At 48.7% G+C, this 142879-nt stretch overlaps 2 protein-coding genes and 1 long non-coding RNA gene across 16 annotated transcripts; 1 reads left to right on the top strand and 2 right to left on the bottom strand.

The window, feature by feature from the left end:
• Positions 1-32956: 32956 nt before the first annotated feature.
• LOC113937002 lies at positions 32957-61798 on the bottom strand. 3 transcript variants are annotated; one of them, XR_003524447.2, is made up of 3 exons: positions 57523-61798; positions 33717-33873; positions 32957-33371 (listed from the first exon to the last, which is right to left on the bottom strand). It is a non-coding gene; the product is annotated as an uncharacterized LOC113937002 (long non-coding RNA). The 3 variants fall into 3 exon arrangements; XR_003524448.1 differs by lacking the exon at positions 57523-61798 and adding an exon at positions 43347-43396; XR_003524446.1 differs by lacking the exon at positions 57523-61798 and adding an exon at positions 36815-36905.
• On the top strand, positions 57043-75612 carry PDIA6 (protein disulfide isomerase family A member 6). The gene is made up of 13 exons (XM_027620612.1): positions 57043-57175; positions 62779-62920; positions 65785-65842; positions 66287-66413; positions 67954-68060; positions 69415-69545; positions 69952-70066; positions 70588-70728; positions 71602-71686; positions 71823-71895; positions 72883-73041; positions 74453-74549; positions 75146-75612. The coding sequence occupies exons 1-13, from the start codon at positions 57157-57159 to the stop codon at positions 75212-75214; spliced, it is 1323 nt and encodes a 440-aa protein (XP_027476413.1). The 5' UTR covers positions 57043-57156; the 3' UTR covers positions 75215-75612.
• Positions 75613-75769: 157 nt separating this feature from the next.
• On the bottom strand, positions 75770-128632 carry ATP6V1C2 (ATPase H+ transporting V1 subunit C2). 12 transcript variants are annotated; one of them, XM_027620613.1, is made up of 15 exons: positions 128526-128632; positions 127177-127331; positions 124759-124826; positions 101671-101756; positions 100749-100778; positions 94735-94829; positions 90165-90256; positions 87500-87598; positions 86845-86913; positions 84811-84903; positions 84605-84698; positions 82121-82258; positions 81106-81203; positions 76636-76768; positions 75770-76342 (listed from the first exon to the last, which is right to left on the bottom strand). In XM_027620613.1, the coding sequence occupies exons 2-15, from the start codon at positions 127303-127305 to the stop codon at positions 76253-76255; spliced, it is 1314 nt and encodes a 437-aa protein (XP_027476414.1). In that variant the 5' UTR covers positions 127306-127331; positions 128526-128632; the 3' UTR covers positions 75770-76252. The 12 variants fall into 12 exon arrangements, 11 of the variants coding, with proteins under 11 accessions (XP_027476414.1, XP_027476417.1, XP_027476418.1 ...); XM_027620616.1 differs by having other exon boundaries at positions 82199-82258; XM_027620617.1 differs by lacking the exon at positions 128526-128632 and adding an exon at positions 124916-124970 and having other exon boundaries at positions 127177-127305.
• Positions 128633-142879: the final 14247 nt, after the last annotated feature.

The raw sequence follows: 142879 nt of genomic DNA, 5'->3' as shown, positions 1-142879 counted from the left end.
ATAAACACCACCTGCCTCTTCATTTTCTAAGACGGCTGTTTAATCCCTCCAAGTTGGAAGGAAATGTTCTTCCTAGACACTGAGCACTTCTTGAGGAATGGTTCTTGCATGGGAGTGGAATCCCCCTCCTGCCCTAGCCCCCGGCTTTGGCAGGTGTTAATTATACACTTGATCAGAGAGAAACATCTGCATGCTTCAGCATGGAGGGAAGCAGCAATTTGCAGCTCAGCAGGCAGTGGATGGGAAATTGCTGGAGTCGTGCTGGCCATGTGGGAACCATCACTGAGGTTCCCCATCTCTGTGGCTCCCCACCCTCAGCAAACGGACAGGCTCCCCTTGTGTCTCTGGAGCACATAGGGGTACAGAAGGCAGCCTACAGGGGGAAGCCCCCGGAATCCCTAGCGTTCCTCCTCCTCATATGCGATTTTTTGTTCTCTTTCCACCAAAAGAGTCAGGTCTATGGAATTGTTACACTGCACAATCCTGGATTGGCCAACCCGGAAGTCTTTTCATAGGTTTGTGGCATTCTCATTTGGTGGCAGTACTAGCCCTGACTTGATGTGCACTCTATCCCTCCCACTTGATGAGCGTAATGCTTAGATTTTGCCACAGAAATATTAATGTGTTTGAAAAAAGATCTCATTCCAAAATACATCCAACCCTGAGGAATTATCAACTTGTATTCAGGCGATATTTGAGACCTGCCTGACTCTGTCTACCCAGATTCAAGTGAACACTTACCAGACAGACAAGAGCACAACCTGAGAGTTTTCCTGATGTCCCTACACGTTGGCCATTTCTATCCACGTGTTGTTCCCTGAGGGTCAGGACAAGGTGGGCACAACAGGCCCCACCTCTCCCTTGTTGTGCCCACTTCCCCATCGGGGACTCAGTTTCCCCGTCAATTAAGTGAGGGCCTCCACTTCCCAACAGCTAGTCCTTGAGTGTTCTTGGGCTCTGAAACACCAACTGTGAATCCCTGTGTCATAGACTGAGTACACGTGTGCCCTCAAAATTTATGTTGATGCCTTAGCCTCCCCTGCCTGTATTTGGAGATGGGGCCTCAAGGAAGTAATTCAGGTTAAATGGGGTCTTAAGAGTGATCAATAGGATTGGTATTGTAAGAAGAGACACCAGAGAACACCCTTTCTGTCTCCATGTGAGCACGCTTCACGAAGGCGGCCGTCTATGAGCCAGGAAGAGGGTTCTCAGAGAGACAAAACCAGCAGCACGTTGATCTTGGATATCCAGCTTCCAGAACTGTGAGAACTCAATTTCTGCTGTCTAAGCTCCCCAGGATTTTGTTATGGCAGCCCAAGCAGACTAAGGCCAAGGATGGTTGCTCTAGATTCACAGATGAGAAGAGTAAGTTCAGAAAGGGGACATCGAGTCTTAAAGGTTGAGTGAGAAATTTGTGAGCAGCGGGGGCAAAGGGAACACTCTTCGGCTAGAAGCCCAGGGGCAAGGAGGTATAGAGAGGCTGGCATGTTGGGAGCACGAGGCAGTGCCCAGGGGACAGGACTCGGGGCGCCATCCTAAGGCAACCATATGCTTTGAAAAAAATTGGGGCATATGGTCTGGCATGAATCTATAAATGAGCCTCGGTCTGGGAAATCCAAGTTAGGAGGTGCAGCCTGCAGGCCAGGAGGCGGTGGCACAGTGCAAAAGCCTCAGTCCTGAGGATGTCCGTGGGCTCTACCTGGTCAGCAGTACCTGAGGTTCTTTTCACCTGAACACAGTGTTATGAAGACAACCAAAGGGGGGAGGGGGGCCGGGTGGCTCAGTCGGGCGCTGGTTGAACATCCGACTCTTGATTTCGGCTCAGGTCATGATCTCACCAGGGAGTCTTCTTGAGATTCTCTTTCTCTCTCTCTCTCTCCCTCTAAAATAACTAAATTAAAAAAAAAAAAAAGAAGAAGACAACCAAAGGAATAGGGATAGTTGGGGAACACTGAACCCACAGCACAGAATGAGCAGAGCATACTGAGTCTTCAATGCAGGACCCCAAGGAGGGATCCCCTATTTACAGCTACTCTCTCTGCTGGTGACTGGGTATGCCATGTCTTTTTCCTCTTCCTTGCTACTGTTTTCCACATTAACCACAAATCTACTTCTTAATCTCAGGAAGATCCACAAGGAACATCTCAGGGCCCTAAGCTGAAATATGCTATGAAAGAGTTCTCAGTATCTTCCTCTGGACCTATTTTCCATTTGTTGATTTTCTTGTTCCCCATGGCCCTGTCTTTTTCTGCCCTTGAATAAATGTCTGCAAGGAACCGCCCCCCCACCCCACCCCCGCCCCATACAAATGGGCATCTCTATTCTCTGGGCAGCCACCGTGAGAATCTTGATTGGGGGTTTAGAAGAAAAATGACATCTGGGCTGATTCTCCAAAAGTTCCCCCATTACAAGAAGTCCCTTAAATGAGAATTGTTGACTTTTTCCATTACCAACCACCCCCACCACCCCCCAGGCAGCTCGGCCTTAAAACCACCTGCTGACTGCCTCGCTGGGGTTGGTTCCTTAACTGTTCTGTCCTGGGGAACACCGTGCATGTGCATACATGCATGCATGCACACGCGCACATTTGCACACATACCCTAAAACTGCAGATATTCATCGGACACTGTGTGCAAGGCAGTGGGGGCCTGATAAGAGACAATACTTGCCCTCTAGGCAAGTATTGTCTCAACTCCTCAAGCCAAGCCAAGACAGTCCTCTTGGAAAGGGAGTGTGTAAATATGTGAAAAACGAATTTGCAAAGCAAGAGTTAAATAACACCAGCCCCCATGGAAGAGATAATCCCTCAGACAGATAGCTTAATCTTTAATGAAGCTATCACCCCACTAGCCCATTGGGCCCCACAACAGCTCCAAGAAACGCTCAAGGCTAAAAAGGCAAAGGCAACAGAGCAGTGAAGAAGGACGAGGGGTTAAACCAGGGGGTTCTGAGTGGTGAGAAGGCTGATTGGCCTCTGAAAGCTATCAGCAGGCCCAAATGTTTCATTCGTAGCCTTGGCAGCCGTCTGTACCAAATAAACAGCTCAACAAATAGACCTTGATTTTGAAGGTTTTTAAATGGGAGCGGTGTTGATTTACCCAGCGTCTGACTTGTGCAAAAATCAGCCATTTGAGCTCTAGAGCACTCTGTTCCCCATCTCCTGGGGTACATGGGCTTCTTAAAGGAACTAGCCAAGCACCCAGATCTCTTTAAGCAGGACGAGGCTAAGAAGTGAGCTTCTCTGACTCAGCCGTGCCGGTCCCTGAAGGGGTTTCCGGACAATCCAAAGACAGTGGGTGCTGAGCCCTTTCTGACGCCAGCAGGCACAAGAAAGCCAGTGGGGGTCAGACCCCGGCAAGAGCGGACTCAGGGCCTGGGAAGCTGTGGGGCAGGACAGCTTCTGCTCCGGGAGTCTTCCACTGAAAGAGTCCTGGATCCATGAAAGCCAGTGCTCCACCCCACCGCCACGCCATTTTCTTTCTTCCTCTTACCGTTGGCACATCAAAAGGGGAGAAGATTGAGCACTTAGATCTGTGGTCCAGCCTGTGGCAGTGGGGGCTCTTGGGGGGTAAAGGCTGCTAGCAGGACTCTCATAGGGAGGATAGCGATGTATCATATCGATGTGTATATTGATATTGATCCAGCCACCATCCATCCACAATGGCTCCACTGAACGTTTCCGAGCACCCCCACCATTCTCCTCGCCCTGTGCTAGGTGCTGTTGAGAAGGTGTAAATGAATCTGATGAGATGCCTGCCATCCAGGACCTCACACAAACACCCATAAGGACATGACTTACGTAACCCCCACAGTCTGCTTAAAACTGTGGTTGGGCCACTGGCTCCAAAGCACTGTGAAGTCGGACAGACCCAGGTTCAAAGCCCAGCTCTGCCACTCACCAGCTTTGTCTTTGTAAGCCTCAGATTTCTCACCAGCAAACTTCCACGTCAAGTATCTGAAACTGGAAATGATCATGTGTGTGAAATCGCTGAGCACACAGTAGCTCCTCGATAAACGCTCATTCTCATTCTCCTTCCCGTTAGATGATGACTATGAGCCTAATACAGGTCTACAGGATGGAAAGTGGAGACAGGGATATAACAAATCCTGACAGGATCAGGAAGGACCTCTTATGCCTTCCCTGAGAATTTCATTTTTCTGCCCAAAACACTCCGCTTCCCTGCAGTGTCTTAGCCACGTATCCCCAGACGCACAGCGGGCGTCAAAAAGGGTTTCATTAATGTTCTTTTGGTATTTCCCAAGCCAGTAGCAGCGTCTGCAACTTCTGGTGGCTCTATGGTTCTGTTCCTTTCTCAGCAATCTCCATGCATTTTTTAGGGTATGTGCACACCTACTCTGAAGATCCAGCCACAGAGAAGGAAATGAGCTTCTATCATGTAGACAATCCAAGGAAGGTAGTGCTCTTTTATTAGTTTCCTCAAGGCCTGGTGCTCATGGTCACCGGCAGTATCCACTTTAATCCTCTTAACAATGCTGGAAGAGGTGATGCTGTGGTTGAATGTTTTCGTCCCACCAACCCCCACCTCCGATTGATACGTTGAAGTTCTAACTTCCAGTGTTAGAAAGTAATTAAGGTTAAATAAGTTCATAAAGGTGGGGTCCTGATCTGATAGAATTAGTGTTCTTATAAGACGAGACACCAAAAGAGCTTGCTCTCTCCGCCCCTCAACCCCCCTACCCCCATGAGGACACAGCAAGGAGGTGGCAGCCTGCAAGCCAGGGAGAGTGTGCTCAGCAGAAACCAACTCCGCGGCACCTTGATCTTGGACTTGCAGTCTCCGCAACTGTGAGAAAACTAATTCTGTTGTTCAAGCCCTCTCAGTCTATAGTATTTTGTTAGGGCAACCCAAGCAGACTAAGACAGAAAATAATTATTCTAGTTTTACACGTAATAAAAACAAGTGCAGAAGGTGACATAACCTGCCCGAGACCACCCAGTCGCTACGTGGTAAAGCCAGGACTCAGGCCTGGGTGTGCTAGACCTCCCCAGGCCGGTGCTCCTTGTACATTTTCACAGCTGCCCCTTTTGATGGCCACAGACTGTGTGCAAATGTGGTTGGAATCCTGAGGATCTGATGTGTGGGGCAAATATTATCCAACAAGATCCCGAGAGCCCTAAGTCCATGGGATGTGCTATGGATCCAACTGCATCCCCCAAAGAAGGTATGTTGCCTACCAACACCTTGATCTGCTCGCCAGTCTTTTCTGTTGATGACAGTGGGGGAAAATTCAACTTTAACTTCACTTGATCACTTCTGATTTTACACTTTGATTCTTCTGGATATTTAGTCAAATTCAGATTCTTCCCTTTCCCCTTCCCCTCTGTAGGAGGACATCTGTGTGTGAGGGCAGCTCAAGTCACATCTGGTGCCCAGCAAGAAGAAGGTGGACACCTGTTCTCAGGCATCATGACCTGGGACCCATGGGCTCCTCCTGCAGTCAGGCCACACACCACACAGCCTCCACATCACTGCCCACCCCCAGGCCTTCTCTGGTCTATGACCCTCACATCAGGTCTGAAAGAACTCAGTGATGCCCCCCAAGCGATGCTGAAGTCCATGCAAACTTGTGGCAAAAGACCTGAACAGACACTTCACCAAAGAAGATACACAGATGGCAAATAAACATAAGATTCTCAGCATCTTGTGTCATTAAAGAATTCTAAACTAAAACCACAATGAGATACCACTACACCAATTAGAACGGCCAAAACCCAAAACACCAGCAACATCAAATGCTGGTAAGGATGCGGAGAAACAGGAATTGGTATTCATTGTGGCTGGGAATGCAAAATGACACAGTCACCTTGGAAGACAGTTTGGTAGTACAAATTAAACATATTCTTACCCTACGGTCCAGCAATTGTGCTCCTTGGTATTTACCCAAAGGAGTTGAAAACACATGTCCACATAAAACCTGCATGTGGATATTTATAGCATCTTTACTCATAATTGCCAAAAGTTGAAAGCAACCAAGATGTCCTTAAGTAGAGGAGTGGATAAATAGACTGTGGTTCATCCAGACAATGGAATATTATTCAGCATTAAAAAGAAATGAGTTATCAAGCCATGAAAAGACATAGAGGGACCTTAAATATATATTGCCAAGCAAAAGAAGTCCATCTGAGAGGCTACACACTGTATCCTCCCAGCTGTATGCCATTCTGGAAAAGGCAAACAACGGAGACACTGAAAAGAGCAGTGGTTGCCAGGGGTGAGGCAGGAGAGATGAACTGGCAGAAAAAAGAGGATTTTTTAGGATGAAAATACTCTATATGATATAATGAGGGATATATGCCACTATACATTTGTCCAAACTCATAGGATGTACAACACCAAGAGGAAATCCTAATATAAACTATGAAACTTTAGGTAATTACAATATGTCAAGGTAGGTTCTTTCTTGGTGAAAAAAAAAAGAACCTATCCTGGTGAGCGGTGTTGATAATGGGGGAGGCTGAACAGACGTGGGGACAGAAAGCATAAGGGAAATCTCCGTAACTTCTCTTCAATTTAGTTGTAAACCTGAAACTGCTCTTTAAAAAAAGTCTTAATGAGCTCCCCTCTACATGTTAGGTTGGGATGCTGCTCGATTCATGAATCACTTTATACAGCCAATTAGGGGACCTTCTAAAACCATTAAAATAAAAAATAAATTAAAAATTTAAAAAGTTTTTTTTAAAGTTCGTGAAAATAAATAAATAAATCAGCAAACTAGGAATTGAAGAGATGTCTCAACCTGATAAAGGCATCTATGAAAAGTCTATAGTTAACATCTTACTTAATGGTGAAAGATGGATCGCATTCTCCCAAGGACTTAGAACAAGGTGAGGATGTTCACTGCTACTAATCACATTCAAGAAGACCAAGCCAATGCAATGAGGAGGAAAAATGAAGAAGAGGAGAAGGAGAAAAAAGACATACACATTGGAAAGAAAGTAAATTGCCTTTATTTAGAGATGATAAGATTGTCCATGTAGAAAACCACAAAGTCTACACCAAAAGCTACTAGCTTAGCAAGATCACAGGACACAAGATCAGTGTACAAAAGTCGACTATATTTTTATGGTACCAGCAATGAGCAATCAGAAATAGGAATATATAAATATTCATCTGTAATATAAATAAATATTTTTATTTAGAATAGAATCAAAATCATGAAATATTTAGTGATAAAGTTTTTAATATATGTAGTTTTCTATATGCTGAAAACCACAAAACACGAAGTGAAATCAGAACAGATCTAAATAAATGGAGAGATATGTCATGTTCATGGATCAGAAGACTCAATTTTATTAATATGTCAATACTCCTAAAATTGATCTATCTATAGATCCTAGGTGATACAAATTCAAATCCCAACAGGCTCTTTTGCAGATAGCAACCGAAAATTTGTATGAAACTGCAAAGAAAAAAAATTAAAAGGGTCTGAGAATTTTTAAAAAGAAGAACAAAGTTGGAGGAGTCACACAATTTGAATTTCAAAATTTAATATAAAGCCACAGTAATCAAGACAGTGTGGTATTGGTGAAAGAAAAGCCATATAGATCAATGGAACAGAATAGAGAATCCAGAGACAGAACTGTACGTGTATGGTCCACTGATATTTCACTGAGGTAAAAAGAACACTTGTGGAGATTCATTTTCTCAACAAGTGGTGTGAGAAAAATGGGTTATCCCTATGCAAAAAGAGAAAAAAGAAGAAAGAAAAGAATCTCAACCCCTACCTCACACCATCTACAAAAATTAACTCGAAATACATCGTAGACCTAATGTAAAACCTGGAACAGTAAAACTCTAAGAAAACGTAAAAGGAAATCCTTCTGACCTGGGAATTAGGCAAAGGTTGTTTGTGTTTTATTTCACATAAGACACAAAAAGTATTCATCTAAACAGGAAAAAAATTGAACTTCATCAAAATTTAAAACTGCTCTTTGAAAGACACTTAAGAAAATGAAAACAAAAAAATCCTAGACTGAAAAAAAATATTTTCAAAACACATACAATAAAACACAAGCCATATCCAAAATACGTCTAAAATCTCAACAAAAATTCAACAAAACAAGTCAATTTTAAAATCAGGCAAGATATTTGAACAGCCACTTCCATGAAGAAGAAATACGGATGGTAAATAAGCACATGAAAAGGTGTTCAATATCATTAGTCGTTATGGAAATACAAATTAAAACTACAATGAGATGCCACCACACACCTGCAAGAATGGCTGAAGTTAAATTTCTATATCTTGACAATATCAAGTACTCAGAAAGATGCAATCAGAACTCTCACATGCTGGTGGGTAGTCACTTTGTAAAACAGTTTGGCAAAGTCTTAAAAAGTTAAACATAACTCCCACCATACAATCCAGTTATTCCCCGTCTAGGTTATTTATCCAAAAGAAAGGAAAACTTGTCCATGGAAAGAGTTGTACATCATAATAACTCCAACTGGAAACAACCAACATCCTTCAATGGGTGAATGGATAAACAAATCGTGCTCGCATCCATACCACGGCCTCAGCAATAGAAAGGAAGGAACTCCTGACACATTCAACAACACGCATGAATCTTAAAAGCATTACGTGAAGAGACAGAAGTCAAACAGAAAGAGCTACTGTATGATTTCACGTGCATGGCTTTTAGAAAAAGGCAAAACTCTAAGGACAGAAACCCAATCTGAGGTTCCCTGGGGCTGGGGGAGGGAGGAGTGCCTGGCGTCAGAGGGGACACGGTCAACTTTGGGGATGTTGCAAACACTCTGTCCTGACTGAGATGCTATTTGCACAACTATACACATTTGGCAAATCTCACAAAACAGCACACCTCAGTTTTATGATATATCATTGACATCTCAATAAACCTGACTTAAAAGATGTCTTATTATTATTACCATATTCAGAGAATGTTTCCTATTTTTAGCAAAAGTTTGTCATTAAAAGAGAGAAAAGAAACATTTATGCTAATTTCTTCTGATTAATACATCACCAAATACGTATTTTTGTATAAAAGAGCTATAAATAAAGATATATAACGCACTCACATGGTACGTTATGTACATCGCACCCGGAAAGGAACTTTTAGAATCACTGCTTCTATAATAGTCCCTGGCACAGAGTAACGACGCAGAAGGTGATAGTAGCCACAGCCCTGATGTAAGCAGGACTGGTGTAATTGCTTCCATTTTATAAATGCAAAGATGAAGTTAGAACGCGTGCCAAAGGTCACACAGCAGATCCGTGCAAACCCTGAACTTGAATCCATGTCTTTTTTACCCCAGATAAAACTGTAAATTTTCCTTCTTCTTCTCCCCAGAGGCCACAAAGCAAAAAGCATGAGTTGGGCACCATGTACGTCATCGCAAGCCCAGTTGAGAGGAAAATCAATAGGCAGGAAGAAAACTTGTTTATAGACCCTGTGGTTTATTTTGGGTGCTTTCCACAAATGAGCTCAGTAGGTGTGAAAACACCACCCACGTCTCAGCACCCGGAGCCTGAGGCCCTGAGGCGGCAGAGCCCAGGTGTGACAGGAGCGGGGACACACCAGATTGCTGCACTTCTGTGGCCCCCTTGCTCTGATGGGTTCTGAAGTGGAGACAGATGACCTGGACCCAAGTTCCCCTGCACCCCACATTTGCTGTGGTGTCTCAGCCTCAGGCCCCAGGACGGCTTGCCCCAGAGCCCCATCCTCCCCAGGGCAGGCCGGAAAGCCTTCTGTCAGTTGACACCTGTGGTGTGGTCCTGGAAAAGCTGACTCCTGTGTCCCCATCCTGTACACCTCCCCTTCCCCCCACCCCAGGGCCTCAGGGAGGAACCCCAACCCCCTTCCAGCCCCGGGGGGGGGAGGGGCGGGGTCTCCTCTGTGGTCACCTCAGCCCTTGGCTGGCTCCTCCATCTTGTCCATCCCAGGTAGCATTTCCCACAGTGAGCCGCTCTCCCCACCAGCTCTGAGGGATCATCGGGGAGCATTTTCAAAAGAATTCTGAGGAATAAAAATAAGTTCTTAGGAAATTCTGAGCTAAACAAAGTGTCATGGGGTGAGTTGTGTCCCCCCCAAAAGATATGTGGAAGTCCTAACCCCCAGTACCTCAGAATGTGACCTTATTTGGAAACAGGCTCACTGCAGATGTAATTAGTCAAGATGAGGTCACACTGGAGTAGGCTGGGTCCTTAATCCGATATGACTGGTGTCCTTATAAGAAGAGGAGGGAGACACACAGAGGGGGAAGACGGCCATGTGATGACAGCCAGGAGGCAGAGACTGAGGGGCTGCAGCCTCAAGCCGAAGAACACCAAGGATCGCCAGCCACACCAGAAGCTGGAGAAGGCAAGGGAGGATTCTCCCCTGCGGGTGTCACGGGGAGCAAGGCCCCGCGGACACCTTCGTTCAGGACCTCCAGCTTCCAGAACTAGGGGAGAACACATTTCGGTTTTAAACCACGCGGCTTGTGGTGGTTTGTTACGGCAGCCCCTGGAAACTCATACACAAAATTTAACATATTCTTTACTTCTCAGAGATTTTAATAAGCTAACCTGCAAGAATTCCCAAGGAAGGGGGAATAAGCCCCACTTTCTCAATTTATTTTACCACAGAATGTTTTTCCTCAAAAAAAAAAAAAAAAAAAAAAATTAGTGCTCCATGAAATGGTCTTTGGGAAATGGGGATTTTCAGGACTTATCTGTGGTATCTCAGGGAGATGACAGAGAATAAGGGACCAAGCAGGGTCCACAGAGCCTGGTGCCCTTCCAGGGAAGGTGCGCCCTCTCACAGGCCCGCCACCAGGTCCCACAGAGAACCCTGTTCCTCTTCAGTTTCAGAACAAATGCATGAATGAGGCCCCATGATTGGCAGTGATGTCAACTGACAGATGGCTGACCCTCCACCTTCAGGGGTTCACTGTCAAAGGGAGGCCCCACAGGCCATTTGCTTGCCTCTCTCACATCTCCCACTGCTGCTTCACCCCACGCACACCCAGGGCTTTAGTTACCCCAGATTAAAATATCCATGTTCTCTCCCCCCTGGGCCTTTGCTCTTGCTATCTAGAATGATTCCCACACCCACCCTGTGTCCCCTTAGTGGATTACCACTCATTCTTTAATGTCTCTCCACCAGCATCTTATGGATGGCCCGATTACAGACCTTGTGCCTGGTCTCGAGCCAGGGTGCCCTGGCGGCAGTGGGACCCAGTTGGAGAAATGGGCCTCCGCGTCCTCACGCCCGGCTCAGTCTGACCTCCAGCAACTTTCTTTGTCTCTTCAAATTTGTTTTCTCACCCATAAACAATACTTATTTGCAACAGTTTCAGGAAAATAAAGTAATGTATAAAAGGTGCCAGACATCTAATAGATATAAATATAATAGTGTTGTTAGGACTATTTTTATTATGGGATTTTTTTTTCTTTTTTTAGGGCCTGTCGTGCCAGCTGGACTGTGAGCCCCTTTTGGTGGGGGGCAGCAGGTGTCCTTCCTCTCCAAGCCCCAGCCCCCCTCCCCCACCCAGTGATTTCTGAAGCCAGCGTTTGCAAGCGCAATCAGGGAGCGACCCGCTAGGGCTCAGCAGGCTGCAGGGGGTGCTGTCAGCTCTTCTTCCTGGTCTCCCACCTTCCCGCACGACTTGGGTGCACCTGCCGCATTAGGGCCCTGACGCTGCTCCGGCTCTGCCCCTTCCCCGCCCCCACAAGCAAGCCTCACAGCCGAGAAGCACAGGCGATTGTGAGCATGCCCACGGCTCCCCCGGGACTCCACTGACCATCCGTGCCCACCTGGGCACCCTTTCAGAGCAGGCAGCTCTTCCCACCTCCGAAAGTCCTTGTCATTTCCAGAAGCAAGCTGAAGCGACTGCAGCAGAGCTCACCGGAAGGAAGTGCCTGGGGAGCAGGTGGGCCGAGAAGCCACACTAAGCAGCTCCAAGGTGTCTGGTCTGGGGGTGGCAGGGAGGGGTTCCCCCTCTGTGGGCATGTTGTGACCCTTTCCATTTTCTGGGTTTACTCATGCTGGATGTCCCGATAAACTGATAAAAGCCATATGCAAAAACATGCACTCATCAAACAAATGTCAACCACCTTCTATTTACCAAGCTCTGTGGAAAGAACGGGGACAAAATAAAAATTAAAACTTCCCACACTTAATTAGTTAAGGGGCACCTGGGTGGTTCAGTCAGTTAAGCATCAGCCTCTTGATCTCAGCTCAGGTCTTGATCTCAGGGTGGTGAGTTCGAGCCCCACACTGGGCTCCACCCTGGCCATGGAGCCTACTTTAAAAAAAAGAAATATATTACTTAAGGTACACGCTGAGTGTCTAGAACAAAGATTCCCCAAATACAATGGCCCAAACCATAAAGGAGTTTATTTTTCTCTTTTGCAACAGCCCAGAGGAAAATTCTACTCCACAAGGTCATTCAGGGAACCAGGTTCTTTTTCTTTTTTTTCCTCCTGTGGCATAACTTGTATATAATACATCTCAGAAATATTCAGAGTAGCTCAGTTACTTTTTATATATGTACACATCTGTGAAACTACCACCCGGATCAAGGTACAGAACATTCCTAGCACTCAAGGCCCTCCTGTCTTATTGCTTTGTCCTACCCTAAGGTGTTATCTTTGTGCCATAGTCTAAATTCACTCATATTGTCACCCTCACATTCCAGCCCACAGGAAAAGGGGATGGGGCGGGGGAGGGGGGCAGGCACACAATTTCCTAATTTAAAAAAAATGTGATCTAGAAATGCACACATCACTTCTGTCCACACTTCATTGGCTAACTCTTAGTCATATGGTCATAGGGGCTGCAAGAGTAGCTGGGAAAAATTCTTTCCCCGGCAGCCACATCTGCCAAAACACTGATGCAGTTCTATTACCAAGAGGAAGAAGGGGAGCATGGATCCCAGGATGTCACATAGGCAGGATGAATAGCCAGACAGCCCTGGCCCACTGGAGCCTGTTTACTGAGGGGACTCATGGAGTGGCAGCAGGGGACATCAGAATCTGAGAGAGGGACAGACTCTGCCCTTGGGCTGTGAGGCTTTTTAGTTGCATGATTAGTGGTGTACAGGCTTCTCCCCTAACCTGATAAAAGGCTAGGATCCAACATCTGTATGGCATGGTGGGATTCTGGCTCCAACTCAGACCTACCATCTCAGCATCCACGGCTTGGAGAGCACCTCCTATGTGTGCCGTTATCAAGCGCTGGAGTTGAAGTCCTCTCATTACCAGTTCAGGCCACCTCAGGAATCTTCTAGAACTGATTGCTTCAAGCTCTTGGGTTTACCTTGTCTCCACGGAGACAAGTGACAAGAGACCAACTCATAGGGAACTGGCCCTGGACAAATTCATCCTTACTTGTAAAGGGCACAGTCAGAAGTGAGGGTCACAATAGGCTCACACTCCACAGTGACATCCAAGTGCTAAAGCAAATTCAGTGTGCTCCAAGCTCTAATCGAAGTCCAGGAGGAGTGCTCTATGTGGAAGGCTCCGGGTACGCAGAGAAAGCACTTTCACTGAGTCATCAGGAAAGAAGGAGCCTTCGGCTCAGGTCATGATCCCAGGGTCCTGGGATCGAGCCCCGCATCGGGCTCCCTGCTCCGCGGGAAGCCTGCTTTTCCCTCTCCCACCCCCCCTGCTGGTGCTCCCTCTCTCGCTGTGTCTCTCTCTGTCAAATAAATAAAATCTTCAAAAAAAAAAAAAAAAAGAGTGATATCTTCCATAAATGCTGTCTCCCGTATACTTGGTTTTAAAATTAAAAGGAATTCGAAATTATAAGCAAAATGGATAGCATATGTCTGCTATAAAATCTTGAAAAGCCTTAGCAATCTACGTTAGATTGGGCGTAGCAGTAAATGACATAAATCTACACAGAATCCGGCGTAGAACCGGATTACAGATAATTAGCTACCTAACCACACCCTCTGTGAGCTCACATATATATCCCTTAGGGTTTAGGTTAATCTGCTATGTCAGAGGCCCCCAAACACAGGGACTTAAAATAGGAATGTATTTGTCTTTCACATAACAGTCTGACTGTGGGCAATGGGCCAAGGCTGACAGGTGTCTCTGCTCGGTGAGGTCATTTAGGGATCCAAGTTTCTTCTGTCCTCGCTTTGCCAATCCTATGCTGTCATGGCTGTCCACACGGTAGACACTGGCTCTAGGGCCACCTCCACATCCCTGCTCCAGGAAAGACAGAGAGTCAGCAAAGACGCAGCTGAGGTACTTTGACACATAATTTGGAAATGGTGTATACCACTTGCTCCAACCCTCTTGGCCAAACTTGATCATACGGGCACAGTTAGCTGGAAGGGAGACCATGAAATGTGGTCTGTGGTGGCTGATTATGTGCTTGGCTAAAATTCAGAGGCCCCTGTTGCCAAAAGGAAGAAGGGCAGTTAGCAATCTTGCCCTAAACATCTAAACACAGGTCTTCCCATAGATAAACCAACTGAATGTCAAAAATAAATAAATAAAAATAAGGAGCTCACCAGTTCCAAGGCTTTATATTTCTTTTTTTTTTTTTTAAGATTTTATTTATTTATTTGACAGAGAGCGAGCATAGGCGGGGGAGCGGCAGAGGGAGCGGGAGAAGCAGGCTCCCGGCTGAGCCAGGAGGCAGACGTGGGACTCGATCCCAGCACCCTGGGATCATGAGCTGAGCCAAAGGCAGACGCTTAACTGACTGAGCCACCCAGGTGCCCCATTTATATTTATTTTAAAGACAAAATCTCTTTGTTGCTGACTGCCAATTATTGGTAAAAAAGAGTCATAGACCAATTCAGGAAGGCCTTCAATAAATTCTCCAGGCAACAGGTTATCAGATGTCTACTCCACGAAACCCCCCACCAAGATGAAGATCTACTAAAGCAGGTAGTCAAGGTGACAAACCTCTGCCCCCGTTCTAACTGCTGCCAAATCTGGGTGAGCTCTAAACCCAATCGGGCTGCCTCACGCCACCTAACCCAGCCCACGAGTTTTGCAGACTGTGCAGCCCTGCACACCTGACCCTGCACACGGGCAGGAGTCTGCCCACGTCCCCAACAAGTCCCCGGCACAGCTGGGACCGCAAGAGCCCCAGCCCTTGGCCCCAGCTATCATTTCACAGGCACACTGTCAACAGCCCCGGCACCTCCATTCCCCAGAATCTGTTTGTTATAAACGAAATTCTCTTCTCTACTGTGAGCAGAACCAGGAGTTTAAGGAGCGGCTCTGTGACTCATGGACACTCGGAGGGGCTGCCCAGAGGACACCAAAACAGGAGATGACCGAGAGGGAGTGCATAGCTGCAGGCTGAGCTGGCATTTGATGAGGTGCCAGGGACTTAGGGCAGGAATTCCGGTGCTCTCCCACCCGGAGCACCTCTCCCGGAGCAGATGAGCCGTGGGGCCCGAGGGTGGCCCCTCCCGAAGACGTCTGCTGGGCAGTAGCAGGATGCCAGAGGCCCTGTCGGGTGGGCATGGACCCAAAACCGCAGACGGGAGCCTTCGTAATCTGGTTCATGTTGGCCTTCTCCCCAGAGACTCTAAGTTCCCTAAGAGCAGGGACCGTGCCCATCTTTCCCAGGGCTGTGTCCCTAGTGCCTGGCACATAGTAAGTGCTCAGGGACTCTTCGTTGGCTGGAATCCTCCCACCTCAGGCCTCACCTGGAGCCACAGTGCAAGAAGGCTTAGTATCTGCCACCTGCCAAGAACTGAATCAGGTCTTTCCCCATATGGGATCCCGGTTCATTTGAAGAACCTTGAGGGTTAGGTATTATCATCCTCACTAGGAGCAAACAGAGCCCCTCCTTGTCACTCTGCTCTAGTCCCAAGATGACACACTTCCAAAATGGAGGAGCAGAAGCAGCCCCTAAAGATAGCTCTAACTCTTCCTCATTTAAAGCGCAAGACCCCGAGGGCCGGCGTCTCATGACAGGGCCGAAAAGGAAGGCCCTGACCATCCCAGCTGGGGTTCCCGGTGCTTCCTGACACAGAGCCTGGGGGCTGGGACCCCCTCGTCCCACCTTATGGAAGCAGAAGTAGGCTGGGAGGGCTGAATACTTGCCCAAGTCCCGCAGCTACATGGGGCAGGGCAGGATTTGAACCCAGGTCAGCCTGACTGCTACACCCCAGCAACTTCTGTCCACTCCACACTTGAGCTTTGCTGGGGACCCACATGTGTCCCCCAAAATTCACATGTCACAGCCCTCCCTGCACATGACGGTATTGGGATTGGGGCCTCCGAGGAGGTGATTAAGGTGAATGAGGTCATGAGGGTGGCACCCTGACATGATGGCACCGGCTCCCTCATAGGAAGAGAGGGAGAGGCCAGGCTGGGTGAGAACACAGCACGGAGGTGGCCGGCCATCCGAAAGCCAGGCGCCCGCACCAAAACCCGGCCACGGTGGCTCCTGAGCTCACACTTCCATCTGGGAGAAAGTTCATCTCAGTTGCTTAGGCCACTCTGTCTATGTCTATGGTATTTTGTTACGGCCACCCGAGCAGACTAAAATAAGATTTTTCAGACGCCAAATAGTTCTTAAGGACCCCTTTCCCCATTGTTCCGTATCTTAGGGGGAAAATTGGTTTCGTTTCACCCTGGGGCCATCAGAGAGTTTGTAGAGGAACTGAGAATTGCCTGAGGGCAGGGCCTGCTGGCTTCATTTCCTCATAAAGACGTCTTGGTCAACAAAGACTCCCCCAGGAGCTTCCCGAATCCCCTAAAGCAATTCTTCCCAGCTGGAAGGTCCCATCTTATAAATGCCTGGCTCTTCTCACCCACCGGGAGGGGGCAACTGCCCCTTCTCCCTAGAGGGCATCTGTTCTGCCAGGAATCCCTCATATCCACATCCACACTATGGGATCTGAGCCAGAACACTGAGGAAGGAGTGGCCACCGCCCCAATTTCCTGAGGAGGAGACTGGGGTTCGGGGGGGGGGGGCCCTGACTTGCTGATGACAGCGGTCCTTGAACTCCATCCCCGGTCTTCCAACACGAAACCCGTGGTCCCCACGTCAACGCCACAGCCACCCTTTGCTAAATGTTCTCATTTGAGTACAAGGCAGAGAAGTACATTTGAATAAATTTTGTTAAGTGAATCAATTTATGGGCAAACAATTAAATGCAAGCTGACAACTAAATAATTAGAGCTCTTTGAATACCTTGCCAGCCAGAGAGAAATAACACAAAACTAAGGAAGGGGGGCAGAGGAGGGGTGGAAGAGGAGGGAAAGGGAAGAGAAGTGCATTTTCCCTCTCTCTTGTTGACCTAGGCTCCTACAGACCACCACCCAAGTCTGTGGGTCTAGCTGCCACTGATGGAGGCCATGGGCCAGGCACAGGTAGGGGCCGAGTCTCAGGGGCGGCTCGTGGAAGCCCCCTGGAGGGCACCTGCACTTTGTCTCATCTCCACAAAGTTGTGCCCAGCAAAGCAGCCCCTGGGAGTGGAAGGCATGGTTATGTCAGGCTCTGTCACCCTAAACAGGGGACATGATTTCCGGGTCCTCCAATGCTCTGATCACACCCTTCTTGGGACATGCCAGGTTTGCTGGTAAACAAGTTGGAGCATTTTCAGGATGCTTCATCACTTACAAAGTGCTTCCCCGATGCTCATCTCATTTATGCCTTACAATACCCTTGAGAGGTAGGTATTATAACCAGCTCCATTTTACAGAAGAGGAAAATAAGCTTCAGAGAGGCTAATTAACTTGCCCAAGGTCAAGTAACCAGTAACAGACCAAGCCATGCTTTGAACTCAGATCTTCCTGGATCCATATCCAGTGCTCTTTACACCTTTCAAACTGCCTCCCCGTGCCACAGCTGACACCCCATTTATACACACATATGTCTAACTTGGCAGAGTACATACAAATTTGGAGCTGGGCACAAATTTGCCCGCATTCTGAGAGTGTGAGCTAAGTGTGCCCTTTGAAGGAAACTATTTGCACCTGTTTCTGAGAGGGATCTGAAACCAGGGAAGTGATGTCTGGGAATGAGCCCTATCAATCACTGAGCTCCACAAATGTGGGTCGACGCTAAGGTCAAGGTCGCTTGCTGTGTCCCCAGCAGGAAATAGGACAGGGAGCCCAAGTTCATACTGCACGAGTTCCTCGGGCTCTATCTGGACTGTGTGGCTGAGACTCCACCATCCAGGCCCTGCCACATCCTCACCATATCCAAAAGCCTCCACCTCTCCATCAACAAAAATATAACTTAAAATATGTCTGATGATTCACAGCAAAGAAGAATGGTGTCCCAGCATCTTAGCAGGTATGGGTTCTGCCAGGGCAAATCCCGATGGCTTTCAACAGCATCACACACTTCTTCAAAAGTGAAAAGTGATTCCAGCCTTCTCAATAGATGTTAAGCCAGAAATGGAGTTTCAGATCTACGTTTTGAAGTGCTTCGTAAAGCATTTCACTGGAAATAGAAATGCTTTTGCTTTTTACCAAAACTCACGAAATAGCTTGTTTCTGAGCTCTCTGAGTGATCCTATTTTTTTTCACGGATGTGGTACAAAGGGGGTAATATGTGAGATTTATATGTAATTCTCTTACAAATGTTTTCCCCCCAATATCTAATTATTCCATTCAAATCCAAGTACATTGTCTTCTAAATGTCTAGGTGGTTTAATAATAGAATTGCTTCATTAACTCTGATACATGCTTGGGAATCAAGCAAAAAAAATTAAAGGAGAGCTAGAAAAACAAGCAACTACAGATATGTGCATTCCTGAGTTCTAAACACTCGTGCTGTCTAATGCCCGCTCCTCCCAAGCCACCCACCACCCCCTTCCTTACAGAGATGCAGCCTTCCTGTCACCCTTATCTCCTGCTTTCTTCCTACTGTGAAGGAAAGGGCCACCACCCTCCTGAATAATGAAGGACCGGAGCCAGGGAGACCTTCCTCCTCCTGCCCCCAACATCCTGTTTGCAACCATGACCTGCTCAGATTCCTGCACAGGTGCATCACGCATAGAGTACCCAAGAACTGCAGAGACCCAAGGGTGGTGGGTCCCCCTCTGTTTGCATTGAGAAAACAGGAATCCAAAGAGGAGGCATGACTTGACCAAGGTGACATCAACCAAGAGGCCAAACCAGGTCTAGGATCCATGTTTTCTAGCTCGGTGCCCACACCCCTTCCTCCCCCAGGCCACGGATGGGTCCTCCCTTTCCTCCAGGTGGCACCTGCTTGACTCCCTGGGAGCTGTCCCAGGGATGACCACTGCCTCCTCCCTGCCTCCCTCAACACCCCCCCATCCTACCACAGTCTCCACAGTAACATCTCTCTCCCAACTCCACCCCTCAGTGTCTTCCAAACAAGGTCCGGAAGCTTCCGCCTGGCATTGGAGGACATACTCACTCTACCCTTCCCACTACTTCCGACAAAAACCCCGCCAGCCCATCTGCTCTCTACCTCTGCCAGTCTCATTCCCTTCCAACTCAAACCGCCCACCAGCATCTCCCCACCCTCCGTGCGCTGTGGGAGTACAGTGCCAGGGCCCCTCTCTCAGCACCCATGGCCTTGAGCTACCTGGCAGAGCTCCGTGGGATGTACTCCCTCCGTGGGCCTGGGCACTCTGGGGATGGGGGGTGGGGAGGTGGGGAGCCATATATTAACTATTTTGGTGCAACTTTCCTTTTGGCCCCAATGCTTAGCACACACCAGACACTGAACAACCAGGTTCTCCATAAAGGTAGAATGGGTGAATGAAGTGACAGTCCTTTTTAAGAATGATCATTCTCTGCATATTAACTAAACTTCCTCCCAATTGTCACAGTGATCATTGTCTAGACTGTGAGGGATTTTCAATGGAAAGAGTTTCCAAAATAAACCTACCTCCTAAAATGTTGAGTAAGGACAATACTTGTACATTAACTGTAAGTAGCCAAGGACCTTCTGCAGAGTCACCAAGGAGTCCCCCACAAATGGAGGTATGGATACCTCCCTACCAGGGATCACTGAGTCAAGAGAACCAGCCCTACTCTCGGTGACATTCCCCCCCCCCCCCCCAGCTTCTACCAGGTAAAGACTGGACTGGCGTGCGGGCGGTTATGGGACAAATGCCCAGCACCGGGGAGCTCACAGCCCACTACAACTGAGAGCTGCCTCAGGGCGGAAAGCCACACGTGCAGTCCAAGGGGAGCCAGCAAGACGTGACGAGATGGAGGGAGCCTGGCTTTGAGGAAGAGGTGGCCTCTCTGAGGTGGCCCCAAGGGCTTTCTAGCCTCCCACTTGGCCATCATCGGCAATGTCCTCCCTAGCTGCCACAAATAGGCTCTTTCACATGCAAAGGGCCTCCAGTCCTAGAGGAGGGGCACTTCCTCCTGGGAATTTTTTTTCTTTGAGAGAAATAGCTTTCCCAGAATTACTTCCCAGGCTAGATGCACCCCACCTCCATTGGCCAAGACTGGGCCACATTTCACACTTAAATAATCACAGCAAGGGGAATAGAATTATCATCACAATGAATCAACCTTCACTCCCTAGAGCAAGGGAGCCCCAGGACGTAGAGCCCCTCACACGGGAGCAAAATTGGGGTTTTGTTGACAAGGAAGAAAATGGGGGACAGTGGCAGTATCGATACTAAGGCAGAACCCCAGCCTGACGTACTCAACCTTCCGAGTGGACTGTTGGTCCAACACATCCTCTCCTGCGGTGTAACCAAATATCAGCCATGAGAGGCAACGTCAATGGCCTCAGAAAATCTGGATTTTCCATTCAGTTCTGATACTTGTGAGTCATCTGAGCCTGTTTTCTCATCTGAAAACTGGGGATTATAATCCTCCACTCAGCCACGGTAAAGATCAGATCAGGAACAGCTGTGTACGCTCCATGTAACCTTATCTATATAACCTCACTCCGTGCAAAGGGGCCGCCTTGTCGTCTCAGAACCGTGCAAAACATGACTGGGATACAGGATGCAGTTCGCTGGCTGGCACCAATGGAGGCTATTTTGGGAGGAGTGGTTACTAAGAAACACGAGGCTCTGGTAACCTTGACAACCATAGGTAAGAGAACGATGGTGCATGGACTTTCTGTACTCCATTCCTATCTCCTCCCCACGAAGCTTGTATCTAGTGATTTATTTGTCAGAAGAGCGTCCTCCCAGGGCTGGGCAGAACCTGGTGCTGGTCTGCCCAAACTACTCCTAGACAAAATGGTCCAGACAGGCTCTTGAAGGATACAGATGACTCCCTCCTTCTGAGGTCACCATGGAAGGAGCAGGGTTCCCTCCTGGGAGCCCACTTTCTGCCTCCGTCTTTTTCGTGGTCCCTAGCAGCATCCCATCCTCACTCCGGCCGGCCAGAGTCCACAAGACACTGTGTGCAGGAGTCAGAGTTGTATATAGTACACCTGGTTAGCGATCACAAGCACGCAGAGCAGGTCTCAGGCGCAAGCAAGGCTCCCAAGGAGAAGGAACAATCATGCTCCCTGGAAACCCAAAGGGTTTGAACCAGGGTTTCTATTGGGTAGATGCAGAAGCTATTGGTAGATATAAATAGGTATAGAAGGATCTTTATAACCAGTGTGTAGGGTGCAAAGACCACCACTACCGCAGGTGCCCATATACCCACAACCCAGGTGAAGACCAGAGCATGGCGGCATCTTCATAGCCCAGTGCACCCTTCCCCACCCTCTCCCCACCACACCCCGGTACCGCTATCACGAATTGTGTGTCTATGTTTCCTTGCCGTGCTTCATAGTCTTACAATGTTTGCATCCCTGAAAAGGTATTAAGTTTTGTGTATTTTTGAACTTCACATAAATGAAATGATACAGACTCATTCTTCTACTCCTTTTCTTTTTCCTTTTTGCTCCACCATATATATATTCCTGATGCTCTTCCTTCTCAGTGAACATGTTGTAGCATTTGTTTGCATTGCTGTATAGCATTCCATTGTATAAACACACCAAAACCTTATTCATCCCTTCTCCCGCCAATGAACACTTTGGTTGTTTCTAGTTTGATGCCAGCAGGAACAGCAGAGCTCTGAGCATCCTTGGTAAGATTTTCACTAGAACAGACTCCTAGGAGTGCAGTGCTGCTGGGTCCCCGGGCACAGGTGCCCTCAGCTTTGCCAGGTAATGCCAAATATTTTTTCAAGTACTCGTGCCTATTTACATCCCCACCAGCAGTGAACAGATTCATGGATTCTCTTCATATCTCATTAGTGAACAAGAATTTTTAATTCTAATATTATCAAATTTCTCCATCTTTACGTTTACGACCTGTAGTCCTTCGTATCTTGTCCAAGAACTTCTTCCTTAACTTCAGGTCCTAAAGATAAATACAATATTATCTTCTTAAAGTTTTATAACTTTGGCTTTTATAACCAGGTCTTTAAACTGCCTGGGATTGATCTTCGTAAATGGCATGAGGAAGGATCCTATGTAGTTTTTTTTTTTCTATGTGGTTATGTTTATCTAAGCAATATTAATGATAAGTACGTTTCCCCCACTAGCCTATACTGCTTTATTTTGTCACAAATCAAGTTTCTATATATGCCTGCTCTATTTCTGTCATTTTATTCCATTGGTTTATTTTTACGTCCCTGCCCCAGGGCCACAAAATCACCGTAACTTTTCACTAAGTACCATTATCTTTCAGGGCTAGTCCCCACCTTGTTCTTCTGGAGTATTTTAATTATACTTGGCAAATTGCTCTTCTCTCTACATTTTTGGGATCAATTTGTCAAATTCCACATACAAAAATGTTGGTGCTTAGAGTCACATAGAATTGAATGTCTGTGTTGGTTTAGAAAGAATTAATACCTATATGATTTTGGAAATTTTGTGTCCATGAACCTGACATATTTTGCCATTTATTTTTTAATGCTAAATGCTAAAAATTGTATCATTTTCTCAAACCTGGTATTACATACTTTTAAATTTATTTCTATGCATTTAATTTTATTGATGATATTATAAGGGTTGTTTATAATACTATTTTTAATCAGCTGTCTGAATACTAAAGTGCATTTGACTTTGTCCAGCCTTTCCTCTACCGACTACATCTCTGGATAACCCATGAGTTGATAAGGACATGATCATTTTTGCACCAATAGTCTAGTTTAAATGAAGGAATTGTAGAATTAGACTCACCATTGCACAATGCCTGATGGATTCATGGTTATCGTCAATGATCGTTAATACTTGCTGACATTCCCAAGAGATAAAGAACCAATTATTTCATTGCTCTTGATTAAAGAGCACACAGAATACCCTATGAAGCAGCCTCACCTGAAAAAACTCAATCTAAAACTGATCAAGATTTTAGATTGAATTAGTAATTTACAAGAAGAACAGGGAATAGAAGGACATGTTAAATGACACCTTGGACGCACAATGGGCAAAATCCACAACAAACAACCCAATTTCTTCAACAAATAAACTGCAAGGGAAAATAAAAATTTAAAAAGCATGGAGAGGAATCTATAGATTACAAGAGACAAAGAGACACGCCAACGAACCAGTGTATGATTCAAACAAACTGTATCTATGAGAATTGGAGAAATTTGAAGTCTGACTGCATATTAAGGATTCATAATATCTGTTTTTAGGTGTGAGAGTGGTATTATGATTCTGTTTTTAGAATGTCTCTATCTTTTTTTCTTTATTGGACAGAGAGAGAGAGAGAGAGAGAGAGAGTAAAAGCAGGGGGGAGTGGGAGAGGGAGAAGCAGGAATGTCTCTATCTTTTAAAGATACATCCTGAAATACTTACAGGTAAAATTGTGTAATGTCTGGAATATGCTTAAAAAATAATCCAGGATAGAGGAGTGGGTGGGAGTGGATGAAACAGGAGTGCCCGTGAGCTGATAAATCATTTAAGCTGCTGATATGCACCTGGGCCTTTATTAGGCTATATCTCCACATCCATACATCTTAGAAATTTCCCACAGTATAAAGCCTTTTTTTTTTAAAAGACTAAAAGGAAAGGCTGTCATTCACTCATTAGATGTGATGTTCTATATATTGATATACATACTATCAAGGCTTAAAATGTTTCAAGTTTTCTTTATCCAAACTGAATTTTTTAATCTATTTTCCCTATCAATTAGTGAGAAAAGTATATTTAAATCTCCCAATTTGATGGGATTTGTCAATTTCCTCTTATAGTTCTTTTCTTAAACCAACTTTTGCTTTATGTATTTCAAGGCTGTATTACTAGGTAAATGCAAGTTTAGAATTATATCTTTCTGATAAATTGAGTCTTTTTATTATTAAGCAGACCTACTTTTTTTAAAAGATATTATTTATTTGAGAGGGAGAGACAGCATGAGAAGAGGCAGGGAGGGGGGTGAGCAGAGGGAGAGGGAAAAGCCAGATTCCTCGCTCAGCAGGGAGCCCCACAAAGGGCTCCATAACAGGACCCTGAGATCATGACCTGAGCCAAAGTCAGATGCTTAACTGACTGAGCTACCCAGGTGCCGCGTGTTTATAGCTACATCTACTTTTGATTAGTATTTGCCTCATACTTTTTCTATACTTTTACTTCTAACAATTCTGTATGCTTATGGTTTGTATGTTTTGTTTGATATTTGTGTTTACTTTTTATTACAGAATCCACACGTGCACAAGAGTAGATGGAATAGTATAATACATCTCATATACTCATTTTCCAGTCCCAGCAATGATCAATGTCCAAACTCGGGCTGCCCACACTGCCATCCATTTATCTACCCCTAAACAATCATCTACCTATTTTGAAGCAAATGCCACCCTTATGTTTTAGATGTATCTTATAAATAGCGGAAAGCTGTCTTTGTTTTTCTGTCCATTCTAAATTTTATCTTTTAAATGGAATGTTAATCTATTTACATGTATTGTGATCACTGATATATTTGGATTTCTTTCTTTACCATATTTTGTCATACCATATCTTTAGCATATTTGCTTTTTTATGCAAATTTTATTTTCCTTCTTCCTTGCTTTCATTTGTTTAATCTCACAAATTAGCAACTGTTATTATTCTTGTTGATGTTTCAGCATAATCAAAGGTTATTAGATTTATCTGTATGTTTCCCAGCTTCATTACCCTTCCACTAGGTGGTCCTTCTGTCTCTAGAACTTCCTTCAGTGAGGTTGTATTTGGGATAAACTCTGTTGTTTGTCTTAACATATCTTTATGTTACCCTTATTCTTGTAAAACAATTTTTTCTGCATGTAAAACTCTAGACTGTCAGTTATATTTTCCAGTACACTGAATGCACACTACCTTCTGACCTCCATTGTTGTTATAAAGAAGTTTGCTATATTGCCTTTTTACAAATAGTGCTGAAAGCAAATCATGAAACCCCCTACACCTCCCAAAATTGAGGTCAAAGCAAAGGTTTTGGAGGTCAAATAGGCAGTACAGAAAAGGTGTCCACAGCCACAAACAAAGAGGAAGAAAGAGGCAGAGAACTTGTCTCATGTCACCCACGTTCCACATTCCCACAGCCCAAGACACTGCAACTCTGAAAGCAACCCAAGTATCCTTAGAGGAATGCACCCAAGTCATCAACTTGACCCCTGTGCCACCGTCACATTTCCCCTGACCACATTGTCAGCCATGAAGAGGAAGAAGAGCAGTGCACTGACGTTCAGGACAGATGTCAAGGCCAACAAACAGAAGATCAAATTAGCTATGAAGAAGCTCTTCAATACTGCTGTGGCCAAGACCATACCCTCATGTGGCCCACTGGAGAGAAGAAGGTACTGGAACTGTTCCCGGGGCTGTAGCTCTGGGTGTGGCCAACAAGATTTGGGGATCATCTTAACAGAGCACAGTTGGTGAGTTCTAAATAAACCATCTATAAAAGGAAGGAGGAGAAAAAGAAAGAAAAGGAGAAGAAATCTCTTAGTATAAATTGTCGTTCCTTTGACAGTAATCTGACTCTTCTCTTACTACGTTGAAAGTTCCCGGCTTTGGTGTTCTGCAGATTCAAGATGATGTGATATGACCTGTCTGTACAACACCCCATGAGGCAGACAAGACAGCTACTGTTCTGCCACTTGACCGATTTGAAAGCTAAGGCTCAGAGAGGCCAAGGATTATAAGGGAGAGAAGACTAGTTCTCAGCCGTGTAGACCCAGAAGCTCCAACTTGCTGATCACCCAGCAGCTGACACCCAAGCTCTTGAGAGGCTGATTGGGAGTATGAGAAAGGATTTCAGAGCATGAATTTGCAACTCAAAATAGAATGACCACAGGGATCAGGCAGTCAAGAGCTGTGGTCACCCAATTTTTCTAATGGGCCACTCATCGATAAATATGCATCCTCAGTAAATTTTTCTTTTATAAACTTTTTTCTTTTATAAATTTTATAAGTGGTAAATATGATTAAACTACCATATTATGTGCACCATAACAAGTAAACCAAAAATAGCATGTTAGAACAAGATGAAAAATAAATATAAATGGAAGTTCTAATAATTGTCCCCACTCCTCAGTGAATCATCTTGTACACACCCACTTCGGAGGCTGTGAATTTGGCCCCCTGCAAACCTGTGTTACACTACAGGACGGCACTACACAAAAAGCCTAAGGAAAGGGGGTTGGATGGTGTGGGCAAACTCAGAGCCGAGGAAGGAGACGTAGCGGTGCTAGGGAGGTGGCAGCTTGGCCCACCGTCTCTTCCACAGGACAGGACTGTGGGGAGGAACCCCTAGACCAGAGCTCCCTTCCTCAGGCCAGGCCTGCCTCCCCGCCGCCACCTGCAGTTCTAGGCTTTTCTGCCAAGCTTCTCCTTTGGCTAGATACACATGGCTCTTCCCCACACTAACACCCAGCCTGCAGTCAGGCTGTGCCCTTCCTTCTGGGCTAAGGACACGTTCTCTCTTCTTAGGGACGTTGGCAGAAGCTGAGCTTATCCATACCCAGGTTCCACCATTTTTCATGAACAAATGCCCCTCCTTCTGTTTTGAAGGATCTGTTCATACACATTATGAGATAAACTCCATTAGGGAAGACATCCAAGTCCTCGGTGGTGTGGAGCTTGGTATAATATCCTTGACAATTTCAAAGCACACCCATTTCAATCAAGCCAACAATAATATCAAGCATCCTCCTGACAATCCTATGAGATACAAATATTTTCATTTAGGTCTGAGGAAATCAGAAACCAGGAAGGTCATGGCCTTGATCAACATCATACCTAATAAGTGACACAGCTGGGACTTGAATTTGGGTCTGTGTGGCTTCGGATCCTGAGTGTCATCTTTTTACCTGGTTGTCTTTTCCCTAGTGCCAGGGGCAACCAAGTGAAGACAGGAGCTTTAGCAGGGGTGGAGCTGCCAATGCTATTGTAGTCAATAATTATAAGCTGAAACAGCCCTGACTTCAATACCATATTTAATTTTTGTAAACACTTAACTTTTTTATTGTATATGAATAAAAAAGCCCATTACACTAACCAGATACCTAGCATTAGAAAATAAGAAATTTTTAAAACATTGAAACATCTATGGGTATATAATTATTCTCTGCCTACAGACTTTGTATTTTTAAAATAGTCACAAAAAGCAGGACTAATTAAGCTTGCATTATTACTCCATTATTAGATCACCATTGTGTTTTAACCACACGATTAACAAATTTCCCTCCTGACTGAAGCTGAAATGGCAGTCAAGATTAGTTGGATTTCAGGGTCAATCATGGGAAAATATAAAATGTAACTAGGAGTTTGGGTTAAACAAACCTAGATCCTGGCAGCAGACAGAAGCTGAAATTGGCATGCGGTCCTGGATAGTCAAAAGGTAACAATGTGAGTTCCCTTCAAGGCAATTGGAAGGAAAGTCATGTTGAGTGGCAAATTGTCATTGCCTGATGCTTCCTCCCCTAAAATCAACCCAGAGAAATTATAGAACAAGAGAAACACAGATCAGAGGAATGAACAAGTACAATGAAATGAAAAAGATCTGGAAAAACCAAAGACTGGCTTAAGCGGTGCCCAGTGTCAAAAGCTGGCTCCCAAACATGTTTCACACAACCTGCTGAGAAAACTAAGCAGAGTTTATTGCTTCCCACAGTAAAGGGGAACATCACCTCCCAGATGTTTGGCAGTGTCTCAGAGAGGAGACGCCACTGTCAACATTTACTGAGAATTGGAAGTTTGATTTAAGGAAGTCTTTCCCCCCACCCGCCCCCGAATGGGGGAAGCTTCATCAGGATTGGGTGGGGCCATGACTGGACAGTCAGGGTTGGTGGAAACAGAAAGTAAGGATTCTGAACAATGAACTCAAATCGTCTCTTGATGCTCTCCATTGAAAAGCTGATGAGTCTTTATGGACTCCAGCTGCGCTGGAGACTCCTGGAAAAATGAAGTCATGTTAATGAAGAGAGGAGAATGGCCCAGTCCTGTTAATGTAGATGGTAGGTGCGGTCCAGGCCCGAGTGGGAGTAGACTTCAGCTCTAATGGGTCAGAGTGAGACTGGCCTTGGGTGGTGGAAGACAGCAATGAGAGGGTAGGTAGGGCACTTGGAGTTCTGCTCTGGCCACCATCTTGAGCCTTAGAACAGTCACTGTCGGAGCATCAGGTTCCTGGTGTCTGCGGAACAGTCAGGGCACTGGGCACTGCATGATCCCTGCTGGGGGGAGGATTTGAGAAGAACCAGTGAGGGCAGACCACCCAACCTTCCTCATTGCCCCCAACAACTCACAGCATGGGGACCTAGCAAGTCTGGCTCTTTGCAAGATGCTGAGAGCCAGAGAAGCAGCCCTGACCAGAGTAGTTTCAGGGAGGGAGACCACAAACAGGAAGGATTCTCTGGGATCCAGGGCTCAAACACCCTGGGTTCTGTAGAGAAAGGAGTCTTCTTTTCCTTCTCCCCTCTCGGGTTCCCTGACTGGGCCTGTACGTCAGACTGACAAAAGGCAGGCTAACAAGAAGAAAAGCAACAGAAGTTTATAAGCTTGTGCATCACACATACCCAGAGATGAGTAACTCAAAGCAGGGATTAGAACTTGGGGTCTGTAGACCTAATTTCGGGGGGAAGGGACAGGGAGAAAGAAATTTCCTTTTTAGGGAAAGCACATGACTTTGGGGAAAGATAAATGGGCTCTTGGGAAAATAGATGGAGATATGACAGTTTGTGACAATGTCTATCTGAGCATGGTCTTGACTCTGAGAGTTGATTGGAAGAAATTGCTCCTAGAAGGGGATTTATGACAGCTGAGTTCTTTGTGTGGACCGCTTTTAGGCAGATCAGGGATTTCAGGAACCCGAATGCCTTCAGCTCGAAATAATTTTTATGTCAAAGTGGCAAATTTGGGGTGGCATCTCCTGATCCCTTCTGTTCCATTCCCTTCCCCCCCCCCCCCCCGTTAGACTCTGGGATTGATTCCAGCCTGACCTTTGTTTGACATCATTATGGGGTCCTGAACTCACAGGCCAAAGTAACCAGATTCCCAAGGAAGACACCTGTTCCAAAATAAAGACAGCCAAATATTATCCACTGCTTAAAGCAGAGTTATTTGGAAGAAGAGGACTAAAACTGTAAAAGAGCATAATAATCAATAAACTTAAGATAAAGAAAGAATTGGCCAAAATTGGCAAAAGTAAGAAAACATGTTTTTAAAAAGAAGAGGAAGGGCAAAGGATTTGTATAGACAGCTCTCTGAAGAAGGTGTACTAATGACCAATAGGCCCATGATGAGATGCTCAGCATCGTTAGTCATCAGAGAAATGCAAATCAAAGCCATAATGAGGCACCGCTTCACACTCATCAGGATGGCTATCAGAGGGAGGTGTGGGGGCCCAGAAAAGAGCAAGTGTGGAAAAGGATTTGGAGAAATTGGAACTCCTGTGCCTTGCTGATGGAAATGTGAAACAGTATAGCTGCTCAGCACAAGAGTATGGCGGTTCCTCAAAAAATTAATCATAGGATTACCATTTTAATCCAGCAAGTCCACTTTTGAGTACACACCCAGAAGAATGGAAAGCCAGGACCCAAACAGATACTGGGAAACCCATGTTCATAGCAGTATTATTCGTAATACCAAAAGGTGGAAGCAACCCAAGTGTCCATTGACAGATGACTGGATAAGAAAAATAGGGACTATCTCCAGACTTACAAAGGAAGGAAATTCTGGCACATGCTACAACATGGTGGCCAGAATGGGAAGGGAGATGGGGAGTTATCGTTCCAGTTTGGGATGATGAAACAGTTCTAGGGATGGATGGTGGTCATGATTGCATAATAATGTCAGTGTCCTTAAAGCCCCTGAACTGTACACTTAAAAATGGTTATAACAGGGGCGCCTGGGTGGCTCAGTCGGTTAAGCATCCGACTCTGGATTTCAGCTCAGGTCATGATCTCAGGGTCGTGAGATCAAGCCCCACGTCGAGCTCCACATTGGGTTCCACGCTCAGCACAGAATACACTTGTCTGCTTGTACTTTCCCTCTGCTCCTCCCCCTGACCTGCTCTCTCTCTCAAATACATAAAATCTTTTAAGAAATGGTTGTAAGAGCAATTTTGTTATGTATATTTATATGTATGCTATGTATATGTATAAAAATTCCTCCATCCTGGGGCACCTGGGTGGCTCAGTTGGTTAAGCAACTGCCTTCAGCTCAGGTCACGATCCTGGAGTCGTGGGATCGAGTCTCGCATCAGGCTCCCGGCTTGGTGGGGGGTCTGCTTCTCCCTCTGTCCCTCCCCCCTCTCATGCTCTCTCTCTCAAATAAATAAATAAAAATCTTTAAAAAGAAACTTCCTCCATCCTTCTATCCCCATTGAGAACAAGACCTTACTCTGCCTGTAGCCCCAGCCTCCCTAGGAAGACGCATGAGTCCCATGGAAGGTCTGCTCCAGGCCCTGGAACCATGGGGGAAGGGGCGGTTGGCGGGGAAGGGGCAGTTGGCTTGGAAGGGGCACAAGAGAACTCTGGAAAGCGATGAAATGTTAAATATCTGATTGTGGTGATGGTTACAGGAGTGTCTAAATTCTTGGAAAGGTACATTTTGGTACATTATTTGTATATAAATTATACCTCCATAAAGATATATTTTTTTACAGGGAATGGATGAAACAAACTGGCCCAGTGCTGTTAATGGTTGACATTGGTAATGAATACATGGAAATTTATTATTCTATTCCATTTACTTTCATTTGTATTTGAAAATTACCATAACAAAAAGTTTTAGAAAAATCAAAATATGCGTCATCCAACTTCCCTGACTCCACCACCCCAAAGACATGCCTCCACGGGACTAAAAAGTAAAGGCTTTGGCACTTTATTTACAAAATATGATTCATAAGCTTTAACTCGTATTATTCTCCCGAGAATCAGGGGCATCCATAAATTATCATCTCCCTCTCACGTGGGGACCCTAAGGAGCCCATGGGAAGTGACTTACTTACCAGCAGATCACACAGCTGGGGCAGCAAGGCTGGAGTCTGAGCTCGAGGTTCCTGACGGCACGCAGGTGTTTCTGCCAAAGCACCCGTGAGGTCCCAGGGCCACAGGCCCCCACCCCGTGGGACTTGTGCCTCTCACAGCTCCTTTCCAGGCTCTCCTGAAGATGTTCAAGGAGCTTCCGGCAGGGCAATTCTAACCTAGATTAGCAACTAGAGTTGGAGGTGATTGCCTGTGAGTTACCATGGTTATGTCCTACTCAGCTCCCCGTGAGCCCCAAAGAAGAAGAAGCTAATACAGTGGTAGGAAGACATCTCAGGCAGGGTCAGAAACGCTCCCTGGCTCTTTGCAGAACATGTCCATTTTCTCCAGTTTCTGAGAACAACTTTATGTAAAAATGGTTGCAAATGTGCAAAAGGAACACCATTTCCTGACTTCCTAAACCACAAGCCACGTGTGTGGAGGTGTCGCTGTTTAAGGAAGAAAACCAACAGCATGCTGGCCCTCCCTGGCCCCCACCTCATACAGTAGCTGTGAGGACTGAATGAGCCAACTCTTGTAATGTGCTTAAAACCATAGCTGGCTCACGGTGAACCTCCAGTATTTTAATTAATATTACTATTCCAAATATCTTCATGGAACCTATTAAAAGTGTTTAAATTTCTTGTTTAAAATAGAACTTACTAGCAGCTCTCTTATCTTGGTTCCAGAACTTACTCATCCAGAATACAGATAAGAACAATGCTAAGCAAAAGGTCGCAGAGCATCCCCGAGAGCTATCAGGAAGTCGCCATTAAATTTTGGTCTCTACATTTCCCTGGGAATGAGATCCATTGCTGTCGGCTGCATGACATGTGAGGCAAGTTAGTGCGCTCCTTGAAGCCTCAGCTGGTGCACATGAAGCGGTGAGCTGCACCCCAGCAGCACAACATTGTGTGTGATACACAGTGTGTCATGGGGTGCAAAGATGGTTGGCCCGGATCAAGGGACTGGAGCTTGCTCAGTTTGGCAGAGATGCGCACACGCTCATAGACATAGCAGCGTCTTGGGCATCAGGAGGTACCGGCCTGAGACCCAGACAGAGCCAGCCTGGTCCCCCACCCAGAGAGCAGCTCCTGGGGGCACTCCACGCCAGGGCGCCAAGACCTTCCAGCACCAATAGGAGGCGCGCTGGGTGGACCCAGGTGCCGGCCAGAGAAGGCTGTGTCATCCCTGGAGTCCCCTGGCAGGCTCTCATGCACTAGGAATGCAACAAGACCCCTCACCGTGGGGTTTACCTGGGCCCATTCACCATCTCTCCATTCTTAGGTGACTGCCTGGGACCAGCATCCAGGCTCCATCTCAGAGGGTCCATGTCAGAGTGTTCTGGCAAGCTCCCCTAACCACCAGACCTCTCAACCTTCCATATTCCTTGACGCCAGCCTACACCTCCTCCCCACGAAGAAATCTTGCTCTTTCACAGTAGCGCCTAGTGGTCCATAACGCCCAGAGCAATGGAAGAATTGGCTCCTCTTTCTTCCAGGACAGAGAGAGCTTAATCCCCTGCCTATGTTATAAAGCAGGGGATAACTACATCCCATCCTTCTAGTGCCTCAAAGAAAAGATTTTTTTTAAGTTGCATATTAAAACAGGCTGAACATTTATATTCTGCCATCATTTCAATTCATCACCTTATTTCCAAGTGCCTACCACAGGCCTGCTCCAGGCCCTCAGGCTGTAATAAGTGAGCTGTGTCTCCACCCTTTGGGTTCTGGTCAACCGGCCAGGTGCCAAGGAGTGCGCCCTCTGGTGAGGGAACGAGGGAGTGAGGGTGGCAGCAAGCTGTGCGAAAAGATGTCCCAAGCAGCAGCGGGGGGTCAGGATGCTACCATGACCTCGGGCCCTCATCTGAGTGTAGGCTTTGGGCTGGGCAGAGAGGGGACTGGAGAGAGACCAGGGTGTTCTACCAGCAAGACGGCGGAAGGGAGGACGTCAGCGTGGTGTGGAGCTAGCTTCAGGACCACTTCTGGGGAGCCCCGCTGGTGGGGCTGGGGGCTGGCCTGGAAGACCTGGAAAGAGGCAGGATGCAAGGGCTGTAGCCGTTCCTGGGAGCAGGCTTCCCAACAACTGAGGGGTCAGCCGGTGCTCTGTTGCAGCTTTGAGTTCCAACGCTGGCACCTGAGCCTGGGCCGGAGCCGGGGTGGCCTAACCAGGAGTGGGAGAAGGCAAGGCGCCCTCCCAGGCAGCCGCCTGAGCCCCACTGACCGTGGAAGAGGGGTCTGTGATTCAGGGCACAGCACGGCTGACAGAGGACTGGTTGAACCCTCCCGTCTGCGGTGGGCAGCCCGAGGGACACTCCAGGAGTCTGCAGCCTGGACCCAGTCTCCGGCGGTCTGGGTCTGACGCACACTCACCTCAGAACCGGCCTTCTCTTTCAGTCGCCCTCTCAGAGGTCCAGCCGGAGTCCCCAGCCTGCCAAGCCTGGGTAGAAATAAGATGTTTATGTGCTTGCTTGCTCGCATCTCTCCCCTGCCTCATTCCAAAAAGGATCTGAGATAACATTCCAGCATCCTAGAAAAGCGAAGAGTGGATAGATGTAAAAATCAGGACATTGGAAGACAGCTTGGCAGTTTCCTACAAACTAGACACATTCTTTTTTTTACTATTGTTATTCAATTTTAAGTAGGCTCCACGCTCAATGTGAGGCTTGAACTCACAACCCTGAGATTAAGAGTAGCACTCTCCACCACTGGAGCCAGCCCAGTGCCCCCGGGCATAGTCTTACTATGGGACCCAGTTGCGTTCTTTGGTATTTACCCAAATGAGTTGAAAACATGTCCACACAAAACCCGGCACACAGCTATTTACAGCAGCTTTATTCCTAATAGCCAAGGGTTGGAGGCAACCAAAACGTCCTCTGTCGGTAAATGAATGGACTGTGGTACATTCAGACAATGGAATATTATTCAGCACAAAAAGCAAATAAGCTATCAAGCCATTAACAGCTATGTGGGAAATTTAAATGCATATTACGAAAAGAAGCCAATCTGAACAGGCAACAGATTGCCTGATTCCCACTATGTGACATTCTGGAAAAGGCAAAACAATGGAGACAATATAAAGATCAGCGATTGCCAGGGGTTGGGGGAGGGAGGGATGAAGAGGCAGAGCACAGAGGATTTTTAGGGTAGTAAAGATTATCCTGTAGGATGCTATAATGTCAGAGACATGCTATTATACATTTGTTAAGAACCCATAGGATGTACACCACCAAGAGTTGACTGTAAACTATGGAGGTTGGATGATGATGATTATGTGTCAATGCAGGTTCTTCAAGTTTATCACATGTCCCCTCTGGTGGGGGATGTTGATAATGGGGGAGGGCGTGCATGTGTGGGTGCAGGGGGTATATGAAAAATCTCTGTATCATTTCTTCTGTATCATTCCTCTGTATCATTTCTTCAACTTTGCTGTAAGCTTAAAACTGTTGTAAAAATGAAAATCTATCTTTCTTTGAAATCAGGGCAAAGGAAAATACAGGTAAAGAAGAAAGATAATGCCTGAGGGGAAGCTAATGTGTGCATACTCAGTTGTAAAATCAGGGCAGAGATCCCTAGGAGCAAAAAACAGAGAAACCTGATCAGCTAGCACGTTGACGACACCAGGTAAAATAAACCAAGTGCTCCTATATGCATCCGCATCCATAGATCTCAAGAACATGGAAGGTTGAGCAGAAAAGCAAGTTCCAAACATTGTCAACAAACTACATGTAAAATTTCTAAACACACTCCATAATACTGCATATTGCTTATGGAAGCAGCCAATATAAATTAGGAAATCACGGCATGGATGCATCCCAAACTCGTGACAGTGGTTTCCTCCAAGGAGAGATGAAGCGGAAAGGATTCAGTTTTATCTGCCTTGTTTTATTTCAGTACAGCAAGCAAACCAAAAGGTCTGAAGTAAACATGAAAACTTGTGAATATCTGTTCATTTGGGGTGTCAGGAACATGAGAGTTATATTATCCTTTGTACCTGTCCTGTTAAGTGTGCAAAATAACAATTTCTAACTTCACAAATTACCACAATAAAAAAACATACCATATCCCAAACTGGAAAATCAAGCCGGCTGGGTCAGTTGGCTCTTCCTGGGCCAAATGTCCCCGTGGGGCACTCAGAAACAGGGACCTCCATGACCAACACGCTTCACAATCTCAACAGCAAGTTCTGTTTCTTAGGGCGCCCCTCCAGACAAACCAAAGGTATAACCATAAAAATGAAGGGACGAGTGGGAAAGACCTGAGGCTTGACCCCACCCAAGGCCATTTCATACTATTTTATGTAACACTCCAGAGAGCCAGAGGGGCAGCTGTCATCCCTCTCCCGTCTCGCAGGTGGGACAGGCTCTGCAAGAACAGGGTCTACACCACCCTAGAGCCCGCCAGCCTGCAGGGCTGGGTGGACTCCATCCCCTTGGTGCTCAGCCCACACCCAGGCTCGGAGGCTACATTCTGTGATCACGAGGGAAGAGAGGACTGAGGGTGACATTGCATCTCACCCTGCTTTGCCTGAAGGAAGACCTTGTCCCCTTCAAGTCGTTCTTGATTCCACAGCATCGCTAGGGCCGCCCTGGGCCGGGCGCAATGCCAGGAAACTACCTGTCTTGCTTCTGGGCCCCAGCAGCATATAATGTGCCAGGCTAGCCCACGCCTGCGTGTTTCACAGAGGCTGCTTCGAAGGTCAGAAACATCCTTCCACACCTTCCACTAGGCTGACTCTTTCTCACATTGACAAAACACAACTCAGGTGTCACCTCCCCCAGGAAGTCTCTGCTGATTGCCCCAATGCTGGGTTAGGTGCCCTTCTCCCTGGTTTCTTCTCTTTGGTTTGTTGCATTTCCTCCAAGGAACCTGTGTACTAAGTTATGTCCTGCACCCAACCATGGGACCTCAGAGGAAGAGACCAGATCTTACTCATCTCCTGAGCCTAGCCCACAGCAGCCCCTGGGTCCTTACCCACGGTAGGGAATTGCACAAAGACACACCTGAGACCAGCGTCTGCCTCCCAGCCCAGCTCCCCATCCATCTGTGGGGAGACAGGCATGAATAGAACAGATAGCGTACACCGGGTAAGCGAAGTGCTCTCCCTGAGACATGCCAGGTGCTGGGAGGCAGCACTCGGAGCCTTGGCGATCACATGCCCACCCACATTTTCTGTGCATCCCTCAAAGCTGCTGGAAGTGAGCTATGGGTCAAATCAGCCGCCCCCATGTGGGAGGATCCACAGGGGGAGGGAAGGAAGGCGCAGCCAGTCTTGGCCTGGGAGAGCAGACAATCCCACAGCAAATGCTGAAGTGACGTTTGATCTTAAAGGTGGCGAAGTCCAACTCACAGCTCATTTCCCCGGCTGGGACCCCACTCTTCCATTCCCCCTCAGGTTAACTCTGGATTCCGGGAGGTGACCCAGGCAAAGCACTTATCTATTAGCGGACTAAATGCCTGTCGTGGACTACCTGGAAATTCAGAGGAAAAGACGGTAGTTTTTACCAATCTCCTGAGTACCTCTGAGGAGGAAATTGGCTGACAAACCCATGCAGACATTCTAGAACGCTGTGTTCCTGTATAAATTGGTCTTGCTTTCTAGAACACTTAGCCCTGTTGAGAACACGCTGTTGCTAGGATACAACCAATGAGTACACACGCTGACTTTCTATTATCAGTTCAAAGAATCCTAGCCTCTGTTTGAAACCGGCTCCGCTAAGGGCACTCGTCATCTCCTAATTGCTCTGTCTAATGGACACTTTTGAGTCCCTGCCTTGCCAGACCTGTTGCCTCCAGATTCGGGAGCTGATCACTTGGGCCTCCAGAACACTCCTTGTGCCCCATCCCTCCATCCATGTGCCTCTCCCCACAGGCTGCCCCTTAAATACGGCTGAGCCCCTGGCTCCCCCACCAGGGCCTGCATAAGGTGAGGCAGGGAGGGACCCAGGCAGCAATAGTCAGGGAGGACTTACCTCTCAAGACCTACAAGTGCAGAGCCGGGGCCCAGAGGGAGGCCCCCCTGCAGCGCTGCATCCGGGCCCCTGGCTTGCTCTTCCTTCTGAGGCCCTCGGGCTGCCCCTCCCACCCTACTGGGGCTTCACCTAGAACTTCTCCCTGGCCTCGGGCCCATGCATCCAACTTCTGGACATTTCCACCTGGACACCCTCAGCTCCTCCGAAGCAACCTCCCTCCCCTGCATCCCCTAGTTACACAAGGTAGAGACTCAGCAGTCATCCCTGCACACATCTCTATCACCTGGTTAAGAGGACTTTACCTCTTCGTGTGTTTCTCCAAATCATCGCTTTCCGCCATCCCATGACTGCCTCACATGAGACCCTCATGTCTCTCTCCTGTGGTTGCAATAATCACCTGTTCACACTCCCTGCCTTCCATCGGACAACGCACCTCACCCAGTCACCAGGGACTCAACGCTTTCTCCCTGCAGTTCTGTCCTCGGGTATAGGAATGGGTGCCTAGAATGAACGAACTCCCCTCCTGTGAGGGACAACTTGGCGATGTCTATCAAAATTATAAATGTACATATGCCCTCGGACTCAGTAGTTCCATTGTGGGCAATTCATTCTCCGCACACATTCCTCTGTGTGAGGATATTAACGGCAGCATGTTTATAACAGCTCAAAATCAGAAACAACCTCTGTGTCCATCCATAGGCAAAGGTTGAATGTAAAATGTTCAATCCATGGAACACTTTAAAGCCAACAAAAGATGAAAGCAGCTCTGTTTGTACTAAGACAGAATGACTTCCGTGGCTTATCGATAAAAAGCCAAGGGTAGAACAGGATCGTGTGCGACCACTGTGCTAAAGGGGAGATACGTACACATCTGCTCTTATGGTCACACTCCCTCTGGAACAAAGCACGCCGAGGCCAGGGATTGCTTTTGACAAGAGGACTCAGGGACAAGGGCGAGGGAGAGACTTACTCACCACAGTGTTCTTTCTTTACCGCCTGAGTTCTTTATGTTGCGCACGTTTTACCTTTGCAAATAAAATATGCCCCAGCCGTCCTGTGCTTCGCAGCCAGCGACCTCTCCAAAGTGCAGATGTGATGGCGTCACATCCTGCTTTCAACACTTCAAGGGCTCTCCATGACAGGGTGTCTGGGACAACCGTGGTTCACACTTGTTATAGAGCAATTAACACCTGTTCATTAATTTTAAGCACCTTTCCACTCTCAAACATGTCCTGAGGTGAACGATAAATTATATCCTCACTCTATCGGCGACCCCAAAGATATAGTCCACCCTCCCTAACATGGCTCATGAGCCCTCCTCATCCAGCCTGTCTTCCTAGCCCCACCCTACCCGGCCCCTCTTTAAACTGCCCAGCTCATTAAATTCCAGAAACACTGAACTACTTATAGCTCCCCTGCACACGAACTATCGGTAGCCCCCCGGCCTTTGCTCATGCTGTACCCTCTGCTGGGAATGCCCAGCATACCCACCCAGCCCCAGGCAGAGACAGTCTCATCCATCCTTCAAGACTCAGCCATGGCTGCCCGCCCCGGGCTGCCCCCAACCCCTCCATCGCCTGGCTGCTCTGAGATGGATCCTGCACAGAGCCCAGGGCCTCAAGCGCACAATAAACCTTTTCTGTACCGTGGCCTATGCTTGAGGTCCAGAACCCGTCCTGTTTGAAGAAGAAGACAAAAGTAATGCACTAAATTCGAGCCCGGCTCCAGGGTCAGGAGCACCTGGCATAACCTCGGGAGAAGGGGTGTGCATCCAGGGCTCCCCTGAGCACCCTCTTCCTGTAAGGTAAGGGATTGGGGTCTTGAAGTTTCCTTTTGTAGTGAAACAAAAACAAAAACAAAAATGATGATTGCTCCACCACCAAATATAGAAATGTCGGGGTTGGAGAATCCGAGGACTCCCTCTTTGTCTAGGCTAACTTCTCATCCAGGCATGTCATTCCTAGATGGAAAGTTCTTTAAAGTGGCAGGTGTTTCTCTTCTAACCCTGAGCCCTGAGGGCAAGGTTAGGCCAATAGTGATAAGAGGTGCAGACTCGCCCCAGAGGGCTGCTGGTGCCCTCTGTCTCCCAGATGCTCTCCCTGGGGGTTAGTTTCTGGGGCCCATGCAACAAAGTGCCGCAAACTGAGCGGTTTAAACAACAGATTGATTATCTCACAATTCTGGAGGCTGGATGTCTGAGATGGTGGTGTCAGCAGACTTGGCTCCTTCTGAGGGTCCCTTTTCCCAAGGACACCAGTCATGTTGGATTAGGGGCCCACCTCCTCCAGTAGGACCTCATCTTCGCTAATTATATCTGCAGTAAATGACCCTATTTCCAGATAAGGTCATATTCACAGACACCTAGGGGGTAGGACTTCAGCATGTGAATCTGAGGGGAAGGCAATTCAACCCATAACACCCTGCTTGTGAGTTTCTATTCTCAACCCCAAAATGTGCAGGCCCAACCTCCGGAGGCCCCCTCTGCTATCAATGAGGGGTACCTGAAGTCAGCCTCGCCTCCCTAGGGAAGCCAGGGCCAAAGAGGGACACCCTGCTCCCCTCATGAAGGAAAGTCTCCGGATTACTTATAAGACGGGGAGCTCCTGAGTCGCCTGGTGCAGACCCACCCATTCGCTGTGGGTCAGTGTGGTCAGCAACGCGCGCCTTGGAGGCCGATGGCTCTGGTATGGCATCGGCTTCACTCCCCTGCCAGCCCTGTGACCCTGGGCGTTCCTGAACATCTCGGTCCGCTCATGTCTACAATAAAAATAACCCTGCTCGGGTCACAGACTGCAGATGAGGCTTACATGAGATAATTCAGCATGGAAGTATTGGTACTTTCTTGTTGCCCCACGCCCGCCCCAGACACTCACAAACACGACTGCACCACGCACAAAGCGTGTGACTCTTGATCCCAGCATCCAGAGTTCAAGCCCCCTGCTGGGTATAGAGATTACTTAAATAAATAAACTTTAAAAAAAAAAATAAGGAGCTCCCTCTCCAAACGCCAGATTTGTGGATGCTGCTTCTTTGATTCTGCCCTACCTCGGGGTAAACTTTAGACAAGGTAAGGTGGGAAGCCAGATTTGGTTGTTGCTGTCCCCACGGATGGCCAAACGCCCATTGTCCTTTAATGCAGAACTCTAAGAAGTTCCCTAAAATGGGAGGAGTCAGGCCCCGGGCTCAAGTGACCCATCTCCCTCCCCTGGCACCCGGGTGGGTGAATGGGATCATCTCAGGCAGGAGCAGCCTCGACGGTTTCCACGCCCCCTGCAGACATTGTTCCATGGCCCCTTTTGACAGCGGAGAGAAGGTGCACCTCTGAGGTGGAGCCCGGCCAGTACTCCGCACCAGTTTCCTCCTGGGCCCAAGAGGTCGGCTTTTCATTGACGAAAACATTTTCTTGAATGCGCAGAGATGACTTTCAATGCATTTAGGAGCCCTGTTTCCTGTGCCCCCCTCCTTCACAGCCTCCAAGGCCCCCAGTGCCACCTCCCGCGCTCCCTGCAGCGACACCTGGAGGACATTTCGGGCATTGCTAGTAGCTTCCAGCAGCTGGAAGAAGCAAGGGGCTTCTAGAAGAAGGGGGCTGAGAAAGTGTGCTGTAAGAAATACACCCAAGAATGAGGCCAGACAGTGATATGTCAGGAAAAAAAAACGGAGTCCCACCCATTCGCCGTGGGTCAGTGTGGTCAGCAACACGCGCCTTGGAGTCCGATGGCTCCGGTATGGCATCGGCTTCACTCCCCTGCCAGCCCTGTGACCCTGGGGGTTCCTGAACATCTCGGTCCGCTCATGTCTACAATAAAAATAACCCTGCTCGGGTCACAGACTGCAGATGAGGTTTACATGAGATAATTCAGCATGGAAGTATTGGTAATTTCTTGTTGCCCCACGCCCACCCCAGACACTCACAAACATGCGCTCTCAAATTAGTTCATTCAACAAACAAGTGCTGAATGTCCACTGTGTGCCAGACACAAATGTCCAAAGAGAAGGGAAGAGGCACACACATCTAGAAGGTTCCAGAATATTCCCTTTCCACTGAGTCCGTTTCTCTCCAAAACACACTGCTGTGGGCAGCAGCCGTGGCCCACATAGAAATAGAGCTTCCCTTTGATCCAGCTCAAGATCTCCACCTCTTTAATCTCTGCCCAGAAGTAAAGCCTGAATGGAGACCAAGTTGTCGCCTCCCTTTGAAATCAATGCAGCTGTCGGCACAGGAAAGATAAAAATTCATGGGGGAATTTTCTTCAGATCTGCACTTTGCTCACTGTATAAGCTGTTGGGATTTTGCAACAGTATTTAGAAAATTTGTAATGCCAGACTTACATCTTCTTCAGAAGTTTGGGGGTTGGGGAAGGGAGAAGAATTTTAGAATTCCGTTTCCTTATGACATCAACAAATGATAAGGGAAATAGAGAGAAGCAGCAGTGAGGACCAGGAAAAGGAGAGAGTCTCTATAATGAGAGTCTGCAGCCTCTAATAACAGACTCTGGCTGCCGCTCTGGGACCCCGGGTCCCCTCAAGTTGTGCTTCAAGACACTTCGTAGCTTCTAGGCCTGGGGACCTGCTCTTAACCGTCCAACCTCGACTCCCGTATCCACTCATTTCATAAATATCACTGGCGAGGCTGCTGCATGCCAGGTGCTTTGCCCGGGGTATACACGTGGGCCTGAGCCCCCAACCCTGGGGAGTCCAATGTGTCATCAGTGTGAGAACAATGTGTCCCAATTCAAGGGGCTTAAAAGGCCTGTACCAAGTATGCTGGCATTCGGGAAACTTCTGGGAAGGGGCTCAGGAATGTTCTGAGCAGACTGTTGGCCTTGTTTACCCAGCCGAAGTCAAAAGGAATGAGTCCTCTGAGGACCACTCCCCTCATCTGTGCAGTTTCTTGCTCACCTGTAGGACTGACTGAGAACCCCAGTGGAGGAGGGGGGCGGTGCTTGCAAGCTCAGAGAAATAGCAGAGAAGGAGGCCCGAGAAGCTGCCTCCAGGCCATCCTGGTTTCAGGCATTCCAGAACGGGAGACGGCGGTGGCAGCTGTGGCCAGCAGTAGACCCGAAGGAGGAGAGAGTAGATGGTAGTGGGGAGGGGACCCTGAATCTCAGGGCCTGCCCTCAGGCGGGAGTTAGTCTGGGCCAGATGGGGTCTGGAGGCCTCTTCTTCAGTGGTCTGACCACAGGGATGGGGCTGGGTGGGCTGCGGCCTCAGGTGTGATCAGAAGGCCATTTATCATACCTGAATCAGCACCTGGTGATGCATCCCACCCAGGCCATTGGAGAGGCCTGATGAGGATCTATCCCTGCCTTGTGTATATGCTGTCAGATAAAAACACAGAATCTACAGCTGGAAGTCGAGACACTATGCCAAAAGAGGCTTTCCATCGAGAAGGAGCTGGGTACCCTCTCTGCAGCATGACCATGCAGCGTATTCTTAGCAAGCTGAGTAGCTCTGCAGAGGTGGGAAAGCCCAGTCCAGGGGCCCCCACAAGCCAAGGGGGTGCCATTTACATGGACTACAAGATAAGCAGGGCCCCTGGGAGCGGGCAAAGCTGTGGGCCTGGCCAGGGGAGGGGGCTGGGGGAAGGTTAAGTGGGCAGGGGCTGAGTGGCGACAGAGCCGATCAACGGGAAGGCTGTCTGTCCAGCTGCAAGTCTAATTCTCATCATCATCATTCTGTCGCAGTAAATTCATCTATGGCTGCAAATATCAAGCATGAAACTAAACCAAGCTGACTGTAAATACAAGGAATTTCAGAAAGAAAGACATTGGTGTGAGGGATGGTTTCTACACGGACGTGAAGCATGGTGGCATTCCCTTCGCTTCCAGAAGGACCCCCGAGTTAAGGAGGGAAGGAGGACCCCACAACTCAGGGACAGCGAGAGGTTAGTGCCCCGGGAGGAAGGAGTCGCTACTGACTAGAAGAAATGGGGCCAAGAGCTCAGATCTGGGAGCAACAAGATATTTCCTGAAGAGCTGCTCCGAGTGGTTCACAACGCCCCCTCCCCAAGAAGACTACGCCAGCATACCTGCGTGCCTCTTCAACAACCAGCCAACGAAGGTAACGCTGGGTGGTGGACCTAGGTTCTAGTCTGTTCTGTGAAGGCAGACTTCCTGTGTGTCCAAGGGCACAGCCACGCCCTCTCTGGGGCCTCGTGCCTGCAGCAGGGGTGACCGACCAGAGGACCCGAAAGAGCGGTGCAGCTGAAATGTAGCCTCTGAGTTGAGGTTATAGTCCGCATATTTGGACTAATCTTGGACTAATTTCTCCCTTTAGCTGAATTTAGATATCTTTTACAAAATTTCTTTTCCTCCATGGGCTAGATTTGGGATTTTAGAGTGAGCTCACGGATACTCCGAGAAAACAATCTAGAATAATCTTCAGTCTCTTGGCATTCTGGGCCCTGTAGGAAGACGCGGATTACGACAGAACGGGGACTTAGCGCCACCTTGTGGTCCTTCTGATTACACTCTGGAGCCGTAACCAGGAGCAGGCAGGAAAGAGTAAGAGGACTTTGGCCTTGGGCCGGAACTGTGTGGCAGTCTCGCAAGTTCACCAAGTTCCACCAGCTCAAACAAAATTATCTAGGCCAAAACAAACGGAGAACTGATATACATAGAGCCCTGTGGCATTTCATTCGCTTCTTACATGTCTTCGCTGGAACATTTCTCTCGTTCATCCCTTTCTCTGGGTTCCTGCTAGAAGTTGGAGATGCAGCTGTGACCACGTCAGTGTCTTCGAGTTGCTCGTGGAGCACTGGCAGGGACAGGGACAGGCACAGACGAACCGTGCTGCACGTTGTGGTAAGAAGTCAGCGGCACAGGATGCCGCGGTCTGGAGGAGGCGGAGCCGTTCCTCGGCCTCCCTAGGGGCACGCGTGGAGACACTCTTAGAAGGGAAGATACACGGTCTTGGACGTTAGAGGGTGGATGGGATCCAGTCAAGGGCAGGATGGCGGTCGGGCATTCTAGGCAAAGACAGCCAGAGAGCAAAGTCTTCCTGCAAGACCTGAGGCAGCCCAGCGGGGATGGCGCATGCAGGGTGGGGCAGGTGGCGGGGGGAAGGCATTTGGACTTCACAATGCAGCCACCTCAGCCACTGAAGCTTGATTTGTGCCAGGGCGGGTGGCCAGAAGGCCCAGCGTCTAATTCTCAAAGGAATCCACAGTCGGACTTTCAAGGTTATCTTCAAATAAGAGTCAACATTCAAAGGACATACTGGCAGGATTAAAAAAAAAGGGGGGGAGGGGGATATTCATGAAACTACTTTGGACCTGTGTCCTATCACCAGGTGACACCATTTGGAATATACTATATTATTTTTTTTTAATTCTACCATTATCTTGGAACTAGCACAACTGGATAGCATTACATTTTTTACATTTAAAGCATTAATACTGGGCGCCTGGGTGGCTCAGTCAGTTAAATGTCTGCCTTCAGCTTAGGTCATGATTCCCGGGTTCGGGGATCGAGTCCCACATCGGGCTCCCTGCTCAGCTGGGAGTCTGCTTCTCCCTCTCCCTCTGCCCCTCCCCCTGCTTGTGTGCTCTCTCTCCATCTCAAATAAATAAATAAAATCTTTTAAAAAATAAAGCATTAATACTGTGAAAAGCAAACACATACAATGCATCATAACCTTGACATGTTGTTGGCTTTAGTATGTCAAAAAATAAACGAAGGAAGGGGCCCGGGCCTCGCTCAACCTCTGGAAAGCTCTAGAAAGTTCTGGGGATAGACGAAATGGAGGAGAACCAAAAGAAGGTGAAGCTGGAGGCTGTTGTGATAGTTGAGGCCTGAGCTGCAGAAACCCGGCTCGGTCAGGATCCGTGTGGAAAGAGAGGAGGAATATTACTGACTCTTCAAATTTGGCAGGATTTGCTGAAAAATTTGTTAATAATCCCTCATGCCTGCTAATGAGGGTAGATCCTGGTAACCACAGGATCTTTTGTTTGGAGAGCGGTAAGTCAACATCCTTGGTCTGCTGGTATTTGGCCAAATCACAGGCGGTATCAGGCATGGGAGGCCGGGCACTGAGAGCTTGCAGAAGTTCGACGGACCCAAACTGTTCAACCAGGAAGGGACAAGGGATGTGGAACGTTCCTGAGGCTGCAGGAGCCAGTGGTCCTGGGGGCCGCCAGGGACGTGTCTCCATCAGAGGGCTCTGGGTACTTGGTGGGCCCCAAGGGACCTGGGAGACAGAGCATAAGCCATGCCAAGACCATGCCAAGCCATGCCAAGTATTCGAAGATGAGCCCCGGACAAGTCATGGGAGGCAGGGCATAAAAACTGTCCATAGCCTATAGTACAGCTCCAGCCAGAGACCAGCCACCAGGGCAGATTGGGAAAGGGGAGCCCTCATCTGTGCTCAGGAAGCTCTGCTCGCCGCCAGTCTCCTGAGACTTGCTACAAGAGTAACGTCTGCGGCGCCTAGGTGACTCAGTCAGTTAAGCGGCTACCTTCAGTTCAGGTCATGATCCTAGAGTCCTGGGATCGAGTCCCGAGTTGGGCTCCTTGCTCAGCGGGGAGTCTGCTTCTCCCTCTGCCCCTCCCCCCTGCTCGTGCTCTATCTTGATATCTCGCGTGTGCGCGTGCAAAAGTAAATAAATAAAATCTTAAAAAAGAGGGAGAGAAGGGTCTAACAACGAAGACTCACGCCACATCTCATTTGAACAGTGGCCGTGAAGCCCTACAGCTCAAGGGGCAGGGCCCTGGCCTTGTAAAGCAGCTCTTTCTTTGGCGTTAGCTTTGCCTAGAAGCCTCATAAATTGTTTAGCTGGGTAAAGCCAGGCCAGAACATATAACCGAATGCCACTGGGTCAGCAGCTGAGCTGCCTGTTTGACTTGTTGGCATAGAGGGTGGAGATAGCACTGGCCTATGAAATGCCTCTTTAGGAAGCCTTCCCCAAGAAGGAACACACACCTGGTTATCTGTGTTTGCTGAACGACACTAAAAAATCCTTTATTATTGCCCTCAGCTCAGGTTTTTAAACCACAGAAATACTTATGACCCTGCAGAGGGAAAAATCGCTCACATTTTCTGGATGTTGGGTGAACATCGATTCAGATATTGCTGAATAAGGGGTGATACCCAATTGCACAGCCAGAGTGCCCCCCTCCCCGTTGGGGACCTGGCCTTCCCTGAGCCCTCTTCCTCTTCTCTCTACCCCTTCAACTTCTCAATTACATTCACTTGTCCAGCACTAATTTATTGGGGTACTTCCCTTGAAAGGGGCATTCTGTCTGGCCACAGGAGCAGTGACTATCGATTGACTAAATCTTGCCCTCTGCTTGCTTGCAGGGCAGCGGTAGAGACAGAGAACAAGCAAGAGAATTTCAACTGAGAGGGATCGGGTGGGGGTGGGGCGTAAGGCAGATTTCTGCAGGCATGAAAAGGATGAGCAGTTCTTCAACAGCACCAAAGTGAGAAAAGAGCATTCCAATCTGTGAATCAACTTCCAACTCCTTAATAAAATAAATCCGTGAAGGCGCTTTTAACACATGGCCATAAAATTCTTTGATACTCTTCTCACGGAGAGGTGGTTCTCTGTCCCCTCTCCTTGAGTATGGTTTCTATCACTGCTCAGCTAATGACAGTGTCAGTCTCTTCCTGAATTTTAGAGTGCTCACTCTTGAACCCAGCTTCCAGAGCAGAAAGGAACCGCCCCCCTCCCCCCGGCAACAAGCCCGTGTAAAGAGCCCACGGGGCAAAGTAGGTGTTTTAACCAACAACTCCAGCTGAGGTCCCAGCCAAGAGCCAGCATCAACTTCTGGACGTGAGTGAGCGAGCTTGCGGAAGCTACCCGGACTCTGGCCGGTGTCAGAAAGCCCCACGCTTGGAAATATATTCCTTTAAGAACCTTAGAAATGAATTGTAGTGAGCACTTTCAAAGGCTGCTGATAAAACTGTAAATTGACTTAGGATATCTAGGAGATAACTGGGAAATAGATATCAAGATCCCTAAAATGATCATGGGCAGGTGAATAGTTGTAATATACAGCAAATCAGTAAAACGTGATTGTAGAACTTGGGGGGTGGGTTTGTGAATGTTTACTGAAAAAATCTTTCGATATTTCTACATGTTTGACCTTCTTAATAATAACACATGGGGAGGTTGAAGGGCTTGTGAGTCACTAAGAGTGAAGCCTGAGGAAATAGTCAAGGATGCGATTTTTAAAAATTGATATTCCCTTGCACTGTTGGTGGGAATGCAAACTGGTGCAGCCACTGTGTAAACGAGTATGGAGGTTCCTCCAAAAGTTAAAAATAGAACTACCCTATGATCCAGTAATTGCACTATGAAGTTTTTACCCAAAAAATACAAAAAAGCACTAATGCAAAGGGATACATGCACCCCGATGTTGAGAGCAGCATTATCTACAATAGCTAAATTATGGACGCAACCCAAGTGTCCATGGACAGATGAATGGATAAAGAAGGTGTGAGAGGGCGCCTGGGTGGCTCGGTTGGTTGAGCGACTGGCTTCGGCTCAGGTCATGGTCCTGGAGTCCCGGGATCGGGTCCCGCGTCGGGCTCCCTGCTCAGCGGGGAGTCTGCTTCTCCCTCTGACCCTCCCCCCTCTCATGCTCTCTCTCTCTATCTCATTCTCTCTCTCAAATAAATAAAATCTAAAAAAAAAGAGAAGGTGTGAGATATATGTGTGTGTGTGTGTGTGTGTGTGTATATATACACACATATATATATGCAATGGAATATTACTCAGCCATAAAAAAAGAATGAAATCTTACCATTTGCAACAACACGAGTAGAGCTGGAGAGTATTAAGCTAAGCAAAATACGTCAATCAGAGAAAGACAAATACCGTATGATTACACTCATACGTGGGACTGAAGAACCAAAACAAACAAGCAAAGGGAAAAAAGGAAAGAAACAAGCCAAGAAACAGACTCCTCACTGCTGAGAACAAAGAGATGCTTCCCAAAGGGGAGGTGGGGGGGGTGGGGGAAAGAGGGTTGGGGATGAAGGAGGGCACTTGTTCTGATAAGCACTGGGGGATGTATGGAAGTGTTGAATCACTATATTGTACTCCTGAAACTAATATAACACTGTATGCTAACTATATCGGAATAAAAATTAAAAATAACTAAATTTTTTAATAAAATAAAATAAATTGATATTCCAGGATGTCTGCAGTGGACACCAATGGCCTCTCCTCTTTGTCTGGATGCTGTCCTCCTCTCCGTCCCGGGCGGGGGGAGGGGGCGGTGCGGTGCTGGTCTCTTTAGTCATGCTTCTGCAATGCAGCTCCATCCCAAAGGCATCGGGGATGGGACTGGGCACATAACCTATACCTATCAGGATTCTGTCCCCGGGAGGTTGGGATTTGACTTATAAATCTGAGTGTATTTTCAGCTGGCCCCTTAAACGGAAAAATGTCAAAACTTAAGAGCTAGGCTGTGTCTGTTGTAGATGGCATCGTGTCCCCCAGAAAGATGCGTTGAAGTCCTAACCCCCAACTACCTCAGAACATGAACTTATTTGGGAATAGGGTCTTTGCAGGTATAATTAGCGGAGACCAAACTGGAGTACGGTCAGCCCTTCATCCAACACAACTGGAGTCCTTCGAAGAAAAGGAGATGCACAGACTTGGGGAGAAGGCCGTGTGAGTAGAGAGGCAGACATGGGAGTGATGCACCTACGATGCAAGAGCGCCAGAAAACCACCAGAACCCGGAAGAGGCAAGGGACGGTTCCCCTGCTGGTCCCAGAGGGAGCGCCATCCTCCAGGTCCTTGATTTCAGACCTCTGGCCCCCAGGACTGTGAGACGATGCATTTCTGCCGTCTTCTGTGTGGTAGCCCTAGCGACTACGCAGTGACCATCTTCCACCAGGAGAACCGAGCAGAAGGAAGAACAAGGCAGATGCACCAAGGGATCAAGGGTTAGCCATGGCTCCCTGACTCCAGGCCATCCCTGAAGGCAGGCACATCCCCGCCCTCCGGCCAGTGAGGCAACTCCTGCCCTCACCCTACACTGCCCTACTCCTTTTAAGTCAGATGTGACTTCTAGCCAGGTACTGATACCGAGTACCACGGTCGGTGCAGCGCCACCTGTAGTAGCGAAAGTAAAAGGGAAGCCAACCAAATGGCCCGCCAAGAGGACTAGGTAAATAAGTGGTGGTACGTGCATAAGAGGGGTTAGTAAGCAGTCCATCCAAAATCACGGCACTGAAGCTTACCGACTCCTGTTATTTTATACAAGTTTCGCCTAGAACAGAGGGCCATTGCGGATTTGACCCCTGTCACCTGCAGGGGGCGCCCTCATCTCCCTGCCCTCCAGGTCCAGGGGCACTGCGTCCCTCCTCTGCGCAGCACCTCTGGCCGTCACAGCCACCTGGTTGCAAGGACGTGGGACCCCAGCCTCTCCAGGCCCTGTGTCAGGACAGCAGTCCTGCCCAGACGGCTCTTCTAAGACAGGCGGCCTTCCGCGACCCGTGTGCTCTCTGTCCCAATTTGCCTGATGCTCTCGGAGAAACAGAGGTGAGATTGGTACTCCCTGCTAAATACACCTGAGCACCGGCTGTTCTCCCGGGCTGCCCGATGCACTTGAGCTCCCCAGAGGGGCTCGCCACGTAGAACACGCTGTGCCTGTGGAAGCTCGCAGAAATGCGCCAGGTTGAAGATCACTCTCTTCTTTTTGCACTAAAATAAAACACATATTAGCAGCCTAATTATGTCAGGTACCCGCGGGCACCATCACTGACCTTGCAGGGCATTCAGCCAGCAGACAAGCAGAGAACAAAATAGTACATTATACTGATCCAGAGAACCGCCCCCCCCCCCACACACACACACCCCGGAGAGCCGGAAAGAACATCTTCTTCCTGTCTGTGATTATGCTGGTAACATTCACATGAAACAACATTTACAACTTTAACTATTTTTACATATACAATTCAGCGGCATTAAGTGCATTCACACTGTTGTGCAACCATAACCACCAGCCATGTCCAGAACTTTTTCATCTTTCCAAAGAAAAAGTCTGTCCCCATTAAACAATTCCCTATCGCTCTGTCCCCCAGCCTCCAGAAACTTCTATTCTACTTTTTTGTCTTTATGGATTGTCTACCTGGACAGGGATGGATTGCCTACCTAGATTGACTAATCTAGTTATTTCAGAGAAGTGGAAACATACAATATTTGTTCTTTTGTGTCTGATGTATTTAATACCCATAACATACTGTATATATGTTAGCATATATGCTTCCAAGAGTCATCCATATTATAGCATGTATCAGGAATTCATTCCTTTGTAAGGCTGAATAATATTCCAATGCATGGATATACCACATTTTGTTTATGCTGCAAGGAACATTGATGTATCTGTGTAAGTCCCGGCTTCCAACTTTTTTATTTTTATTTATTTATTTATTTATTTTGAGAGAGAGAGAGAGAGTGAGTGCAGGAGAGGGGCAGAGGGAGAGGGAGAGAGAGAGAGAGTCTCAAGCAGGCTCCATGCCCAGCATGGACCCTGACTCGGGGCTCGATCTCACGACTCTGAGATCATGACCTGAGCCCCAATCAAGAGTCAGACACTTCACTGACTGAGCCACCCTGGCACCCCCAGCTTTCAATTCTTTAGGGGGTATCTACTTAGGAATAGAATTGCCGGGTCGTATGGTAACTCTGTTGAACAGTCTTTGGAACTGCCTAATGCTTCCACCAACAGTGCACAAGGGTTCCAGTTTCTCCCCATCCTTGCCAACTCTGGTTATTTTCCATTTTTTAAAATTGTAGCCATCCTAATGGGTGTGCAGTGAAGAATAATTTCTGAGCTGAGTTCCTCTGGAGGAATACGTAGAAGAGTCAAGCAACAATATGGGGAGAAGGACACCCCCCAGCAGAGCCAGCAGTACCTACAATGTCAGGAAGGTGGGAGAGTTCTGGAATGCCAAGGACCGTGGAGGAGTGGGGAAGCCAGAGAGGAGGCCAAGGAACCACAGAGAACCAGACGGGGTGGGCCATGGAGGCGGTTCCCCGGGCGACCAGACTCTCCCAGAGCAGGGGGTTCCCCAGGGGGGAGGCAGGGTAGCATGGCCTGGAGGCAGACAGGCCTGGGAAGGGGATCTCTACTCCTCTTCTCGCCTGTGTGTCCTCAAGGCAAGTCACTCAACCTTCCTGATTCAGTCCCACGACTGAGAACTGGGACCCGGCTGTTGTTCATCACAGGTTTGCTACCAGCTGCACTGAAAGGGTCCATGTGAACTCTCCACACAGCATCCGACCCGGGGCGGGCGTTCCCTGGTGGTAGCCATTATTGTCAAGGGGAGCTAATGACCATCCTAATAAAATAATAACTTACACACATCTGAGGAACACGCTGAGCGCGACAAGGTGTCAGCCACCAACCAGGCAGCATGGAGGGTACAAAGAGGAAGGAGGCTAGCCTCTCTCTTCAGTGAGCGCATGATCTGTTGCAGGAGAGCCCTGAGGAAGGGCTCCTTGTTGGACTTTGGCATTGGAGAGGCTGGGTTAGAATCGGTGGTGGATTGGATATATTTTCTGCCAAATGTTCCACTCCCCACCCCCATGATGTTCTTCCACAAGAGGAAGCGACACATCGCTATTCACAACTAGTGTCCCCTTAAAAGTCACACGGTGAAGCCCTAACCTCCAGTGTGACTGAATTTGGATACAGGGCCTTTTTGGAGATAATTAAGGTTAAACAAGGTAGGTGGGGCCCTAATCCAATACAACTGGCATCCTCACAGGAGAGGGAAAGACATCAGTGATGCTCACATAGACAAAAGCCCACGTGAGGACACACGAGAAGGTGGCCTACTACAAGTCAAAGAGAGGCCTCAGGAGAAAGCAACCCTGCCGGACCCGTGATCGTGGACTTCCAGCCTTCAGAACTGGGGGGGGCAATAAGTTTCTGTGGTTTAAGTAGCCCAGTCCACGGGATTTTGTTATGACAGCCCGAGCAGGCTAAGCCAGGCCCCACTAGTGGAACTCATGTGTCCTGGTTGGTTCAATACAGGTGAGGGGAGGGGAGGTGTGCCACCTCCAAGCAGAAGACTCAAGAGCCTGTGTGTGGTTGTGCCAGGGGTCTTTTCCCCTCTGCCATGAAAACAGCCATGTTCCTATTGAGGCTGTCCCATTGCTTGGGTCCCTGAGTGATGCGCATGTGGCACCGAGCAGTAGCCAGCCCATGAGAGACAGGTAGCCTGGGAGGATGAGCCCTTCATTGTTGTGAGCCACGGAGGTGAGGCGTTCTGTGTTCCTGCGGGATAACCCTGCCCATCCTGACTACCACAGGTTCTAAGAGCCGAGGCTCTGCGAGCCTGGGTGAGTTTGTTCACCTCTCTGAGCCATGTCTTACATACAGAAAAGTCATGGTAGTACCTGTCTCGTAGGGTCCTTCATTCCTTCACTCACTCATTCACTAAGTGCCTTGGGGGTGTCACCACTGGATAATGGGCCCTGGAAGTTGTTTATGTCCCAACCCCTGGAACTGGGGAATATGCTACCTTACATATCCAAGGGGAATCCGGTTTGCAGATGGAAGGAAGGGTCGCTGATCAAGTGACCTTAAAAGAGGGAGATTATCCTGAATTATCTGGATGGGCCCTTGTAAGCACAAGGGTCCTTAAAAATGGAGGAGGGAAGCAGGAGAGAGAAAACAGAGAGATGGGACACAAAAAGGACCCAGCCAGACATAATCGGTGGCTTTGTAGATGGAGGAGGGGCCGCGAAGCAAGGAACGCAGGCAGCTCTAGGAGCTGGAAAGCCAGGGAAACAGATGCTCTCGGAGAGCCTCCAGGAAGGAGCCCAGCCCCTGCCAACCCCTGAGCGCAGCCCAGTGAGACCTGGGATGCGCTTCTAACCTACAGAGCCACGAGATAATAAATTTACATCACTGAAGCCACTAAGTTAGTGGTAACTTGTTAAAACGGCCCGGAGAAACTAACACAATTGCTGAGAAGGGGAAAAGCAAAGGGGCTGCAATAGAAATTCCTGGGGGCCAGGAGTGCAGTACCGATTTCTCCCTCCCTGACTGGTAAAATCCTCCACTGGTGTTAGGGGAGGCCAGGGTCAGGTGATAATCTAGTTCCTTCCTCAGGGCTTTCATTTCATTCACTTCTGAGCAAATATAATGACCATGACAATATCCCCCGCAACATACTCATCCTAACCCAGCCCCATCTGCCTTTGTCTCCTCTCCTTTCTGGGTGGAAGGGGTGCTTCAGGAAGTCAGGGTAAGGGACAAGGGGAGACAAGCAGCAACCGCAGTAATCCAGACGGGGGAGGGCAGAAATGATAGGGAAATAGAAGAAAAAGAAATTTCCAGTTTATTCATCAACATCTCCACTCCCCACCCTGCTTTAAAAAGTCTGGGGAAGGACAGGCAAAGTTATCATATGTTATTTATTATTATTATCATTATTAATTATATGAAATGTGGTGGAAATCTGAGCTACTAATTCTGTTCATTGCCCTAGGGGACAAAAAGTCAAGGTCCTGGATTGTCCTGTCCACCTCCTTAAATCCTCTGGTTTATTCTTTTCTGCTTGGCGATCAAGACCCTGAGGAGGAGCCTGCTGTACTTCAGAAAATATTATTGTTGCCCCTTCAGTCTTTTCCGGGAACCACGGCCCGGTGCTGGGGCTTAATTGGCTCAGCTTCCTGCCAAGGCCAATGGAACTTTCTGGAATTGTCTCAAATCTTGGTCACCCAACTCCGGAACACTCCGTTCTTATTTACCGAGCACCTAAAGAGCAATACTGAATATGCACCCAAAGTTCTAGAATTCAAGGAATCTAGTCGTGTAAAGTGTTTTAATTTTTTGTTCTTAAAACCCAATGTTGCTAAAAGAAAAGTGACCTTCTGTGTTCACTGTCTCTGTGGCTTAGTGTAGCTTTTGAGACTGGTCTCAACGGCTCTGCTACTGACGGTTGCCTGAGATTCACGGCACACCGCGTGCTTTTCTACTTCTGTGCCTTTGTTCACAAGCCCGCCCTTGCCTGGAATACCCCCTCCAGCCTCCTGCCACCCCAGGAAGCCTCTTCAACAACAGACTCCCTGAAGCAGAGCAAACTGCTTGCTTTCTACGTGAGCCCATGGAACTTCCTGTATATTCCTTCACTGTAGCTTTTTACTGACCTGCCTCCTCCGTTGGACTGTGAGCGTCTACGAGCCGGGAACATCTATTAATCATTGTAGTGACCCCGGAACCTAGCACGATGCCTGAAATAAATGGGCATTCGGTAAATACTCGTCAAGCAAATGAGTGAAGGACAGGATGAGTGAATGAGTGAACAGTGAACACATCTAAGCCTTTGCTTAAGAAGAGACAGAATATTCTAAATTATAGCAAAACATACTGATAAACCCATCTTCTGGTGGCTGAATCTGTGTTCTCTATATTCTTCTGTTCTCCCCACGGCCTCCAGGACACACAAGGCCTTCAATGTATAGCTAGCTTGTTCTCACTTTGCTCTTCAGTCACTCAAATGCAGAAGAACCAACCAAGCACTCGAAGGAGGTTCTAGAACTGTGCTGCCCAATAGAGTAGCCACTAGCTAGATATGGTTATTGACCACTTGAAATGTGGCCAGTCTATGTGCTATAAGTATAAAATGTACTCTGAGTTTCAAAGACTTGGCATGAAAAAAAAGCAAAATAGCTCATTAATCATTTTTATATGATTATATGTTGAAATGATAACATTGGGGATATTTTGGGTTGAACTCTGTTATTAAATTTAATCTTTATTTTAATTTTTAATTTTAATTCCAGTATGGTTAACAGACAGTGTTATATTAGCTTCAGATGTTCTTTTTACTTTTTTCATGTGGCTACTAGAAATTTCTTTTCAAAGGTTTTATTAATTCATCAGAGAGAGAGAGCACAAGCAGAGGGAGCAGGCAGGCAGAGTGAGAAGCAGGTTCTCCGCTGAGCAGGGAGCCCGCTCGGGACTTGATCCCAGGACTCTGGGATCATGACCTGAGCTGAAGGCAGACTCCTAACCAACTGAGCCACCCAGGCAACCTGGCTACTAGAAATTTTTTTTAATTTTATATGTGGCTGTGGCTGACATTGTATTTTCCTTGGGCAGTCCTGTTCTAGAACAGTGTACTCGGTCTTTTTTTTTTATCATCCCCCTAAGGAGACTTTTTAGACTTTTTTTTTTTTCCTAAATCCCTCTCTCCCATGAAATTTGAAAAACACAGATAGACTGTATATCTGTTTAGGTATTGTAGCCCTTGTAACATCTAAGATTTTTTTCACCAGCCTCTCCCAAGAACCAATTTTGCCCCCTTAAGGGTAATATCTCCCATGCTGAGAGCGCATGTTGTAGAAGATGGTGGCATGGTAAGATGGGAGAAGCCAGAATCCCTGAGTCACCACATGGTAAGCTGCTTTCCAGTGAGATCAAGAAACAAAGCATTATGGTATAGGCCACCCAGATTTCAGGGCCGTTTGCTTGAGAGGCCACCACTGATTACCTTGATACACCAAATCTTTGATTTTACAATGTTATCAGTAAACCCAGAGAGATCTTGGAGAATCAAAAATCAGGGATCCACACGGCCCAGGTGCACGAAGGATCTGGATATCTCAAGATGCCACACAACCTCACCTCACCCTCCCACCCTCCCCTGCACCAGCCCCATTATCTGGCGTTTGCTGCCAGCTTCCTCTGCTTGGTGCCAGTTCACCCTGCTAGGCCTTCTTCACTCCCTTTAGCTTCCTGTGCCTGGATGACTTCCTCTGTTCCCCTGGCAAATCTTTCAGACTCAGCGCTAGTGCCACTTCCTCCAGGAAGCGCTACAGGCCCTCACCACTCCTGGACACCACTAAATGCTAAATGCTTTGGCCAGAGTCCGAGCTGTCTTATGCATTAAGCACTACAGAGAAATAAACCAATACTAATACAAAACCAAAACGCTCAAGTCCACTCCAAACACAGGACGAGAAATGAGAGTGGAAGGATGCGGTATCTTAGCCTGCTACGCTTAAAATATTTTACTTTTGCAAATTTTGCAAAACACATGACCTCTGATCGCATTGCTAAGGCCCCTCGCAGGGCAAGGAAGGAAACCCCGTACTGAGGAGCTCTGAAGCTGAAGCCCGACAGGCTTCCACAGAGAACCTGATCTATCAGTGAAAAGGTTTTGTAGTCAGGTGCCCTGGACTTGGGAACTTTTAAAGTAATTCAACAAAATAAATAACGTGTTCAATTATGGCACATACAGTACGTGCTTAGCAAGCGTTTAACTGAATACTCGTCCGGTAGACGAGAAAGATTAGAAAAGAGAAATTAATATGGCATTTAATAAGGTCCTAGATGTACTGAGGGCCTAAAAAAAAGTTATCCTCCCTGGAGACAAAGAGGGTTAAGGGGTGGGGAGCGGAGGAGGCAAGGGATGAGTGAAGCCTGGAAAGGGGCTCGTTAGAGGCCAGGGAGGGAAAGAGAGAATAAAGACCCTTAAAATAAGAAGAACCGAACACCGGACTCTACGGGAGGGGAGAAGGGCTGAACGCCAAGCTCGGGGTGGGGGGGATCTGAGCGCCACGGAGAAAGGAGAGGTTGGCCCGCCCCGCCCCCAGCAAGTCCCTCCTTCCGCCGCTCGCCCCGCCCCCAATAAAAAAATCAAACCGGGAACCTCTACCCGGCCACCTTCCATTGGCTATGCGAATGAGCGAAGCCCTCCAGGACCAATGAGCCGCGGCCACGGCTTAGAGAGCGCCTTCCGGCCGGTCCCCGCCGCTCCGCCCGGCGCCTGCCTCACCGGCTGAGGGCGGGACGTGGGGCGGCGGGGGCGCGGCGCGCGGAGCTCAGGCGACGGCGGGACTACACGGTGGCCCGGGCGCTCGGCATGGCTCGCCTGGTGCTGGGTAGGCGCCGGCCTCCTCGTCTCGGGGGGCCGCCCGGGAGTTCCCGGCGGGGCGGGGCGGGCGTGCGGCCTTGGCCGGAGCTGGGGTGCGGGGTGGGGGGTGGGGGGTGGGGGGTGGCGGGCCGGGGGTGGCGGGCCCGGCCGGCCCGGGGGTGCGGGGCCCTGCCGGATTCGGGGCACGTGCGGAGGGGAGCCACGGCGGCGGGGCTCCCGCAGCCCACCCGGGGGAGCGTGGCGCGGCGGGGACGGGGAGCCTCGAGGCTGGGCCCGAACCCAGGGCGGAGGGGCGACGGCCGCGGGCCGAGCGGGGGCCAAGGCCGGGAGCTGCGAGGGAGCCGCGCGGAGTACCTTGATTCCTGGCGGAGGTTGAGGCCGCGGGCGACCTGAGAGGGTCAGGGTCAGTGCTCCCTTGTTCTGGGCCCGCTGTCCTCACGCCGGCGTGCGTGCGGCACAGCCACGAGCTCGTCACCTGTTCTATGGAATCCCCACTAATGAGAAGAACTGAAATATCAAAAACCCAGCCCTGGAATCAGACCGAAGAGTTGCCTGAGATAGGGAACGGTGCCTTCCAAAAGCGCTTTAAATGTGTTTGAACTTTCAAAAACTAAATGGAACGCAGACTTCCATGAATTACGTAAATGTCTGTTTTAGAAACTACAGTCAGTGAGGTTGAGGATGATCCCGTCTCTTTTCTGGCTCCCCTCGGTCCCACCCAGCCCGGGCGCTCTTACCGACGTTACTGGAACGCTCTGGGTCCAGACCAGAGCCCCAGCCCGCACCCGCATTTACTAGCTGTGTGAGCGGGAGCCAGTTACTTAACCACTCTGGGCTAGTACTCCCACTCTGAGTTGTTGTCAGGATGCACGAGTCCATAGAGGTCTCAGGAGGGTAAGCGAGATATAAATATTTGCTGTACGACTGCAGAGAGTGAACATAGAGGAGGGGAAAAGATTGCAGTGTCTGTTTAGTTTGCTTCGGGTGAATTCAGACTCGGCTCTGAAAGTCTGTGATTCTGTCAATTAACTCATTATTTGAATACATGTAGTCAACCATTTTTTGGGAGCCCTCTTGGTTTCTAGAGGACTGCTTTGGGATCATGTACTCTTGCTAGCAGGTGTGGGACAGAGATGTTGCTGATGTGGATTTGTAACATCCTTAACTACTCTGGAAGAATAACGGGGAGCCACAGATGGCAAAACCATCTGCTCACATAGATTCTAGACACTCGGATGTTCCAGTTTCCCATGGGTGCTCATTATCAGTGAGTGGAACTGCGATGTGAATTTCAGAAACAGGACATTATTGATGGAGATTGACCTACTTTATCATCTTAAATGGCCCCGGGGTTTTTTGTTTTCTTGAGGGTTTTCATAGGGGGTAGTTACTGGCTCCTTTCGTTTATACATCTTTTCATCTGTTTTCCTGAGTATTTAATTTCTTTCTAGCCCTACTAGGTCATACTGCCTTTTAAGGAATTTAGGTCTCAAATCTTTATTATCAAGACATTTCCATTGGAGAGCCATTTATAAGAAAGGGGAGGCTCTTGTGAGAATTAGGCAAAATTTACAGACAAATAACTCCAGCAACGTTACTAGGAAAAGAAAAAAAAGCCCAAGTCCATGTTATTCTGATGTCATGACCATCTTTGTATGGAAAGGAAGCACATTCCTGAGGTAAAAAATCATGGTCCATCCCTTGGGCGACTCCAGCCTGCTTGTAACAGCCTGCTGTCCCTGATTGACAGGAGAAGGGAAAAAAAAAACAATTCTGCCACAATCTACCTAATGACCCTCCTTGGGATTATATTAATGCAGTCTCCAGGCCTTTGGTTAAAAATTTGGATTGCATAACCATGTTCTATCTCTTTATAATGATGTGGCCTTAGGCAAGTTACCCTTTCTGTGGCTCCCATTTCCTGGTCTAAAAATGGGTATGATGATACATACCACATAGGGTTCTTAAAATGAGTTAATCTATCTTAGTTGTTTAGACAGTACCTGGTATGTAGTGTCATTTAAGCATTATTCATAGTTAATATGTCAGTTTCTGGAGAGTAGTTGGACAGATACATATATCAAAATATTAGCTATTCCCCCATCCTCCCTGTAAGATCATCTCTTAAGGAAATATTTATATTTATTTGAGGGGAAGGAAAGTATAACAATTTTTAGCATTAGTCTGTTAGTGACAGATTGGAAATAAATTCTGTCAGGGGTGGATTGGCAACATGATAATGGCTATATAGGGGGTGAGGGTGCTAAGGAATCCATAATTATATAGAAAATGTCTGTAACTCATTCTGAGGGAAAAAAGGTTACAGAAAGGAATGTATATAGTAAGATCACATGCATATAAATGTAATAAAGTTTAGACCTCTGAATTGCATAGAGATATCAGTAAGAATATTCACCAAAATATTGCCCATTCTAGTGGAACTGTTGATGGGTTTTCTTTTGCATTTTCAGAAATTCCACAGTGAGCTCAATGTATTGAACAAGTATCAATTCATGTTGATTTTATAAAAAATGATAAAATTTAGAAAGTAGAACTCCATGGAGGATTTTCCAGGACCAGTCTTAAGTTCTAAGTGTGTTCTGAATTAGGACTCTGTCTTCTTGGCTTCTTAATTTACTTTATTAAATATGTCAAACTCCACTTAACCTTCCCTGCAGCAACAAAAAGATTATTGCGCAGCACAATCCAGTAGAGATAAGAATGCAAACTTTATATCTAATCTTAAATATTCTAGTAGCCTCGTTTAAAAAGGTAAAAAGAAATAGGTGAAATTAATTTTAATATCTGTTTCCCCAGTGTATATAAAATATCATTTTAGCATGTCATCAATATCAGAAATACTAACAAGATGCTTTTCCCCCTACCAAGTCCTCGAACCTTCGTGCGCTTTTTATACTGTTAGTACGTGTTGGGGCAGCCGCATGTGGCGAGAGGCTGCCATGTCGGACAGCAGCAGTCATTGGGAGAGCCCCATTCTGGATGCCTGATCGCCACCCGCATGCACCCTTTCTCACCTCTCGGGGTGGACAAGGAGGTCATACTGTCCCCGGCTCCCCCATCACTGACTCTGGTTCCCTCCCCTAACTCCAGGCATTCTGTTTCATTATTCCTCCACTTTAGCCTCTCCTGCTCCCCGTATTTTTTCCCTTCATGCTCAGATCACTCTCATCTTTAAAAAGAAACCTTCCTTCTACCCCACATTTGCTTGCCCTCTTGTGCTCTTTATAATAAGACTTGTTTTAAAGAGTTATCCGTTGTTTTCATCAACTTGTTCCCTCTTACTCTCTCCAGTCTTTTGCAGGTTGGCTGCTGCTTATTTTCACTACTCCACCACAACCGTCCTGGGCCCCAGGGATCGCTCATTAAATCCAGCAGTTAGTTTTCGGTCTCCTATTTGATCTCCCAATGGCGTGTCTTACTGTTGCCCTTTCCATCTTTCCCTGGGTTTGGGTGACACCACTCTCCCACGCTGAGAGCCAGAAAACTCTCTAGAAAGCAAATCTGGTCATACCCCCTGCATTATAAAATTTATGTCACCCTTAGGTCCACAGTTTTATTTTCCTAAGTTCCTACAACATTAGCTGTATCTATAATTCGGATGCCATGTTTTTTTTGTTTGTTTGTTTTTTGGTCTCCGTGCCCAGTGTGGGGCTTGAACTCACATCCCTGAGGTTGAAAGTTGCATGCTTTGCTCTGCTGACTGAGCCAGCCAGGCACCCCCTCAGATGCAGTATTCTTGAACAATATAATGACATTGTTTATTCATGCCCATGACCTACTGAACCATTTTATCCTGAGCACTAAAAAGACAACAGTGGTTTAATGGGAAAAACTTGGAAATAGAAGTCAGAGACCACAGATGGGCCACTGGATGTGCCTTTGTTTTCTTATTTACAAAAGAGGGCTTATTCCTGCTCTCTGGTTAGTAATGCTGTGGAAAACCAAGTGGTCTAATGTATTTGAGAGTGATCTCAAAATTGAAAGTGCTATGTAAGTAGAAGGTGGAAGATGTAGCAACAGAACAGTTAACATTGGTGTACATGCCTTCCAGAAGAAATTTACCAGTGGGTTATTCAAAGAAGCTCCATTTGGAATCTTCCAAATTCTATCTACAAGATGGCATATGCACACACTGCCTTAGAGGACGGGTCAGTTTCGCAGTTTGTTACATCAGTAGATGAAAGAAATTATATGATCATATTCATAGATGCTAAAAAGAAAGTAACAGGAATTTCTCTAATACCATAAAGTTTTATGTTGCAACCCAAAAGCCAGCAGATGAGAAAATATTAAAGTCAAGAACAGTCCATTATTAAGTATTGTTCTGGAGGTATTAGATGCAATGTAACTGGAAAACAAAGAAGTCCTATATATATTTAAAAGGAGGAGGTGGAATTTTGATAGTACTACCAATTCAGAAAACAAAAATATTCATAAATCAGAACTTGTTTTCCTATATAATTGTTAAAAATTACATTTCAGTTCGTAGAGTAGCCAAGAAAAATGCACTTGGTCCACAGTGTGGTTAAACTGCTATTTTTTTAAAAGATTTTATTTATTTATTTATTTATTTATTTGAGAGGGAGAGAGAGAGAGAGAAACAGTATGAGAGGGGAGAGGGTCAGAGGGAGAAGCAGGCTCCCCGCTGAGCCGGGAGCCCGATGTGGGACTCGATTCCAGGACTCCGGGATCATGACCTGAGCCAAAGGCAGTCGCTTAACCAACTGAGCCACCCAGGTGCCCCTAAACTGTGCTATTAATAATACGACAAGAGGGGGGCCTGGGTGGCTCAGTCGTTAAACGTCTGCCTTTGGCTCAGGTCATGGTGCCAGGGTCCTGGGATCAAGCCCTGCATCGGGCTCACTGCTCGGCAGGAAGCCTGCTTCTGCCTCTCCCACTCCCCCTGCTTGTGTTCCTGCTCTTGCTATCTCTCTGTAAATAAATAAATAAAAATCTTTTTTAAAAAAGAAAATAATACCACAGGACTCCATCCTCGCTTTATAACATGTACATGAAAATTCTTTGTAAGCTCATCCAACAGCATTGTAAGTGCCTACTGATTGCCATGAATAGTGTTAGCAGAAATGAAAGTATTTATAAAAGCAATTATTGCCCTTGACAGAGTCCCAGTTTAGTGGAGGAAACAAGTGATTTTTTTCCTTCAAAAGAAAGTAATAAAGGTAGTGTTCTAATATTGCAACTGCATAACACAAAAAATAAATGCTGTGTAGATTGCCCAGGGTCACAGGGTAGCCTGCCAACATTTCAGTGTCCTCACCCATTAAATGGCCGTAGTAGTAGTACCTCACAAGGTGATTGTAAAGAATGAAGATGTTCATGCATAAGCACAAAGCAAGAAATCTTTTCCCAGTTGCAGCTCAAGAGGTGAGAGTGTGGCCTCTGTGTCCTTGCTGTGCCCTGCACCAGGGGGAGTGAGATTCCAGGGGCTACAAGAGCAGCATGTGGCCAGGGATTCAAAGGGCCCTGACCCGGGAGGACACTGGGCAATTGAAGAAGACTCCCGTTGCCAAGTTTGCTGCCAGAGCATGAACCCTTTTGCTCATGCTGTGCTTTGTGTCATTACTGCAGGTCTGATGAGCTGCACCTTCTTCCTGGCAGCGAATGGTCTCTATTCCTCCAGCGATGATGTGATTGAACTAACTCCATCAAATTTCAACCGAGAAGTTATTCAAAGTGCTAGCTTGTGGCTTGTAGAATTCTATGCTCCATGGTAAGTGTAAAGCCATGTTGTGGGTTATTTATGGTACTTTATAAAATTAGAGAAAATATTATATGGACGTATGATTTTATTCAGTCATCTAGTTTATCTAGTTTACTGCTTGTTTAAAAGAAGTAGAGAGGGAAGTGGGAGACTCCCCAAAGTGGTGTGAGTTAAAGGCCATGGAGATCAAGTCCACTGAAAAAGAATGGTTGGAGTAGCTGATTGCTGCAAAAAGGAAGAAAATCATTCTTAGAATTTTAAGAAGGTATATCTCAATGATGAGGTGAGTAGGATCTTGATGGAAGGGAAACTTACTTATGCTGAAAGAATATTGGGCACAGGAAAGGGAAGAACTAGTGATTGATTCCATTCTGTGTCTTGGAGAGAGTTGCTTCCAGAAGTATGTCATTAAAAACTGGTTTAATTTTAAAATTCTTCTCTTGCCTTACATGCATTGCTGGAAAAAAACAAACAAACAAAAAAACCCCAAAAACCCTTGTGGGGTAAAGATGCAATTATCATTGAAATTAATGGTGCACAATTAGAGTCAAAATACAATATTGCACTAATTGTTGATATAGTTAAGCATATAACACAAACAAAACAAAAACCCAACAAATAGAGAAGTGTAGAGACAGATGAATGGAAACTGCAAAATGTGCACAAGGCTGTTACTTCTGTAATCTAGCAGGCCAGGCCGAGGGTACCCTGAGGAGACCTGAGCCCCAGCCAGCTGTGTCCTGCAAATGACCTCAGGAAGTACTTTTAGATGTGAGCTGCACCCCCTACGCTCACGTAGGAGTAGTAAATGAAATTCTTACAGATTCTTTTACCTGAGTGGGTGCATTTTAGGATAGGCCTAATGAAAGGTTTTCCTGTATTGGTTTAATTTTTTCCTTTGCAAGACCATGAAACTGAATTTTGGAAACTCATTACCAGTCCTCATGGACTATGTCACTTAATGTTCAGTGTAGCAAATTAAGGTAAAACCCTCTACTTGTATGTTGCCACATTGTGAATACTATTCATCTGAGTGCCTTTATTATTATTTTTTTTAAAGCTTCTCTTTTTGTTAAATCCAAGTGAGCATTCTATATGGGTTAGTTCATTCGTATTAGTAAATGCACAAATAGTAATTGTACAGATTGTTCTATTGTTGAATGCCTTTGTATGCAATTTTTACAAGTTAGATTTTTTTTTTATCATTTATGGTAATTGACATTGTTTTAGGGAGCTACGATATAAAGAGAATATACCTCATTCCAAAACTAAACCGAAGAGCATCATTGAGAAGGCTGGATCCGGACCCTGTAGTTAACGGTTACTGTTCCATGGCAGTTTTGCTTCCTAATGTTCTGGAGAACAGGAGGTCTCATTAGAGCAGGTGTTTTTCCCCTTTTCTTGTGTTTGGACTTGGCAGCTTGGTGAAGGCTTTGAATTCTTTCCAGAATAAAGATTTTCCTTTTCTCTGTGTAAAATAAAGCATATAGGGTTGCAGAGGGAACCTAAAATATCGAAATAACATTGTCAAAATACTAAAATAAATCTTGATGTGGTTATCTAGTACTTGTTCACTGGGACAGTAAATACCAAGATCTAGCAGCAGCCCTAACACCTAGATGCCATAATCGTGAAGTAGTGATGAGCATAAACGAGTTTGGAAGAGAAGTGTAGGAGCTGTGGTAGTGATCTAAGAGTAGCTGTGAGTTTTTGTTTGTGACAGTTGGTGTGTTGTGAATGTTCATCATTGAAGGAAAGCCTTCGTTTCCATTGCAAGTTAGCAAAATAGAGGTGTTCCTCTCCCCCCCCCCCCCGCCATCAAAAGTTCCTGGAGCCCCTGGATTTTTATCCACCAACACCTTCAGGGTCTGTGGACCGCAGGTGAGGAACACTTGGGTTAGAGGTGTGCTATATTTAGATTTACGTGGCATTTTGATCTGTCTTTACTATGCTTCATGTAGAAATTGAAGGGAATATACACTCTGATAATTTCTGATTTGAGTCCTTTCATAGTATAAACCCAAATTAAAGAGGCACAAAGTCCTATAAAATTTTGACTCCTGGACTTCTAAGTAGGAGCGTGTGGACAGCAAAAGATACTAGATAGAAGTATGTAGAAGCAGCATTCCGGGACATTTCCCAGAAGATCCTAACTTTTAAAATATCGGATTAAGCTTAGGCCCCTGTGGAAGGTGCTAATATATAGTGATTAAAAACATGGGACCTGGAGTCACAGACCTATCCAGCAGCTCTGTCACGGACGACTGTGTGATAGTGGACAGGTTTCTTCTCCACCTCTGTCTCCTCATCCTTAAGATGAAGATAACAAGGCCTGTCTTCAGTGTTGTGCCAATGAAATGAAATCCTGTACGAAGGGCCCCTCATGGTCCTGGCACATGGCATTTGCTCATTAGGTCCTTAGAAGCCTAGTTAGGAGACTTTACTCTGTTTTTTAAAAAAAGAAAAAAACAAACAAACAAAAAAAACTAATCACCTATGGGTAAACTGGTTATGGTATCTTCATACAATGGATGTTATTCAACCATGAAAATGAACAGTATAACGTCTGCAACCTCGATAAGTGGTATAAACGTAACAGGTTTGTGTATATATAACTTTTTTTTTTTTAAAGATTTTATTTATTTGACAGAACAAGCACAAGCAGGGGGAGCAGCAGGCAGAGGGGGAGAGAGAGGAGCAGGCTCCCCCTGAGCAGGGAGCCCGATGCGGGACTCGATCCCAAGACCCTGAGATCATGACTGAGCTGAAGGCAGACGCTAAACCAACTGAGCCACCCAGGTGCCCTGGTGGAGTATTTTTGAATTGGGGATCAAAGACATTAATTGTTGCCTTGTGTTTTCATCTCCTAAAAGGTGTGGCCACTGCCAGAGGTTGACACCAGAATGGAAGAAAGTAGCAACTGCATTAAAAGTAAGTTTCTAAGATGTCCACATTCACCTGTGAATGTATAAATAAGTGTGCAACTGGGCTTAATGTAGGATAGGAAGTTGATTTGCATATTAAGCTCAGAACCCTTGGTCTGGTGCCAGAATGATGTAGGGAGCAAAGGGATAATATACATTTAATTTTTACATTGTCTATTTTTGTTAACTCAGTTTTCCGGATTAGTGACATAATTACTCTTCGTCATGGTAATTCTGGGAACTGCAGAGTTCCCTCTAAGGCTGACTTACAGTTCACCCGTCATTCCGTGTAGTAATGATTTTCTAGGCAAGAGCCTTCATTAATTCTGTTTATCAACCTAACCCTGCCCTTTATTATCTTGTCCCTGAGTCTACAAGAATCAAATGATGGGTTTTTGTGGAGTCTGCTCCAGTTGAAAGAAAAATAGATAATACTTTTATGTTTTCACAGGATGTTGTAAAAGTTGGTGCGGTTGACGCAGATAAACATCAGTCTCTAGGAGGTCAATATGGCGTTCAGGGATTTCCTACCATTAAGATTTTTGGCTCCAACAAAAACAGACCAGAAGATTATCAGGGTAAGGACTTTTCCTAACTATTCCATTCCCCTGGTTAGAATTTTAATTTGAGCAGGTAGGTAAAAATTAGGAGGAAGGGCCCGTTTGTTTTTGTAAATAAAGCTTTTCAGAACACAGTCACACCTGTTTACATATTGTCTGTAGTTGCTTTCCCACTAAAATGGCAGCATCGAGTAGCTGCAACTGATAGAAAGGCCCGCCCAGCTGAAAATAATTGCTGTTTGGCACTTCACAAAGAGTTCGCCAACTCTTGGTCTAGAGTGAGAAAACCCTCTCTTTCTTGCTAGTACATTTCTTAATCTGGTATATTTCCAGGTAGATTGGAGGAAGGGGCGCTGGTTCAGAGGGTGAAGGCATCTAGAGTTAGAGAAGGAACAGAAGGCCGTGTTATGTGCAGGGCTTCCCTTCTGTGTTAGGAAGTGTCGGCCAAGGCCACAGAACGACACAATTCAAACATATTCTGCATGTTGCTGTACTATATTTTCTTTCTAATGTCAGGTCCGAAAGGGTTCTCAGACGTTTTTCTCTCTTCCTTGACAGTTTGATAAACTATTTAAAAAAAAAAAAAAAAAATACGAAATTTTCCAAAGAGACTTTATTAGAGTTTTGCCTTTAAACTCTGAAGATAGGGGCGCCTGGGTGGCTCAGTTGGTTAAGCGACTGCCTTCGGCTCAGGTCATGATCCTGGAGTCCCGGGATCGAGTCCCGCATCGGGCTCCCTGCTCAGCGGGGAGTCTGCTTCTCCCTCTGACCCTCTTCCCTCTCGTGTTCTCTCTCTCATTCTCTCTCTCTCTCTCTCTCTCAAATAAATAAATAAGATCTTTAAAAAAAATAAATAAACTCTGAAGATAGCCTCATGGCCTGTATTATCTGCACACTTCCGAGTCAGTTAATAGCCCCCTGATTTTTTCTTGAGTATATAGTTTTTGGTTAAATTTCCAAAGGCTGTTATCATTAGTGAGTTTCATTTACAGGGTTTATTACTTCTTAGATTAGGATTAAATTCAGCTAGAGAACCTAAAAAAAGCCCAAGATAACTGTTGTTAAGCAAGGTAGAAAAAAGAGGCCTGGATTGCTTTCCAGTTACTTGGCTTCAGGCATTTCATATTCTACTTTGTCCACATTTTTTTTTCTCTCCATTATCATAGAAATAGTTCCTTCTGTTTTTCTCAATTGGTTATTTGTATTTAGAAGTGTTCTCTGCTTTCTTAACCAAATAAGTTTCTTATTTATCTGTGTACATGTTGCATGTTCGGTAAATGTTTGTGAGTTACTCTCATTTGTAGATGGTATTAATAGGTGAGCAGGAGGATATTCTTGTTCACGCTAATAACCTAAAACTCAAGAAGGGGATTTGGTCTTCCCAGTGAAAAGTCTAGTGCAAAATGCATTGTAGGGAGAACTTGGCCCTGTGTTAAATACACGTGTGTACTGTTGGGTATGTTCAGACATCCGATAAAGCTGACAGATTTAGGAAGTGTCCTTCAGGCACACAGCTCACCGCCATCCGTCCATCTGATTGTCCTTTGTATTCCTCTAGGTGGCAGAACTGGTGAAGCCATCGTAGATGCTGCCCTCAGTGCCCTGCGCCAGCTCGTCAAGGACCGCCTTGGGGGAAAGGGTGGCGGATATAGTTCTGGAAAGCAAGTAAGGCTGTATAAAGTTCATTTTTAATGTGTGTGATGATTCTGATGCCAAAATGTGGACTACTTGTAGAGGATAGTTTGTTTTTTTAAGTCATTACTACTATTGTAGATAGTGAACTTTCAGTTAAAAAAATAATACAAGGTTAGATCTGCTGATGCCAGAGGGAGTCAGCCACCCATCCTGTTGATTTGGCCTCCTCAGAAGTCACTAGTCCCAGGGCAACTTGCCACAACTGTAGGCCAAGATCCAGGCCACAAATGGGCTTCCTCGGCCCAGTGCTAAAATGGAAGAGTTTGAGCTGTAAACAGAGAAAGAGCTCCAGGCCAGGGGAGCCGGGCTCTGGGATCCTCTGGCCTTTGTAGTTCTAAAGTGGAGAGAGAACGAGACCAGAGGGGCTTTGGGCAAAGAGGGATAAAATTGAGTGATCTCTTGGCCTATATCTGGCAGTCAGCCTGAAATCCTGGAAAATTCTATATAAATGGACAGGGAAGAAGAGAAAGAAGTTCTTGTTCCGTGGATTGGTATTTTTAGATGCTCACGTATGAGATGTGATGTTTAACCATGATGTACTTCCATTCTTGTGAAGAGGCATTAAATTCTTACAGACATAGATAAAATGGCCCTTGACTCTTAAAGAGACCAGTAAAACTAGCTTCCTTACACAGACTGAGAACTTACCCAGAGATTCCACGCTCTTGCCTTTTATTTCAAACTTTGACATTTAGTGGGCACAGTTGTCTCCCCTATCTCCATGGCTTTTGGCCCAGGCACCAGAAAGCAGTAAACAGAACTGACTGCCTCTGAGCTTTGGTACTCAAGAAAATTCACTGGGGACACCTGGCTGGCCCAGTCGGAGGAGCGTGCGACTCTTGATCTCGGGGTTGTGAGTTTGAGCCCCATGTTGGGTATAGAGAGGACTTAAATAAATAAAACTTAAAAAAAAAAATCTTTGAAAAAAAGGATTAAATGTTCTATTTAGCTCTCTTGACTGGTAGGGATCTTATCTATGGAAGGGTAGCAACTGTGGTACGTTTAACATCCTGGGATGAATGAGCAGTTGTGCCCAGTCTGAATTAGAGTAGTGTTGCTGGGTGGTTCTGTGAGCCATGTGGGGTTTCTCTTAACAAAATAGCAGATGATATTATACTGTAGGGATTGGTAATTGATAGTAAACGCTGCTTAACATGCAAAAATACTATTAAGGAGTGTCCCCAATCTGAGTAAAATAGTTTTTACTTGAAAGAAAAGCTCCAAACTTTGTTAAGATGTGGGTGAGATTGTTAAATCTATCTAGAACAGGAATAGTGTGCTTTCTGGCTGTGGGTAGTTTAATATTTAATGTCACCCGTGACAGGGTAGGAGTGAAAGTTCAAGCAAGAAGGATGTGATTGAGCTGACGGACGACAGCTTCGATAAGAATGTCCTTGATAGTGACGATGTTTGGATGGTTGAATTCTATGCTCCTTGGTGTGGACACTGCAAAAAGTAAGTGCTTTCTACCATGTTCTTCGAGTCACAGTGCTTCAGTATAGTCACCTCGTTTGTTTTGAAGAAGCTGACCCAGACCCAGGTAATCACTGAGATCTCCAGAAAAACTCTGGATTCTAAATGATTGTTACATGTTGGCATGAGAGTCAAGAGTATCTTCTGTCGTGTTTTCAGAGATGAGCAGGGAGCCAGCATCCCGATTTGGGGAGGGCAGTCACAAAGGCCCACAAAGGGAAGGGAAAGTTGGAAGGGTGGTATCACTTGTGCCCACCCCCCTGCCCCAACACACACACACAAAACGTGTGTCCAGATCTCACTGGACTGGGCAGAAATACACACATCAGCTTAAGTATTTATGCCGAGAGTTAAAATATACTTTTAAAGTGCAAATATTTTTCTATAGCCTTGAGCCAGAATGGGCTGCTGCAGCTACAGAGGTGAAAGAGCAAACGAAGGGAAAAGTGAAGCTTGCAGCCGTGGATGCCACAGTTAACCAGCTTCTAGCCAGCCGATATGAGGTGAGTGTGTCTGTAAGGCTCATTTCTTTGAGAAATACACCGTATTTTCAACTATTACTTCATCCAGTATTTTAAGCCTCCCTGTGTGGTAGGAGGGGAGATGTTTGGCCATTTGTAATGCAACTGAATTACTTGATTGTTAAAACTATTAAGTCTTCAACGCAAGACTTTTTTTTTTTTTTTTAATCCAGTATCTCACTATTTCTGCTGTGTGCTTAATGTGAATCTTCAGCTTGCCCAGGCTTTTACAAGTTACTCATTGCTTTTGAACTTGGTCCGTTTGTTCTAGAGCAGATATGTTGTATTAAGTATAAATGCAAGGTTTGAATAAGACTTGGCTGTGCCTGGTAGGCAGATTGTTAAAACCGCCTGATTAACAGATCTTTGTGTCTCATCCCTGATCACTGATGCAGGCTGGGGATATTGTTATGTTAAATTACCTACAAGGTACTTTCAGAATGCATAAGGTTATTTTATTTCTTATTAAATGTTAATTTGATTCTGTCTTGTCTTTTTAATAGATTAGGGGATTTCCTACAATCAAGATATTTCAGAAGGGAGAGTCTCCTGTGGATTATGATGGGGGGCGGACACGATCTGACATTGTCTCCCGGGCCCTGGATTTGTTTTCTGAGAATGCCCCCCCCCCGGAGCTGCTGGAGGTAAACCGCTTCCATCGCCACAGATAAGCACTCATCCAGGCTGACGGCAGGGGCACTAATGCGGCAGTGACACTCGTTTTGCCCTTTCAGATGCGCTCTTTCCCTTTTAAAGCGTTCTCTCGAAGGTGTTCTTGTACTTCCCGGTGGGGAAAACCTGTCTGATAAATTGCTGCTTTTCATAACTTTCAGTACTAAAATAATTACAGTCTGAGGACAGGTGTACCAAGCTGCTTAAAAACAGAATGCACCCGGTCACGCTGCCCTCGTTCTCTAAGTAATAGCTGTTATTTGCGGAGAAGCGTGGGACAGGCATCGTGCTGGTGCTTTTACGTCTGTTTCTCTCGGTTCTCACATGAATGCCTAGAGGTAAATACTGCTTTTATCTCCATTTTACATGAGGAAACGGAGGCCCAGAGAGCCTCAAGTGCTCATAAATACATAATATGTATATATCTGTCTAGCTAAACAAGTAAGTGTCAGAGCCAGGCCACACCCACACCCTTTGTCATTTCAGAGACCGTGGTGGGGCGGGGGGGGGGGGTATGTGTGGTGTGTGTGCGCGCGCTGATGCTTCGCTGGCCCCCCGGACGGAGGGAGGGAGGGGTGTGGGTGTGTGTGTGCGTGCACGCGCCGACGCCTCTCTGGCCCCCCTGAGGGAGGGCTTTGGGAGCAGTCGCAGAAGTCCCGCACAGAGCAGAGCTGTCGCTGGTGCCGCATGGCAAACAAGGCCGTCGTATTCCGGAGGAGTCGCTCGGTCTCATGAACTGCTCTGCTCTTGAGTGAATGTGACGATGCCAAGTGTGTGTTCTCAAGCTGAGTTTTGGGTTCTGTGTCAGTGGCCTTCCACCCACCCCCTGTCTTCCGGGCCCGCAGATCATCAGTGAGGACGTCGCCAAGAAGACGTGTGAGGAGCGCCAGCTCTGTGTCGTGGCTGTGCTGCCGCACATTCTGGACACCGGTACGCCGGACAGAGGCTCCCCTGCTCTCCCTGCGCGGCTCTCCCTGCCCGGCTCTCCCTGCCCTGCGGGTCTTTCTCGCTGATGAGTGTGGCAGACGCCTTTATCTTTACCTTGAAAACACTCTCTTTAAATTAGGAGCTGCTGGCAGAAATTCTTACTTAGACGTTCTTCTGAAGTTGGCAGACAAATACAAAAAGAAAATGTGGGGGTAAGTTACGATCTCGGTATGACTTGGCTGGGAGAGCGTCCTGCTCCTCAAGTTTCTGCTTCCCACTGTGTTCTCTGTAGAATGTGTCCCTGTTTCTCTTTGGCATTTTTTTAAGTTTAGGAGGTAAATAACTACCATCTAGAAGGAAAGGAATGCAGGTCTCTGATAGAATTCTAAGACACTCATCTGTGCCACGGTGTACATTTTTCTCATAGCAGTCATTTTAAATGGTGGTTGGGGTCCCAGCTAGCAAGCAAAACCTGAGTCACCTCACTGGACTCCGGCACAGCTTTGGAGGCCAGACAAAGAAAGAGAAGTAGAGGGGTGTTTGCTTACCCTTTTCCAAGTGCGGGCTGATACGGCAGATTTTTCAGACAAAGTATGTCTGCCTCCTGTTGAACCTTTTGCTTCTCCTCCTCAATATCTCTTGCTGTCCCGCCTCCCTCCTGCCCCTGCTGTCCCTTTTGGGACAGGTGACCCTGCACCGCCTGCCTGAGTTCAGCACAGGGTTGTGTGCCTACAGAACAGCGCCTTCTGGCACCCGTTATTCCTCACTGTTGTAGCAGTTGAGTAAGGAAATGCAGCTGAGCATGTTCGTCGGTATTGAATAATGACATACCAGTAAGTTTTACAAAGAAGTTATGATGCTTCTAGAGAGCTTGCATAATCCCGCAAATGTTATTAGTAGGATTTCAGGTAATAAAGACAGAAAATTTACCAGGTTTAGTGGACAGTACTTCAGGGGCTGGGAGGAAAATTTTGTAGATCGGGGGTACTTCTGGAGGTATGGTTTAGGGAATATAAGAGAGGAACTGTAGTTAAGAGCACATCTAGAATACGTTGTTTTTGTAAACTTTCTTTTTATTTCTACATCCATTTCATTCCAGAAAATATTGGGAGTGTAATCTTTTTTTTAAAACCCGCTATAATTAGATTTCAGCTAATTTCAAAGGGATCTTTACCCTAAAAACCAGCCTGTTTCTCTAGGTGGCTGTGGACCGAAGCTGGAGCCCAGTCGGAACTTGAAAACGCGTTGGGGATTGGAGGGTTTGGGTACCCTGCCATGGCGGCCATTAATGCACGCAAGATGAAATTTGCTCTTCTAAAAGGTTCTTTCAGCGAGCAAGGCATTAATGAGTTTCTCAGGTAATTTCTTGCTTTCTTGAGTTGTTTTTGTTTTGTGGCTTAGTTCTGTGGTGATGTGGGTTCAAAACTAGGCTTACATAGACCAAGCAGTCGATGGAATTATTTTGCATTTGGAATTCTGGAGAATTAGATGTTTGAGTTCTAAATCATCTTCCTGTAAGAGCTATGTTCTCTTTTCTGCGGAAGGATTCTGTAGAGTGATGGCCACCTTGCCATCTTGTGCCATTGGCATTGAGCTCTTCCTGATTCTCATAGAAATATCACATGGGCTAGAAGGAGCCCTTTCTCACCCATTCCCACCCTAGCACGCTTGGTGCCCCTGACCTCAGGTAGTACCCCGTCGATTTCTGGCCATTAGCTCTAGAAGATTATTATGTGAAAACGAGCGTACTTCTGAAGTGACTGCAGCGATGTGCAAACAACACTAAGGGTTCCCAAACCCAATGTTGTACAGAGCTCTCTGTCCTGCTCTTCAGCTCATCCTAAAATTGACTTAATCACCTTCCAGCCAAATGCAAGGCATTGACACTGCACTGTTTTGGTTAATGCCTCTTCCTCATAACTGACTATCACAAAGGTGAACCTCTTCGACCCAGACCTTGTCTCCCTTCAGTACTGTAGAGCTGAGAATAAGCTCTTGGTAGTTGATTAACACATATTTTGTAGGTTTTATGTATCATATACTGTATTCCTACAATGAAGTAAGCCCCAGAAAAGAAACTGTAATTAAGACAATCAGAGAAAATACATTACATTACTGTAGTGTAAAAAAAAATCTGTGTAAATGGACTTGTACAGTTCAGCCCGTGTTGTTCCGGGGTCAGCTATACTTAGAAGTATGTCATCCTTTTTCAACAGCTGATTCCAGTGTCAGAAACCATAGGAAATGTATGACGGTAATAATTACATAACAAGATGGAGCCTTTGGACTCAGTTATTGGAAACAACAGGGTCTAACCTCAGCTTTGAGTTTATTCACATTTCTTTTCAACTGGTTTTCCTTTTCTGGTTTGTCGTTTGTTTAGTACAGAGGAGGTGAATAGTTCATGGAACTGTCTGGGTTGCACCCGTGTTCTACATCACATTTGATAGTTATTGTGTACTTAATTTGTATTTTAGCAAAATAAGTTTTTCTTAATAATTGGTGATAACTGGTTTTATCTGATGCCAAGACCCAAGTAATTTCACGCCTGGTTGCATTGCTGTCCTCGCTTGAAAAGATGATATACTGTTCAGGAGCAAGAGGTGAGAAATGCCTCTGCAGGAACCTATAGGCACGTCGTCATATTTATTTATTTATTTATTTATTTGTGTGTTTTGTTTGTTTGTTTGTTTGTTTGTTTTTACGTCGTCATTTTTAAAACATGGTTTCTTCATCCGGTTGTGCTTGCTTTGGTCCTTTGCGCCCCAGGGAGCTCTCATTCGGGCGGGGCTCCACGGCACCTGTAGGAGGCGGGGCCTTCCCTGCCATCAGCGCCAGAGAGCCTTGGGACGGCAAGGACGGCGTGGTGAGTCCCCGGGGCGCGTGGGGGGCCGTGTGCCGGCGGGACTTGTCACCGAGGTGCTCGTCCGGCCTCTCCGTATTCTCCCTGTCCCTGGGCATCTTTGCCGTTTGTAAGCCCGGTCCTCTCCACCAGACGTCAGCCTTAGCATGCTGTCAGAAACGGGCCCTGGGTATTCTTGACAGAGACGATGAGATAAATTTCAGTAATGAGGTTTCTTTCCTGATTATCACCCCGAAACTGTTTAACCTGGAATTCACTTACTGTGTGTCTGCAAGACACAAAATTATAGCTTTGAAATGAGCATTTATTCTAGTACACTTCTGCCCCTTCTTCCTCAGAAGGACAAGCTAAATGGCTGTTGGTGTTAAAGGGGTGGTAATTTGTTGAATTCGTACTTCACCCAAGTTCTCAGCTTTTCCAGCTATGAAATAATAGGCAGTGTTAAAAGCAGGAGGTGGGTTAGGGAGGAACGAGCTCTGTAATCTGGGGCATCTCTAGAAATGACTGCTCCGTGGTGAGCCCGTGTGCTCTGAGCCCCTCACCCTGCCTCCCCCCCCCCCCCAGCCCCTGAGGGGCCTCACGTTGGCTTCGTTTTCCAGCTTCCCGTGGAAGACGACATTGACCTCAGTGACGTGGAGCTGGATGATTTGGAAAGAGATGAGCTGTGAGAGGCTTGGCACAGACTTGAGTTTTCTTTTCTTGGGAGCAAATTTCCCCAGCAGTGAAGGAACATTCTTCACGATCAGATGAGTCTACCAGTGGCCTTTTTAACCAAGAAGTAGCACTTGATTGGTCATGTGAAAACACTGCAACAGTGAACTTTGCATCTCAAGAAAACAATGAAAAATTCTATGAATTGTTGTAGCCAGTGAAATTGGGTTGTATTCTATCGGGTAATATTTGGAGAAAAACTGATGGGCTGTTGACGTATTTTTCCCTCCCTCTGACTGCTGCTTGAATGTTCTTGGAAGCTGTTTCTTACATATTGTTTTTTAATGTGATTCTTTCATTCGAATATTAATGGCTTTTTTCCATTAAAAAAATAAAATATTTTGGACAATGCCAATAAATGTATGAAATTAGTGTCCACATCATAAAAATCAGAATCCTATGTTTAGCCAGTAAATTAATATAATGAAGGGATGACCCTGATGTCTTCCCTCCCTATAAACCTGTGATCCAGAGGACACCATCTGGAGGCTTGCCACAACACAGATCTCACATGCGTCCTGCGAGGCCAAGTTCCAGCTGCGAGATGTGACCTGTACAGTGAGTTCAGAGAAAGGGTGAAAAGCAATGGGCAGTCAGTTGAGAACTGCCTTTCATGCCCCCCGGATTTTGTCTTTGGGCCATCCCCAGTGACCTTTAGGAAATACGGCTGATTATACTGTTAGCTCAGGATTTAACGTGCTTCCTCCGCCCTCACGAGATGGCCGTTAAGACCCGAAATACGGCAGCAGGTTACCGACTCCCAGGTGGGCCCTGTTTATGTAAAGTGCAGTTTGAATTATGTTAGAATACAAGAGACAATTCAGAGGATTGAGCATTTCTTTATTGTAACTTAAAAAAAATAAATACAACTGTACCTAACTTTTGTGAGCAATTTCTCTCAAAATCTAAATTCTGTAGGGTTCTCTGGCTAAGGGAAAGAGGTGTCTGTAGGAGTCTGCGTGACCAGGAGAGCACAGTGGTGCCATTTCATCTCCCTAGTCGAGAAGACTGAGGTCGATGTGGAAGTAGACATAAGGAAAATAGTCTTGGTTGTTGAGCTGCAGGCCAGGGATCTCCACAGATGCCTGCAAAAAGAAGACGTCGTATGGGCGCTCTAAATGCAGAAACCAGTTTGCTGCCATCTTTATAATTTTCGAAGAGGCTCTCTAGGCTCTGACTGCATTTTCTGCCCTGCACAGTGCACCCCCACCACACAGACACACACACACGCGGCCTCTTCCCTGTTAGGCTTGCACATTTGTGAAACGTAGATCTTCTTAACAATCTGGCAATTTCCATTTTCGGAAAGTGCCTCCCACGTGGAGAGGCTGACGGCCGTGCAGAGACCCAGCTATTTCTGTCTGGATTCTCTACCTACATCCAGTATACTTGCAGCTGCTACTTGATCCAGATGTCTGAAGACGGAGTTCAGAACCTCCCTTAAACGTTTGGTGGATGACTTCTTATGAGGCTGGAGGAGCACCGCCTGGAAATTCACCGGTAGTCCGTACCTTCCCAGACAGACAAAACGTGCGAATGAACAAAACATTACTTACGATGCAGATGTGGGTAAAATAACCCTGACAAGAAACAGAGAAGTTCTAGTAAGAAAAAGGCCTCGGTCAACATAGCTTAAGAAAATGAAACTCAGTTGAACGGAATGTCTAGGGTCAGAGGTTAGACTAATTGGATTTTTCTGGATAGGAACATCTCTAGTAGAACACGTTAACATTGGTCATGTGAAAACACTGCAACAGTGAACTTTGCATCTCAAGAAAACAAAAATTCTATGAATTGTTGTAGCCAGTGAAACTGGGGTGCATTCTGTCAGGTAATATTTTGAGGAAAACTGATGGGCTGTTGGATTTTTCCCTCCCTCTGACTGCCGCTTCAATGTTAACACCCATTTCTGGCCGTTAATGGCGCAGTGTCTGCTAAAATACCAAGGCCTGTTGCATCTGCAGGAGAAGGACCTGTGAAGGAGGCTGCTTGTAACCACGTGTGTACTGCTTTCACTATAAATCAAGCCTACGACCTGCTTAGTGCTGTGCCTCTGGAGGACTCTGGGCGAGCAGAACCCCGATTTCAGAGCCCCACCAAAATAGTCTTTCCAAGAGGCAAGTGCCAGAGAAGCTGGCTGGTGCTGACAGGGATGGCAGCACGTGGGCTAGCTCACGGTTGGGGGGGCGGGGGGGAGATGGCCAGCCGATGGCTTGTCTATCCTTTGTTCCCCTTGCCATCAAAGCTCTGGTATTTCCTGGGGAAGATGGGCAGAGGGGCTGTCGCCATCTTTACCTGAACGAGCAGCTTCCCTCCGGAATCCCTACCCCACCTCCCAGTGCTTTCCACATCCTCGACTTCACCCAGACCATTCCCTCCATCTACGGGCCACAGTGCGGGGGACCTGGACACTAAGGGCGGGCATTCCAGCTCCCGGGCCATCACTGCCATCCCTGCCATCCCTGCCTTGTCCTCCGACTCGGTCATTCCACCGCAGTCCTTGCCCAGCTGCTCTGGGAGACGGTTTACCCTCCCTCACGAGGATCCCTGTGTTGAGAGCTCTCCTGCCTTTCCCAGCCTGGGAGCTGCTTCAGGCCAGAGACATGGGTCCGTTCTGTCCCTGATCCTGGAGAGCCACAGGCCCTCCTTCAATGCTTCGTTAAATGCTGGCTGAATGCTCCTCACCCCCCTCATCAAGGCTCCAGGCCCTTGGCCTCTTAGCCCACTCTGGAATTCAGGGCTTTTCACATTCTTCCCAGACCCTTCCAGTGCTTTGCCTGCGAACCCCCACTCTGGATCAATTTAAAGGAATGCCTTCTCTGTTGTGCTCAGAACATGCCTTCCAGGAACGGCTGAGTCTGTTCTCATTCTCAAGGCTGCCCCCCATGGCGCTCCCTCTTGGATCGCTCAGTAGAGGACCCTCCTCCTCCCTGATCGCTGAGGTCACCTGGTGGAGAGCCCTCACCTGCAGCCCCCATACCGAGACCACTGTAGCCACCCCACCCCCACCCCCCGGGCTCCAAGTGGCGTCAGGCTTTCTCAACTACTGCCCCCTTCCTTTAACGTATCACCATTGTGCCCTGCCTAAAATAAACTTCCTTGGCTCCTCCCTAAGGCTCTCATTCCAAACCTGAGAGAGTATCCAGTGTCCTGTGTCACCCAATCATCCTTCGGCCATCATACTCAGGCTTGTCCCACCAATGACCTCATGGCCCATTTGCAGGGACACATAAATCCTTAGGCTTCCACTCCTTGACTCGTCAGCCACTCCCTCCTCCTGCCTCGGATTTCCTCATGGGCTTTTCTGCCTCCACCCCTCTTATGTTGGAGGTCCCCCAAGGCGCCCCTTCAGTACATTCCCTCTATACGACTCTCTCTAAATGAATGCACCCGCAGAGCCACCATTAGGACTCCCTAATGTCTGTTCCCCACTAACATCTCTCCCTGGAGCCCGACAAACCAGCTAGCTACCTGGCCAGCTCCGCTCTCATCCCAGATGACTGAAGCCCCTGGTTCCCTTCACCCAGAAGGTGAACTAGCACTTCCTCAGCTGAGGGTGGGGTCCACTTCACTTTGGTTTTATTGAGTCCACCAACATTTAGCATCCACTCTTTGTCCAGCTCTGGGCTGAGTGGCAGAGGTAGCGAGCAAGTCGGCCATAGCCCCCACATAGGCGGGAAGAACAAATCAGCTTGGCAAGGAGGAAGGCAGCACCAAGTGCCAACCGGGGGTCAAAGGAACAGGCAAGCAGGTGAACTTCGTCTGTTTGCACTAACAAACTTGCTGGTTAACCTGTTCTCTTGGACTATGATCTCTCCATACAATAGAATATGGAAAAGCCATTAAAAAGGATCAGGTAGCTCCACACACACTGGTAAGAATTGAAAGCAGATGAAAAAAGCAAGCTGCAGAACATTAAGGATAAATGGGGCAAGAAGAGTCTCGAAACCATTAACTGTGATTATCTGTGGGCAGGGGGACTGTGAGGAACTTCCTCCACAGTACGTATTTCTGAACTTTAGTTTTTTAGTTTTTTTTTTAAACAGTGTTCGTATATTACAACTGTATTCAGGAAAAATACAGATACAGTAAGAAAAAGTCCTACATTCATAGTCTTGTAAAGAATTACTTCTACAGGGGCGCCTGGGTGGCTCAGTTAAGTGTCTGCCTTTGATTCGGGGCCTGATCCTAGGATGCTGGGATTGAGCCCCATGTCAGGCTCCCTGCTCTCTCCCCCTCTGACTGCCACCTCCCCCCTGCTTGTGCCGTCCATCAAATAAATAAATAAAATCTTTTAAAAAAACAAAGAATTATTTCTACATACACTTTTAGGGGAAACAGTTTTATCCAGCTTAAGATATCAAGGACATCTATCTCTACCTCTCTCGAGCAAATGGGCATCCACACTATTGGGCCCGAGAACCACTGATTTTTGAGGCAAGCAGGTCAGTCTGGGACCCGTCGACACTACGCACAGCTGGAACCCTCCAGGGTAGCGTGAGTACACCCTGCAGCACAGGGCCACACTCCATGCCATTCCAGGCCTCTGAGACGGGTGGGGGAGGGTGAGGAGCCACGGTGAGATCTGATCTGTGTCTGGACAAAACCACACCTGGCAGCCACCATATTGTGTTTGGACAAAACCGCACCTGGCAGCCACCAGTTTGTGTGAACAAAACCACACTGGCAGCCATGTGGAGGATGAGAGCCTGTTGGCAACAGCTGGGCCAGCAAGGCGGGAGACGGAGGCGAGAGAGAAAGCGGAGGCGGGATGGATGGCCCGTCCAGGGCGCTGTGGGGGCGCAGGGAGTGGGGGAGGCAAGCGGGGATGAGGGAGCAGAGCGTCCGAGCCCCGAGGTTTGGGGCCTGGGGTCAGGAAGGACGTGAGGCCAGGTTGGGAGGGAAGAGGAGCCAGATGTGTCTGGCGAGCGGCAGGACTTGGGAGATGCAAGAAGCACAGGCAGAGAAAGGAAAGCAGGAACGGGCCTCCAGGGGGGGGGGCCGCTGTGCAGACAGGGGAAGGGGCCGGGGAGAGCACTCCGGAGGCTCGGAGGGCCAGGGAAGCACCGGAGCCTGCGGGCCAGAGCAGGCCAAGAAGCAGGGGTGGAAGCTTCCGGAAAAAGTGTGTCCAGCCAGCCGTGTGCGGTGCTACCAAGATCTGCCCCCAGAGCTCATGACACGGGGCATCTTCAAAACAGAAAAGCAGGCTTCAAAAAATATTTCCTGTATAATTCCATTTTCGTAAAAATTTAGTAAAAAATAGGCATATCTGTAAACTAGAAAAAAAAGCAAAACACAAAGGAACAAAAACTCCTGGAGGGGTTCACGCCCACGTGTTAGCCAGCAGCGCTCTCTCCCGGTGTTAAAAAGTACAGATGATTTTTACTCACTGTTGGTGCTTATTTACAGTTTCCTAATTCTCCACAGCAAACCCCTTTCACTTTTGTTAAAAAACAAGGCAAAACCTCTGTCATTAGTTCGCTCTCTGGTTTAGGTTTTAGTGTTTGTGTTGCCTTAGGCCTCAGCGGTCAAGGACAGTGCTGGTATTTCTTCCAGGAGTCGCACAGCAGAACCTGCTGGAGAGGGCAGGACCCCTACCCCAGGTCCGGCAGGAAACGGATGCAGAGCACAGGACCGCAGGCCCGCCAGGCTGAGCGAAGGCTTGGGGGACTCCGGAAATCCTAAGCATGTCGCCAAGAGCCAGGAGCAGCACGGGGACAGGGCAGGAGGGCCTGGGCCCAGAGGAGGGGGCTGGACGGGGCAGGCGGCGGTCCCGGGGGGGTCCCCAGAGCTGACTGCTCCCCGCCCCCAAGCAGGGCAGCGCGGGCTGGGCACGGCCGCCACGCACCTGAGCACGGACTCCACAAACACCCTCAGCGCCTTGATGTGGATCCAGGCAATGAAGGCTTCGCTGAAGTTCACCTTGAGCCAGCGCAGCAGCGGGCCCTACGGAGACAGGAGAGCGGGTGATGCCTGCTGGCAGCCCCGCCTGACACCAGGCCAAGGACGACACGGCTTTTGACAGAGCAAGCCTTGCGCGGAGACATGGCCTGCGGCCAGCGGAAGCAGCGAGTCGGTTGGCCCAGGCCCAGGCGAGGCCCAGGCCCACGTCCTCCAGGGCGCCTGGGGCCCGGCAAGCTCAGCGGGCCAGCCACCTGGCACATGCGCGGGGCCACCAGAGCCCAGGCTGCAGGGGGCGGGGGGGGCGGCGGCTCGGCAGCCCCTGACCTCAGGGCCGTGGGCAGACAGCGGACAGGCTTCCCTCTGACACCGTGCTGCCAGGGAGCCCAACTTTGAGGAACGCATCGCCGCCCCCCCCCCCCGCCCCCGCCGTTCTAGCATCATTCCCCCAGCTGCCGCTTCCAGGGGGCTCCGCCGAGCCCACCTCACAAGGCCACAACCCCTCGGGGCCGCAGCAGCTGTCACGAATGCTGGTGTGGCCGGTCCTCGGGGGGTCCGGGAGTCCTACAGCAAGGGCTCTGAGCTCCCACCGACACCTCCAACTGCCCGCAAGGGTCAGGGGTGGGTCCAGCCAGGGCAGCCCAGGGGGAGGGGGGTGGGGGAGAGCCGAGCTGCCCGACTGCCACCACCCAGCAGGGCCTGCCCCCGTCACCAGCTGCAGCCACCCCCACGCAGGGCAGAGGCACCCTGGCCAACAAGCACCATCCACTGCCGGGGCGCAGGGGTGCAGCTCCAAAGACGCCCTCCAGGTGAGGAGGGAGGCAGGATTCTGGCTCCTTGATTTAAGCCCTCGAAAGCCACACTGCGTACCAGAAAACGCAAGGCGCTGTTTTCTCAGAGGATGCCTGCGCTGGCGAGGACATGCGAGCGGGGGAGCCCCAGGGCTGCGGGGTGCTGCTTACCTCTCCCTCGCCCTCACTCTCTCTCTCTCTGTCCGTCTGCCCCGCAGCGGGCCTAGCGGGGTTACCTAGCGGGGTTACCTTAACCTTGTGGTCCGGGAAGGTGGATGATCCCTTTTTAAGAGCAACACAGGAAGTTTGCTAAAGGCACAGAAATGATTTATTAATCTCTCAGCAAACAGGCATCACAAAAACAGAAATAACTCGCATCGCCGGAAAAGCGCGTGAAGGCGAGCTGGGAATGCCGGCCCGCCCTCCGGACTCACGTGCTGCCTGCACTGGAGATGGGATGGGGGGGGTGGTTCAGGTGTCCGGGTCCCCTAACTGCAGCGACAGGGCCGGCCGCCGACAGCGGGGTCAGCTCCCGCATCCCTCCCCCTGCCTGGCCTCGGTCCGCACCTCCCCTGCACGGGCAGACGGGACAGGGACCGTCCCCAGGAGGCAGCTGTTCGCGGAAACAGCTCTCCCCGCGGGGTGCGGCTCCACTCCGTCCGGCCACGGGAGCCCCGCGGCACCCATGGAAGCTACGTACAGAGAATGAGCCAGGCACGCTGGTAGGACCTACCACCCTTTATCCTCCTCTTCTGCAGACGGGGAGAAAGCACAGGAAAATCCCACCCTGTGCTCTCCAAGGGAGCCGACACCCCAGGACCTAGCCTGTCCCCTCGGGGAGACGAGGACCAAAGACGGTGCAGGATGCTGGTCACAGCCACCGCCCCACAAGCTAAAGGGGAAAGAGGTGCCTCAGAAGCCAGGGCAGGGCTGCCCCCGGCTGCCCCCCCGCCCGGTGGCTGCCCCCCGCTCAGTGGCACACGGCCTGAGCTTCGCAAGGAGCTAAATGGTTCCCAGTTCGTGTCTCCTCTGGAGCTGCACTTCCCCTCCACAGAGACCCTGGAAGGGCTCCCGGGGCAGCGCTGGGGTGCAGAAGCCTACACCTCGTAAGGAAGTGGCAGGTGGCAACCTGAGCCCCAGGCGGCAGCTGTCCAGCTCTTGTGTGTCACCTGGATCCTCAGGGGGTCTGTACCAGCGCCAAGGCCAGTGCCAAAGACACGACCTGACCACCTGTCCTGCAGCCAGGGCTTCCCGCCCGGACATTTGTCAAAGCTGCCACTGTCTAGCCCCCCCATCCAGAGACACTGGGTAGGGGGCCCGGGGCCAGGACCGAAGCCAGCAGGGACGAGGCTAGAGAGAGACCACTGAGCGTTCCTGATTGATGAAGGTTTGGGGTGAGCTAAGGCCAAGGAGAAAAACCCTTTGGGTTTTACGGCTCTTGTTGCTGAACACCTTCCCTGCCTGGGTGTGCGGGGTCTGAGGCCTCAGGGCCCAGTGCCGCCTGAGCCCTTTCTGTCAGGAAGAGCCCTCAACCCAAAGCCTGGCAGACTGAGGATCAGAAACGGGTGTGTCCACTTGGCATGCACACACTCACGTCCACACACACACACACACACACACACACACACACACACACACACACAGTTTATGCTTGGGGGCAGGGTTAAACCCCCCCCCCCCCCACAGGCACTATTACATGATGAGCTCCTGTCTCGTCCTCAGAGGGGATGGGCCCGTCCACTGGGGCTTTGAGAACCCCGTTTTGTGGAACCCCATGCTGCTGCTCACTTCTGAGGGGGGGAGGCTTGTCTGCAGTCCCTGACCAGAGAGGTCGAGCCGGACGTGCCCATTCCACCAGCTTGCTCTTCACCTAAGCACATACTTACAGCTTCATGTTTACACACCGGCTTTCCTCCAAAAGGCCTGAAGTACATTCTATTCATTCTTCCCTTCCTCTCTACGCTAGAGTCTGAACTGGAAGTTTCTGAGAACCCTTCCCAGTGGGGATGGGGGGCAGAGGGGCCCTGAAGACATTCCACCAGGGGGGCCCCTGGAGCCACCTGGCTTAGGCTTCTCCGTTGCAGGAAGGGGCCCATCCCACAGAGCAGAGTGACTCTCCCAGGGCTACCCTGTTCACATGCCCAAACTCAAAGCCTGGTTTGCTCCCTTGTGAGCTCAGCTGCCCGTGCACGCGGGAGGTTTCTGAGTGGCTGTTGTCAGAAATCTCAAGGATAAGCACCCACACTTTGCGAAAAGCATGGGGGAATAAAGACAGGTGCTGATGACAGAAGCTGTCCCATCGCGCCTGGGGAACCACACTGCTGAGGCCAGCAAGGTGACCGAGGGGACAGGCCTGCCCACGCTCGGCACAGGGACCCCTGCCTGCCCTGCCCCAGTCTTCTCTTCCTGGGGGAAATGCTCCCTGACCTCCCAGAGCCTCAGTTTCTCAGCGGCACAGTAGGGCTTGGAGTCCCCTCCTGGAGGGGCGCTGCCAGGACTCGGGAGCTCTCCTGGGGAAGGTGCACCTGGGTGCCCCTCTCCCTTGCCCAGCCCCACTCTGGCAGCCCCAGGGGAACACACGTCCCCGGGCCACATGGCCCCCAAGGGAGGGGGGTGCTCTTGCATGAAGCCCGCCCGCCTGTGTTGTCTACTCACATACTGTTGCTTCTTATCAGACAGCAACCTGCTCATCTCTTCCCTTTCCCTTTTAATTTCTTTCTCATCATAGTAAAATTCACGGACAGTAAACCTTAAAACAAGCAAATGAGAGGCTTTCACCAGGAAGCTTCCAGACGGAGCAGAGACCAACCTCCAGCGGAGACAGCCCAAACCCGGAGGAGCCTACCAAGGCCAGCCCTTACTTGTTCTCTCTGGCTTTGGTTTTGAAATCCTCGATCACTTTTCGAAACAGGGTCACCGTGAAGAGGCCGCCCTCGTTGTCCTCGGCAATCAGTCTGGTGGAGAGAAGCATCTGTTCACTGGGAGCCTCACCACACCCGAGGTCAGAGCTGGGCCAGAGAGGCCTGTTCCATCTCCCTGGGGAGGTGGGTCCCCGCAGAGGGGCAGCTCCGTCCCCATCAGCCCAGTGGCCCGTGGGCAGCCCCCCCCCTCCGCCGCCACCAGCACCCGAGGGCAGGGAACCAGGCGCCCCTTATGACTTCCTGACTCCGGGCTGGGTGCTCTCTACCACCTGCTATTGCTCCTTCCACTCCCCCTCCAGGCCGAGGCCTCGGGGGCCTCTGGGTGATCTAAACGCAGGCCCTCAAGGTGCAGAGACCCCCAGTTTGGCTCCAGTTTGAGAGATGCCCGAGCGATCGAGCTACTCCCGTCTCAGTCACCTGTGTGTGTGTGTGTGTAGGGGGCGGGGGTGCCCGGGCTCTGATGCGCTGCGCTCAGAACAGAGCAGGGCAGACTCCAGTCGGTGAAAACCATCCCACCATGTCCACCTCATGTTCAATGTCCCCATGCTCCAATCAGCCAGCCTCCGAGGCACGCCGCAGCACAGGGCCTCAGGGGGCACTGTCCCAACACAGGGGTCACGGGAGCCAGTGGTCCGCGTCTTTGAGTCAGCCTTTTTGGCCAGAAGACCTAAGGCAGGCCCTTCGCCAAGCCCGGGCAGGTCTCACGGGCATGCTGGCCAGGCCCCCTTTCCTGTCACTCAGAGCCCCTCCCCCCCGCCCCAGTCAACTGAGGTGGCCTCTGTGGAGGGGTCCCCCAGCACGTGGCCACAGAAAGCCAGTGTGGCAGAGCATTGGTGGCCTCTGCCAGGCTGTCGGGCTTGGAGGACCCGCCCCTCTGCCCATCTGTCTGCCTTCCCCCTCTCTCAGCAGACGCCCCTGGCTTCTTCCTCTGGCCTCCCCTCGTGACCCCAGGCTATGGCTGTCCAGTTCCCTGCACCCCTCAGTGTAGCTCCTGATTGCCATCTCCTATGAGCTGTGACCCTGGGAGAGCCTCCCTGGCCGGAGGGGGGCCTCGGAGCCGAGCGCGGCGTGGGCAAGGCTGCCCTCACCCTATGCGCTGTGTGCCGAGAAGGAGACGACCGGCGAAGCTGGCCCAGACTCACCGCCCAATCTTTTTAAATTACAAACTATTCCAGACATACCCTCTATACCTTCTCTATACGAGAAGGTATAGAGAATAACAAATACTATGCATTGGCCGCCCCACTTAAGACCTAAAGCCATTCGCACGCCGCAGAAGCCCCGTGCCCATCCCTGGCTGCGTGTCGCTCCCTGCCCTGATCCCCCAAACAGCCCTTCGACTCTCACGTGCGCCTGCACAAGCCCAGATCACGTAGGGTTTAGTTCGATCCATTTCTCGACCTCAGGTAAATGGCTTCACGCCGGGTGTACTTTTCAGCCGTTGGCTTTTCTTGCTCCACACCGAACCATGAGACCCACCCCTGCCGCAGTGTGTAGCCCCGACGTGCTGGTGTCCCCACGTGCAAGGTCCTCGTGGTTTGACTATATTCCTGTATCTCTTTTCCTGCCACTTTCCCAGCCCTCCCTGGCCACTCCTGCTCTGACCCCAGTAGGCCAGATGCTGAGACTAACTCTGCTCCCCACCCTGCCCCCCAGCTGCTCATGCTCTGTGGCCATCAGAGATCAGAGTCAGGCCCCTGCTTGACCCTCAGGGAAGCATCGACCTGAGCTGAGAAAGCAGAGCAGAGCGTGGTGAGGGGGATCTCTGCAGGCATGCAGCCAGAGGGGGCTTCCTGGAAGAGGGGGAAGCGAAGCCGCAGTCTAAAAGATAGAGGGAGTCTGGCACATGGCTGGGGGTGTGGCTGCAAAGGAACTCCAGGCTGAGGGACTCTGGTGAGCGCTAAGTGGGGAGGGCTGAGGGTCCCTGCGTCCTCAGAGCATGTTTGGTGCCTGGGTGCCAAGCTGGGGTCTTACTTAGTCGACCGAGGGACCACCATGTCCGAGAGGGACTCGTAGGTTTTTTGCCATTGTGCGTAGCTTGGTCTGCAAGAATACAGAAGCATTCAGTGATTTCCGAAGAATGGCTGGGGGGTGTTCCGAGTGTTTAGGACACCGTACACCCCTTTTCCCGAGGGACTGAGATGAGCAGGACTGGGCCAGAGAGCCCCAAACACCCCAAGGCCCTGCCATGGGCACTGGACACCGCCTCCCTCCCCAGCCCGGTCCTGGACCCAGCCTCCCCACAAGGGCCCCGCACGTCGCAGAGGGCCCACGTGAAGTGTTCAGCCAGAGATGTGTGTTGGGGCTTTCTAGCCCTGACCCTGCGTGGCCTTGGAGAAGCCAACTGAGTTCTCTGCCTCTGGACAAGGGATTAACAGCCATACCCCCGGTTTGCTGTGAGCGAAACGAGCTCCCTGTCCAAGGCTGGTGGCACACGGCAGCTGCTCAAGAAATGGCAGCTTCTGTCACTGCTTTACCCCACAGACACTGTCATACTGCTCCTGTTCCTGCCCCCGGGCTCCAGGCCATGGAGGGCCCCCCTCTCTCTCTGCTGGGCAGGGCCACTTTCCTCCCATGATCACCAACAAAGGCTGAGCCCCCCCCCCACCCGCTTTCCCGGGCCACTTACTTGGGGACGATGACCAGAAGTGTGATGAGATACTCGGAACCCAACACGAAGTCTTCTTTGCTCACGATATCACTCAACGTCCGAGTGAAGAGGTTTCCCCTGCATCCGTGTGGGACAGAGGGATCAGCCAAAAGGCAGAGGGAGGCCTCGGGGGCCTGGCATCTGGGACGCGTAGAGCCCCGCACACCCACCACACACAGGCCCTGGGTCAGGAGGACAGGCAGGAAACACGACGGCTTGTATGTCCCCCCAGAGTGGCGGATCCCTGGGCCGAGTGTGCCCCCGACCCCCCAGTTCTGGGTGGCCGGAGCTGCTGTGGCTAGCAGGGCCGGAGGGCCCCTCACTAGTCCCCCGAGGGGCACCGGAATCCAACACCGCCGTCACCTGCGCTGCCCCTGGGACTGCTGGGGGGAACTGCGGGTGGCAGGCAGCTTGAGTTACTCAAGTGTCAACACTCGAGCTGTCCTGAGCGGAGACGGGCCCAGAGAGAGCTCCGTTTCACTTTTCACACCTCCCAGGTCCAGCCGCCAGGGGACATGCACCTGCAATCGCTTGCTTCATGCCCAGTGGAACGCGGTCTCCAGAGAGGTCATGGTATTTTTAGCACATGGTTCAAGGCTATTGTAGCAGCAAACGGGCCAAGGGATAGCTCGCAGACCGTCTGTAGCCTGGGCACCCTGGCCACGGTATCAGCTAATGTATTTGCACATGACACTCCTGGCGAATGGCTCTCAAGCACTCCCAAGGCCAAGGCCTTAGGCAACACGCCACCTCCAGCCTCATCTCTCCCACCTGTGCCTTCACTGTCAAGTCCCTTAGCACCCTCTCCAAAGGCACAGAGCCTGTGCCCCCTACCTCGTTACCGTTCCGCTGTCAGGTCTGCTCTGTCTGGTTTATGCCTGAACTCCTAGCACAAAGCAGATTTTCCATAGATACTTGTTGAGCGAGTCATTGTGAGCTCCCCGAGTGCAGAAATTACATTGTCTTCTGCTTTGTTACCTTTAGGGCCTGCCATAAAGCCTGAGAGTGTAGTAGGTGCTTAATACACGTTTATCGGAAGAAGAATAACAGGCGAAGGAGGCAGAAACAGCTTCACCACCCCACCCCACCCCCTTCACTCAGCGGAGTGATCAATAGATCAGCACTGCGGTGAATCAGCCGCTGAGCTTCCTCATCAGCTGACTGACGAGGCCGGACCAGATGTCTGCTCAAGCCCCAAATGATTCTCAAGGAGTCCACAAGTCGGTGATGTGACAAGTCGATGGCCCAGCAGGTAAATGGTTAATGCCACAACAGATCTAAGCCAAGGTCACCATTTAGGGCGCTCTCTGCCATCGGCGCCCCGCCCTTTGCCCATCTCATTCCTTCGTAGAGCCAAGGATGCAGCGGAACTCAGGTGATGCCCATTTAGTTCTGATGCCAAGTCACGCCACCAATAACGGCTATTTCTAGTTGAAGTGCATCTTTCCTTTTTTGGTTTTTGTTTTTTTGTTTTTTTAAAGATTTTATTTATTTATTTGACAGAGAGAGACACAGCGAGAGAGGGAACACAAGCAGAGGGAGTGGGAGAGGGAGAAGCAGGCTTGCCTGCGGAGCAGGGAGCCCGACACGGGGCTCGATCCCAGGACCCCGGGATCATGACCTGAGCCAAAGGCAGACGCTTAACGACTGAGCCACCCAGGCGCCCCTCCCTTTTTGGTTTTAAATTCTATGTACTATCTGCTTCTTTCACAAGAAAAGAAGCCTGGCCCAGGGACCACCTGAAGGGAGAGGCGGAAAAGGGAGGGAGGGTGAGCTACTCAGAGGGACAGCTGATTCTGAAGGCCCCTGGGCACTGCCCTTCCTTGGAGGGTCTTCAGACAACTGCCAACAGAATCAGAGCCAGAATCTGGGGAGACTGGGAGGATCCTCCATGCCAACTCAGTCCTACTCAGGGGCAGCTTCCAGACTCCCTGGCGGGAGCTCAACTGCCCTTTCCTGACATGCCTCCCACAACAAGGCACTCACTACCTTACAAGGCAGTTGTTGCCATCATGACACTGGGTTTCTGCTTTCCTCCAGACACCTCCCACCATCTTGGTGACTGGTGGCTGGTGGGCCACACGGTCTGCTCCCTGTCTCTCACGTGGAGGTCCTTCAGTTGACTGAAGAAGGCACCAGAGTCCCTGCGGTTGCTCTGCTCTGGGTTGCAGCACCCACTGCCCCTGGGGGCCCTCACAAAGGGCCGGGCTCTACCAGTCAGGTCGTCCCCTGACTATGCAGAGAGGGTCCTCTGTAAAGCTCCCTGGGGGAAAGGTCTTGGGACCCACCCCAGGTGTTCTCAGTAACCTGGGGAGGTTGGGAGAGAGAGGGAGGGAAGGGGGTGAGGGGCAGCATGGTATCCCTCTCTGGGTCCAGGCAGGGAGGTGCCATCACCCCTGCTTGGGCCTTTCCACCCGGTCATATGCACCGAGGCCTCCCCTCCCAGCATGCAGCTCCCAAAGAGGCAGGAGTGCCTCGGCATCTGCCTGGTTGGCTGGCTGGCTCTCTGTCTCTCTCTCAACCCAGGCCCAGACCTGGTTCACCCAGTGATCTGAAAGGCACACTCCTGCCCCAGCCCGGCCCCTGCCCTAGCCCAGCCCCTGCCCCAGCCCGGCTCCGGCAGTGCAGAAACTCGGATACTCACATGGATTTCTTCTCCAGGTTCTCCAGGTTTGTCTTCAGAGTGTTGTAGGCGGCTGTTCGGGATTTCAGGTCAGTCTCGATCTGTGCCAGTTGCTATTTGGAAAAGCAAAAGAGGTGGCCAAACTTTTCAAAATGGCCCTAAACTGTTCATGGCACACTTCGGAATAAGTAATAATCAAAGCTGCCCACCAGTCAGAAATGCTCAGTTTTCTCCCACTGCTCTCGCACACATGCCAGTGGGTGGCCCTACAGTACCCTGCAGGGAGCAGGGGAGAGCTTCACAGCCCCACTTTGCAGATACCGCGCGGCCCGAGACAGGCACGGCTGTTTCAGGATCACTCAGTGAGAGAATCTTCTGGTCGCAAGCCCTTCTCACACTGCCAGGCCAGCCCAGCTGACCCCATCCTGGCTTCTAGCGGGGACCACTGCGGCGCGACCCCGCCAGTGCCCGGTCCCAGGCTCAGCTGGGCCCCACAGCCCCTTCCCACAGGAAGGGGTAGGTAGGCAGGAAGGTTCCTTTCGGCTTGGACGCAGGTCATGGGTCTGGCACGAAGAAGATCCCCTGTTCTCGAGTTTCAGGGAGGGCGTCCCAGACCCCTGCCTGCAGCGGGCCCAGGCAGACATGTCGTGGAAAGAGGGGAAACAGGACAAGCCCGGGTCCACGGCCTAGCTCTGTGGCTGCCTGGCCTAAGTGGCCCCATCTGTGTGGCCAGGGCGGTAATGTCCTCCCCAAGGGCTCGAAACAGAGAAAGGCAAATGCCCGCCACGGCCTACCTCACCGGAAGCCCTCAAAACACAGCCCCTGCCCCCCAGGGCTCACACTTGGGCAGTGAAGCCCATCAGTACAGAACTGGTGCAACAAAGGGGGGTACCCCACGGTACGGGACACGGCGTGGCCTTCCAGATGATCGTGCGAGCCTCCCGCACGCAGCGGGGCGCAGGGCCGACCCCCGCAGCTCCTGAGGGGCCGCACCCCTCCTCCCAAACCCAGAGCCCCACGTCCGGGGCCAGCTCCCTGGTGGCGCGAAGTCGCCCCCGTGGGACCCCCACTCCACGCCAACGAACACTGCTGACACGGATACCCCAGCATCAGCACACGACAACACGGAGGCAGCCTGAGGGACCGGACGATCCTGACCTGAAATACACAGATTTCGTTCGTATAGAGACGGGAGGATCCACTTTCAACAGTTAACACGTCGGTCACCTTTAGCCAGGGAGGAAAGGGAGGGGTCTTGTCACGGGAAGCCTTTCATGTTTTTATTCTCCTATCTTGATATGTCTGATTTTTAAAATAAGATTTATATATATATATATTTTTTACAATTTTTTATAATCTTTTCCTTTGAAAAGATGACAGATTTCATGGGAAATTACAGAAAGAGGACACAGGGGGACACCCCACCGGCTCAGTCGGTGGGGCATGCGGCTCTTGATCTCAGGGTCGTGGGTTCAAGACCCACGTTTGGTGTAGAGATTACTTCAAAAAATGAAAAAGTAAAATATTTTAAAAAATAGGACACAGAGACCGCATGTACCCATCTTACATAACAATAGTACGCGATCATAACCAAGAAACCAACTCAAGTACAATCCACAGTCTTGATTTTTAAAATTAACATTATACACACACACACATATATAATTATTTTTTAAAGGAAAAAATCAAACAAAAAAATCCTCCATCTTCCTTCCTTTTCTGGTTTCACCACAAGCCAATGAAAACTTGCAGAGGGGTGTTTGGAAACCAGTGGATGGCGAGAGGAACCAGGGCTCTGGAACCAGTTCGCACTCAGCCTGCCTGTGCGCCGGTGTCAGGTCTGGCCCTCTCTGAGCTGAGGCCCACGGAATTACGGAGAGCTCCCAGAATCTGCAGAGCAGGCTGTTCAGCAAGGCGAGGCCCACCTGCCCCAGCCGGAGCTCCTCCAGGGGGCCGGGTACCCCCCACCCACCCGTGTCTGTGACCCCCGGGAGGGTGGCCGACACAGGCAGTGCTGAGGACGTGCGTTCGGCCGGGCTCTGAGGTGTGGGGCTTGCTGGCAGAAGCCCCGAGAGCCTCCCGGACCCACCCGCAGAACCCAGAGATGTTTCCGGTGGTGGAAACACCAGCCGCCAGCGCCCCGAGGGGGTCGGCGTGGAACCCCCACCCTCGGCTGCTCGTGTGCGTGCTGAAGAATAAACCCTGCACCGTGTCACACCCGTGAGGTCTGGGGGCTTTTTTGAACCTACAGCATGACCAGGCCTCTGGAGACTGACACCGAGGTGGGTTGGGTCCCTGACCAGGTGACAGGTCATGCTGCCACAATGCAGGGCTGGGAGGGGGCGAAACCCTCCCCACCCTTGAGCCTCTTCTTTAAGGGACGTGGGTGGGCTCAGTTCCCAGTGGTCGGGAGGGTCTGGGGGCCTGGCCCTGACCACGTCAGCACAAGGCTCCTCCCAGGCTGGGAGACCTGCTTGGACATCCGGCAAGTGCTACTCAATGCCCAGCAACACAGCGACTTTTGTGTCCCCAAGGCTCTCCCTGTGAAGGACCTCCCATTGGAGGAACAGACCTGAACCAGGGCTGAGGGCATCACACATGGGGTCCTGGTGCAGGACAACCTCTGGGGGCCAATACTCAGAGCCTCAAAGAGCTGGTTCCCTGCAGTGGAGCTGGCCCCGGGCTTCCTTGGGAAGCCTTGTCTCTCTCTCTCTCTCACACACACACACACACACAGAGCCCAAGACCGGCATTCCCATCCCAGGTCCCGGAGCAAGCCACTTAACCTCTCAGCCAGCTTCCTCATCTGAGGTCAGAGGAAAGGGGTCCTCCTCACAGGGGTGACACGGAAGGAGAGCCCTGCGTGGTTCTGGGCACACGGGGAGTGCTATCAACACCACTGCTCTCCTCCCCCTCCCTGCTTTCCTGCCGAAGTCACTCTCTGGGTGCCTGGACTCGACAGAAGCCAAGTTCTGTCCTCTACAACTGCTCTGCGCTCCCCTCTCGGTTGACCCCCCCGCAACGTGTCCCGGGGTCCTCATCGCTAGCCAGCATCCCTGGGGCAGCCCCGCCAGTGAGCACAGTCCCAAGTGGACTCAGAGCATGGCCTGACCGCCTGCCTGGCTCAGCCTGGCCTCAGCAATGCAGGGTGCGCCTCTACGTTGGTGGCAGAGGCGCACAGAACCTCCCGGAAGCCACACCTGTTACAGGTGCGCTGGGCAGCCCCTCCTCAGAGGGCTTTCCAGAATCACTGCCCAATTGTCCCAGGAGGGGCTGGGACCTCTGTGGCGTAAGTGGTGCCCGAGGAGCCGCACCCAGATTCCGGAACCTTCTGGCCCCACCCGAGTTCCCAGAGACACGGGCCGGGCACCAGCCTGCTGTGGGGAGCGCACAGGGCTGCACTCGGATGGGTCCCAGTGGCCCATCTCCTGCACCTGACCCGCCCAGACACACCTGGGTGGCTCTGTGGTCTGAGGAGACAACAGGAAGGCTTTGTTCCTGGCCTGGCTGAGTCTCTCTCCCAGCCACCCGGGCCAGGAGGAGACATGGCCCACGAGGGGCTCAGTGTATGGCAGAGGGAGGGGGACAGGCAGTCACCAACCATCAGAGCTCACCCTCAGTGAGACACACGGGAGTCAACAAGGCCACGAGACACCCAAGGTCCCCAGAGACTTGAGCTACAGTGCTTTTATTTACAAAGTGAAAGCTGGAGGCCATCACTTACCAAGATGGTAGAATTGTGGGGTACAGCACTTACTGGCCTGTTTTTGTTTTTTTTTAAGATTTATTCATTTATTTTTAGAGGGGGTTGCAGAGAGAAAGAAAGAGAGTCCCAAGCAGACTCTCCACTGAGCGCAGAGCCTGATGTGGGGCTCAATCCCACAACCTGAGATCATGACATGAACCAAAACCAAGAGTCGGAGGCTCAACCGACCGTGCCACAAGGTGCCCCTTACCGGCCTCACTATTGTCACAGGCTCCTCAAAGCAGGGGCAGGACCCCTGGTGATGCCTCCCAGAAACACCTCCCAGGAGTTAGGGCTCCTAAGCCGGACTCTCCACGGAAGCAGATAGTTCTTGTCAAGTAGACAATCACTCTGGGATGTGGTGGTGGGGGGGGCGGGTATGAGGCTCTTGTTAGTAGGTCAGGATGGGGCTGAGCGGCTCCCTCAGCACCTTTCAAAAAGTAGCGAGCTGGACGGAACCCATGGAAGGGGCACCAGGGTCTGGGCCAGGCATGTCAGGGGAGGGTCCTGTGGATGCCGCCGCTGGGCGGCCAACAGGGCCAGAAGAGGTATGGAGGGAGGGCAGATGCCCGCCTTGAAACCCCAAAGTCTCTGGCCTTGCCCAGGGCATGGAAGGCCACACCTCAGAAAGGCACCGGGCCTGGTCAGGGCTGGCAGGAAGCAGATGGGAAGGGGACTCCACCCAGGGTCACTCGAGGACCCCACCCGGCCTCCTGACTCTGGCCTCCCAGAAGGTCCCTCTTGGCACCACCGCCAGGGCCCCAAGGCCATGTAGATCTCCCTCAGGTGGTCAGATCGCCCTGGTCACCGAAGTTTAACCATCCCCCGAGAGAAGGCCCTCCTCACCTTCGCTAGCGTGTCCACCACGCTCACCAGCGGCTGCTTCGCGGGGTATTTCGCCATGTCCCATTCAAAGTGGGTCACAAAGGATGGTAAGTCAACTAGAAGAAACATTTCAACAAGTGAGTGGGACTCTCCCCAACTCGTGAGACCAAGGCTGCCAAACCCCGAGCCAAGCATCCCCACTGAAACCAAGGAAGCAATCAGAGAAAAGGGAGGAGAGAGTCAGGGCCCTGGGAGAGCACACACGCCCCCCCCGGGAGTGGGGTACTGAGCCAGCTGGCTGGCCTTCGGTCCGGACTGTCAGCAGCACCCGAAGCCCCTCTGAGAAACCCGCCACCAGCCACAGGGCCAGGGTGACCAGAGCACACCTGTGCCCCAAACGCTCTCAGACGGCTGCCCCCCGAGATCTGCCTTTGGGCGATCCTACTTTCCCACGAGGTAGAAGCAAAATCGGGAGATAGTCTGAGGGCCAGGTTAATACCTCGCCTTTTCTGGTTGTGTTGGCCACACTCCCCTGTTGGGCTATTGTTCCGTTTTGAGGTACCTCAAAAGACACGCCAGAGAGCCTCAGGCAAACCCCCGAAGACCACAGAGCCAGTTATGGGTGCCACCTGCTCACAAGAAGAGCCGTTTTTCCACCTTCCTCACCCAAGCACTGGATAGAGGCCATTACAATGCGTGTGGTTTGTTTTAAGGCAGGCATTTTAGGGGCGCCTGCGTGGCTCAGTTGGCTGAGCAATCTCCTATTGATTTCGGTGTGGGTCATGATCTTGGGGTCCTGGGAATGGGTCCCCGTCGGGCTCTGTGCTCAGAGGGGAGTCTGCTTGAGATTATCCCTCTGCCCCTTGTGCTCTCTCTCTCTCTCAAATAAATACATCTTTTAAGAAGGAGGAGGCAGAGGAGGAGGAGGAGAATGCGAAGGCGGCGGCAGCAAACCTTGGCAAAAGACTAGAGTCTATGACTGTGGTTTTCACCGCCTGGTGAGGAGATGCATTTTTCAGTGTATGTCCTTTACGTGAGTCTATAGTGAGTAGACCAAATCAGGGTTTTCTCAACAAATTTCCCTTTTCCCCTTACTTTCTCCAAAAGCAAACCTAAACCCAGCACCCTTGGGATGTTTCTGGTTCCCTCATCAGCTGTGGGCAGAGGATGGAGCTCTGGAGTTGAGGTCCGACAAGCCACACAAGGGAAGCTGGGCCGATCCAGGAACGGTAACTAGTAACTCAGCTCAAGTGCCCACTCTTCAGATCAGCTCGGTGCACATTTACAGAGTGCCCCCTGGAGCCAACTGCTGCTTATACCTGCCCCTCACTCCCTGTACTAAGTTGGGTCAGTGTATGCGATGCTGGGGTGGCCCCCAGAAACCCTTGAACCCGAGTAAGACCAGCCTGCCCCCACTGGATTCTCACACCACGACATGTGCACGCCTGCCCTTCCCAGCATGTCCTTGTGCAGATAAAGGGCACGGGGGGGGGGGGGCGGGGTTGCTGACTCAACGGTCAGGCACCTCCACTGAGCACCAGCTTGCTACCGTGAGGGGGAAAAGAGACCACACCCCCTGGATTTCAAGGTGCTCAGTCTCCTAGGGAGACAACCAGGCAAACCTCACACCACGGTGAATGGCAACAGGAGCGTGGCCGGGTGCGAAGGGTGGGAGAGCCGGCGCCTGACTCCCAGGGAGGGCAGGGAGGGCTTCATGCAGGGGCTGCAAGCGACAGGCGTTTGCCACACGGCCGCAGGGGGAGGGCGCTGTGTGTGAGCTGCCTGGAGGACATCCTGCGTGGGGGCCCAGGAATCTCTGGGACAACCCAATGGAACAGGAGGGCCAGGGCAGGGTCACGGAAGGCCGTGTCCGCACTTTCTCCTGGGGTGATAAGGACGCTGGAGGCACCTATGGAACACCCCCCCCCATTATCTGCCAGTAATTGGCCACACATCACCCCAACTCCAGTAGCAGGGCTGGAGAGGTCACCGAGCAGGTTAGGACACCAAGCCTCCGGGGGCTATGTAGCCAGCCAAGGACGTTCATGCACTGAGACTTCTCTGGGGCCAGTGGGGGCTTTGCAGGGGAGAAGCCGGCAGGGGGAGTGTGCGAGAGTAGGAGCGGCTCAGAGGGGCCTAAGCTCTGGAAGCAGAAGAGGGAGGGTAGGCTCAATAGGCCAACTGCCCACGAAGGAGGCCCAGAGCACACCTGGATTTCCAGGTCGGTGAGAGGGTAGCGGGAGGGGACACTCACTCAGCTGGGCAGCCGCGAGGGCGGCAGAGCGGGACGGGGCGGAGGGGAGAGGAGATGAGCTCAGCTCCGGGCAAGCTGGAGCCCGACACGAGGGTAGAGGAGTCCCCAGGACGCAGATGGAAGTGAAATGGGGCTCGGTGGAGGGAAGCGGCCTGCTGGCAGAGGGGCATGCACAGAAGTGGGAAGGCCTTCCAACCATTCGGGTAGGTGACCGAACAACCATTGTTCACCTTGGCCAGGACCCGAGAATTAGCACATTTAACTTACCTTTCAACCCTATTAAGTATTATCATCATCTCCACTTTAGAGGTGGGACCAGCATGTGCCAGTCACCTCACTAATGTCCACCATAGGAGCTGACGGTGACCGTGGAGCAACGGAGCACCATGCTCCTTCCAGGGCCCCCCACGGCCGGGCACGGCTACCCTGCGGCGTGCACGGTGGCCCATCTCCGCACAAGAGCCACGTGCTGATACGTCCGGCTCACTCGCCCTTAGAAGGTGTCCCTCAGGTTCCAATGGGGCTGGAATTGACAAGAGGCGCCAAGGGGAGGGAGCCGATCCGCTAGGATGAGCGCCCTTGTAAGGACACACACCAGGGAGCTCACTCACTCGCTCTCCCCCCTCCCCATGTCCTCCTCCAGGGCCAGGCCCTTACGAGGACTGAGGACTCGAGGACTCGGTGAAGAAACCAGCCTGCAGGCACCTTGATCTTGGACTTCCAGCCTCCAGAACTGTGGGAGATCAATGTCAGTTGTGACAGCCCCCTAGGCTGGTGTTTTGTTATGGCACCTCGAGCTAATACAGATTTGGGTATAAATTGGGTATTAATACGGATTTTTGTACTGCCACCCCCTGCAGGGGAAGCCTTTGTACAAAAACGTACAGACCAGAGAGGAGCAGAACAAATGTCTGGATAACGGGGGGTGGGGGTGGGGGTGCAGCCCGAGGCAGAACCGGAAGGTAGAGAAGGACTCCTCCTGTGGCAACTGATTCCACTCAGGGAGCCCCCCACCCAGGGGGCCAGGCTGGAGCCAGCCCAGCACCCCCGCCGGCCCCAAGCAGGAGATGCTCTGGGATCTGTGCCCCTCCTCCTCCCCGCTCTGCCACCTCCGGCACCCTGTGGGCACACCACCCCCAAGCCAAGCCGCCTCCCACCCCCTACTCTCTCTCTCTCTCTCTGCTGCTTTTGTCCTTCAACATCAGGACAAGGGCCACCTCCCGAACGCCTGCCGACCGTCCATTCCACTGCTGCCTTGGACGCTGCCCGATCCCGATTCTCTCTGTGCTCTCAGGCTCCCCGAGGGCAGGTGGCTGTTTCTGTGTCCCCAGAGCCTGTCACAGAGCAAGCGTCCCATGTAAGAATCTCCCTCATGACTCCGGGGACTGTACTAACTTGCACGACGTGGGTGGCTTAGACGAGACACTGCACACCGAGACTCGTCCCCACGCATTGTCACAGGCGCTAAGGTCCTTGTGGCATTCAGATCAGAGAAGATGAGCTGGCTGGCCCTTTCCTCTAGAGGGGCTCCTCGAATTCCTGCCAGACTCTGCCCATCTCCCTGGGGGGCCCCTCAGGCCCCTCTGACATCACAGCACGTGCGGGACCGCGGGGCTGTCCCCCTGGCCAGGAGCTCTTGGACAGCAAGCACTTCTGCGTGCCTGGCACCCAGCACAGAAGCCCCTTGAGATCTCCGGTGTGCGACTGTGACCCCCTCCTCCCGTGCCTCCCCTGGCACGTCAGGAGCACCAGCTCCAGACCCTGACCCTCCACCCTGTCGGCGCCCCTCACCTTCGGTGACAACATGGCCTGAGGACGGTCCCCCGTCTTAGAAAGCAGCAAGCCGTCCCCTGGGCCTTGGGCCTTGCCGTGCTCCCAGCCCTGCAGCCTCTCTCTGCCTACCTGGGAAAGAACAGGCCTCCCCTCCCCGCCCCCGGCTGAAGTCAGAGAAGCCTGGCCTCCAAGGGGGCAATCCCGGGCTTGGACCGATGGCCCGTGAGGTCAGACCACGACCCAGGCAGGCTCACTCAGAATCAAAACATGCAATCGATAGGCGGCGGCTCTTGAGCAACAGTGACCTCATCTGAGAACCACAGCAAGGCCTTCCTGGCAGGGAGCGGGATGAGGGACCCGTGCCCATCTCCCGGTCAGCCAGACGACTCTCCAGGTGCCCGTTCTAGGGCCTGCTCCAGACAGCGGGGTGTTTGCCCAGCACCAACGTATCTACAGCCTTCCTTCCAGACTCAAAACTCAGTTGGGGGCAAAGAACAAGCCAAAACAAAAGGTGCCTAAGAAAGGCCGAGAGCCTGTAAAGGATGAAGTCCACTGACGGGGGAGAAAACCAGGACCCAGAGAGGTGACCGGCCAAGGTCCAGGACCGGGTCTGGCTGCTCCAAGGGGTTGCGCCTGTGGCTGGCTTCCCTGTGGCATTGCCCTGGTCCCCCAGTGGATTAAACCCTGCCTACTGGGGGCAGCCCTGAGCCCTCCAGTTAATTCTGTCAATCACTAGTTCACCAGTTCCGTGGGTGCTCTGCAGAAGAATAAGAAAAAGATTTCCCAGTCGAAATCGTATCAGGAAAGCCTGAGCCAAAGTCAGTCTGACCAGGTCTCTGGACTGCAGTACTTCTCAGAGCCTTTATTATGCTAACACACACTGTGAATGTCAAGAGTCATCGGCCACAAGCCCTTGACTTCTGTTTGCACAGGGCAAGCCCTGGAAGCTCTCGTCTCGTCCTGGAACTCATGGGGACCCACCCGATTCTCAGGGGGCCTGGAGATAATGAAGCATATTACATAAACGAAGCTGACTTTCCTCCTCCTGAGATGAGAGGCAGCAGGGGCATCTGCACTGGGGATGGAGATGGTGAGTGGTAACATCTAGTTTTAAGTAACGTGAACTTTGAGTAGAAGCAAGCATCTTGATCGCTATTTTACTGTGAGCTCAAATCCTCGTGCCTTGAAGACCAGGTCTTTATGTAGAAAAGTAGCTCTCTACCTTAAGTCAGCTCCTTAGTCTAGGACCCTACAAGTTACCTGCTGGAAAGTAAGATCAGTTGATCAGTTTAACAAAAATAATTTTTTATTAGCACCAGCAAGAGACTTCAATGTCACCAATAGATTTCATTTGGCAAGGTATTTTTGCTAAGTTCCAATCTGTAAAGATCCGTGTTCCTCCTGAAAGGATTTGCTGGCCTTAATTGTTTGTCCTAAAAGTATTTGCTATTTGAGCAGGCTGGAGCAAACCCAAAACAAATGGTTCCTTTTAGCCAGGAATGGCCTACTGAGGGATAAGGACGCTTCCCACCCCCAACCCCCCCCCAGCCCCCACCCCCGCAAGGCTCATGAGAGAAGAGCCCTTGTGTGAGTGGACCCCAGCAGGGCCACACAAAGCTAAGCCTGACATATAAGCTGCCAGGGTCCACAAAACAGCCAGACTCAGGAGACTGGGCACTGAGGACAGACATCAAAGCCCCAGGAGCAGACCACAAGCCAAAAGATACAGAAAGTCCACCTTGAACTCCAGAGCCAGAGGATCACCCCATTCCTGGAAGCATGCAGTGCTGGGCGGTGGGGGCGAAGCAGGGCAGACACGAGAAAGAGGGAAAAGGAATAAAGGTGATGACAGGTCATGTGGCTCTCGTGACCCAGGTGCCAGGCTGTTACTAGAGAAATCCACCATGACCCGATCACCACCACACCCCGAGGACCAGACTGAGAGTCCACCTTCCCAGGGACATGCAGGCGTCACACCAAGCACACTCACGGCAAACGTATAACCTACTCTTTAAATATTTCATTTTTTCCTTCAAACCTGCAATGTAATAAGGGGGAGTTATTATATTGCATGAACACATGAAGCCAGGTTCAGATCTGGGAGCACCAGCATTTCCATTCGTCAATTTAAACAAGCAAATAAAAAAGCCTTATCGTTCCCAAGAGGGAGAAACTATGAATCGATACGTAAACAAATGAGCCATGTTAGATACAGAATTTACACTCCCATTTTCAGTGTTCGGACATAGAGTCACACGTTCCGTTGACTTCTGCGGAGTTCAAATGCCTAATTCTAAAGTCTCCAAAGTCGCCAAGCTTGTGTCTTGCACATTTGCAGCGCACTCAGATTGTACGTACACAATTAATGGGCCCGAATGTCTCTGGAATCTGGGGTCTCTTCTCCCACAGCGCAGGAGAAGACAGAAATTCCAAACGCGAACACACGACCCAGAGCATGTTCAGTCTAACTCTCTGTGTATTTACTGGGCACAACTTAAAGACTTTAAGTTTTGAGGCTTTTCCCGGCCCCTGAAGGCATTTTCCAGCCTCACCTGGGGAGAGGGAGAAATGGGTTGGGCTGGGTGGGGGTGGGGACGGGGGTGGGGGATGGGGGGAATTGTCCATGCAGGATAGAACAGAAGCTGATAGAGAAGGCAGGCAGATCAAACAACCCTGAGACCCTACTGACCCCATTCTCCCTGCAGGTTTCTACAGGGTAAAAAACGCCAGATGTTCTAGAAATGCCACAGCCAGGACCATCCACAGGCCAAGGGGCAAGTGTCCTGCTGAGCTCAAAACGGGGTGTACAGCTCTGCCCAACGTGTCCATCTAGATGCTCCACGGGGCCGGGTCCCTGCACCCTCGACAGGGCGAGCGATGGGCTAGAACCGGCTGAGAGAGGCCTGGATAAGCACACGCCAGTGACCTACCTCCGTTGGCCAGGAGGTTCTCTGGAACCTTCCCCTTGGCGTCTTCCATGACTTCTACCACGCTCTGGGCCATCTTCTTTATGAGGCTTTGGGGAAAGAACACAAGGCTGTTAGGCTGGGAATGTGCCCTCGGAATCCTCTTGACACTTCCCCCCCCCCCCGGGGGGTGGGGGTGGGGGAAGCGATGGGCACCACCCTCGGGGGGACTCTTTGGCAATATGTAGGCAGAAACTTCCTATGTGCAGAGCCCTTGAACCAGTATTTCCACTTCTGAGAAACTATCTTAAGGAAATAGGGTGAACAGAAAAACCTTTCTGAATAAAAAGATGTTCTTCGCAGCACTGTTGCTGAAAGTAACACACAGGAAACCATGGGAAGGTTCAACAATAGGGGATTGTTGGAAGCAAATGGGAGGTCTGACTGAGGGACTGTTGCGCACGCACTGGAAAGGTCTACAAAGAATTCCTAATACCGTGGAACAAGGCGCATATTATCACGTTACGTGGAAAAGAACCAAGATACAGATTTATACGGACAGCACACGGCTGGACCTACGTGGAAATGTTCTTCCCGCCTTGTGTATTTTCAATGATAATCCATAATGATAATTCAGCACTGAATTAATGCGAAATGTAATTCAGTATGCTTTTATCGTTAGAAAATCAGAACCTGTACGTCTCCACTGAAGGCTTCAGAAAGTACAAGAAAGGATGAGCCGGCAAAATATACTGAGCTGTCAAATCACTATGTCGTACACCTGAAACTAATGTGACATTTGAAGATCCGAAAAAGAATAAAACAAAAGCGTCCCCCCCCTCCCAAAAAACCCAAAAACAAAAGTATGAGAAAAGAAAGGGCAGGGCAGGATTTCAAGGCAGAAGGACTCAAATTCACATGGCTCTACCAGTTACCAAATGTATCATTTTTTATTTTGTTTTTAAATTTGAACTGGGCTCCACACCCAACCTGGGACTTCAACTCACCACCCTAACTAAGATCAAGAGTGGCATGTTCTACCAACAGAGCCAAACAGGCACCCCCTGCAGCTTTTTTTCCTTTTTTTCTTTTCTTTTAGGATTTTATTTATTTGTCAGAGAGAGAGAGAGAGAGAGTGCGTAAGCAGAGGGAGGGGCAGAGGCAGAGGGAGAAGCAGGCTCCCCACTGAGCAGGGAGCCCGACGCGGGACTTGATCCCAAGACCCTGGGATCATGACCTGAGCCCAAGGCAGACGCTTAACCAACTGAGCCACCCAGGCGCCCCACCTTTTTCCTTTTTTTTTTTTCAAAATAATCTCTACACCCAAGGTGGGGCTCACAACTGACAACCCCGAGATCAAGAGTCGCACGCTTTTCCCACTGAGCCAGCCAGGCGCCCCCGAATGTGTGATTTTGGACAAATTTGTTTAACCTCTCTGTGCCTCAGTTCTCTTCTCTGTAAGACGCAGATTATACCCATTTTGCAGGATTATTATAAATATTAATATAACTAAGCAGACTCCGAGGGTCTAGCAGCAGAGTGTCTGCTCCTGGGGGCTGAGCCCTGAGAAGTCCGTTGGAAAACATGCCAAACTAGGACCAGAGTCAGAAAGCTCTCAAGATCCACAGCTTTGCCTCAGGCCACCTCTCCACCTGCCCCCACCCCCAGGAGGGAGGCAGCCTTTGCAGGGAGCCTGGATCAGGTCACTGAATTGCAGATGGGGAACACGGCCTTCTGCTGTTGCAGGGACCAGCCATGCTGGCTACTCAGAGCATGAGGCCAGGGGCCTAGGGACCAACACAGGAAACTGAGGCAGAAGGGCACTGAAAGGTCCCAGATTTGAGGGAGAGAGAGAGGAAGAGAGGGAGAGAGGGAGGGAAAGAGGGAGGGGGGAGGGACGGTGGTGGAGGGAGAGAGGAAGGAACTTGTTTTCCCATCAGAGTAATATGTATTCATGGTTAAAATCTGAAAAATATCCAAAAAATGAAACCATACTCCTCTGCGCAAGAGAAAACACACACTTTGCATTCTGGAATATTTCCAAAGCCTTAACATGTCCATAGCTTATGTGAGCTGAGATTTTCTTTTGATTATCACCTACCACTTTAGTGGAGCCTACCAGGTACCAAATCTCTGTAACCATTACCTCATTTAACCCTCACAAACCTTCTTGAAGGCGCGTATTATCATGAGGCCCAGCGAAGTAAGTTGACCCCATTCGCCCACCCGGTCCGTCTGAGGACTCCGAGGCTCTCAGCCACTCGGCCACGCTGCTGTCCACGGTCACTGAGACCCAACCTGGACTTAAATCTCTACAAATGTGTTGGCATTTCCTAGAACACTAGCTTTGTACTGTACTAATTATAACGAATTATAATGACCCTACTCATTAGTTACCCAACTAATCTCATTCTGTTTCCTCAGCTGTCAAATGGGGACGGTACTGCTCACCTCACAAGGTCATCTGTGGAGCTCGATGCAAAGCCTGCGCGGTTCCGGGCGCACGGAGTTCGTGGCAAGCATCACATGTGCTCCAGGCAGCCTGGTGGACCGCATCCGGGTCTCGCCTCTGGCTCATGGAGAGATTCGGCAGGAGACTGGGGAGGGTGGGAACCGTGAGTCTGGTTCCCTCTCAGTTCCCAGAACTTCTCTCCGCTCTTCCCCTCCAGCCTTGGGGGTGTGACAATGCCTCTCCATCTGCCTGGGTTTGTACACCATCCCTTGTGGGTCATCTACAGCCCACACGCGACTGTTCACCCCTTTATCAACAGACTCCTCAAATTCTGCGTGTCTTCTGTTAGCTGTTAAGACCCTGACTTGCTAAATTCATTTATTCACGTGTTCACTCATTCATTCAGCAAATTCCATATGTTAAGCAACTGGGTGCCCAGCGCTGTTCATGGCGCTGTGAACTGAACAAAATCCCTGCTCTCAGGAAGCTTCTATTCTCATGCTGTCAACAATTCCTCTTTATCATTGCTCTGGTGGTGCATCAAGTCGCCACCTCCATATCCTCTGTGGCACTGTGAGTAACTGCTTACCTAAAGGTAGTAGTAACTCTCACCCCTACCCCAATGCCCGACGCACGGCTCAAGAAATGTTTGTTGAGCGAATAAGTAAATTCTGACACTCCCCGGCACCTAAATGCCACCACATGCTTGCTTCCTCAGTCAACTGCAAAAGAGAACTCACTCCTCGTTTTGTTAACGACTTCTTGCTGCTCCCGATTCTAGGCCGTATGGCGCTTTTCACCGTAACAAGATGGCCGCACGCGTGCCCTCAGGCGTGTTCACCACCTCGGAACATCGCAGAATAACATGGTCTGATGAAGTTTAACTGCTGGGAAGCTCCCTTACTGCACAGAACAAAAGGGGCCCGCACTTAGTTGTGATGACTAATGACAGTCCTCAGCCAACTGTGACCTTACTGAATCAGAGTATTTTTCTCATCAGAAAGAACCTAAGAGACTACGTGACGTTTTACTTTTCTGACTCCATGGTTCACGGTCAACACATTTCCGTGAACAGAGCTTCCCAGTTCCTGGGATCTATCGCATGGTATTTTGCTGAGTGGCTGTATCGTAAATATTTCCCTACTCGTGACACATGGGTTGTTTCCCCCGTGATAGGATGTTGCAACGATACCCGTATTTTGCCCACTTGTGTAGGCAGAATGAGCTGTTAAAGAGTAACTAGTGGAATAAAAGGCATAAACATTGATAATTTTAACAAACAGGCCAAGCAACTCTCCAAATACACAGAGCCGGCATACACCCCCACCAACATTGGGCAAGAGCGCCTGCTTCCCTAAACCGTCGCCAACATCAGGTGTCATGAATGTTTCATCTCTGCCGATCTGATAGCTGAAGAATTATATTGCATTGTTGCTCTGATTTGCATCTCTTTGATCATCACGGAGGCTGGACATCATTTCATAGGTTTGCTGACACTATAAATGGTCTGTTTTCTTCTTCTGTGAATAGCATGTTCATGCCCTCCTTTGCTGGTTTTTCTGCTGGTTTTGTTCCTTTTTAAAAAAAAAAATACTGACTTGTAAGGGCTCTTAAGTACCTCAGGAACTCAACTCTTGAGACAGTGCTTTGAGCTGGGTAAGATCCCCATCTGAAAGGTGAAAACATGAAGACTTACATCGCCGAAAGTCACCCTGTGCAGGGTGACACATGTCAAAGCAGAAATAGATCCCAAATCTACACGACTCCAAAGTCCTTGCTCTTCAATGCTAGTTTAAATTACACTCAGCACTTTCCTCTAAAGCACTCGATGAAGATGTATACTAATCCATAAGGGAGGATGTGCAAATCGTATCTTTAATTTAAAAAGCAATGCAAACACCGTGTAGTCTTTTTTTTTTTTTTTTAAAGATTTTATTTATTTGACAGAGACAGCGAGAGAGGGAACACAAGTAAGGGCAGAGGGACAGGGAGAAGCAGGTCCCCCGCGGAGCACGGAGCCTGATGCAGGGCTTGATCCCAGGACCCTGGAATCATGACCCAAGCCGAAGGCAGATGCCCAATGACTGAGCCAATCTTGACTGGGGTCTTGGGTACATCAGTGTCTGTCTCGCTGATGTAACTAGAGGAATTCTGGAGTTACGGAAGGCTTGCAAATTCCAGGGGGAAGGCTTGAACCATAAATTGTGGTTAATTTGGGCCAATTTCGGCTCTTGGCACAGCAGCAGCAACCCTTTCCAAACCCTCAGCCACATGGGAGGCCGTTGTGTGTTCCTGGAGCAACTTGCACACAATCTGTAGGAGCCAGGGTGGGCGTAAAAGACCCTGTTCTCGAGATACTGGGGATCTGTGTTCTGATGGCTGCTTTTGATCACAGAGGTACAAAGAGCGGGGTGGTCAGTGTAGTTACCCCTCCCCGCCTACTCCCACAAACTCCTCCCCCTTCAGCTACACAGACTTCCAAGGGACTTAAAGAGCCTGTGTCTTTCTCTCCCCTTCATTTTTCTTTTTCCCATTTTGGGAGCCAGACACGAAGATTAACATTCAAAAACAACTGTGCATATTGGGGAACATCAGAAAGTGAGTGTTCAAATCCAGGGAAGGGCTCAGAAAAGACCTGAGGACACTAAGTTTATACCTCAGGCTGATCCTTGGCATACAGCCTGTAACAATTTAAAATAGTAATAATAAACAAAACTAATACAAAAAAACCCCCAGCAAACTCAGGGGAGGAGGATATGATTTCCAGAATTACCACATTAGTAGATTCAAATGTCCAGTGTTCAGTAAAAAATCACAAGGCAAAGAAACAGGAGAGTATGGTCCATTCAGAGGAAAGAAAGAAATGAGTATGAGCTGTCTCTGAAAAAGAAATGATGGCAGATCTACCAAAGACTTAAAAAACAACTGTTTTAAAGATGCTCAAAGAACTAAGAGAAAACAAGGAGAAACTTAAGAAAATAAACTATGAACAAAATGGAAGTATCTGTAAAGAGATAATACCCCCCCCAAAAAAAATTCTGGAGCTGAAACGTATAACTGAAATGGAAAATTCACTAGACATATTTCAAGGCAGATTTGGGCAGAAAGACTCAGCAAACTTGAAGACAGGACTTGGAAATTATCAAGAAAGAGAAAAGATGGAAGAAAAGTGAATAGAGCCTAAGGGACCTGTGGAACACAGCAAATGCACCAATATATGCATTGTGGGAGTCCCAAAAGAAGAAAAGAGAGAAAGGAGCAGGAGAATATTTGAAAAAAATAAGAACAAAGCCAAAGCACTCACACTTCCTGATTTCAAAACTTACTATAAATCTACAGTAATGAACATAGTGTGGTACTGGCATAAAGACAGACATAGAGACTAATGGAACAGAATAGAGATCCCAGAAATAAACCCTTATATATATCATCGAGTGATTTTTGACAAAAGTGCTAACACCATTCAATAGGGAAAGAACAGCTGTTTCAACACATGGTGCTGGAAAAGCTGGATATCCACACATAAAAGAATGAAGCTGGACCCCCACCTCACACCATATATAAAAATTAACTCAAAATACATCAAAGACCTAAATGAAAGACCTAAAACTATAAAACTATAGAATAAAACATAGGGTCAAAGCTTCGTGATACTGGATTGGGCAACGGTTTCTTGGATATGACACCAAAAGCACTGGCAAGGAAAAAAAGAAACTGGACTTGACGAAAATTTAAAACTCTGTGCATCAAAAATATCAGCAGAATACAAAGGCATCACACAGAATGGGAGAAAATGTTTGTTATATATCTGATAAGGGAGTAATATCCAGCATATATAGAGAATTCCTAAAACTCAATCACATAAAAACAAAACTCTACTCAAAAATGGACATAGGACTTAAATAGGTATTTCTCCAAAGAAAATAAAAGGCCAACAAGCACCTGACAAAATGCTCAAAATCGCTAACCGGCACTAATGGGGGGGACATAGGTAAAATGCTTGGAAGGGGAGCAACAAATTGCTCATAAACATTTAGGATAAAAGCTCAAACTCATTCACTGTGAATTATTTTTCACTTATCAGATTGGCATATTACAAAGCTTTATGATTTCAGCCCTGGCAAGTACCCTGGAAAACCAGAACACCAATGCCCTCTTGATACGAGGTATCTACTGGTACAGCCTACTCACCAGAGTTATTTTCAGAGCAACTATCAGAAGTTTTTAACACTTAATATATTTCTGCCCAGGAATTTCACCTCTGGGAATTGATTCTTCTGATAATCTTTGCTCCTGTGCACAAAACCCTCTATGCAAAGATGTGTGCTACGGCCTGGTCTGTGACTGTAAAGACGGGAAGCCATCTCTGTGGTACCAACCAGGGACCCAGGTGGTGGTAATGGAGCACCAAGAAGTCTCCCAAGAAGAACGAGGAAGGTCTCTTATGGATGGCCATGAAAGGCTGTACCTCTTGGAGTAAAGGGGGGAAAGAAAATCATAAGTAGTACCTGTGGTTATGGTCACCTTTTTGTAAAAACAAAACAAAAAGACATAAAAAAAAAAAAAAAACACTTGTATTGTGCATGGAAAAATCTAGAAAGACTGGCACTATATTGTTGAAATGGTTTTCTTTGGGGAATAGATTTGCAGAGGGGGGGATTTGGATTTTAAAATTATCAGCATGTATTAATAATAAAAAAAAGAAGAATGGCGTTGCAAACAAAACAGAGCAATAAAGTATATAAAGTACTAAGTCAAGAGCATGCCGCCTGCGCTCAGCTGGTTGAGATTTCTTTCAAATTAATCTTGCTAGTCAAATGGGGAGCCACAGGGAGTAAGTGAGAAAGATGGAGGCACCATCCAGGTGTGAGGCAGGGCAGGTAGGGTTCTGATAGGGGGGCAGGCCTTCAGGAGCTGGGCAGGCCGAATCCAGATGCTAGGAACCTGGCGGGTGAGGTGTCAGGGAAGGGGGGCTGCCTGTGGCCAGGTGTGCAATGAAAATGCTCTGTTCAGGGGCGCCTGGGTGACTCAGTCGGTTAAGCGACTACCTTCGGCTCAGGTCATGATCCCGGAGTCCCGGGATCAAGTCCCACATCGGGCTCCCTGCTCTGCTTCTCCCTCTGACCCTCTTCCCTCTCGTGCTCTCTATCTCTCGTTCTCTCTCTCAAATAAATAAATAAAATATTTAAAAAAAAAAAAAAGAAAGAAAATGCTCTGTTCTTTCTTTCTGAGAACACCACGGGGCACCTCTCAGCGCTGCTGATTTTCGGACCCTGGGCTCCAAGGGGGCCATTCCCCGGGGCCCTTGGGACACAGGATGGCTCAAGAGCTGAGAGCCCAGTGGGACAGGGACCCCTGAGATCTCTGTCTACCTCCTGTCCTCCTGCAATCCCACGCTCTTCTGACCATCTGTCGTGCAGGGGCCCAGGCCCACCCCAGATGGATGATGCGTACACAGTAGAGGGCTGAGCTTCACTCACGGGCTGATCTTCACTCACGGAAATGCCCCTGTCCCAGGGCCCCAAGCACAGAGGACATTCTTCCTGAAGGGTGGCCCCACTGGAACCATGCACAGCAAAGCTTCGTGTTTCCTCCCTCCCGAGCACCCCTGTGGACCCAGCACCCCACCTTGGCGCGAGGACTGTCCCCCACCTGCCCCATGCCCTTGCCTTGTGGGAAGAAGGGCTGTTCCGCACACCCAGTTCTCCATGAAGGGAGCGTGGCTGTCAGTTTCCCAGGCCCTGAGTGCATCCACGGGAAGGGAAACATAGGGCTCCCCCTTCCCTGGGTTTTTTGGATAATTCAGGTGAAAGCAGACTGATGTTGGTCTGGTTTTCAGAAATGACTCCATGCTGGGGAGGAGAGGGCCCACAGGCTGCAGGGAGGGGCAGAGGAAGTTTCCACAGGGTTTGGAAGCAGGAGTAACAATAGCTTTTACCTAGTGAGCTGACCTCGGGCCCCGGGCATTTTGTGTACATATATACGTATGTATCTATAAACCAATGACAAACGAGGCAAGGCCACAGTGAGCTCCGGAAGCTGAGGTTCAGAGACACCAAGACCCTTGCCCGAGATCCCTTTGCTGGTGACCCTGACATTAACTAGTACCGTCCCCAGGCCCCGCCCCGGCACAAGCCTCCGTCCACCACACCAACCACTCTCAGCACCCCAGCAGCCAATGTGTCCCTCTCTGAATAACCAAAACCCCAAGCACACCCCACAGATGGAGGGGCTCTGATCGGCCCAGCCTTCCCCTGTAGCCACACAGGAACCCAGAGAAGTGAGGCCCAGAAGCTTCCACCCCGCTGGTGACTCACTGAGCCCCTGGGCACCTCACCCTGCTCCTTTGTCTCCGCTTCCTCCTCGGCCAAAGGACAAAGAAATCAACATGCCTTGCAGCAATCATCAGGAACATGTGACTGGACTGTGATTCTGTGACTTTGTTTTAGTAAAAATAAAGGTGCAGTGAGGCCTCTGAGACGGTTCCCCTCTCTGGACGGCTTTGGAGGGCTCTGGTCACAGAGATACCATGCTTTGAATTCTGGCCTTGTCCCTAAATGGCTGGGGACAAGGAAGGCCCCTGGTTCTTAAGTGTTATTGACATGCTCTGGGGTCCCGCAGTCTTCTAGGGGTCATGCGACAGTCCTCTGGGCACCTGGATCAGAAGGGCGACTGGAATTTGAGTTCTGAAGCATTTTCTAGAAAAGTCAATCCACCAAGCAGCCCGGGCACCATGCCCAAATGCAGGGGCCCCATTCACACCCAGTTGGGCCCAGGGCACACAATGCGAAGAGTGCCCCCAGAGCTGTGCGACCTGCAGCCCACCCCAGAGGATGAATGGACAAAGGCCAGAGCAGGCAAATCACAGAAACAGAACGAAAAATGGCTGGTGAGCCCCTGAAAATATGCTTCCTCTTGCTGGTTAGCCAGGAAATACACATTAAAACAACCACCCATCATTTGCATTTAGCCAGGTAAACCAGCAGAAGTTTTCAAAGGCGCTACATGGACAAGGGTATGATGAAACAGCACTGCCTCACCACCTCACTGTAAACAACTTAGCAGTATGTACAAACAGCTTGAAATACGCCTATATCCTTCGAACCAGTCATTCCACTTTCAGAAATTCCACCGTAGGACATAGCCAAAAATGAAGCTAAAGCTTTATGTGAAGGTATTAATCAGGGTAGTACTCTAAGAGAATGAAGTATTTTATTACCACGAGAAATAAAATGAAAGAAGCCCTCCCACCATTAAAAGTCCTTGACATGATGGGCACCTGGGTGGCTCAGTCATTAAGCGTCTGCCTTCGGCTCAGATCATGATCCCGGGGTCCTGGTATCGAGCCCCGCATCGGGCTCCCTGCTCAACGGGAAGCCTGCTTCTCCCTCGCCCACTCCCCCGCTTGTGTTCCTGCTCTCGCTGTGTCTCTGTCAAATAAATAAGTAAAATCTTTTTAAACAAACAAACAAGTCCTTGACATAAGAGTCATGCCTGGGAAGGGTGACTAGAATATAAGCCACTTACCCAGAATCGTCTCGTGGGGCACGGAGGGAGACCCAGGAGAGGTGGGGACCTACTCGAGGGCACACAGCCCTTAGGTAGCAGACTGGAGCAAAAACAAGACCTCAATTTTAGAGTAATAATTGAATTTAATAACTAGTTTTTTTAAAACCTCTCATTGAAATCCGTTATCTGCACCAAGAGAATTTTTTTTTTTTTTTAAGTAAGAAGACAGCTGGGGCACCTGAGCGGCTCAGTGGGTTAAGCGTCTGCCTTCGGCTCAGGTCTCCTGCGATCGAGCCCCCCCCCGTCAGGCTCCCTGCAGAATGGGGATTCTGTTTCTCCCTCTGCCTCAGCTTCTCCCCCCGGCTTGTGCTCTCTCTATCGTTCACTCTCTCTTCTCTCTCAAAATCCAAAAAAAAAAAAAAGAAAGAAAGAAAAAGAAAGCAATAGACTGTTGAGGCAAACATTTCCCCCAATGTTGCAGAGGTGCTGGGGCTTCTGTGGAGCCTTGCCAGCCAACCCTACAGGACTCGTCCCATAGTCGATCACCTTCTAGGGCCTCGTCAACACACATTTCAGGGCCAATCTGCAGGGAAGGCGTTTCCTCTCTTGGTTTCCCTGAAAATATCCAGGCTTTCTATTTGCCTGAAATGCCCCCAATGGGCAAATCCATAGAGTGAGTGGCCAATGACCAGCGGTTGGTGGAGTAGAGGGGTAGGGGTGGGGGAGGTAGTGGAGGAGGGAGTGGGTGGTGACTGACAGGCATGGGGGTTCCTTCTGAGATATGACCACGTTCTGGAATCAGACGGTGGTGATGGTTGCATTACTACGTAAATATAATGGAGACCAATGAATAGTACACATCAAAGAGGTAACTATTACAGTGTGTGAGCTGTATCTTAATTTTTAAAAACAAGCCCCCACCGGGGCGGCCTGGGTGGCTCAGTTGGTTAAGTGACTGCCTTCGGCTCAGGTCATGATCCTGGAGTCCCGGGATCGAGTCCCGCATCGGGCTCCCTGCTCAGCAGGGAGTCTGCTTCTCCCTCGGACCTTCTTTTCTCTCGTGCTCTCTCTCTCTCATTCTCTCTCTCTCTCAAATAAATAAATGAAATCTTTAAAAAAAGTAAAATAAAATAAAATAAATAAAAACAAGCCCCCACCTTTCTCTTGGCTTTGAAGGTGAAGACCCAGCCTGGAGGAGAATGTCAAGGACGGACTTGGCCCTTTACACTGGGTGTCATCACCTTCTCCACAGTTCCTTGCCTCTGCACCCTTCTTTTCCATCACCGGTGGATGTTAAAAGTTACTACAATCTGTCCGAGCCCTGCCCTGGGTCACTGTCCTAGGCAGGCCACACCATCTTTCTCCATGTTCCCTTCGAAAGCCTCCTCTCTGCTGGTCTTGCCTCTCCTAACCTGGCCCCCTCCTATCCATGCCGCCCATGGCAACCCGACAAATCTCTAGAACGACATGGTTTAGCATGCCATTGTGTTTAAACTATGTCAGCGGTCTCCCGAGAAGTTCAAATATTGACGCGCAAGCTCCTTGGCACAGTTTCCAAGGAGTACATCTGCCTGTCCGGCCTCCTCCTCCTCGACCCACCCACCCCTGCCCTCCCCGCACCAGCCTTCTGGAGGCACCTGGGCTATCCTGAGCCACCTGGATGCTACTCACCGTTTATAACAGCCCAAGCACCCCTCCTTGTGGCAAGTCACCCCTAACAAACACAACACAGTGTCGGGTCACACCCCCGCCCAGTACATGTTGCTTCTTGCACTCAATAAAAAACACACTGTGTCCATTACGTCCCAGGTGGTGTTACAGGGAGATAGCGGTGAACAAAACGACCACAGGAGCTGCCCTTGTGGGGCTTACTAGAAACTTCCCTCCAGCACATCACTTATGATGCTGTCAAAAGGGTTGGTTTCCTTATCTGGGTAGTCCCATCAAAACAAACAGGTCTCTGAGAAATTATTAATTGTACCACCACTAGCTCCAGCAAAAATACAGTGGTTCTTGGAAAATACACAGACGCCCAGCAAATGCTGCCTGGATGGACGCATGCCTACGACGGGAAGGAGGTGTTAGATCGGCGCTCCTCAGAGCCAGCATGGTCCGAGGCCATCTTTGTTTTGTTCATGCATCACACAGGATTGAAACGATCTCTTCACTCATCTACCCCATCTCCCAGCATGTGAACTTTCCAAAAGAATGGCCATTTCCTTAAAAACAACAACAACAACTCGGTATTCCCTATGTCTACAAAATACTAAGTACTCAGTGCAATTGAAACAGCCAAGTTTAGCCCATGATAAGGGGGCCAGGTCCCGGGACCACATGGGACCCCACGCTTTAGAAGGTCCCAATGTGGCCTTCCTCCAAGCCACATCCATCCCACGGGGTCAGGAAGCAATTCAAAGATTTGAGGGTCAAAAGGGATGTGTGTACCCACACTTTGTGTGTCCAGGACCCTAACTGCCTCAACGGGTAGGTATTTACCTAAGAGAAATTAAAACGTATGTCAATACAAAGATTGTACACATGAATGTTCATAACACCTTTCTTTTTAATAGGCCAAAACCGGGGTGCCTGGCTGGCACAGTTGGTTGAGCGTCTGACTCTTGATTTTGGCTCAAGTGATATTCTCAGGCTTGTGAGATGGAGCCCCGCAACAGGTTCCACGTTCAGCGGGGAGTCTGCTTGAGATTCTCTCTCTCTCCCCCTCTCCCTCTGCCCCTTCCCCCATCACACACTTGCGTGTGCTCTCTCTCTCTCTCTCTCAAATTAACAAACAAATATCCCAAACTGGAAGGCATCTAAATGACCCCCAACAGATGAATGGATAAATTGGGGCTCACCCCTGAAACAGAATACTACTCAGCAGTAAATAATGACTGTTAATAGACACACAACATGGGTAAACCTCAAATTAATGATGTGGAATGGAAAACTCAGACCAAAAAAAGGGTATATACTGTATCATTCTAACTGTATAAATGTTCTACAAGATGCAGTCTTATAGTGACAGAAAGCCTATCAGTGTTGGAGGAGCTGTGAGAAAGAAATTGATTACAAAGGGGCACAAAGAACCTTTTGGCAGGGAAGGGATATGTTCATTACCTTGACTGTGGTGATGCTTTCATTGATGTGTCTATTTCAAAACTCATCAAATTGGACACTTTGAAAACCTGCTATCTATTTCTTGTCATTTAAGTCTAAAGAGAGCCATTAATGGGAAAAAAAAAAAAAAAGCTACTATACCCAGGTAGCATTTCTGAGCTGTCAAGTTCATAAAAACCCAGTATTTGACAACACATTTTAAGAGAAAGGTTTAGGGAAATGCAGACTCTTCTTCATTGCGGGTGGAAATGCAAAATGGTCAATGCAGAGAAATCTGGCAACATCCATCAAAATTACAAAAGCACATGACCCTCGGACTCAGCAGTTTGCTCCTGAGAATTCACCAAGCAGATACACCTGTACACCCTTCCCTGCGAAGTATAGGTGCCAAGATTATACACTGCAGCACTGTTGGTAACAGCTCCCTTCCCCATAAACATAAATAAGCCAGTGTCCATCTCTGGGGCTGCTTAATATTAAACTATGATGCCTCCCCCATGTGGAATGCTAGGTAGCGCAGAAAGAGAGACAGCTCCTTATGAACCAACAGGAGAAATCTCCCAGGATATACTGCTAAGTGAGAAATAAGCAAGATACATAACAGCATGTATGGATTACTATTTTGTATTTAAAAAGGGGAAAGAAAAAAATATAATACCGAAATTTTCTTGTGTCTGCATTAGGAAGCACCGAAAATGTATCCAAGCAATTCATAACGCTGGTTTTCTTGAGCAGGGGCCAGGGAAGGGGTCAAACCGGGGACGGGAGGGGGTGGGGGGACAGCATTAAGGGAGATTTCTCATTGTTTTTTATCTTGGATGCATGTAAATAAAAATTTTTTTATTATAAACTTTTTAATATACATTTAGAGTCCCTGGCCTGGAGATCAACTTCCTTGAAGCACGTCAAGATTAAATGGGGTCACAACTCGTAAAGAGCTCACTGAACAGTAGCAGCCTTCCTCGCCATCTCCAGCCTGCCTGCCTCAGAATCACCCTGAGCCCCCAAAACTGCAGGTTCCGAGGGCGCCTGGGTAGCTCAGTTGGTTAAGCGTCCGACTCTTGATTTCAGCTCAAGGTCATGACTTCAGGGTCTAGAGATGGAGCCCTGCGTGCGTCAGGCTGCATGCTCAGCAGAGTCTGCTTAAGTTTCTCCCTCCCTCTGCCCCCACCTCTGTGCTCTCGCTCTCGAATAAATAAATAAATAAAATCTTTAGAAAATTAAAATAAAATAAAGTGCAGGTTCTGGGACCCCACCCTGGATGCGCCCAATCAGAATCCCTGGGGGGTGGTGCCCAAGGACCTGTATTTTTTTTTTTTAAGTCCCCAGGGGATCATACAGGCTGAAAGAGGAGGTCCGTGACCTTCTGATGGGGCAGATGAGGGACATGTATTCAGTCCGTGTTTACTCAGCTCCCACTATGAGTCAGGCGCTGTTCCAGAACCTGCTTTCTTGGGGCTTATATTCTACAGGAAACAAGCAAAGACAAACAAGAAAAGTATTAAATAGTGGCATATGGAATGCAAGTATCAAAACAGGGTGGTGACCTGGCAGGACTAGGCAGACAGCCAGGCTGGAGAAGGGCGCTCTGACGGAGGTGACATTTAACCTGAGATGGGGATAACAAGAAGGAAGCCGCCCTGCAAGGGTGGGGGGGCCTTCTGGGTCAAGGGAAGTTTGAGCGTGACCCAGAGCACGATGGAGTGAGGGTGGTGGTGGGGGCGGTGCATGAAGGAGCATCTGAGGGCCCGACTCGTTAGGGCTCTGGAAGCCAGGGTCCAGAGCATGGATTCTATATGGAAGGCACTGGAAAAGCCACAGAAAGGTTTCAAGCACCAAAGTCATGTGACGGGGTGTTTTGAAAAAGACGACGCCGGCTACCACGGGGAGAGTGGCTCAGTGGGAAGCAGGGCTTGGCGGGGGAGGAGTTTGTTGCAGGAATACGGGGGGGGGGGGGGGGGGGGGGAGGTGCCTTGTGTGAAGATGTGGCTCTGGACATGCCGAGACGTGGATGGGTACGGGCCCAGTTTGGAAGGTGGTGCCCACAGGGCTCCATCCTTACTGGAGTCCCAAGTGGACCGTGGGCCTGGAAGGAACACCAGATGCCTGAGCAGCAGGTGCGTGGGCCCACGAGCCTTCAACTGAGGTGGGAGGGGCCCCAGAGAGGAGACCCTATATACGTACTCTGTCTGCTGAGAATGATACTCACTTAGGACATGAAGCCAATTCCAAAAAAGGACCATTTAAAGCTGCCCCTTAAGCTCTTGAGAACAAGAAAAGGCTAAGTGGCTTCCATCTAGTTGAGGTGTGAAGAGCCAACAGAGGGCCGAGCAAACCAACGTGGTTGGGCTGAGGTCTGGACGAGGGTGGAGCCATGGGTCCCAGGAGTTGGTCAAGATCTAAGATGTAAATAAGTGCCTTATACTAAATTTAGCCTCTAGGGGATTATTTTGTGGATTTCACAAAGTGGCCTCCAGCTGCCCCTGACCCCAGGCCTGCTGCATATAAAGCAGCCGACCGACATTCCTTCCCTGCTGGCCCGACTTCTGGTTCGGTGAGAGTTGCTGGGAGAGCTGGGTGGTGGGGGGAGGGGGACCGTCAGGGCCTGAGTCACCTCAGGCAAAGCAGAGCGTCACAGCAGGGCCTGAAGGAAGGGATGCAGGCAGGCAGGCAGGGGGCAAGTGAACTGCCCCGGCTGAGGCCTGGGACAGAAGCAGGTAGACCAGGTTAAGACCGGACACGCTCATCGGCTACATGACTTTGCACAAGCAGCTTCGCTCGGGGAACTTCAATATTCTCATTTATAATGGGTGGATATCCACCCGGTTCCAAGGACGGTGGCAAAGATTTCGTGAGGAAATAAGAGAAATGAGAAGCACCTAATACCACGCCTGGCACACAACAAGGGCTCGGTGAAAGGCAGCCGCCAGAACAGGGTGGAGTGCAACTCCACACAGAAAACAGGACTGAGGCACACACACCATCAAGTGACAAGCCCCAGTGGAGTGACAACTGTCATGGCCTTCGTGCCTCGAGCACGAGCGGAAAACTGCAACACGTATGAAAGCGTGGATAGAGCAGATATGAAAATCCTTGCTAACTGTTGTTCCTATGAATACGTATCAGCTCTAGACAATGAGAACAAGAGAATGCACCATCCTAGGCACCCATGGGACACTCAGGAAAAGCAGCAATAGGGGAGGTCCCAAGAAATGCAGGTGTTCAAGCCCCACCTCAGACCTACCGAATCAGAAATTCTGGACGTGGAGTCCTGTAATCTAAATTTTGTATGGGGGAGAGAGGCGCAGAGAGAATCCTAAGCAGGCTCGATGCCCAGCGAGGAGCCCAATGCGGGGCTCGATCCCACGACCCTGAGATTATGACCCCAGCTGAAATCAAGAGTCGGACATTGACGGAGCCACCCACATGCCCCTCCAGTAATCTATTTCTTAACAAATCTTCCAGATGATTCTGAGGCACACTGCAGTTTAGGAGCCACTGATTTAAGTGGTCTGGCAGTGGCATGCCAGGTGTAACTGCGGAGCTTGTAAGAAATGCAGAGTCCCAGGCTCAGCCCAGACCCACTGAGTCGGAATCTGCATTTTATCAAGATCCCCAGGGCGTTCATCTGTGTGTGTGAGCAGCTCTGTCTAGAGCTCTAGCCCAGCCCTAAGAGAAATGTAATTGAGCCACACGTCATTTAAAAATTTCTATAGGCACGCATGGGCGGTTCAGTCATTAGCATCTGCCTTCGGCTCAGGTCATGGTCCCGGGGTCCTGGGATAAAGCCCCCCATCGGGCTCCCTGCTCCGCGGGAAGCCTGCTTCTCCCTCTCCCACCCCCCCTGCTGGTGCTCCCTCTCTCGCTGTGTCTCTGTCTGTCAAATAAATAAATAAATAAAATCTTTATAAATAAATAAATAAAAATTTCTAGTAGCCACATTAAAAAGAGTAACAGTGAAATTAATTTTAATGTATTTTATGTAACCCAATATCCAAAATATGATTGTTTCAACAGGTATTAGGATTTGGGGGGGGGGGTACTGTGTCTTTGAAACGTGATGCTTCATACTTTACACATCTCATTTAATTAGCTACCCCTCAAGTGCTCAAAAGTCCCCTGTGGCTAATGGATGCCTTGTGAACAATATGGAAAAGAGTACAATTTCCAAATTCTTTTTACGAAGCCATCATCATTTTTACACCGATACGTCTTTCTAATTTTGCGCTGTCACACGACAGACCCATTGAATATTGTGGTTAAAAATGAGGACTCTAGAGCCAGACTCTCTCTAACCCTAACCCCTAACCCCTAACCCCTAACCCTAACCCCTAACCCCTAACCCCTAACCCTAATCCTAATCCTAACCTAACTCTGGACTCTGGAGTCAGACTCTCTGGCCTCTCACCTTAGCCTCAATAAGGAAATTCAGTTAAGTTTGTGGGTCATGAAATTAAGACATGAAAATCCTTATTTATAAACAGTAAACATTTCAAGAAAAGATCTCATTTCTAATAGCAACTACATAAAAAATAAAATTTGGGGGAGAAGAGTCAATGAGATACTGTGCAGGACCTCTGCTGAAGGAAACACGAAAGCTCTCTTCCAGAGCAACAAGAAAGAGAAGTCAACTGAAAGAGGGGTGCCTGGGTGGCTCAGTCGTTAAGCGTCTGCCTTCGGCTCAGGTCCTGATCCCAGGGGCCTGGGATCGAGCCCCGTGTCGGGCTCCCTGCTCGGCGGGGAGTCTGCTTCTCCCTCTCCCACTCCCCCTGCTTGTGTTCCCTCTCTCGCTGTGTCTCTCTCTGTCAAATAGATAAATAAAATCTTTAAAAAAAAAAAAAAAGAAGTCAACTGAAAGATGCACTGTGCTCATGGAAATACTCCCAATGGTAAAGATGTTAATCCCCCCTAATTTCAGTGTAATCTCACATGAATTATCAACAGGATCTTTGCACCAACCATGTGAAAGGTTCTGTCCTACATGCTTGGGATTTATCTAAATTAAAACAAACAAACAAACAAACCTGTGCTTAGTAGATAACCTCCTAGTAAGGTGTTTCAAGGTTCGTAAATATTAGGGCTGGAGCATGAATGTATGTGTATTTTTTGTTTTGTTCTACCAAGGAAGAATTATACAAAACCCTCACAAGGATTGCCTATGGGGAGAACACCTGGGGTAAACTGCAACTTTCTTTTTTTACCTTTGTATACCATTTAAATTTTTAAATGTTTACAAATACTTTGTAAAATGTCAGTGTTAATTATCTGAGCAATGAACAAGACATGAGTTAAGACATTTTAAAATGTGTGTATTTAAAAAAAATCGTAACGATGATGACTGGTGAAATCTGGATCAAGGCTTTATCCTTCCTCTGCTGCCGTGAGCCATTCCAGCTCTTTCTAGGCGCATCCCTCTGGGCACGTTTGGTTCCTCATATGGAACACCAAGGCGTTAGATTCGCTCTCTAAGGGTCTCTGCAGTTCTAATATTTCTCGATTCTTTCTCCCACTCATGCATTCAGCTGGTTTTGGAGGGCCTACAATGTTACAGGTGCAAGGGATCTAAGTGTGCCAATGACTAGCCTCAGGGACCCTAGAGTCTAGCTGGAAGGCTGGTATTTAAGCAAATGATCCCACAAGAAAATGCACGCGTGCATTGCAGTAAGCACCATGGAGGAGGGGGCGTACCCGGACAGGGGAGATCAGCAGGTCTGAAGGCAGGAGGTGGGGCGGCGGGGGAAGAGTCTGGGCGAGCTGAGCAGCATGACAGGTGTTAATGGGGGTTTACAGGGAGGCGGAGGTTGGAAACAGTCATTAAGTGGAGAACAGCGAACACCTACAGAAGGGCTGCCAAGCAGCTTTGAGGAGTCTAGAAAGGCACACAGCATTAAGGGGCATTCAACTGATTATTTGTCTAATGAACTGAAGAAATGTCATGTAGCTAGGGTAATTTTTTAAATTATATTTTTTAAAATATATTTAAATATATATTTTAAATATATATTTATAATATTATATTAAATTTAAATTATATTTAAATTAAATTATATTATATTTATATTTTTAAATATATATTCCAAAATATATATTTTGGAAGCCCTTAGAAGAACCCATTCCCTAAGATCTGCATCATTAAGCAGACATTGGCACTCAGATATATAATCTGTGATCCACATCTTTGAGCTAACCCTCAGTCAACTTCGTGGAACCCCAGGGGTAAAGAAAAGCCACCAACTATTCCACAAGCCAGGTACAGTACTCAGGGGCAAGCGACAGTCACCAGTGTGCCCCAGGAACCCATGGGGTATATCTGAGTGCCGAAGCACCTGTGAAATGTAATACTTCGACCCGCATCGCAAAAGAAGCGAAGACCCTGGGAAGAACTCCAACAGTGATAATGGTGGTGGGGGGGGGGGGCAACAAAATCATTTGGTTTCTCAAATGTTCACGAATTACAGGGTAAATACAGAGTAAATTAACAAAGGCAGCATGGGGAATAAAGAAAGAAAAAAAAAAAGGCAGTAACCAAAACCTGCCTTCCAGCTACATGGAAAAACACTCTAGTGCCCCAAGTAAATAAATAATAAAAGGATATGGAAACAATACACCTTGAAAACTCTCGCCCCTCCTCTGTTCTCCTGGCCAGAAGCAGTGCTGACAGGTTTGCGCTGCCTGGGCTACATAGCCGGCTAGCATTTATTTATCTAACAACACCCGAGTCCCCAGTCCCCTTTAACGAATCAGGCAGGGCATTTCAATGACCTGAAGCCCGTGGGTTAGCGTATCCCATTGTTTTACTCCAAGTTCCAGCATGAACTCCTAAGACAAGGTACCCTGGCTCCTGGACTAGATAAATGCTAGAAATACGGGGTGCTCAGATCACACGATTTTCCTCCCTCCCATCCCCCACCGTAGGAAGGCTCTTGAGACTATATACCCACAAGGAAAAATAAAACAATGCATAGCCATTCTCACCACGCCTAGCCCTGGTTTTTGAAAACACCTCAATTCCTATCGGTTCTATCTGTTTCACAATGATATAGCCTTAACCTTGCCTGCTCACACATTTTCATGTTATTTCTTAAACACATGCTTTGCCACCAGCCCAAGCGAACTGTGCAACCACCAGGGACGGAACAGAACATGAACAAAAACAAGGCAAAAAGAAAAAAAAAGGAAAAAGGAAGGTGGAAGTAATAATCCAGGATCACAGAATTTTAGAGCTAGAGGCGGCTTTGGGGAATAAAAAACAGGCTCCAGGACCTGCACTAGGGCAGAGAATTGGTACCAAAGAAGGACCTAGAAGGGTCTAGAAAAGTCTAGGAAGGTAAAACGCTGACTAGCTGTCATTTCTGCAGTAGGCCTGGAAACACTTTCTCAAGGCTATATTGCCGCTCCTCACTGCACGGCCTCATGCTGTGGTGTGTCAAGGCTGCTGAGAAAATCGAAAGCCATCTCCGGCCTAGGGCCGGTGGGCTGGCCTCCATTGCGGCTGTCAGACCCAACTCCCCGTGGAGCAGAACTGCCAAAGAAAGGAGTTGATATTTAGGGATCAAGCCAGTTTTGCTCGGAGGTTAATTTTTCATAACACGTGTCCTAGGATTTGATAATACTTGATGTAACACAATTTTACTCCCCTTCATTCTACCGTGAAAGCAACAGAGGGGTTCACTATTATCCCATTTTACAGATAAGAAAGCCGAAGGTTAGTTTTGTTTTTCAAAGACGGTGTGCTGCCAACGACTTGGCGACCAGGACTGCCTTTCTGTGGCTAGAGCAACATCCCACGGGTAGCAAGTATCACTAACAAAGCAGCAACAGAACCCAGAAAACCCTAATTTCTAGCTCATGGCACCAACCTGCAGATGAAGAATCGTCGAAGTGCGATCACGAGGACGCCTATAAAAATGCTTTAAAAAGGCAGTGACACATCGTATCACCGTAGCACTGGAAAGAAAAAACAGCAACGTCCACAAACCCTGAGAATCTGAAACCCTCTATGGAAGCGGCAAGATCAAGCAGTCGGCCCTGGGTCTGTGTCCTGGTCATGACCTGGCCTGCCTGGACTGTTTTGCTCATTTACTCCCTCCGCATTCTGTTTCAGTCAAATGAGGACACTGGTTAAACAAGACATTTTCAGTTGCACCCAAACTGGGGGTTATTATTTTAAAACACCCAAATAAATTATGGCAAATCCCTGTGGTATAACATTATAGTAGAACAGTCAATGGTGAGATCCAAAGTATAAAAGATGAAGAGAGGGGCGCCTGGGTGGCTCAGTCAACCAAGAGCGTCTGACTCTTGCTTTCAGCTCAGGTCACGATCTCAGGGTCATGAGATGGAGCCCCGAGTTGGGCTCCGCACTGGGCATAGAGCTAGCTTCAGATTCTCTCTCTGCCTCTCTCCGCCATAAAAAAAATACATTACGGGACTCCACCTCCAGAATTTCTGATTCGGTCTGAGGTGGGGCCTGAACATTTGCCTTTTCATGTGTGAAGTGAGCGCTGTTTCTATCTTTGGGTGTTTGAAGATTTCTCGGGACCTCCTCCACTGCTGCTTTTCCTGAGTGCTGGGCATGGAGGCTGCTTGGGATTCTCTCTCCCCTCTCCCTCTGCCCCTACTCCGCTCACGCTCTTGCTCTCTCTCAGATAAATAAATAATCTTTAAAAAAAGATATGAAGAGAAGAGCAAGTTATAAAATATGTATAACATGGGGCGCCTGGGTGGCTCAGTCATGAAGCGCCTGCCTTCAGCTCAGGTCATGATCCCGGGGTCCTGGGATCGAGCCCCGCATCGGGCTCCCTGCTCGGCGGGAGGTCTGCTTCTCCCTCTCCCAGTCCCCCTGCTTGTGTTCCCTCTCTCGCTGTGTCACTCTCTGTCAAATAAATAAGTAAAATCTTTAAAAATAATAATAAAATATGTATAACATGATGTCACCATTATCCATGTATGCATGCATGAGTATGTGTAGAAAAAAACTGGATGTATCTACTGCAAATACAACATTAATATCCCAGTGGCATTCTCTGAGTGGTGTAATTCCTGGTGATTTGTATTTCCTTTTTCATGCTTTTCTAAGGTCCATCTGTATTTTCCAGTGATTATGTACCAGATTTGTAACAATTAAAAAAATAAATGACTTTAAGACTTTAAACTGTCCTCATACACACACTTTTGGTGGGAATGTGAATAGGAATAATTCCTTGGAGAGGAGATGTGGGCATATCTGTACAAGTTTACACTGAATACTCTTTGACCCAGCATTTCAACGTGTAATGATCCCACTCTCACAACTGCACAAAGAAGTAGAAGAAAGGACCATCATTGCAGCTTGTTTGTAATAGCAAAAGACTAGAAAACTTAAATGTCCATCAACAGGGAAATACTAGTACATCAGGGCACCTCTATTCAAGCAAATACAGCCCAGTAGAGAAGCTCAGTGATGGACTGACACCAGACTATCTCTAAGATACAGGAATAGGTGAAAAAAAATCAAGGTGCAGGATATATGCTATCATTTGTGTAAACCTACTTTTCAAAATATATTCATACTCCATGATACATGTACCGGCTGTCTCCAGAAGGTGCCCCCAAAATGGTAATAATGTTGCCACAAGAGAGGGAAAGTGAGGGAACAGGAAAGCGGAAACCAGACGAGAGGGAAACTTCTTGTCATTGATAGCCTTCTGTCTGCACTTCGAATCTTTTACAAACACAAAACCAAACAAAGAACCTTAAAATGTAAAAGCCTGGGGGGAAATGGCATCAATTATTTTTCTAAAAGTTTCAGTACCTTATGCCAGAGTCCTCTTCATTTTGAAGGCAGCCCCCTAAAAAACGCTGCCTCCAGCGGGGGAAAAAACAAACAAACAAACAACTTGAGGGACGGCATGTGCTGCTGCGGACCCGGTGCCCTCATGCGACTTCGAGGACCAGGTTTGGACACATACGGGTTCAGCCAAAGCAAGAGCACTGTGTCCTTTGACAACAATGTCCAATTCTCACTTGTATGCAGTAAATAAGAAATAGTTTACCTTTCAGCAAAGGTATCGAGTTTCCCCAGCTCATCGGAGAGGCCAACAAGGGAATCCAAGGTCCCCACCTAGAAAGATCATGAAGAAGTTAGAGGCTCACGCTTTATGGCAGAGAAGCGTAGGTCACTTTCAACAACAGTGCAAGGAGTTCTCTAACCTCCATCTCTCCTTAGTTATTCTTGGTCAATGGCCAAACTGGAAAATGGAAAGAGCTGTTGAGAGAGTGGATGGGGGATATTTTCTAAGTTATTATTATTATCATCATCATCATCATCATTTTTGCCAGCAGGATAAACTGTCCTATATCTGCCATAGGAAGGAGTGACCACCGTGTCATTGTGAGATCCCAGCTCATTTTCTTCTTAGAATGGCGGTCTGCCAGTCATGTGAGTAATCCCCATAGCTGAGGAGATGTACCAGAAAGCAAGTCAAAGAAGCTGCCATTTCTGGGGCACCTGGGTGGCTCAGTCAGTCAAACATCTGCCTTTGGCTCAGGTCATGATTCTAGGGTCCCGGGATGAGCCCCACACTGGGCTCCCTGCTCAACAAGGAGCCAAGGAGCCTGCTTCTCCCTCTGCCTATGTCCCTCCCTCCCCCTCTACTCCATCCCCTCCTCTGCCCTCCAAATAAAATCATTAAAAAAAAAAAATTGCTGTTTCTAAAGCCTTTCTCCCCCAAGATGTCCAACAATCCGTCTCCGTTCTCCTTTGCTATTACTAACAACAATCCCGCAGGCTCAGAGGGTCAGCGCCCCCTCCCACCTCATCATTCACGCGAGTCCTTTTCTTTTCAGATTACTTGTACCGATCCGCTTCTTAATGTGACAAGTATGACAGAGTCTAAAACTGTATTTAAAGAGCTAGTCCCCGGAACCAGAAGGAAAGGCTCTGTTTTCGTGTCACCAACCACCAATCAGACATTAAAAAGTAATCAGCATTAACACTGTGTGTCAACTATACTCTCATAAAAGAATACTTTTTAAAAAAAATACTTTAAGAAAGGTAATTAGGGGGGCGCCTGGGTGGCTCAGTTAAGTGTCTGCCTTCGGCTCAGGTCATGATCCCAGGGTCCTGGGGATAGAGCCCCACATGGGGCTCCCTGCTCGGCAGGAGGCCTGCTTCTCCCTCTCCCACTCCCCCTGCTTGTGATCCCTCTCTCGCCGTGTCTCTGTCAAATAAGTAAGTAAAACCTTAAAAAAGAAAAAAAAAGGTAATTAGGAAATGATGAGGCCCGGTTATCTCTAATACGTGAAGTTGCTTCTTTTCAAGTAACTTGTTGTTAAGCATCTTTTGGCGAGGGACCTGTCTCTTCTGTTTGCTCCCTCCCATCTAACAAGCTGCCTTACACAGAGCGGTGAGTGCACACTGATTCCCTAACCCTCACAGCTGGGGTCACCAGACAAACAGGGGCAGGTATGAAACAGGCAGCAACATATGGGTTCAGAAACCAGTGCTGCCGTAACTTACCGGATCTGCAGCCCTGGTCTCCTTTCTCCGCCCTTCCTGATCTATCACATGGGATTGGTAAAGATTCGAGATGATGCGTTTGAAGGGCCTGGCCCCCAACGTACCGCTCAATGAGCACTAGCAAACAGAGTAGCATCACTATGGTGCTGATGGCGCAGCTCTTAGGGCACAGGGGCGGACTGAGGTTTGAAAGAAGATTATATGGCAGTTTGCTACAAGAGGGGCCTCTGGGCAGTTGGGTGGGGCCATCCCTCTAGCACCCACAATGCATCTGCACAGGTGTCATCAAAAAATGCCTCAAGCTTCTTCCTTTTAGGAACTTGCAATCTTAGGAAGCACCGCAAAAATTCGACTATTCTGAAGCAAAAAGACTGTACACACCTTGCTCCTCTTTCACATTTGTTTCATTTTAACTTTGTTCTCCCCTGCAAGAGCCCTTAGACTCCTATCTCTTTCCTGTCGTATCTCTTTCTGCCATCCGCCCACTTATCATTACATTTCCTTCCTGCCTCCCCACCAGTACCAGAGGGATCCGGAATTTCCCACCCTGCTCCAGGTAAAGAGTATTACCGACGCTGAAGCTCTCCAAACCTGCACATTTAAACTGTATTGTTGGTTGCCTTAGATGTCAAAGACAAAACACGAGGGATCCTACAACAACTCACAAGGGCGCAGGTGTGTAAAATGCTCTTCCCACTTTTTGAGGACACTGCTACCCACCACACCCATCTCTCCCTGTTCATCCTGCCCTGTGTCTGTAAGTCCAGAGGAACCACAACTAACTGGGCTATGGCGTCAAGTCCCATCCAGACCACTGACTTGCCCTGTGCATCCTCACCCCCAGGCTGATCCTCAGCACTGCTGTCTTTGCCCTGTTATTTTCTCCTTGGCTTCCCAGAACACACCCACCCACCGCAACCCATCACCTCCTTCATTCTCTCCAGCATTTTACCTTGAAGTCAGGAATCGAGAATTTGGTGTTGTAAGACAGGTTGGACTTGGAGGTTACGGTGTTCATCCTCTCCAGAGCTTGTAAATTCTCCTGATCACCAGGGGCAGAAATTAACCAAAACTCCGACATGCTTCCCACCTTCTTTTATCCAGTTACTGACCAGAACCACAGCAACATACACAAACAGAAACAGGAGGAGACAAGTGTCAAGTATCTCTACTCCTTCACCACTCCCTTCCCTCAGAATTAATCCTCTCCAGGATGTGTTGCTTTTACCGTTTTCCATTCTTTGCCCCTTTGACCTTCCAATTCAGATTCTCTAGCTCCAAGGACACCATATGCACAAAGCAACGAGCTGTTTCTTATCTCAACTCTGAAAGCCCTCAGGGCTCCACAAAGACTCCCAAGCCATCCATACGGTGGTTCTGACCGGTTTTAAGGGTTGGGGGAGACGGCTGGGGAGAACCAGATTGCTGTCCCTTTGACTTCCCCCTCTCCTGACACCACAATGCAAATGGGGGAGGGGAGCACAGCAAGCCAGACAGGGGGCACGGCAAGCCCGGCATGGGGCCCTCTGAAATAGTTTCTTCCTTTCCACGTTGTACTTTCCGGGATGCAGGATGGGGTGAAGGCAGGAATGAGACAAGGAAGCAATTTCACAACAGGCCCTCGGACAAACCCCCGATCTTAACTGACCAACCTCGAGAATAGTGCTAGCCTTAAAAACAGACTTCAGAAGAACGCCTCTTTTTTCCAAATAATTAGAAAAAAAGGTAGTGGGATGACTACTGAAGTCCTTTTTCCATAAGACCAGGTGTCCACTCTGCAGAGGTGGGTAACGTGCTGGGCCTGGCAGTGTCTGTCCAGCGTCTGCAGCTTCCAAAGGCGATTAGTTCTGCTCATTCAAACGTGCACACACCCACACCTCTCTCCCCCTCCGCCCGTTCCTCCCTTCCCTGCGCCTCGCAAAGCGCCTCCGACGGCTAAGGGGGAAAACAGGGTGACAGCCAGAGGCCCGTCCTGGAAGCTTTGCTTTTTGACGACTCCCTTAGTCCCTCCCAATCCCGCGCACTACCAACGCAGTTCCTCTCGGGCTCGACTGCTGATGGCCTGGGGACAAACTGGCCCCACGCGCAGAAGCTGGGGAGATACCACTTGCCCGGCCCCGGGAGGGCGCCGCGGGGGCGCCGGGTCCCTGGTTCCCAAGAAGAAAGCGCGGCCCGGGACGGCGCGCGTGGGCCGAGGCGAAGCTGGGACCGGGGCGCGCGGCGTGGCTTGCGCTGGCTGGCCCCCGGCTCGCGCCTCTCCCGCCGCCGCCCCGCGCCCCCGACCCCGCGGCGCGTGCTTACCGGGAGCCGGCGGCCGCGCGGGCGGGCGGGCGTGCGGCGGGCGAGCGCAGAAGCGGAGCGCACGGCCGGCTCCCGGGAGGCAGCGGCTTCTGCCCGGCGCCCCGCCCCGGCCTTTTATCCCGAGTGGGAAGGCGGCCCCCGCCCGCCCCTCGGTCATTTGCATACCGGGCCGCCCGCCTCCCGCCGTGGCTGGCCCCGGGGTCCCTGTCCGGGCTGCGGCCGCCGCGCGTCCGGGCGCCGCGCGGGCACTGGGTCCACCCGCGGGGTGGGTGCCGGCGGGATTCTGGGGAGCATCGGGCGGGGGGGCGGGGTGTCTCCAGCCCACAACGTGGCGGGGCACACCGGACGTGGACGACCGAGAGGAGCGGGCGAGGCGAAGTACTCCGGACCGGGACGCCCGCCCCCCGCGGCCGCCGCCTCGCTCTCCACCCCCACCCTGCGGTGACCCGGCACGGGGGCTCGGGAATCATCGGGCGAAAGGACTGATCTGTGGGAAGAAGCGCAACAGGTCCACCTATGTTTTCAGAACTCACCCGGGCAGAGGACCAAGCAAGCCTTCCTGTCCTCGTGGGCGTGCGCTTGCCCGGGTTGCCGAGGAAACTCTCCAGGGTCCCACGCGTCCACCTCACCTTACCCCCCTTCAAAACTGCCCTGGCTATAGGAGGGATTTAAAATGTAGTGTCTCACTACCGCGATGTGGGTTCATGATCCCTGCTGTTTGAAAAAAAAAAGAGAGGGAAACCCAGAAATTAACCTGGGAATGTTAAAAGACAAAAACTCTGAGAATTCATTTTCTCCGGAGTAAGAGGAGGAAACGTGAGTGTATCCTTCCCTGTGGACAATGTTTTCAGTGGTTTCTGGGAAAGATAAAAATCTCAGAATTATCTTGGGTGGGGGGGTATTGAGGAATTCCTTGAGAAATGAGCTCCCCCTTACTAGATGAAACTAGTCAGACTATCGACCTAATTGCTGGGAATGCTTTCGGAATTTGGAAAGAAAGGTAAGGGAGAACTCCAGATGCTGGGATGAGAAGGCTCAGATGCAGCACAGAATGGTGGCTTGTAAAGGTCACAACATGTCACACTGCAATCCTATTGTGGGTTCGGAATTAGCAGTTTGGAACTCCCAGCACCTGCATGGTGCATCATCGTTATTGGGACACTTGTGGGCATTAGTCAGTCCTTGCAACATCTTCCTGAGGGAGGACACCTGAAACCAAGGGATGAGGAAACTCGGTGTGCACAGGGAGGTAAAAATGGTAATTCCAGCAAAGGAGTGGCCTGGTTGGACCTTGAACCCAGGGTCTTCAATCTTGTACCTGACCCAGTAATGTCATTTCTTTCCAGCTAGGCCAAATGGAATCATAGAGCTGGGCACAAACGCACTGGTTAATGGCAGAGCCATGAGGGGGACTTAGGCCTGGGATCCAAGGGTCCCTTGCCCTGTTCCCAGCCAGCCCGTGGGAGAATGCGTGCTTTCTGTTTCAGTCAATGTTTTTCTTCAATAATCCAAACCATCGCCCTGGTTTCTCAGACGTTGGGCAACCCATTTAGAAGTATCCCCGACTTTGCTGATGGCACCATTCCTTCTATAAATATGGCTTCCTCTAACAAGCTTGTTTCATGAAATAAGAGTTGGACACAAAATAACATCTGGACATCCGATTAAGAAATTATTGAGGACCTACCGTGTTCCTTGTCTTACTTAGAATCTTCCTACTCAAAATCTAAAATCTTTCTGATTATCGTACATCTTGGGCTTCTTGTTACAGACTGGAATTTGTAATCGCTTGGCTTGTTTCAACTAACTTTTTTCTGCTTATAAAGGTAATTCTGTGCTGCTTTATAGAGGATTTGGAAAACGGAATTTTTTCCAACAGTCTGAAAATACCCATGTTAACATCTCTCTGTTACTTTTTAATGCGTATTCATATATACAGACTTAGACTTTGGGGCAGGATTGAGATTAGATATTATTCATAAGGTTTGGCATCCTTCTGTTGACTCTTTTTTAAAGATCAAAAAATTATCAAGCCTATCTTATCAGTGAAGGATAATCCGATGTCATCAGCAATTTACCCAGCTCAGAACTGGAGTCAGATATATTTGATTTCAAAGTCAAATAAAGAGATCTTGTTGGACAACTTACATCTTAAAAGGAAAAAAAAAAAAAAAACAGAGAGAGGGAGGGAGGGAGAGAGAGCGATGAAAACAGCACTGTCTTGCCCCAAGGTTCTTTCGATTTGCGGTTTTCAAAGGCAACATCTGTACTCATCGGTTCTGAATGGACTTGTGTTATTCTGTCAAGTTTCCCTATAATCAATCAACCTTTAACACAGAGAAATAAGGAGAAATTCACCCAAAGTCATGGAGCCTCGTCCCTTGGTTTATCTGGAGAATACAAAACAGCATTCCCACCCTATAAGGAAAGTGGTTCCTTTTCATATATCAGCCCCGAAGCCGCATTTAACAACCCGTGTTCAGTTCCTCCAACTGTCCGCACACACCCAAAGTCTCTGAAATCTCCACCTAAGTGACTGCAAGTTTATGCGCCTTGACCACTGCTTCGAAAATACCCGTAGGTTATGGAAAGTGCTTCAGAGACACACCCCGAAAGAACCCAGGTTATAAAGAACACGATCTCTTCCTGGGAATAAAAGCGAGGGAGGAAATGCTATCAGCCTGGAATCATCTCCAGGTTATTATGAATTTGGCTTTGGCTACATAGTCCAGAAATGTCACTGCAGTTGGCACTGGTTATGGATTGAGCCAGCTGAAGTCTGTGCAAGATGGAACAGTCCCGTCAAGTTTGGGAACCAGAAGGACCAGGCTGGCCTACTTGGTCTCCTCTTCTCCAGCCTCTCCCAGATGGTGCCCTTTGGATCTCTTTGTTGCTTCGTGGCGAGAACCCTCAGAGGATGCTCCTTACAATTAACGCAGACACGTAATTCCATCTGCAGGTGGCTCAGGTGGATTTTTCTAGGCTTTTCCAAGAAGAACCCAGGGAAGTTTCTCAATAAGGACAGCTCTCTGGTGGAGATAAATATAAGTGGAGTTGTCTGCTGAGTCAGTAGGGTGTTGGAGAAACAGAGTAGGCTTTGGTATCGGGCAATTGGATGAGCTACTTAGCCTTGCTAAGCTGTGGGTTTCCCCTCTGAAAACGGGGACAATTATGCACATCTTTCAGGCCTGTCCTGCAGGTGAGAGGGAATAGCATTGGAGGCACCAAAGATGGTGCTTGGAAGCTGTGGTGTGCTCGTGAATGTTCCCTTTACTTCCTGCTCCCTCTCTTTTCTTAGATGCTCTGTGGGGGTTGCACACCTTAACCGTGGCCCTTATAATAATGCCTCAGTGATGCCCAGCCTCTTTCTCCATGGGCCCAAAGTATTTTGATCTGCGTCTTCCCATTCAGCCAATATACCCTTGTGATTTAAGGACAGCCGTCATGATGTCTTTCACTCTTTGGCTGGGCGAACCAAAGGCCGTGAATTCTCAGGATTTATTTGCTCAAGTGTACAGAGTTAAGGAGAATGCTCATTTAAGGAGCGATTGTTGTTTTTTTCAGTACGTGCAAGGCAGTGGGGGGAACGAAAAATAAATCAATTTTCAATCTAGTGATAGAGAAAAGCAAGTGTGGTGAACAGAATTTTAAGAAGTCCTAACTCACCAAGCTATGAATACAAACCCCAGAGCAGGATGTGAGACATGCATAAAAATGAGATGTAAGCGTTCAAGAATGCCATGATCCTTGTTTCACAGATGAAGAAACAGGACCAAGGAGATTAAGTGATCTGATCGGGAGCACAGTTAATGGTAGACCTGGAACTTGAACTTCATTCTTCTACTTCTGAGTGCCTATTGCTCAACCAGATCTAAGCTTCCCTCCACTGCCCTGTCCAAAGAACGAGTTACTAGCACTCCATCCATGATTCCCTTCCTGGCTCTTCCATTCATTAGCTGAGTGAACTTGGACAAGTGACTTGACCTTGGTAGGCGATAGAACAGGGTGTAAAACGTACCTGTCTTCTAAGGTTTTTCCAGGGATTCCATGATATGGCACAATGACCAGCCCGTATTAAGTACTTGGTCAAGGGGTGCTATGAGTATTAGCTCCCTTAAATAGCTCCCTCTGCTTCTTTTCCTTCCTTTGCTTCTCCTTTCCAGGTGCCTTTTTCCCCTCACAGGGTTCTTTTGCAAGACACTGATTCTGCCCTGTTGTCAACACGTGGCTCATTTGTCACTCATGCATTCAGTCACTTCAAACACGTCTTTGATGTAGTTAGCCTTGGAGGAAGGAGAGCACAAGTGCTTCAGGGAGAAGCTGTAGCGAAGAGCCGGCGCAGGGCTTTGGGTTCTGGCTTTGGAACTAAGAAGATCTGACCTCACGTCCCATTTCTGGTGTTTGTTAACTTGCCATGGACCCAATCTCCTTGTACTCCATTTTCCTTTCCTATAAAATGGGGACTTCCTAACAGAGGGGCGCCTGGGTGGTGGCTCAGTCGGTTAAGCGTCTGCCTTCCACTCAGGCCCTGGGATCGAGTCCCACATCGGGCTCCCTGCTCAGGGCGGAATCTGCTTCTCCCCCTCCATCTGCTTCTCCTCCCAGCTCATGCTCCCTCTATGTCTCTCTCTTTCTCAAATAAATAAAATCTTAAAAAAAAAAAAAGAGAGAGAACAGAAAGAGAAGATGTGTGCAAATGTCCAAATGTGCCCGGTCCCAGCATGCTCATCTTTTTACTCTAGATCAGAGGCTTCTGCCTCACTCACTGTCACATTCTTGGTGCTGAGTAGATGCTCAGGGAATATTTTTTTGGATCACCTAAAGCAAGGAGCTTAAATGCCCGAGACTGCTTGGAGAATCAGGGGAAGCCGAGTGAGAATTTTTTTGCTCTTCTTAAATCGATTCTGTTGTAGAAATTTTAAATGGTTTGACAAGGTCATGAAGATAGACCTCTGTGTGTGAATAGTGGCTCTGTATGTTAAGCATGAGTGACATCTACAGTCATTTAATTATATTTACGAGACTGAAAATTGGAGACACGGTACATGCCCAACAAAGGGGGGTGGGCAAATTAATAATGGTATAATCATGCTGCCATTGAAAATGTTTTAGAGGGGGGACACCTAGGTGGCTCAGTTGGTTAAGCGTCGGCCTTCGGCTCAGGTCATGATCTCAGGGTCTGGGATTGAGTCCTGCATCGGGGTCCCTGCTCAGTGGTGAGCCTGTTTCTCCCTCTGCCTGCCACTCCCCCTGCTTGTTCTCTCTCTCTCTCTGACAAATAAATAAATAAAATCTTAAAAATAATGTTTTAGGGGCGCCTGGGTGGCTCAGCCGTTAAGCATCTGCCTTCGGCTCAGGCCATGTGGGATCGAGCCCCGTATCGGGCTCCCTGCTTGGCGGGAAGCCTGCTTCTCCCGCTCCCACTCCCCCTGCTTGTGTTCCCTCTCTCGCTGTGTCTCTCTCTGTCAAATAAATAAATAAAATCTTAAAAAAAATAATGTTTTAGAGGAATAGTGACATCGTTAAGATTCCAACTTTGTAAGAAATAATATGTAAATGTAACAAATACAATACATGCATCAATATCCACCTTAAAAGGAAATAAATCAAGATGTTAGAAGAAGTTATTGCTGGAAAGTGGGATGATAGGTGTGTCTTTCCCTTTGATCTTTGTATTTTCAACTTTTTTTATCATAAACAAGTCATTTTTTTTAAAAAATTATTTATTTATTTATTTAGAGACAGAGAGACAGCATGTGTGCGCACGCATGTGTGGGGAGGGGGCAGAGGGAGAGGGAGACCCTCAAGCAGACTCCTCGTTGATGGTGGAGCCTGATGCAGGGCTCGATCTCATGACCCTGAGATCAGGACCTGAGCCAAAACCAAGAGTCAGATGCTTAAGCGACTGAGCCACCCAAGTGCCCATAATAATTCATTTTTAAACTCAAGAAAAATACTGAACGATAGTAAAATTGACAGCCATCTAGATCACCAGATGCCAACCACTAAAGTGCAATAATGTCTCTACACGTCTCTCCTGTTCCAAGCTCCGAAATCTACCATCTTCCACTATTCCTGCCCTTCCCAACTCTTACGCTCAAACAGTCAAGGAGAGACTGCCTTCTTTTTCTGTTTCTTTTTCCTTGTCCTAATATTCATTTGTTCATCTGAATATTCCCATCCTCTGTTCCTGGACATGCAGAGCATGATCAACACTTTATTCTAAGAGGCCAAGTATTTAAGGCAATTAGAGAACTTTTCATCAGCTACATAGTCTTGTTTTTTATTATTCAGCCTTGTATAATGATTATTTATCTGTCTCTTTATAGTTAAATTTTAAGTGCCCTGAATTACTTTTTCCTGACTTGACTTATTTTATTCTATTCTATTTTATTTTATTTTACTTTATTTTATTTTATTTTATTTTTTTGTCTTTCACATCTCTGAGGAAGCTGGAACAGGCCTGGTATACAGCAAACATTCAAAGGTTGTTAGGTTAAGCAAATATTTGTTACCACACACACACAAAAAAGGCTCTCCTAGCTTTATTACAATCATTTAAAAACATGAGGTGGAATGTTTCCAGGTGTTCTGTTCTTTAACCATTCCTCCTAGTAGCTTCCTGATAGCCAGTCCCAAGTGTGCCCTGCAGTTTCTCCCTCCAGAGTGCGTCTTGAACTCGCCCACTTCTCTTCTTGTCATTTCCCTGTTCTGGGCTATCATCATCTTTGCTCCCACTTCCTGTAGTGGTTGAATCGTGCTCCCCTCCCAAATTCATGTCCACCCAGAACCTCAGAATGGATCTTATTTGGAGAAAGGGTCTTTGCAGATGTAACTAGTGAAGGATATCAAAATGAAATCATATTGGGTATAGGGTTGACTCTAAATCCAATGACCAGGATCCTATAAGAAGAGAAGAGGAAACAGAGACACAGAAGGAAGAAGACCAGGTAAAGACAAAGGCAGAGGTTGGAGTAGTACAAGCCAAGGAGACCCGAGGATTTCTGGGGCCACCAGAAAGCAAGGAGAAGCAAGGAAAGGTCCTCCCTAGAGACTTCAGAGGGAACATTGCCCTGCTGACACCTGAACTTGGAGCTTCTAGGCTTTCAGAGCTTGAGAGAACAGATCTCTGTTGTTAACCCACCCAGTTTGAGGCACTTTGCTAAAGTAGCCCTAGGAAACTAACACATCTCTCTACCACCCAGGGTTGTGGTTTCTTTTTTTTTTTTTTTTTAAGATTTTATTTATTTATTTGAGAGAGAGAGAATGAGAGACAGAGAGCACGAGAGGAAAGAGGGTCAGAGGGAGAAGCAGACTCCCTGCTGAGCAGGGAGCCGGATGCGGGACTCGATCCCGGGACTCCAGGATCATGACCTGAGCCAAAGGCAGTCGCTTAACCAACTGAGCCACCCAGGCGCCCCAGGGTTGTGGTTTCTAACACATATCAGATCACATCACGCCTCTGCTCAAAAACCTCCAATCATTTCCCGTTGCTCTTAAGATAAACTCTTAAAGCCCCATTTCTCACATAAAGGAAAGAAGTTACAAATATGAAAAGGAGAAAACTAGAACAAACCCTGTGTTGCTGGACTGGGACTAGAGGTGTCAGCAATGAGCTCGTAGATTTTAAGGTGGATGTGTGGATGCGTGGATGGATGGATGGATGGATGGATGGATGGATGGATGGATGGCTAGACAGATACTTTCTTACCTCTGTTCATTGAGAGAGCCTAGAAGCAATGATTTACCAGTAGCACTGAGAGCATCAATAGTCCAGATCTTGATTTCTAAATACCATTGTCCACCAAAAGGAACCAGGGAACCAGGGAGAAATGGGTAGTTCCAGAGCTGGAATAGGGCACGGTAAAAGGACATAATGTCTTCAATTACTCTTGAACTGTTCAAAATAATAACAACATATATATTACATATATAGATACATGTATCTCTTTCTATATAGCCACAACCCCCCTTCCCCCCGTCACCGTTTCCATCTCACCCCTTCTTCTGTCCCTCTTCCTATCCCTCCTCAAGCCCTCAGCCCATGTACCCGTGCCCTCTGCAACTCACGACCTTCATCAGCAAACCCCTGGCGTTCCAACTTCTTTCAATCTCCCTCACCTTTTTGTGCTGACCTCAACCTGGCTTCCCCTGAGGCCACGATTTTCCTCAGAGCCCTCTCTCAAGTTAAGGCTGCTTTTTGCCCCCATCCCGACTAGCACTAGGTCTCCAGTGGGAAGTACCCTGCTTGCTCCTTCTTGCCACTCCCAGGTTCTTCTTCCTCCAGCCGCCCTCACGCCTCTCCCTAGCTTTGAATCTCTGCCTGTCTCGTCTGATGGAACTTCTCTGCGTCCGGTGGAAAGGAAACATTTTCTGACTGTGCTGCCTTCCCTGTGTGGCAGCCTCTAGACTTGTGTCTATTGGGCACTTGTGGCTAGTGACCCTAAGGAGTGGAATTTCACATTTTACTTAATTTGTATTAATTTAAATTTGAATAGTCACACATGGAGGGTGGCTGCCATATTGGAGAATGCAGCTTAGACATACCATCCGCTTCCGCTTAGTACGGTGTTCTACAGACCCCCAAGGCACTCCCTCTTATTCCTCAAACAGTTTAGCTCCTCATTCTTTCTCTTAATGCTAGGTGGTGGCACCATATACTGAAATGATTCTGGCCACACCCTGGTCTCTTACTTTTTTGAACCCTTCTCCTTCAGTGATGGTGCCCATCTGCCTTTTATTCCTGCAGTCTTAGCCTTTATTGTTACCACTGACTGGGACCCCTCGTTGGTCTCAATACCCTGCGTCTGCTCTCTGACCACTGTCAAATCCAAAAAGAAAGGGACTGATCTTCCTCTATTGCCCAAAGAGAAGGACATCTTCCCCGACTCCCTTTCCCTTTAATAGAGCGTTTGCTGGAGAAAAGTATGTTTGTAAACCCTACCTCTCCTTTGACATGTATATAAATCTTTTTTTAAAGCTACAGAAGCCTCTGGCCAACACTGCAACCCAGAGAGGTCTTCCTTTAAGGCCTCGGGAGCCACTTCTTTGAAATGTAAACATCAAGGACCAAACCTTCCTGTTACTGCTTGTCCTAGAAACAGGAGAAGTTTCTTTTTTTCTTTCTTTGGATAAAGGCAGTTAGCCAACACAGATGGCTACCTTAGTTACAAGGTGGATTATTTTTCCCCCAATAACACCCCCTTATTTTCCTCGTACCCTACCTGTCCATCCCCCTGGGACCAAAATCCAACGGCCCTATCATTGTCCCTCGCCCTGTCATGCCTGCACTTCCTTCCTTGAACTTCACGATCCATGTTGTATCTACTCTCTTGCCCACCCTCTCAGCTCTCTTGACCCTTACTTGCTTTGTTTACTTGATGGCCAAAAACTTCCAACCCTGGGAAAATCCACCTCTAGGCCTGCACTGTGTCTGCCTCATGCAGCCAGCTGTACGTAGCTGGAGGAAAACACAGGACCACACTGATTGGTCTCGGAGGAAACAGAGAATATGTCACACCGAGATATACGCCACTGGTCATCGATGTTAAGCGAAACTGCAGGGGAGGAAAAATTCTCCTCCACCCTATTTGGATCTCTGGCTGGACCTAAGAATTAAACTGGCATATAAGACAGATTAATGGGAGAAAAGCACAGAATTTTTATTAGATTTTTATATGTACATAGGAGCCTTCACAAGACAATGAAGACCAGAAGACCAGACCAGAGCAGGAAGCTTTTATTCTCTTAGGCAGAAGAATAATCAATTTGTGAATTGATCAGACAAAGGGGTTTGGACTAGGTGTAGGTGAAGCAGTAAGTAGGAAGATGAAGGTTAGTTTAAGTAGGCTTGTTTGTACAGATTTCTTGGCTCCACATTCCCCTGCAGTTTCCCTTGACATTTATGACCAGGACCATACATTGTGCCCTTGATACTGTCCTGCAATGTACTATATTTCCCTGAGCCATTTTGTCTCCCAATCTTCCGGACAACTATTTCAAACTCTCCTCTCTCCTTGTATGTTCAGTTTCTCTTCTCCCACCTCCGCCCTCAGCAGAGAACTTTGGTAACTCCCTGAGAAAAGGAAAACAGTCAAAAGAGAACCTCCACAAGCCCCTGTCAGCATCTATAAAAATTAAGTCAAAATGGATCACAGACCTAAATGAATGAACTGAAGCTATAACACCTTTAGAGGAAAACAGCAGTAAATCTTTGTGATCTTGGGTTAAGAAAAACTTCTTGGATATGACACCAAGATCACAAGTAACAAAAGAGAAAGAAATTGAATAAATAAAAACAAAAATAAAAAATAAATAACTTCTGTGCTTCAAAAGGACATTATTAGAAAATGGAAAGACAACCCACAGAATTACAGAAAATATTTGCAAATCATATGCCCGATAAGGAACTTGTATCTAGAATTTATAAAGAACTCTTATGAACTCAATAATAAAAAGGCAACCCAATTAAAAATGGGCAATGGATCTGAATAGGCAGTCTCCAAAGACAATATATAGAAGGCCAGTAAGCATATGAAAAGGTATTCAATATCATCCATCATTAGAGAAATAAAAAAAAATCACTATGAGATACTGCTTCGTACACACTAAGATGGCCATTATTTAAAAAAAAAAAAAGAAGGAAAGAAAACAATGGAGTGCCTGGGTCGCTCAGTTGGTTAAGCACCTGACTCTTGATTTCAGCTCAGGTCATGATCTCAGGGTCTAGAGACTGAGCCCCGCGTCGGGCTCTGCACTGAGCATGGACCCTGCTTGAGATTTTCTCTCTCCCTCTCCACTTGCCCCTCCCCCTCCCTCTTTCAAAAGAAATAAAATTTGAAAGAAAGAAAGAAAAGGGAAGGAAGGAAGGAAAGAAGGAAGGAAGGAAGAAAACAAGTGTTGGCAAGGATATAGATGGGTTGGAACCCTCATACACTGCTGGGGGCGAATATGAAATGGTGCAGCCACTTTGGAAAACAGTTGGGCAATTCCTTAAATGTTACCTAGTCACCAGATGGCTCAGTGATTCCACTCCTAGGTACATAACAAAGAAATGAAAACAATGTCCACAGAAAAACGTGGACTCATGTGTTAATAACAGTATCATTCAGGGGCACCTGGGTGGCTCAGTTGGTTGAGCGACTGCCTTTGGCTCAGGTCATGATCCCAGGGTCCTGGGATCGAGCCCCGCATCGGGCTCCCTGCTCGGCGGGAAGCCTGCTTCTCCCTCTCCCACTCCCCCTGCTTGTGTTCCTTCTCTCTCTGTCTCTCTCTCTCTCTGTCAATTAAATAAATAAAATCTTTAAAAAAATTTTTAAAAAAATAAAATAACAGTATTATTCATAATAGCCAAAAAGTGGAAACAACCCAAATGTCCATCAGCCGGTGAAGAGATAAATAACCTGTGGTATGTCCATATGGTGGAATATTACTCAGCAGTGACAGGAATGGGGTGCTGAGGCAGGCTTTGCTATGGATAAACCTTGAAAACATCATGCTAGGTAAACGAAGCCCATCACAAAAGACCGTGTATTATATGATTCCCTTTATGTAAAATATCTAGACTAGGCCAATCCACTGAGGCAGAACGTAGATTAGTAGTAGCCTAGAGTTGGGGGAGGGGTTGGGGAAAAATGGAATGTGACTATCAATGGATATGGAGTTTCCTTCTGGGGTCATGAAAAGGTAAACCGATTGTGGTGATGACAGCACAACTCTATGAATATACTGAAAAGTATATGGTATGTGACTTATATTTCAATAAAGCCATTTAGTTTTTTTAAAGATTTTATTGATTTATTTGAGAGAGAGAATGAAAGAGAGAGAAAGCACATGAGATGGGGGGAGGGTCAGAGGGAGAAACAGACTCCCTGCCGAGCAGGGAGCCCGATGCGGGACTCGATCCCGGGACTCCAGGATCATGACCTGAGCCGAAGGCAGTCGCTTAACCAACTGAGCCACCCAGGGGCCCTCAATAAAGCCATTTAAAAAAGGAAAGCACCTGCAGATACCATGTACTAAAAAAAGTCACCTAAAAACAAACAAGTCTGCTCAAGCATGACCTGCCTGTGAAATCCTTCCAGGTCCTTGTTTGGATTTCTACACCTCCTGGCATCTCCCATCCTTCTCTTCACGGCATGCCGTGCGTGAGGCTGTGGTCCCTGGTCATCCATCTGTCCCCGTGGCTGGGCCGTGAGCCAGCGGAGGCCATGAATCACTCGCTCTTTCCTGTGTCACCAACACCCTGCACAGTGCCTGGCACAAAGTAGGTTGCCAGGAAATGTTTGTTTAATAAGTGGATTCTCATAACGATCTTGAAAAATATTACATTTAATAAGTATACCAATCAGATATTTAATTATTCAATAAACATATATTGTCCATTGCCATGAATAACATATCCTTGATTCATAAACTGCTGATAAACATTGCCAGAACTATGAATCTAAGACCCGGGCTGTGCCCCATAACTTCAGAGGTCAGGAATGTCAGTCTCTGAATACTCGAACTCTATCTTGATCGCAACCCTGCATGGCCAACATTTGGAGGATCAAGCCACTGTGTAGGTGGCTGGAGTGGCAGGCCTTGCCCTGAACCCCACTGCGGTCAGCTCTGGGGATGATCCAGATCTGAATCATCTCTGTGCCAATGAACTGGACACAGTGTCCCACATGGACTGGGTCCTCAAGAAGGCTCATGCTATGGATTATTCACCTGGCTTACTGGGAAGACCTATGCTTAGCCAGCAGGCCAGTGGGAGAAAGTCTGTAGGCAGGTGAGTGTGGGTGACAACAGTGGAGGAAGTAGCCAATCCCGTCATCCGTGTCCATTCGGCCCAGCACCTTGGGAGAACACTGTGGGAGGTTCCCTACGGTGCAGATGAGGCTCCTGCCCAACACTTAAAGAGGTTGTAAAGATCCCTTTTAGAACTACTGGAGGCACCTGTGAATGTCTGTGCTGCTATGCACGACCTCTCCCCATGCATTTATTCGGCAGGAGTGACACACTGACACATAGATGAAATAAGATAGAATGAACTATGCCATCTGTTTAAAACACATCATTGTTTTTAAGATGCGTTCATTTGAAAAACGAGCGCCACGATCCGGGAATTTTGCATGAGAATGTTATAAAGGAACAATGGTTCTCCACGACCAGGGAAGAGCAGCACAAAATTCCCACAAGTCTCTGGTTTATGGAAGTCTGAAGAACCTGTGGACAAAGTGAAGCAGTTCACATATACCAACTTACAAAGTGGGGCTTTCGAGGTGTTAGTAAAACCAGGGGTGAAATCTCTAGGCAAAGTCTTCACAGTCCAGCTGGGTATGAGCCTGAACCCTGTGTCCTGTGTCCATGGGTTTGAAGAGGCCCTTGGGGACCCTCATTTCTTTGACTAGCCCATCCTACCTCGCAAACTTCCTGGTCATCCCCACTTTCCCCCACCCTGCTCTCCTCTCTCTGTTCTTTCCAGAACACTCTGTGTCCTCCCTCCGGTCCTGAAGCCTCAGGGATCCTGGGAGCCATCTTCCAAGGCAAGCTGCCCAGCTGCATGTCAGCCTTCCTCTGCTTCCCACTGGGACCCTCCCATGAGGACAGCTGCAGGGAGACCCATGCTGCCACACCAGATGCCTCCAAGAGGGAGACTGTGGAGACCCGCCCCCACCCGAGGCTCCTGACATCCAGCTGACCACCACCCTCTGCCCCTCCTAGGAAGGGACAGGAGAAAGGAGAGACATGTGTCCCTGATGATAGGTCCTCAGAGACGACAAGACCCATCAGGGAAAGACCCGTGGCTGCCTGCTTCACTGCAGGGTGAAGCTAATCAGCAGTATTTCCTGAATGAAAGAGAGAGAGAGAGAGAGAGAGAGAGAAAGGAAGAAAAAAGGGAGAGAGAGAAAGAAAAAGAAAGAAAGAAAGAAAGAAAGAAAGAAAGAAAGAAAGAAAGAAAGAAAGAAAGAGAAAGAAAGAAAGAAAGAAAGAAAGAAAGAAAGAAAAAGAAAGAAAGAAAGAAAGAAAGAAAGAAAGAAAGAAAGAAAGAAAGAAAGAAAGAAAGAAAGAAAGAAAGAAAGAAAGAAAGAAAGAAAGAAAGAAAGAAAGAAAGAAAGAAAGAAAGAAAGAAAGAAAGAAAAAGAAATGTGATGAGTGATGAGTGAGTGAAATGTCATCATCTGAGCATGGCTTGAGCGTCCGCATTGACAACATCCAGCCCCGGCCCGTAAGCTCCCGGTGCTCCTCCACTCCGAGGAGCTTCCCTTTTTGTCTTTCAGCTCCCACTCCTGAGGCCACACCCTGCGCCTCATCATCACCCGAAACTGCTGCGCCTCTGAAAGCTTAGCTATCACCAGCCCCCTCAG

Source organism: Zalophus californianus, chromosome 8, assembly GCF_009762305.2.
Source record: "Zalophus californianus isolate mZalCal1 chromosome 8, mZalCal1.pri.v2, whole genome shotgun sequence".
Taxonomy (NCBI): Eukaryota; Metazoa; Chordata; class Mammalia; order Carnivora; family Otariidae; genus Zalophus; species Zalophus californianus.
Note: the sequence above shows the minus strand (reverse complement) of the source record. Positions and strands in the feature narration are given on the sequence as shown.

Bases quoted from the DNA above. Each gene is read 5' to 3' on its own strand.
- PDIA6 (XM_027620612.1), top strand. The intron at 62,921-65,784 runs GTAAGTGTAAAG...ATCTCCTAAAAG, and splicing joins GTAGAATTCTATGCTCCATG to GTGTGGCCACTGCCAGAGGT. The intron at 73,042-74,452 runs GTAATTTCTTGC...TTTGCGCCCCAG, and splicing joins GGCATTAATGAGTTTCTCAG to GGAGCTCTCATTCGGGCGGG.
- ATP6V1C2 (XM_027620613.1), bottom strand. From the start codon at position 127,305: ATGTCGGAGTTTTGGTTAATTTCTGCCCCTGGTGATCAGGAGAATTTA. The intron at 84,699-84,810 runs GTAAGGGCTGGC...GCTTGTTTTAAG, and splicing joins ACCAAAGCCAGAGAGAACAA to GTTTACTGTCCGTGAATTTT. The intron at 81,204-82,120 runs GTAAGCAGCACC...CTGTCTCCGTAG, and splicing joins AGAGTGAGGGCGAGGGAGAG to GGCCCGCTGCTGCGCTGGCT.